This window comes from Saccostrea echinata, unplaced genomic scaffold (genome assembly GCF_033153115.1).
Source record: "Saccostrea echinata isolate AGI-Se365-2 ecotype Australia unplaced genomic scaffold, CSIRO_AGI_Sech_v1 ptg000037l, whole genome shotgun sequence".
NCBI classification, from domain to species: domain Eukaryota; kingdom Metazoa; phylum Mollusca; class Bivalvia; order Ostreida; family Ostreidae; genus Saccostrea; species Saccostrea echinata.
The window spans coordinates 3,517,664-3,651,549 of record NW_026889786.1 but is presented as its reverse complement, the minus strand read 5'-3'; the positions used below and the strand labels follow the sequence as shown (position 1 = coordinate 3,651,549).

Sequence of the window (133,886 nt, the reverse complement as noted above, 5' to 3'; positions counted from 1 at the left end):
GGCCAAGCCCCCTTCCGAGGGAGGTAATCAAGAAATGACAAAAATAGGATGAGGTCATTAAAAAGTCTTTTTAAAAAACCAGAAAAGGTGAAACTTAGGTGATAGCTTTCTTAGGTAGTCTAAATATAGGGAGGGGGCACATTAGGGAATCAAAGTTTTACATTTGAATATATAGGAAAAATCTTTAAAACTTTTCTTCCAAGAACCACTGGGCCAGAAAAGCTGAAACTTATGTGGAATCTTCCTGAGATTCTAAATTGTTCTAATCATGACCCCCAGGGAGTAGGGTGGGGCCACAATAGGGAATCAAAGTATTACATTGATTGATTTTAAGAACCTTCTCTGAAGAACAACAAAGCCCTGATAAGTCATATTTATTTTGACTTATTAGACTTGTGGGGAAAAAATGGGGTCAAAGTGATCAGGTGAGCCTTATGGCCCATGGGCCTCTTGTTTTTATTGGTCACACAGGTGCTTGAAAACTTTGAAACTCTATTGTTGTCACAGTCCAGTTGAACATGGCAATCAGAATCAAAATACTGAAAGAACTGGGAAAAGCGAGACAATAAAAATATCAAAATATGACATTGAAAGATAATTTATGAGAAAAAAGTCAAAATAGCCCTGGGTATATATTTGGAGGGGGTGTGTTCCTGTCCTATTTTCTAGTAAAAAGAGGAGGAGGGGGTATTTTGCCAATATAAATGTACTACACTTGTAACAACAGAAATCAAAGCTAATTTTGGGTTGAGTTCCCCAAAATAATAACATAAGATTACAATTTTTCAAATTTTGCTTGGAATTTCTGTTTAGTTCTGCTTTCCTACCGCCCAGCTTAGAAGAGTCATTCATTTGGACGTCTTTAAAAGACAGAAGTAGAAGAACCGATCTCTCTCTCTCTCTCTCCCTCTCTCTCTCTCTGCGTTTTCATGACAAAACTAGGGACTTGCGTGTTGTATTCTAACTTTTGATACAATTAAATATCTAGTGGTCACCTTCACATATATTTTTTTAGGGGCACCCTTGCCCTAGGGTCAAAATTCACCAAAAAAAGAAAACTTCAAAAATATATAGAGAGAGAAAGAGAGATAATAAAAAAAACCTTTCTCATAGTTAGTAAAGTTGAAATGGTTAGACCGCTGACTCGGTGACTCATTAACGAAGTTACAATTCCTAGTCAAGGTTCGAATCCAAATGATTCGATATGTCAGAATCATCAGATCTTTGTACTTCAGTCACAAATTCAATCTGTACGTCTTATATGATTGAAAAATAATCTTGCACGAGACGTAAAACAATCAATCAATCAATTTGATACCATTCAGTGTATATCATGCCCGGATCCGAGGAGGGGGGGGGGGGGAGGGTCCACCCCAGCTCAAATAATATGGAACCAAAATTAGCAAAACAAGAAAAACAAAAACTCTCTTACCATTTTACCAAAGATAAGTTTTTCGGGGTGGTGGGGGGTTAAGTATATGACCTTGACCTTCCCTATGACGCTAGCTCTGCTTCAGATCTATGCTTTCTGATATCGTGAGTCAAAAAAACTTCAGAAAATTATAATTGGAATATATCATGACATATGAAGTTTTCATATTGATTTTCTCCATCATTATTTTTTCTTTTTCATTTTAAGGATGTAGATTTCAGCTTTTTTGTAATCAAATTAACAAAGGACTTGATGCTGTAAACATTGGTAAGATTTTTGATCCCAAAAGGGTCTTGTATTCCACCGTATTTCAAGTTAAAGTCAATATTTTTATTTTTTTATTTTTTTTTTACAAATATTCATCAACTATTGCTTCCAAACTTTTTTTTTAAAATTACAAAACAAAAGAAAAAAAACAAGCAAATTCAAAGAATTATGGTCCCCCGCTTAGTGGATGGGATGCCATTATTTATGGCATATTGTAACTGTCTTGTTTGTGTGTCCTGTCTTGTCTGTGCATTATACAAAAAAAGACATAAATTATTGAATTAATAACAGTTTTGGCAAAGATAAAATCTTCTCAAAACTACATCAAACTTCAATATCAAGGTCATGAGGTCAAATATTATAATAAAATCCGAAAGGTCTTGTCACAAGTAATGCACATATGAAAAAAAAATTAAAAACCCGAGTATACAATCGGAAAAGGTCTTGAAACAGGTAATGCACATGTCAAATGTAAATGCCATGTCTCCTCTCGATCAAAAGTTATCAGCAATGTTAAAATTGTTGAAAATTAGGTCAAACTTCAAGGTCATGGGGTTAAAAATCATAGTGTATTTGGAAATGCTTGTCACAGGTAATGCACGTGTCATATATGAATGCCCTATATTCGCTACTTCAAAAGTTAGCAACACTGAAGAAATTAGGTCAAACTTGAAGGTCGAGGTCAAAGGTCAGATATCACAGCACATTCGGCAACATTTTGACACATGTAACGCACTTGTCAAATATAAACGCTCTATCATGTATGATTCAAAAATTATCACCAAAATTAAATTTTTTGAAAATTAGGTCAAACATGAAGGTCATGGTCAAAATCATAGCATGCTCGGAAACATCTTGTCACGGGTAATGAACATGTCAAATATGAAAGCCTTATCTATTCTCAATCAAATGTAATAAGCAAAGGGAAACATTTTGAAAAGTAGGTCAAACTTCAAGGTCACGGGGTCAAAAACCATAGTATATTTGGAAAGGTCTTGTCACAGGTAATGAACATATGTTATATGAAAGCCCTTTCTTTTCTCATTCAAATTTTATGACCAATTTAAAGTAATTTCAACATTTTTGAAAGGTAGGTCAAACCCTCAAGGTCAAGATCAATGGGTCAAAAATCATAGTATATTTGGAAAAGTTTTGTCACAGGAAATGCTCATGTCAAATATGAAAGCCCTGTCTATTCTCAATCAAAATTTATAAGCAAAGATAATTTTTTTTGAAAAATAGGTCAATTTTCAAGGCCAAGGTCACGGGGTCAAAAATCATAGTATATTTGGAAAGCTCTTGTCACAGGTAATGTACATGTGAAATATGAAAGCCCTATCTTTTCTCATTCAAAAGTTATGACCAAGGTTAAAGTTTTTGTGACAGACAGACAGACGGACAGATTGACACAAACGAGTGAGATTCAATATCCCCTTGCCTTCGCGAAAGCGGGGGGGGGGGGGGCAGGATTACTGTACAACATATTCGAGAAGTGGTGTAAATCAGATGCAGATACTTAAAATTTTGATTTGAAATCACAAAATTTTACCAAATTTAATAGCATCAAAACGTACGACTTTTCATCACTATTTACAATCATTCCTCACGATTTATTAAAGACCAGACTTTTTGACATCATAGACAACTGTTTTTTTTTTTTCAAAAAAAAAATTAAAAAAAAAAAAAAAAGAAAAGTAAAAACAAGAGGCCCATGGGCCACATCGCTCACCTGAGCACATTGGCTAGGCAAAAGCACAATCAGTTCAGTATTGAAAAGACACGGGGGGGGGGGGCTTGAATTTTAAACTACCTGATGATGCTTCCATGTCAATATAACAAATTGCTTTGTTGTACTTAAGAAGATTTTTTAAAAAAATTCCCATATATTCCTTCGTAAAAATTTGATCCCTCATTGTGGCTCCTCCCTATCCCAGGGGTCATCATTTGAACAAACTTGAATCTACACTACCTGAGGATGCTTCCATATCAATATGACTAAACATAGCTTTTCTGTTCTTGGGAAGAAATATTTTTTCTATATGTTACTATGTAAAACTTTCCATCCCCCATTGGGCCCCATCCTACCCCTGGGGGTCATCATTTGAAAAAAATTGAATCTACACTACCTGAGGATGCTTCCATATCAATATGACTAAACATAGCTTTTCTGTTCTTCAGAAGAAGATATTTTCCTTTATATTTCTATGTAAAACATTGATCCTCCATTGTGGCTCTGCCCTACCCCCGGGGTTATGGTTTGAACAAACTTGAATCTACACTACCTGAGGATGCTTCCATATCAATATGACTAAACATAGCTTTTCTGTTCTTGAGAAGAAATATTTTTTCTGTATGTTCTTATGTAAAACTTTCCTTCCCCCATTGGGCCCCACCCTACCCCTGGGGGTCATCATTTGAACAAAATTGAATCTACACTACCTGAGGATGCTTCCATATCAAAATGACTAATCATGGTTTGCAGTTCTTCAGAAGAAGATATTTTCCTTTATATTTCTATGTAAAACTTTGATCCTCCATTGTGGCCCGCCCTACTCCCAGGGGTCATGGTTTGAACAAACTTGAATCTACACTACCTCAGGATGCTTCCATTTAAATGTGACTCATCATGGCCTTTGCTGTTCTTGAGAAGAAGATTTTTAAAGATTTTTCCTATATATTTCTATGTAAAACTTTGATCCTCCATTGCAGCCCCGCCCTACCCCCGGGGGCCATGGTTTGAACAAACTTGAATCTACACTACCTCAGGATGCTTCCATTTAAATGTGACTCATCATGGCTTTGCTGTTCTTGAGAAGAAGATTTTTAAAGATTTTTCCTATATATTTCTATGTAAAACTTTGATCCTCCATTGCGGCCCCGCCCTACCCCCGGGGGTCATGATTTGAACAAACTTGAATCTACACTACCTCAGGATGCTTCCATATAAATATGACTCATCATGGCTTTGCTGTTCTTGAGAAGAAGATTTTTAAAGATTTTTCCTATATATTTCTATGTAAAACTTTGATCCTCCATTGTGGCCCCATCCTACCCCCGGGGGTCATGATTTGAACAAACTTGAATCTACACTACCTCAGGATGCTTCCATATAAATATGACTCATCATGGCTTTGCTGTTCTTGAGAAGAAGATTTTTAAAGATTTTTCCTATATATTTCTATGTAAAACTTTGATCCTCCATTGCAGCCCCGCCCTACCCCCGGGGGTCATGATTTGAACAAACTTGAATGTACACTACCTAAGGATGCTTCCACATGAGTTTCATCTTTCCTGGCCCTATGGTTCTTGAGAAGAAGATTTTTAAATGATGCCATTATTTTTTCAGTAATTCCTAATTATCTCCCCTTGAAAGAGGGCGTGGCCCTTCATTTGAACAAACTTGAATCCCCTTTACCCAAGGATACTTTGTGGCAAGTTTGGTTGAAATTGGCCCAGTGGTTCTTGAGAAGAAGTCGAAAATGTGAAAAGTTTACAGACAGACGGACAGACAGACAGACAGACGGACGCCGGACAAAATGTGATCAGAAAAGCTCACTTGAGCTTTCAGCTCAGGTGAGCTAAAAACACATACCTTGTCAATGGTCATCTGCAAACTCGTAGTACAATTTTATTGACACGTTGAACATAAAGTTTACTTAGTAGAATGATGTACTGATGATAAAGAAATGTCATAAGTACTCAAAAATTTAACAGTCATAGACAGTTCAAGGTAATTTAAGATCAATATCTGCCCCCCCCCCCCCCCCCCAATTCGCCGAATATAGCCTAAAACGTACCCAAATGGATGCAATTAAAAACTGTATGGGAATGCTATCCCACTCTAAATGTAGATCTTTGGTCAACTGTTGAAGAGTCAGTAGATGCGGTTGTCTTTGGCGGATATGCCTATCCATTTTCTCCAATGCATGCTCAGTGGGTTTAAATCTGGTCATTTAGATGGTCAAGTCAGGGCAGGATGCTGTGGCTTTGCAAGAATAAGTTTGGCAAACGAGCTGTTTGTTTTTGTGGCTGTTGCTGTCAGATTGAAATACGACTCCAGGATACTGCTTTTTTGAAAAGACATGTTAGGGTTGGACATCGTTAGAGTGTGGTTTTGCCTTCGAACTCCTTTGAATATGAACCAAATCAGTCCTTTTTATATAAAATAACGTTTTCCACGTCACTACACTACCACCAACAAATCCATCAACCTCCTGGAGGCAGTTTTCTGTAAAATGTTCATTACGAAGCTTATGCACTCTGACTCTTAAACCAGGCTTTCCAAGAAACCTTTTGGATTAGGTGCTAAACTAGACTGATGAGCGCTTTTGTTGCGACAATACCCTGTTTGTCCGAGACCTTTGACGTCGACATTTCCGGTGTTTGGGGGTCAAAACAATGACATGAACAAGTCCTACCATCCGTAGTCAATTGCAAATGGTTTGATTTGATATTCTGTGCAGAATAGTGATAGCTAATGCTGTAGACGACGTCGTTGTCAAATGTTGATGAAAATTACGCAAACCACTGTGTACTGCTGGTATCACGCGTGGTCTGCCATATATATTGTAACGTGTAACCTAAGGGTTCGTTTTCAAAGGGAAAAGGGTCTTAATTTGGACAAGTATAAATAAAATTTTCCCCTGGCTCTACTTGAGTCTTGATTAACACTTGGAATTAATATTATTTACATGATTATTGTTGATTTACTGGGTTACTTGTCCCGTGTTCTATTTTTTTTTACAGCGGTGACACACACTGAGGTTCTTTCTTACTGGGTTAAATGTAGAGCTGGCTGGGCACCTCGCACTGTGTTCCACAACCAAGTTCTAAGAGTACTCGGTGTCTCACCCTTATTCATTTACTGCACCTCGTATCTCCCAACCCCCTGGTTTACTTTTCACTAGTGCTACTACTTCCACCCTAGCCTTTCAAACTTCTCTCACTATGGTCACTTCAATAATTACCTTCTTTTCTTCTTCGGAAGCTTCCGATCAGTACAGACTTCTGACTTCAGAATGACAAATACTGCCTCTGCAGCCTTTTATATAGAAAAGGGCTATACCATCCAAACAGGGCTGAACAGGCTCCTAGACTATACCATTAGTCCTAGTCACACCTCAGTGTTTGGAAGGTATAGAACCATTGTATTACTCACTACACTATCCACGCCTCTGTATACTTGCGTCCCGCATGTTTATTGGTTACGTATTTTTTTTTATTTAGCAATGAAAACAAGGTAAACATAAAGGAGGTTAAGAATTCCTTTTTTATACCTGGTTAAAATACTAGTAGCATACTAGTAATTAAGTATTTACAACAATAGTCTTAAATACATTGTTTCTTTGCCAAAGTACTTCACTATAATTAGTCATTCCAAATGCCTTCCTCGACTCTCTCCACACATTCACCATCCCTCTGATGTTTTCTTACAACTCTGACTGTCCTCTGGTGGCGACTTGTGTCCGTCTGTGCTAACATCCAACTTAGTGACATGTTCTCTACAACAGGGGCAGTGATGCAAAATCATGGGCGCCTCATGATCCTTATCATCATCTACAAAAATCAAACTTTTGTCCACAGGTTGGTCAGACACTTTGTCGTCACACTCGTCTGCTTTCCTCTTGACTCCAGGGAGACTTGGCGAAATTTTCTTTCTGATGGTCCTACCAACTTCAAGCTTTGTCTTATAAATTAAATCACCTGGATCCTCTTGCCACTCAGAATCACAATCGTTGTCATCTTCAGCTACGGATTTGGAATTCTGTGAAATGTTTCTTTCATCATCTGGCAAACTAGTAGTAGCTGAGTGTAATCTTTTCTGGTGTCTCATTGGAAGGGAATGCTTAGCAAATGCCTTGTCGCACTGGTTACACTCGAACCTTCATTTATTCATGTCATCAGTGGCACACGATAGGAGATGCTTTTTCCACTCCTTTTATGAAGGGAGGCGACAAAGGCAAATGGAACATAAAAGGCCCTGTTTCCTAGCGGTAACTTCAGTCAAAGGCATGATCTGTAATAAAAACAAAGAATATTGCTTATTTAGCAAAGTACATTTACTATACAGTATAATCAAACTGATAATCGGAGTGCCATTTAGGCCTGCTACACTGCCTTCTACTCGTGTATTCAAGTTCCATCTCATTAAGATTTGTGTTGGTTGATATACCCAACCCATCACCCGATTCAATACTTAATTCGTTTGTACTTAAACTATTTTCGTTTGCATCATGGTCTACAATTTCCAAATGTTCTCTTACTGTGTCTTCTGATTGACCAGGTTCATCATCACCTGGTTCATCTGTTTCAAAACTAAGTCTCTAACATCCATAGTGTCTTAACCTGTCAATGTGGATGACCATGGTTCTCTTCTCACCCACTTTCTGCACCTTATAGGTTAGATTTTTATGTTTTTCAACAATAACGTAAGGACCATACCAAAAGTTCATTAGTTTTGGAGACTTCCCTATACTTCTCTGGGGAATAAATACAAAAACCTTATCACCAATTTCAAACTGTTTCTCAGTTGCATTCCTATTGTGGTATTTCTTCTGTCGCAACATCGACTGATTGGTAAACAGTCGTGTATTTCGATGAGCCTCTTCCATGGTATCTCGTAAATTCCATGCCTATTCGTGTACCGTGGTCCTTGCACGATCTATAGGCAGTTCATACATAATATCTAAAGGGGTTGAAACTTCCCTCCCTAGCATAAGCATGTTATGGGTGTAACCTGTGCTTTCATGTACCGCAGACCGGTAGGCTATCAACACATATGGTAAATGTTTGTCCCAATCATGCTGATGGTCCGCAACATATGCAGTTAACATAGTGGCCAAGGTCTTGTTAAAACGTTCGACCATTCCATCCGATTTCGGGTGGAAGGCCGTAGTTCTAGTCTTGTGAATACCAAGAATGTTACAAAGTTCTTCAAATAGTCGGCTTTCATACTGTCTACCTTGATCACTATGTATAACTTCTGGCACACCAAACCTGGTAATGAATTGTTCGACAATCATTTCTGCAACAGTTAGAGCCTCCATATTTTTGAGCGGGTACGCCTCCGTCCATTTAGTAAAGTAGTCTGAAACTACAAGCATATACTAATGGCCATCATTGGTTTCTGGTAATGGTCCCATTAAGTCCGTAGCCACGCGTTCCATGGGACACCCCATTTGATCAAGTTACATAAATGATTTTCCTGCAGAACGGTTTTTCCTCTGGGCAACCTAATACATAGCTTCTCACATCGTGCTGAAGCCCAGTCCAAATAGAAGTGTTCTCTTACTCGTTCCAGAGTCTTGTCTATTCCAAGATGTCCAGACTGCTGTAAAATATGTTTCCTTTTAGACAATGGGACAATAACCTGGTGATATGTCTATTTATCACCTTTCCATTTTCTGCACAAAAGACCATCTTCAATTTCTAAATGATTCCACTGGGAACATACTGATATGACTACTACTTTCATGCTTGATTTGGGAAGACTCTGGACGCTTTTTATTCTCTACCCAGCTTTTTATCTTTGATAGATCCACATCCTCATCTTGAAGACTTTGTAGAAGAACTGGCACTGTTGATACAACATCTACTTTGTAGTCTGTTTCTAAAATTTGAGGTTCAACAGTGGCAGTTGACGGGTTTTCCTCCGTGACTTCAGAATACCCACATTGGTGACATGGATGTCTACTTAGACTATCAGCATTACCATGCTTCGCACCAGGTCTGTGCCTTATATCTAGGCCATAGGTACCAAGAAACTCTATCCATCTTGCTACCTGGCCCTGTGGGTCTTTAAAATTGAACAGCCACTTTAGAGCACTATGGTCTGTTCTGATAATAACTTTGTGCCCATAGAGGTAATGCCGTTAATGTTTGCAAGCAAAAACCACTGCCAAGAGTTCTTTTCGAGTCACGCAGTAACGTTTTTCTGACTTGTATAATGTTCTACTAGCGTATGCTATTACTTTTATTTGTCCTTCTATTTCTTGTGACAAGACTGCACCAAGCCCAGTCTGACTGGCGTCCGTATCTAAGATGAATGGCAAAGCGAAGTCAGGGTGAGCGAGTATTGGTGCATTGACCAAATGAAATTTAAGTTTCTCGAATGCTGTTTGGCACTCAGCAGTCCATATAAATTCTTTCCCCTTTTCCGTAAGTTTGAACAAGGGCTTGGCTATAGAAGAAAAACCACTGATAAATCTACGGCAATAACCCTACAAAGGACCTTATCTCGATGATATTCAAGGGTAGAGGCCATTTGTCAATGACTGAGATCTTCTGAGGATCCGTCTGAACACCTTCTCCAGATACCTTATACCCCAGAAACAACACCTCTTTCTTAAATAAAGAGCATTTCTTCGCTTTTAATTTAAGGTCTGCCTCTTCAAGTTTTTGATACACTTGTTCTAAATTCCACAGAGTCTCCTCAAAAGTGCGACCAAATACAGTAATGTCATCAATATACACTAAGCAAATCTTGTAGTTTAAGCCAGCTAACACCGTCTCCATAAGCCTTTCAAATGTCGCTGGACTATTACAGAGTCCGAAAGGCATTACTGTGAACTGGTACAAGCCGTTCCTTGTTACAAAGGCAGTCTTTGGCTTGTCACTTTCCTCCATCTCGACTTGCCAGTAGCCGGAATGCAGATCCGAGGTACAAAACAACGTTGCCCCTTGCAAAAGGTCTAATGAATCATCGATTCTGGGTAAAGGGTATGCATCCTTTACGGTTTTACTGTTCAAGGACCTGTAGTCGACAAAAACCTTTTGGTCCCATCCTTTTTCTCTATAAAATAAGCTGATAAGTAAAGCTATGTTATCCAAAAGCAAGGGAAATTGGAATATCAGGGATCAGCAAAATATTGATATAGTCCTCATTAACAAATCTTAAAGTTGATTAATATATTTGCCTTATTTGCTCCAATTTGTCACTACCCACCTGCGGACGAAACAAAAGTTATTGAGCACTATTACTAAACCCATTTCATTCCCTCTTACATTGGCCTCTCTTAGTCTTTGAAGATTATCTAATGCACAAAGATACAGTATTTTTGTCCCATTTTATTTATCTTTTATTTAAAAGACTACCCGACCATTAAAAACTATGAAAGTACTTTTGGTATTAAATATTATAACTCTGTTATTCAATTGGCCTTTTAAGTTACATTTTTATTTAAAGTGATTAACTAACTATTATAGTGAATAGCAAAGGGGATTAACTAACTATCATAGGTGAATAGCAAAGGGGAATAACTTCTTTCAGTAGAATGAAAATTAACAAATTGACCAAGTGGTATAGCATTTCAAAATCTGGTAAAAACACCCTTGCTTATTACAATTTTATATACTCTGTTTGCCTCCTAGATGCTCAGGAGCAGAGAAGATTTTCAAAGAAACCCATTTTCACATTAGATTCAACATAGCCCGTCCCCAATACCACAGCCCCTGACCCAGGAGCCAAGAAATTCCCATTTTTGGAAGAGGTACCCTTGCTCATCATAACCATGCACTTAGTATAATAACAAATTGCAGAGAAGAGGGTTCTCAAAGAAATGATGCACTTTATTCAAAAGAGCCCCACCTTTTACTCCAAAACCCCTGACCAGGGGGTTTCAATATGATGTGCGATTTTATCGGTATACCGGTATATCGTGATTTTTAATTGCGTGATACGTATCGTGATACGGAGACTAAAATACCGGTATTTAGGTACATAGTTATATATTCCAGAAATTATTCATTTATTTGTTCAATCTTTCAAATTACAATTACAGGAAGTGTAAAAAAAAAATGTTGAAAACGGCATGATATTTTGGGGGAAAATCGAATATTTTGGCACTACCCATCCCTAGGTTTCAAATTTTAAAATTTTTGAAAAGACATCCTTGCTCATCATAACCATGAATAGTTTTGCTGTTAAAGTCTGCAGATAACAATAGGTCACCGTTCAATCAAATGGCTTGAGGTGAAATGTATAATGCAAATATATAATAAACACAAAATTGGCAGATATTAATTTTGATCACCTGATATTCTTCTTTTATTGAAATTGACAATTCTCTTAAAACTAGTAGGTATGAGAGGACATTTCCAACCACATCAAAATGAAAAGCCAATAAACTGGATTTTATACCAATTACACTTACTCCCTGCCCGTGACGGCTTTGGCGTATAGGGCAGTATGGAGGGTTCTCCATCCATGACTACCACTGACTAGCTTCTGAAGTGTGTCCCAATTTCTCTTTTATTCTTTTATTTCGGCTTCCATGGTCCGCCGCCAAGTGACTTTGGGCCTTCCTCTCTTCCGCTTTCCCTTTGGTGTTCTGAAGAAAGCAGTTTTTATAAATTAATGCTGTCTGAGTCCCTTCTAAGTACATGGTCAAGCCAATTCCACAATCTTCTGATGGTGATTACTATTATGTTGTGGCCATGTCCCTTTGCCTTTAGTTCCAAATTTCATGATATGTCAAACTTATTCCTGAGCGTAATGTTAATATTGCTGTCTTTAAATTTGTCCACATCAAATTTCTTTCGTGTCAGATTCTTTCCCACTCTTTCCCACAGTTTTAGTTTGATAGGTGCTGTTACCAGGTGGTGATCACTTTCGACATCGGCACCTCTCTTCACCCTCACATCAAGTAACGATCGCCTCCACTTTTCATTTATCATGATTTTTGTATCTCATGTTTGGAGAGTGCCATGTTATCTTATGAATGTTTCAATGAGGAAACAGTGTTCTTCCAAGTACCTAGTTGTTGGTGGTACAAAGTTCTGCATTTAAGTCTCTCTCCATTCTCATGCATGGTTCCACAACCATGTTCTCCCATTGCTCTGTTGAATAGTTCATTATTTGTTCCGACCTTGGCAGTGATATCACACATGGTGATCTCAATATAATGGCCTTGTGTGTTGTCTAATTCTTGCTTTAATTGTTCATAAAACCATTCTTGACCTCCTCATCTGCATCGTTATTGGGAGCATAGTAGTGAAATGATGCCATATTGACTTGCTTTCCTCTAAGTTGTACTGTTAATGGTCTATTGCTGATATTGGCTTCCTTTCGATCAAAGACTTCTCAACTCCTTTCTTGGATATAACTGCTACACTTTCGTGATATTGTCCATCTTCTCGAACAGAATACAGTTACTGTAGTGTTTCACCTGTTGTTGTTCGTATTCTCCCTGGATCAATCCACCTGCTTTCAATGACTCCTAGCACATGCAGATTGTATCCTCCAATTTCTGCTGTTATTTGTGCTAATTTGCCGGTTGCAAACATAGTGCGTACATTCCAAAATCCTACTTTGATCTTGTCTTTCCTTTTGATGGCCTCCCTGTTCAGATTGGTAGTTTCCCAATGGTTTTCGATCACTTCCTACAGATACACTGGTTCCTGTGATGGTCCTAGAGAAGCTCCCATTCACAGCTATAGAGATATTCCTACAGTTTTGAGCACTAGAGAAGCTCCCATTCACAGCTACAGAGATATTCCTCGGGACTGTTTCCGTAAGAATGACTTTTTTACGAGTTAGGGTTGCTAGCCCTAAGCTCAACCCCCTGGACCCGGATATTCCTTACCTTAGCCACGGGTTCCAGATATTTTATGGCGTCGTATACTCGCTTTTTGCCACTGCCACTTATCAACTAAAGCATTTTTAGGGTCATCACGAAGAAGTGTGGCATGTGACTTGGTGGCAGAACTTATTTAGAGCCTGGTATTAACTCGAGGTTAAGTTGCGAGACATATTATCGCCCCATGATACCCGAATATTTGACCCCACAAAATTACACGAAATATTTTAATTCATCACTGTTCAGGAATGGTTACATCTACAAAAGTATTTTCATGCTTCTGCCTCAAATCTATAAAAGTATTTTTATACTTCGCATTATGCCTCAAATGAAAGAGATTTTTCTTCTCACATCCTGGACGTCACAACACATCAGGAGGGGTCACTAATTATGCAAATTGTCAATTCCTCTACGTCAGAATCATTTGATAGCGGAAAATTCATTTATATCCCACGTTAAATTTTGACACCGATCTGAGTAGGTTCATATATGTTGTATGACGTCATTTTTGTGAGTTTTTTCTTTGAAATCGTTGACCTTTGACCTTTAAATTAACAGAGAAAATATTAAAAGAGCATATAAAATTCTAAATAGAAAACAAATTAACTGAGAAAATATTGAAATAAGACTCTAAAATTCTAAATAGAAAACAATTTCCTTGTCACCAGGACAGTACTCGAATCAGTCACAAGTGTTTGTCTAAGTATGCATTTCTCTATTCATTAATTTAATACATGCATGCATACCTATTTTGTTTCCGGGTAACTACATGTATAGATATTGCCCATAGACGTGCATATAAATTATCCGAAGTGTTGTGCATAAAACTATTTCTAACAGGCATATCTTTTTTAAGATCAAAAGATCGTGTCCTTGTGTAAGGTATGTATACATACTGTAATTATTCTTTCTCTCACAGGATGGACAGTTTTCGGCCTTTCTCCTTTACTTAAATTGAATACAGATTTTTACGGTCATGTACAGAGCATCTTGAGCAGATTTTGCCTTGGAATTTGTTCTAGAATGAAAGCTGTGCTTTTTAGCTCACCTGAGCTGAAAGCTCATGTGAACTTTTCTGATCATCCATTGTCCGCCGTCCGTCTGTCCGTCTGTCTTTAAACTTTTCACATTTTTAACTTCTTCTCAAGAATTACTGGGCCAATTTTAACCAAAGTTGGTACAAAGCATCCTTGGGTGAAGGGGGTTAAATTGTTTAAAAAATGAATGGCCAAGCCCCTTTCCATGGGAGATAATGAAGAAAAAGACAAATATAGGGTGGGTCATTAAAAAAAAGCTTCTCAGGAACCATTGGGCCAGAAAAGCTGAAACTTGTGTGAAAGCTTCCACAAGTAGTGTAGATTAGATATATTGTTCAAATTATGGCCCCTGGGGATAGGAAAAAATCTTTTTCTCCAGAACTACTGGACCAGAAAAGCTGAAACTTATATGGAAGCCTCTTGAGGTAGTGAAAATTTTAGATTATTCTGATCAACCCCCCCCCCCCCCAGGGTAGGGTAGGACTACAATAGGGAATCAAAGTTTTACATTAAAATATATAGGAAAAATCTTTAAAAATCTTCTTCTCAAGAACCACTGGGCCAGAAAAGCTGAAACATATATGGAAGCTTCCTGAGTTAGTATACTTTATAAATTATTTAAATCATGGTCCCCGGGGCCAGGGTGGGGCCACGATAGGGTATCAAAGTTTTACAGATGAAATATAGAGGGAAAATCTGGGAAAATCTTCTCAAGAACCACGGGACCAGAAAAGCTGAAACGTATGTTGAAGCCTCTTGATAAAGTGTAGATTTTAAATTGTTCAAATTATGCCCTCCAGGAGTAGGGTGGGGCCACAATAGGGAATCAGTTTTACATCGAAATATAGAGGGAAAATCTTTAAAAATCTTCTTCTCAAAATTGAAGAACCACTGGGTCAATAGAGCTAAAATTCATATTGAAGCCTTCTGAGGTAGTGTAAATTCTAAATTGTTCAAATTATGACCCCCCGGGGTAGGGAGTGGCCACAATACATATTACAAGGGGGAAAATTACTCCGGTAAGCGTTGTGGCCCATGGGCCTCTTGTTAACTTATCCTACTCCGTGATATCATGGTCATTGTACTCTAGAGTCGTTATTTAGCAGCAGAGGGTGTGAATTCTTTTATTAAATACGTGTATATTCTATAAATTCAGTAACGAAGTGCGTCCCAATATGTGTCTTGCATACAGTACAGAATTCATATTAGGGTCCAGGTTCGTCAGATGTACTGAATAGCCCCCTGATATACTGCTGCACGATTTTGTGAAATGGGGCGTTGGTCTGAAACATCGATTATTAATGAGAGTGACCCATCTCTTAATGAGTGTGACCTAACCATGCTTTTAATCGTATGGAGGTCTGCCTACATGTTGGTCTTCACTCTGTTGGGACGGGGTTCTGGAGTGTTGTATACAAAACAGAGCGGGATCATTGATTTTCTACTCATGATTAAATAATGTATTATTATACATGTGTACGTTGACGCGCCATGTCAGTGTAAACACGTGTCCTACATTATAGTATCACGAGGAAATTACTATACTCCTAAAATTAACAGGTATGAAAGTTAATTATTCTTTCTGAATTTTTACAAATGGAATATTAACTTATTTCCGATTAGAAATTGATATACTTGCAAATAAGTACCACTGTGTACGCTGAATAATATTTTAGTTTCGTTTTGAACTTTACAATCTTTAAACTTTGTTTTGGTAGTTGTATATCACATAGACCTCTATGAACAAGACGTTTGTATGAATATTGAACCCCTGCTAAGAACATGGCATCATATGTTTTTATTAACCCCAATCAAATAAAATACGTTCATTTGTCATATCAGCAACCATTTTGCATCTACGTCTCAGAAAGTTCTACTTTTAAAATGTCTCCTTTGGAACCGATTGACTACGGAATCAAAGTAAAATTAAATTGCAACAATCGATTAATTTCTTCTCTCCCTGTCTTTTTGGAGAAGAAGCATCAATGGGAACGTAGCATTTTATTTCATCTATTTCCTTCTCGCACATCTCCCAGCCATACTTCAGAGAGATACTTATTAATCGAGTCGGAGAAACTTTAAAGCAAATATTTTATTGCGTTCGCTTTTACAGGTCGATGAAACCTAGTGGGACTGCTATATATTTCCTCGATGAAAACATTTCATCGATTTGTCCAGCTCTGTACAAAACATTTAGAGTTAAATATTACTTATAAATCTCTAGGCTATAAACAAGTTCAGGTTGGTATGAGTTTAGCTGTTCGAACACGTGGAACATGGCGCGGGAAAAGGGGCACAGTTTAAATAGAAGGGAGATTGAGATGAAATTCATATCAGTATTAAGTTATAACTTTCTCGTTGGAATGTACTGCTGTGGATAAATGATAGCTCTGCTTGTAATCTGATCAAGATTCAGTCATGAAATATTTATAACAGCAGCTAGTGTCTGGCACTGCTTGTCGCCCGGGAAAATAAGGCCGTTATTTGTGCGTAACCTTGTACATGTAAAGTTGTAAAAAACTACACTCTGCATTTGATTATCGTCTTCAAATTACGGAAGGATTTGTGAACTTATAATTCCTTCCTTTTATATTTAATAACCATTCTGCAATCCTCATTTCCAAAATCCAAATTGTGATAAATTGACGATGTAAAATCCAAGGCAAAGTTATCCCACTATATAAGAATGGTACTGGCAGTTGGTTTATCCTTTATTTACAGATTAACAAAGGGAATGTGAAGACGAGATTAACGAATATCGGAAAAAAGGGTTTGTAATCACCAGCAGGAGTTTTGTCGAGAATGTATTCAGGATTATCTTATATCTCTCCGTTTTTTTTTTACGCTGAGTATAAATTGCTTCATTATTGTCACGCTCTTTGATATGCAGATTCTTTTTTTGTCCGGAGTCCCGCTAAGTGGAGGTTATTAAACTATAGTACTCTTGACACACGCACTGCCTCTCTAATGTGAAACCTCAATCGATAGACCCCTCTCCTAAAGTAGGGGGATAGAAAGGGCTGCGGAGATAGTCAGATCAATAGATAAAACAATGGCAGTCTTGAAACAAGTTCATCTGATTGATTTAATTAATTGATTGATTGGAAATCTAATTATACGTTTGTGTCTCTTAGGTTTTTCTGCAACATCGGTCTCGGGAAATGTCTCCGACTAGCTGATTAAGAAGATTACCCGATAGGATGACTGGTGAGTCACGTTTGGTGTTAAAAAAATGACTTTTTAAATGTTCATATATATTTATATATAAATTATTCTTATGCATTTTGTTACCTATCTTCCGTGCAGACGCACTGAATGTGCACGTGAGGACGGTGGTTGAACGTCTGCTGCAGAGGGACATTCCTGATCAGATCGGAGAAGCATCGGGTGTGCACTTCGAACTTACAAGGTGACTTACAAATTGAATCTATATTGTATAGATTTGTTGTAAATTTTGAATTTGCCAGGTGGCAGTAAGTAAAAAAAAAATACCACGACAAGTTATCATGTTGTAAATTTTGTAGTGATTTACTGCTCCCGGTAAATTCAAATTTTACAACATGACAGTATTTCCAATGCTTTAAAGTTTTACCGGTACATAAACGTAATATAAACATACTAAGTGAAACAAATTTCGTTGCTCAAGTCTGCATAATCTACGTGTAGATGCATATTGATATTTATATGGACATATTGGATTTGGCTTGGTCTGTCGTGCTTCTTTTTAGACACTGCATCAGATTTGTACCCGGACTAGAACTCTCGAACCTTTATAAAGAATATATTCAAACTTGCATATGCTGTTGCTGTTGGTCTACATGTACATGTATATCATGGTCATGATGCAAATTCATGCCTCAAAGTTCAAGGTCATTTGGGCAATGAGAAGACGAGTAGCAAGTACTTGGGTCATGACTGGAACCTATGATTGAAATGTTTCAAACATAACTATGTTTTTGTTGAGAACCTTAAAATGGGAATTTATTTTGTCTCCACAGGCAATTAACATCATAATTTCTAATCACATCAACATATCCAGTAAATTACTTAAGTATGGGGTTTTTAAAAAGAAAAAAATATGGCGTCAAGTACCTGTCCTTGACTCAAGGTGTATCTCAAAGGTCAGTTTTAACATTAAGATCATATACATGTAGTGATTTCCATGCAGGGGTATAAATAAGCAAGGGAACTTAAGACGTCCGTTTTTGTCATCAGTAGAAAAACAAGATCCCGTTTTCATAATTATCATCATGTTTAGGTCACCTGGGTTACTCGGTTAAATGCATAAAAGTACCTGATAATGGAACTCTTCAGTGTGCAGTGCATAGAGTACATTGATAAACATATACTGTACGTATGTGTACGTGTACCAGACGGTTATAGTTCCCTCTTCTACTAGGATGCGAACAACAAATCTACATTTACCATCAGCGGCGTTGATACAAGACAACATCACTACAAGAGGTGGGGGACTAAGCATGACGGGAAGGTACCGCTTTACGTACGGCAGAATGTGAGTGTTGCGTTGCTTCTTATACAACTAACCTTCTTAGATGTACCTTTAAAGGGCTTCCCTTATTATAGACTTTGCTTCGTATTCCTTTTGCAGACTATCTGGTGACGGAGATTTTGACGTCATTGTTTCAGGTCTTTCATTGGTCATCAGTCTCCCGCCACGTGAGTATATCGTAGTTAGAAACCTGAGAAGGTTGGCAGTAGCAAATTTATACATGTACATGTGGCATAAAATAGGAATGCGTCAGACATGATCAAATATCTTGTTCGAAATACAGAAGTGCTAGGAAGATTTGATGACATTGATATTGGAACAACATTCAATGTTGGGACTGTCTTGTTCGAAAACACTAAAATCTGTTCGTCTCCAACTTTAATCCTTCACCACAGTAATATTCGACATCATTTCTTTCAGGCATCTCGTTAATTGTCTTTTCAGGACATCGTCAACATAACACCCGCCATTCTAGGGCTTCCCCAGTCAACTCATCTCACGGAGAACCCCGGGATCATCATACAGCGGACCATGACACTATCAACAGATTCGTTCACCATGGCAACGTCGAGTGTACAGTGAGGAAGGTGAAGATAAAGTTCCGGGGGAAGTCGGCCAGACTCTGTGGATTTCTGACTAAGGTCTTCTCTAGATGGATTGTTTCGCAACTGCAAATCAGCGTAGGCAGCATATAAATACATTTAGAACTGCGATAAGATAGAAAGATGGGTTATTATGCAACTTGGTATATGATGGATCCTGGTGTATTAATTTAAGAAATGTATGGAAAATACAATCTTAAATAAAGGCCTATATTTTTAGCGATGATTGTAGTCGGAACATTAATAATTTAAGCCCGATAGTAATATTTTGTTTCCATTTATAGACTGCGGAATTTGTAAAGAGTTGGTTTCGTGAAGAGCCAGACATGTCTGTTATTGCTTTGATGGGTAAGTTTTAGCTATCTTTCTGGTAGTCTGTCTCTCCTAATTGTACAACATCAACCATAACCTTTAATTCACTCCCTTTTGCAGCTCTCTTTGCGATGAATGACCAAAATGCAGTAGGTAAGTATAATTATTTCAAATCACACATAAATGTACATATACATCGTTTTGTTTGTGTCCCTTTGTTACTCATTCTTTCCGTTGCACTATCTCTTTTAGACGAAGAAGACATACATGGTGCTCTTTCAAGACTTCGGTGCTGGAGGTTTCGAAGGAGAAGAGAATTACACTAGGCCACGTGATGTTCTACACTTGGTCATATGACTAGTTCTTTCAAATTTGGTTCTTCTATAAGCATTGAGGAAAATACCGAAGTCAATGAACATTGTTTTGTCAGATTTTATTATTATTTATTTTAATATATACTTTAATTTTAGTATTTTTGTAACAACATGTATTTGACAATATATTCGTCAGAGAAAATATTTTAAAAATTAGTTACTTGGTCTGTTTTCCAAATAATTGTATCAGTGCTGAATATTCGTCGCCGTATTGACCAACTGGCCATTTAACTATGAAAGAAATCTTCATCTTTATGGTTTTATGAAATGTACTGCAATGGATACCTTAGTCAGTGTAAAGAAGAATAATAACCCCCGTCAAATAATGACGGGGGGTCATTTTTCGACGTCGAAAAATGACCCTTTTGCCTGTAGAAAAACTGGCATCGCCCTTAAAATCTGCATACCCTACGTAAAGAAAAATGATTTTATTAGGGATATATTTTTCTTTCTGGATAAAACGGTTAAGAATTACATCAAGAAGCCCGTGGATTATAATGCTCACCTGAGGTAAATTGAGATACAGCGATGATCTTTTGTTCTCATTAAATTTTTCAAATGTCTTTTATGATAAATTGACGACTTTAATCGACATTAAAGTACACTGCATGGAGATGCTTCCATAATGATTTGACTTATGTATCATTGTTTTAAAAAAGATTTCTTTTTATTTTCGCTTATATTATCCAGAGAAAGAAAGAGAGAGAATTGTTTACGATGTCTATATCTACCGGTAAATCAAGTTGCGCCCGAGTGCCTGTTTTTCAAGCCAATGATTTAAACAGTGTACAAAGTTTACATGTAATTTTAGGACATAGAAAGTGTCTCATAATTTATATAGGAAGAATTACTTAATGTTTCAGAGACTACTGAAGTCATCCCATTTGTTAATCATAAACGTCTATAATCAGTAAAATATCGAAATAACAAATGATAAAAAAAGATTAAGACTAGATTGTATGCTATTGCAAACAATAGTATGAGGGGCCGTTTTGGTATTTACCGCCATATAGTGATATCACCTATTCGAATTATGATATAATCTATTCAGATTCTGAATTGGTGATATCCCCCACTAGTATCTGAAAATGTGATATCACCTATTCAAATTAAATAACTGCTCCAAAGACTATAGTGCATACATTTATACCCTATACAGGAGTAAAAAGTTAACGGTCTCTTTTCACTTAGATAATTATAACAGAGAGAAAGTATCAATAAACATAGCAAAACTGACAGCAAAGAAAATTTATATAACTTCACAGGGATTGAAAACAAATGTTGTTTAAAATGTCTCGGACTAGAACAAAGGGTATAAAAAGGCAGCCCGAATTTGCTTAGAATCAATGGAAATCTAGTTTTACATGTATACAAATCAGGTTGTTTTGTGGTCTTTTGTGTACATATACATTGTTACTTACAAACAGTGCCCCTCCCCTCTTTGTCCTAAAAAATTATCCTATATACAGTGAATCTTTAGTTTATTTGATCAATGCAATGCCGAAATAGTAGAGGTTATGGCTCAAATTCAGTACAAAAAGTCCAAAGAAACTTTATCATCATTTTTTTTTAAAGTTTGTTCAAGAGTAACGAAATCAATTTCAATTTTGAATCACTGCTAAGGAATTAGAATTGCTCTTTGAAAGCCTCTTAAAGTTTCATCCTTTACTTTGCATTGAAGCTAGATTGTCTTGAGGAAGGGAGCATCCATTATTTAATGTTGTAAGAAATGCAAATAGGTGACATCACCTATTCAAATTGGTAATATCTCCAATTCAAAACAAAGAAGTGATATCACCAATTCGAATAGGTGATATTACCTATTCAACTCGAATAGGTGATTGCACTGATTCAAATAGGTGATATCACCAATTCATTTCCAATAGGTGATATCATCAATTCGAAAAGGTGATATCACCTATTCGAATAAGTGATATCACCTATTTGAATATGTGATATCACCCATTCAATTTGAGTGTGTGCTATCACTTTTTCAAACAGGTGATATCACTAAATGGCAATAAATACCAATCCGACGCATCTTACTATAGACATACACAATGATCCATATATACATAATGATTACGTAAGGGCAGTTTTGTACTTGTGCACGTTGGTTCACTCGATCTTTGTGAGAAAAAGTTTGTCCAACCGTTTCCATGGCAATGGAGATAGTTTTAAAAATCTTAAATGTAAATGCATTTGTTAAGATCTCAACCTCTCTAATACAAAAATTGGCGGATTCAAAAATTTATAAACGGCGAAGGCGAGGATTGATTGATTGATTGTTTGTTAACGTCCCTCTGGAATTGTTCACTCATATGGAGACGCTACCACTTCCCGATGGGGGATTAATTACAAATTTTGACCTATACTCGGCACTGCCATTGAGCAGTGAGGGATCTTTTTCGCGCCAGCACCTACTGCGACACGGCCGGACCTTCGGTTTATACGGTCTCATCCGAAGAACCGGTCTCCACGTCCCGCAGAGGCGAAGGCGAGGAAGTAGATCGGAGGAAGGATTATTTCCTCTTAATAAGAAAACATCAATTCCCGAAACTCCGTGCAGCTAGGCAAACAATTCAATAACTTTTTACGGGGGGGGGGGGGAGTAAAGACATATTACTTTAAAAATGGGGGGAGGGGAATCTATATCTGTTGTGTGATTGTGGGGGGTATACTACAAAAGAACAAACTCTTGGTAGGATCTTGGTTAACAGGTAATTATACTTATATATATATGTATTTATACTTAAAATGCTACTGAAAAAAAAAATTTGCATAGGACTAAAAATCACAATTTGAATTACATACTTCATTCTGTGTTTTGTTGACCTCCTGCGAAATGAATGCGATTAGAAAGCTAATTTTACACCAATATATTTACGTGATGTTGATGGGCCATAATTGGAAACGAAAGAAACTAAGAAATCTTACATAATTAAGATAACACACATCAAATTTTTTTTAACTATAAACATTTATGAAACAGTTTAAGTTCATTTGTAAAAGGGATGTGGATTCGAAACAAACGTAGTTTACATTTAAAGAAAACTATTTTCTTTTTATTTTAACAAGACTTTCAATTCTGACGATAAGCTAAAGAAAAACAATATTCCCAAAAAGCTTCATTATTTGATTCAGTATTTATCAGGTCAGAGAAACGGAATTATCTAATAGATAAATAGATAAGAATGTAAAACATTTCATCATAAATGTAACGGAAATATCGCACATAGATGAAAAAATAAATAAATAAATGTATTATCTTTGCATTTTTTTTTTTTTTGATCAAATTATTGATTTTAATGATTTTTTTTCCGCTTTCTTGACAAAGGATTGAATTGAGAAGTCAAGCTTTGTTTTATCTCGGAGAAAACATTAAATTTATGACACCACACGACCCCCTTCCACCATTTTATCTCAGACTGTTGATTTTTTTCAAACGCTTTACTGCTTGTGAAATCTTAATCGAAAAATTCACCCCCCCCCCCCCAAAAAAAAAAAAAAAACAATACAAAAACAAAAAAACAACAACAACAAAAACAAACAAACAACAAAACTTGCATGATAAAGGTATTTTTTATAAGGCAATATAGATTCTACATATAACGTAAATTAAATATTTTTTACCATAAAAGCATAGGCACATGACGTCTATGCCTTTAAGCTCTTGAATTCAAGGGCCTGGGCCTTTCCAATTGGGAAAAAATAGAGACATTTGGAAATTGGGAAAAACATTCTATACAAAAAAGTAATGAAAAAGATCAAACCAGTGCATGAAGCAGGTATAAACTGGACTCCTTTTGGCTTTCAATATTTGGAGAAAAAAAATGGTTTACTTAACAATTTTGAGGTAAAAGTTGCAATCTGTGGGCTTGTGAAGGAGATTTATGAGCGACAAGGCTAACCTGTTTCGACGTTTTTTTTAAATGTTTGGGAATTTTAAAGCAAAAAATTGGGAAAAATACTTGCTTTTCAGCATTGGGAATGGGGCCTTATTTCGGCCCCCTAGAGACCCTTAAAAAAACCCTGGACACGTTCCTCAATAATATAGGCCTATAATTTTTCCCAAGAATTTGTCACTGAAGTACTTTAACAATTTTCCTCACAAAAAATTGACGTACTTTACCAGAAATTTGTGCAAGATATCAAAGGGTGGTGTTTCCTATATATAATCCTATATATATACATTTGCTGTGTTTTTCTACTAAGCCAACTGTGAAATTGATTTGAAAGTCATTTTTGGGTATACTCACGCGTAGAAATATACAGGACGAAACTCGCGCTAAAGTGACGTCAATATGACGATATAGGGCAGCGAGAAATTCAAAAATTGAGTATATTTTTGGTGCATTGAAGCATGTAAAATGTAAATACAAGGAATGTTTTTAAGTTTTGTGTGAATTATTGGTGTGTAAATCACACAGACTTGCACGTAGGCATATTTTTCATGAAGCACTAGCGCGCTTCATGAAATATGCCTACGTGACAAGTCTGTGTGATTTACACACCAATACTTATTAAAAACATTCCTTAATTGAAATCACTTGAATTGTCAATATTCCAATTTTTGTTATATTTATTTTCTAAGACAAGTTAGAAAAAAGTTTAGAAATCACAAGATAATGTTAATATATTATGAATATTTCTTATATTTTACAAAGAGAAGCAAAACAGATATTTGAGGAATGTGTCGTCAGACCTTATGAAGCAACAATTTTTATGAAAAAAATTAGGTTGATAATTATATCTCTAAGCAGTGGCAGTGAACAGTTTGCAGGAACAGTAAGCAGCTGGCAGAAAGCAGCTGGCTGTCTTATATGGTGGGGGGGTGGGGGGTTACGTGGTTAATAACTATTATCTCTTTATTAATATTAATAATTTTTGTGTCAAATTTGATTCAGAAGACACTTAATATAATCAACAAAACTAAAATTGTATATACAATGCTGAATCCTCATATAAATGACACCAGTGCCACACATTTCTTGTATTTTGATATAACCCCTAACCGCAGCCAAGTTGAATAGGAAGTTCAGATGACGTCATTCAGACCATGTGACAGTGTTGACACTGTTGTGGTTGGAACGTAAACAGGGAAAGTCGAAAGAGTGTATGCTGAAAGAAAGAGACTGTCAACAGCTGGCAAGGAGCTAATCTAAGAAATAATTATTGCAATAAACAATGTCATCCCAGGGCTCGCCACAACAACTTGTTTCAGGTCGGGAGATTCCAAAAAGAGCAGTTTTGAACGATTTATCTCAACTACCTCATGATTATAGCACCACACCAGGAGGGTCCATTTTCTCGACAACGCCTGGGGGTAGAGTTATTTACATTTATTTTCATATGTTTTTGCATAAATATGTACAATTTATTCCACCTCTTGTTATGAGTATGCATGCACTTTTGTAATTAATTGGCCATTTTGCGAAGTAAACAAAATGATTCTTGTTTTCAATATGGCTGACAGCCATGACCACGTGATACTTTGTTTTTCTCGGCAAAATGAGGTGTTTAATAGCGTATAAACCATAACGTTTCGTGTCATTTAAGTAGCAGAACAAATAATCAGGTAAAAGCAGGTATCGGGAGAAATATTTGTTTTTCCGTTTAGATAGCACACGCCCGACCATGTGCTTCTTGCTGTGCAGGCATGTGACGTCACAATGTTTTGTTGCTGAAATGCGTTTCAGTTCAGTAGCATATCATATGGTGTGAATAGTTACGTTGATTCCACCGCAATCTTACTTGATTGCATTCATTTTTTAATTATATGCATTATGCTTCAGTTTATCTGCTTCAGTTCATCTGCTACAATCAATCAATCAGTTTATCTGCTGAATTCCCAAGTGTTTTCAAGGATTATTGCATCAGACCAAAATTAGGAAAATATAACTAAGCATTAAAAAAATCTGTAATTACTGTAGAATATCAATTTTTAGGTCATGTCAGGTAGTTGGGTGATTATTGCTTTCATGTTTTTGTCCTTTGTAAACTCTTGAGCATTTTTAGCAGTGTCAAATAGGGATGCGCGATTTTATCGGTATACCGGTATATCGCGATTTTTTATTGTGTGATACGTATCGTGATACGGAGACTAAAATACCGGTATTTGGTACATAACTATAAATTCCGGAAATTATTCATTTATTTGTTCAAACTATTGAATTGCAATTACAGGAAGTATAAAAAATGTTGAAAACAGTTAAACAACGGCATCAAAACATGCTTTATATTGAATAAATGAAAATTTAAAAAGTAAAGTTATGTTTTTATAGCATATTTTTAAAAAAATATTATGGAAATTCATTTGAAATTGTAGTAAAAATTGTGTGTAAAAATATCACGATTTATCATGATATTTTTAGGGAAAAATCGTGATATATCACGATACGAAATTTTTGCTGATACCCATCCCTAGTGTCAAACCAATTTCGACAAATTTTGGCACTTTAATTTAGCATCTACATATCCAGAAGGAGAAAGGAACGTAGTACAAAAAAAAAATTGAACCCCACCCCAATCCTGACCAGAGGGATTGGGCAAATTAAAGAATCAAAATGATGAAATCATTAAAAATTATATTGGTGACTGTTTACATTATTAAAATGAGCTATAAACTGTGTAATGAATTATGATTTGAATCGATCACCTCTAGTCCACTGTCGAGAGCTTAAGCCCCAGGGCAGAACTTATGTGATTCTGTATGTGAAATATATGAGATCTTTGCAAATCTTCACATATACATAATTATATTATATATATATATATATATATATATATATATATATATATATATATATATATATATATATATATATATATATATTGAAAGTCAATATGCTTGAAAGTCTTCTCCTTTTTTTCTTGGACATATTGCCAACAAACCATTTTGAAGTTCATTATAATGAGGAATTAGTTTTCTACCCATATTGTGAATTATGTGACCCTTGGGATTCTTTATTCATAGAGGGTAATAGACTTGAAACTCAGATGATAGTTGTCTCAATTATAAGATATATGTAGTTCTAGGTGAACAGATATATTGACCTACTATATTTTAGCTAATCCTGAAAAGTTATATTTAGAAACTGACAGACATATTGACCCAGTAAACGTTTGCGTCAGCATAATCTTTCCTGTTATCAACACTTGCCACAACTCGTTACACAAAAACAAAAGGATGATGCAATCACTGTCATATGAAAAGTAGATATTCAAAGATATTTGTGCATTTACTTCATAAATATTCCTAGCATAAGTTCAGTTCATGTGGTGCATGCAATCAACAAAATAGTTTGACATTTATTTTAATAAGAATGGGACCCCTTAAGGAACCATTTGAATACACACCAGTGACATATACATTCCACTTTGTTAATCTTTGTGTTTAAAAAAAAAAATTCTTTCTTTTATTAGGAAGTAGAAAATTCAAAAAATATTATTTTATTGTAGGTACAAAGATTTTCTATGACAGATCATTTTTGCTTAAATGTCGGAACTCACCGCTGACAAAAAGTCCCCCTCCCAACATGGCCAAGATCCCTGGGGTCACTGCCCCAGCCTCTGAGAACATCCCCAAGGAAAATGGGACAGATGTTGTCCATGACGAAAACCAGAAGAAGAAAGGTAACACCATAAGTATTATTATTATTTGGAAGATATTATAATCCAGCCAGATTCAATCCTCTTTCAAAACATGCAAAATTAATTGGGATTAGGCCATTCCAAGTTTTTTCAATGTTTAGCATCCACATGCGCCTAGATTTTTGACATCAAATATAAGAAAAAAAACAAACAAAATCAGGAGTCCAAAAACTGATTATTCTGGTCAAATTTTTTTTAATTATGTCAATTTCTCTAAAAATTTGTTTACAATATGTCAATATGTCATGTTAGATAAACTTTAAGCATTTAATATCCTGATTTTGCTTAAGAATAGATCTTTCTCTGAGAAAAATAGATTAATGAAATCAAAGCCTTTGATTGATCTCATTTTTATAATTATAAATTCTTTGTTTTATTTTTTGGTTTGAGTGTTTTTTTAATAGGTAGGTAGGTTTTTGAAAGATGGGAGAAAAAACTTTGAATGGCCTTACTGTGCTATAAACGTTATTTTAAAAAAAATCTTGAAAAGCACAAAGCTGTGCGTAGGGAAAATCCTTAACATTTTATATTCAAGGAAAAGGTCAAGTTCAGTGTCATTTTACTTGCCAAATAACATATTTTTATGTGAAATAAAATCTTAAGTTTACAATTTTAGAACAGCCCCTTTTAAAAAATAAACTGAATAAAGTTCTTTGCAAATTAAATTTTGAAGAAAATGTCAAGTTTATGAAATGTTCTCATTGTAGAGGGCCATGAGGATCAGCCACAGTTTGAGATGGACATCTAGTGACACACTACCCATAATGCCTTTCAGTTATCTATCTATAGGACTCTACTTTTATTTTCCAGAAGACGTTTATGTGTAGATAACTCCGTTATGACTTAGTCATATTTCGTATTTGACATGTTTATATTTAGTGTGATTTTCAAATCAGTACCTCCTTCATATTTCTGAAATAGTTGTACATTTTCACAAGACAGAAAATCCAGGTGTACCATACTGTAATTAATATATGTATACGTTGCATGTCAGTATCATTTTTCGGGTGCTATTATTAAGTAATGTTTCGGAACAAGACTGATTGAGGGAAGAGAAAGTTTAAGTCAGAGAGCCAAAGAGATTATGTAACTAAAAGCAGACTGATTTTGTGCATTATTAAAGTCAGCAGGTATTTTCATTTCGTTATGCAGATCCTGTAAGAACATGTTTGATATGTTAATTTTGCAAAAGTTTGTACAGTATTTGTATTGATGTATTTTGATCTAAAAATAAATTTGTTTTGTTAAGGTTGAAACAGTAAGGTATTGTAAATTACTCGGTCATGTGGAAATGATTGACAGTTTTGTAGATTCTCAAGCTTCGCGCAGATCATCCGTCCTAGAAATTCAAGTATTTTGGACATCTTCACAACTTTAGTGCCATTTGTGAACCATCATTAATTGGTAACAGTATGGTGGACGAAAAAATTAGACTGAGAAAAGAAATACTTGAAATTTAAATGAAAACTAAAAATCTAGAAGCATATGATGGGAGATTACAGATATTTCTGTGTGCTAAAAAATGCATGGAATATTGCATTGAATTTTTTAATCAGCAAGTGACCATTTTATGTTTGTTAAGATAACAGACATACATGGACAGTGATTCACTGTTTGTATGATCTCAATTTTTTTTTAACATCCTGATTTGCTCAGGATTTTAAGATTTTGTTGAACTAAGTTTTATGAACTCTGACATAGTTTTGTTACAGGATTTTGTGACTTAGTGCTCTCATTTTTGGTGCAGATTTTGTTAAGATTTTTGTCTGTACCTCTTGTCAGGCATGCTGAATTGTCAAGATCTGGGCCACATTCCACACTGAGTGATACTGTCTATGAATAAAAAACAACAAGGGAAATAGGGCAGCAGATTTCAGAAAGCTTTCACAGTGGATTATGCAGGAGTTTTCTTTGTAAACAAAAGTCATTATTGATTTGTCGTTATTAAATGATTTTAAAAAGTTTTTGAATTCTCTTTCTGTTCGATACAAACAGTTCTTAAGGATATGCGCTCCACAGCCAAGAACGATTACTCTTTAAATTAGTATTTAATTAAAATTTCTTTGAATGAAGTTTGAAATTGAATTTTTTTTTTAAACAATTTATTTCATGCAACTCAGTATGATTCAAGGGTCTTTGAAGTCTTAGAAACAGTCTTGAAAAAAGGTGTCATTTGTACCCCATTAATGTTGAAAGAAAAATGCATTTTTAGATAAATCAAACTTCCTTTAATCTGGCATCAGATAAAATTACTTATTAAGCATGATATGGTATAGGAAGTGATGTCTTGCAATGATAGCACAAGCTTTATACACTATTTATTGTTTAATAACTGAAGTAAATAGAAAAACTTGAATATATATTTAAAAATGAGCAATTTCTCCAAATGCCTTGGATACCTGCCATTAGTTTTTAATCCTAAAATACATTTTATATTTGTTGATCAATTTTCAATTAGAAAATGCATAGCTGGTGCTTTTATTTGTGTTTCTTGAAAATGTATTTGAGATTGATAAGTTTCTCTGTATAATGATTAACTCTGATGATGAAATTTGGTGAAATACCATGTATAAATACAGATTACTTTTAGTCCCGTCAGTTTAGCGAAAATTTGGGTCCAATTGCAACACAAATTATTTTGTCATAAGTTAAACTTGTACAAAATATTTTGTATTAAAAAAAAAAAAAGTTCTTATGTTCAAAAAGCATAATAATTAGCTATAGGAATCACTTTAGAAAAGGGGCATAACTACCGGTATGTAAATTCATCCAATGTTTTTGCTGAAGTAAAATAAAATTCCTTGTTTTTTCTTGAAACATAATCTGTTTTAAACTTTTTTGATACAGTTCAATTGATTTGATAATTAAATCATTATTTCAAGTACATAATATAAATTTGAAATATTTTGAATTTAACTTCATACTTTTTGTTAATTTGGAAAAAAAGCATTCTTAATGATGAATACAGACTTTAAAAATAAATAAATTTCCCTTAGATTAAGATTTAGTATGCATGGATCATTTCATTTAATACAAATGCTAAATAAAATCAAAAACACATCCATTAAGATTTAGAGACAAAATCCAACTTGCATTTTGATAACCTCTACCCTAAAATTTTATTATTACTGGTATGAGGTGAGGAAATGCAACATACACTCTGAAGTAAGCCTTAACTTACTTCCCTAGATCTAAAAGGGTTTACGGCACATATAAATGTCATAGTACACAGTTTAATGCACTTCTTTCATCCAGTTTAAAAAAATGCCCCAAAATTTACTAAATTGACAAAAGTTATGCCCTCTTTCTGTAGTAATTTTGTTTGCTTTTTTTATACATTTACATTTTTGTGCATTCTAGAGTTTACTAGTATTTATAACAAGAAAAATTGTGTTGCAATTAGTTTTGATGTTTCATGATAAACTGACTGGACTATTTGTGCAGAGACATTTTTGTGAGCATTTTCAATATTACTTAGCTGTTGATTTTCATCAGCTGAGGATCGGACTACCTTAATGCTATTATAGATGCTATATGATCTAAAATTGGTTAAAGAGCTTGATTTCTCTTGCAACGAAGTTGGAGGGGAAATAGTAATGCGCTTATGTGGGTGAAATGTGTAATGGAAGTTATGTAAGTACATGCAATACATTTAATTTATATCAGGATAAATGTGCTCTTTTGCATGGGATGGCTCCGCTTTGCAATCCCTTGTTGGAATAAGTTCACAGATTCAAATGATGCACTAAAAGAAAGAATACAGAACAACCAGCTAACAACCATCATCACCATAGAAAATAAGAAATCAGGATAAATTTAGCCACATTAACATAGCTACAAAGGAATTTTCTGTTTGAACCAGGCTTCATGAAAACATAAACAAATGTTTCTACACTGCAAAGTCCTCCTTTCTATGTTGATTTCTATATGCTATTCCGTAAGATTATATACATGTACTTAGATTCTGTTCAAGTACAATTTTTTCCTGAAAATTGTCATTTTAATCTTATTTTATCTAGAGCACAGGTGAACCCCAATTACTAGTGACATTTCTTGCCAAAAGGAAACCCAAATTCAGTACATGTACCTTAAAGAAAACTTGATAATACATGTCTGCCCATCCTACTTCGTTACACTGAAAACATGTACTTTCTTTGCAGTCTCAGAGAGAACCATACTATCCATGTGAGAAATCCCTTCAATGAAGCTTGGTACTGATAAACTCTGTGTGCTTGACCTTTTTCCACACCTAAATTTGGAGGTTACAATAACAGTGCAGTTATCCCTCTTTTTTCCCATCTGCATTTAAATTTCAATCAAAATACAATGTAACTTTTGTTCAAATGATAAATGCAACCGATTTAAAATCCATTTAGGACAGAAAAATTCCAGGATCAGGAATCTTATTTACTGTGTACATGTATTGACTCTGTCTTCTTCAAGATAACATGATCAAGTAAGACTATAATTCTCCTAACAAGAGTTATGTCCACTTGGTATGTCAATACTTGTACTTGTATTTCAAAAAAAGAAGGCATATTTCTTGTAAACAAATAATTATAATTCATTAATAAATGAGACATCAGGTAGTTTGTTGCTTATTATAGAACTCTTTATTTCTACATTAAAAATTATTACAATGTATGTATCAAATTTACTTGGCAGATTTAATTTACAAAAGAAGAGCACATGATGGTAGTTGCGATATGGAAGCTGGGACATTTTATAATAAAGCCAATATTTCAATTTTTAAGATAAAACGATTGAAAATACAGCGGGGTAAATACCAATTAAAGTCTTGGGGTAACTAACACTGATGCACTATGACAGTTAACTAATCAAAGTAATCTGTTGGTGAAGGGATACTACGATTTCCTTCTAAAACTTGACATAGTATGATGGCCCTTAAACTTTCAATAAAATGAATTGTATTACTGAGGTTTAACTTTCAAATTCGAAAATTGCACCAGATGTACATACAATAAATCTTAAATGGGATGATACTGTTATGCAATAAAATAAATAATGAATAATTTCATAGCTGCCAGATTAAACTATGGACGTAAATTAATCAGAATTCAGGAGGAATTCTTGTCTCAGACACATCAAACAAGGTAGAAGATATTACAAACAAACAATGGAAAAATACAACGCTCATGACATCCAATTTAAACAAGCAGTGACTAATATATATAAAAGAAACTTATAATACATGAACTTACAATTCAACAAATACACTAATGATTACAGATGAACAAATAAAGAAATTCATAACTCTTCTACAACACACAACATTTTAAAACCTGAATAGACAAATTCATTAACCAAGGTAAAACTGTTTTACAAGGCAGTAATTTAATTGAAAAATTGGCTTCAATGATGCAGTGGTTGATATGATGACTGATTAAATGGACTAGGAAATCCTCTGTGAGGGGTTCTTGTACTCCATTCCTAGGTAGTCAAAAATGTCCTCCTCTGAGGTTACTGGCAAGGGTTCTCCTGGTGTCCCTACAAAATCACACTTGACTGAAGTTATTGTATCCAGGCAAACTGACACAGACTCAGTACTTTTCATTTAGCAAACAAAATGGTTATATTTTGAGTTTGGAAACACATGTCATAGAAATAAATTGGAAGTGCCTATCAATTTTTAAATATTTTTCTGGACACATGAAGTGCCCATCACCTGGGCACAGATTTTACTCTGAATGCCAACTGTTCATCAATTTTATTTTTTAAAGTTTTATAAAAGTTTGGTTTGTAAAACAGGCATAAATAATGACTTTCATACAATCATATATGAGAGATTATATTTAATTCATATCTGTTTCTTATATGTCTTAAAAAGTTAAAATATCATAAAATGTTAAAAAGTTTAACAACAACAACATCCCCCCCCCCCCCCCCAAATCCTGGAACAAAGCAATTGATTATATTAATTTAAGGTAAAAATTTCAGTATTGATCCTTTTGAAAATGTTTAATCTGGTCTACAGATAAAACAAAAACTCTGTAAACCAACTTTCCCTCACAGACAGCATACCCAGGGTAGAACATAGAAAAAATTGGATGCTGCAGAGGAGCATATTATTACCAGTACTTGTTTACTTTTTTCCTTTTTTGAAAACAAAGACAACTTGAAACAAACAATTTGCAAAAGGAAATAGCAGAATACCTGTAAATGTTTGAATGACAAAACTGCCAAAAGAAATAATTGTGAAGAGGTGTACAGCTGCTGCACCTTGGCCTGCAGCCTTACCTGTGCTGCCAAGAGGTCTTAAGGTGTACTCGTTTAATGTGAATCCCACTTCCAAGGCATGAGCCCTCATATTTTTATTGAAGATGTCACTTCCAGTGAAGTACAGCAATGCGCAGTAGTACTGGTCATGGGGAATCAACCTATACAAATTATAGATTAAATGCCCTCAGGGGACTGAACTCCTACATGTGTAGCATTCCAAAAATGCTTTAATTACTAAAATTACATACTATATTGAAAAAATGTCATTTTATACATTTCATAAATTGTTCTGTATTTTATTAATATTATTTATTTGTTGTTGTTGTTTAAATTAAGCTAATTCAATGCAAAATGTAGTGTTTACAATAATGTTTTTTTTTCCAGAATAATATTTTCTACGAAAGTTAGCTGACTTTGACTTGTCACTACAGTATGGTATTACCTGATATCAATTCTCCTGAATGGCTTCTGTTTGGAAGAACTAGGACTGGAACCAGAATCTAACACTCGGCAAACTCCCTGTAAAATTTAGAATCAGAATCTAACACTCGGCAAACTCCCTGTAAAATTTAGAACCAGAATCTAACACTTGGCAAACTCCCTGTAAAATTTAGAATCAGAATCTAACACTCGACAAACTCCCTGTAAAATTTAGAACCAGAATCTAACACTTGGCAAACTCCCTGTCAAATTTAGAACCAGAATCTAACACTCGGCAAACTCCCTGTCAAATTTAGAACCAGAATTTAACACTCGACAAACTCCCTGTAAAAAAAGCAGAATCTAACATTCGACAAATTCCCATAAACTTTATAACCAGAATCCAACATCTGACAAACTCCTTTAAAATTTTAAATCAGAATCTAGCACTCGACAAACTCCTGTAAAATTTAGATTCCTGTAAAATTTAGAACCAGAATCTAATCTCAACAAAATCCTGTAAAATTTAGAACCAGAATCTAACACTCAACAAACTCCCTGTAAAATTTAGACTGAGATACAACATATGAGACTTTTCTTTATTTAAATCAAATGACTCTCCTATCCTTTAATAATGGGTTTGGAGTCCTGTTTAGGAAACTGTGACTGGAAATCAGTGAACATTCTATATGAAAATTAGGGAACATTCTACCATGAATATGAAAGTGCTGATCATTAAAACTGGTGATTAGTAACCAGTCTCTGACATTATTTAGAACATGACTTCATGATTACAAGAGACCTCTAAAATATACAATAATAACAATATATACTTAGCAAAAATATACAGTGAGTCAGTTACACATACCATATACTTGAAGTCACCATGAGACAAGGTGTCAGTGATTAGTCCAATTTTTTCCAGTCTCTTCACAACCTGATGAAGCAAATCTGGCTGAAAATAAGAATAGAACTCATTATTCTGCAGTTATCTTTTTATTGCCATGAAATTCCTGAATAAAATATACTTCCAATACATTGTATATTAATATAAAGAATCTGTTCCCAGGGGTGGATCTTTTTGCAAAGAGAATATAAACTGCAGCAGTAATATAGCTGTGAGTATAAGTTATTGAGTATCCTCTTTGTCTCACCTTTCCCTTGGTTTTAGATGTGTAGTCTGGGTGTGTTAGTAGAATATCTATGTCCCCACTGGACTCAGCACCTGTAGTAAAGCAGCATTATTACTGTTTATAATTATTCATATAGCAAACCTGTCTCTATTAACTACATTTACCAGAAACAGTGCATATTTACCAACCTCTTCTGAAGCTGCCACAAACTCTGGCTTCAAATTTATCATCTAATTTCCTGATCTCATTAAAGGCAGTGTCCTGTTCAAGATGAGATGTACATGTAATGAAAGATCAGTACAATTGACAACAAAATTCAAATGTCATAACATATTGATTTACCTCAAATATAAAATAAATTTTAATGAGTAACTGAATAAAAATTACAAAGCGCTTGTTTATACTTAAACATTACTACGGTGATATATGCACATGTACTACATGTACAATTGTGAAAGTATGTTATATAAGCACTTAAAAGAATTGGCTTATACATGTATAAAGAAATAAGTTCCAATAAAAAAAATCAAAATTTTAACCTACCAATTAATATCAGATACATATACATGTAAATGTTTATGCATGTATGGACATCAAATATTTCCCTATAGATACTGGGGGAAGGGGGGGGATCATTGAACATTTATAATAAATCCCCATTACAATGTTGGCAGGTTTAATATGGTGCTTACCTGTATCTGCTCCACCTCAGTTCGGGGAATTCTCTTCTCAAAGTCTTCAAAATGTCTGTAAATTTAGTATATGTGTTACATAATGTGAAGGTCATCCCCATCATGAAACAGTAAAATTTGTCTTAACAATTTTACAATGCATGAAATTTTTTACATGTATTTTACAGTACACTGTATATGGCAAGAATTAGGCTACCACTGGACAGTAGTTAGAGTTTTTAAGTTAACGTGAAACTTACTTCAACCCAATTTGCTGGTGATGATTCAATTTTTCTGGATGTTTTCTCAACTCTGAAATTCACAGCAGATAATCAGCTTAAAATCTTAAATAATCTTAATTTGCTTAATTACAGGTAAAACTGATGGTGAAAATCAGAACCATTTTCATAAAACACTTGTCCTGTATAACTATTCACTGACCCTCTATTGTTGTAATTCCTTCCTGGACCAACTTTTGAGCTGCTGCAGGTCTGTAAAACATTAAAACAAACAACAAGTCCCATACTGCACTTTGAATTTTCTAAGTATGCATTCCTATTTCAAACTTTTATCCATTATAGTGGCTGCACCCTAGCCCCAAGGGCCAAGAATTGAATAAAACTGAATCCATACTACACGACAATGCATGCAGATTTTGACAGAAAGATTATTTTTCTTAAAATACTCTCTACCTTCAATTAGGGGGGAAATAAAACTTGCAATTTTGACTTGTTTTATTGTCTGTGGCCAAATAGTTCTTGAGAACATTATACATCACAAAATCCTATTTTGTTGGGGTCAAATTTTCATGATTTGTGGGAAAAAATGTACTGTTAGAGGGGATTTAATTTTATGGTTGATAGACAGACAATAACAAATGATGATAAAAACATAGGTAATCAAAGATTACAAAGCTCACCTCGACGAATGTTATCTTTAAGTAAGGCAAATTTCACATTATATTTTTTTTTATTTAGTGTACATCCCAAGATCAGTGTCCATGCAAGTTTGGTTTAAGTACGACTTATAGTTACTCGGAAATAGACCTGTTCAAAAAAAGATTATCCTGTTTACTAATCAAGAAAATTTTGGTCAGTTCCAACATCCAAAGTAAGTCTGGAAGTTTCCATCCTTAGATGCACCATCTATGCAAGTTTAATCATAACAGGCCATAATGTTATATAGCTACTCCAAAAAAATTATCCTGGTCACTCATCTGGAAAATGTAGGTCAGATTCAGAATCCAAAGCAAGTCTGGAAGTGATTATGCCTAGCTACATCATCCATGCTAATTTGGTTAAAATATGGCTAAAATTCACTCATGTGGAAAATCTAGGTCGAATCCAGCATCCGAAGCAAGTGTGGTAGTGTCCATCCCTAGATGCATAATCCATGCAAGTTTGGTCCAGGTAGGGCCAATAGTTACTTGGGTATGGACCTGCTCCAAAAACTTTAACCTGGTCACTCATCTGGAAAATGTAGGTCATATCCAGCATCCAAAGCAAGTGTGGTAGTGCCCATCCCTAGATGCATCATCCATGCAAGTTTGGTCAAGGTAGGGCTTATAGTTACTTGGGAATGGACCTGCTCCAAAAACTTTAACCGGGACGCCGACGCTAATGGACACCAGGGGTATAGCATAAGCTCATCTCGACTTTGTCGAGGTGAGCTAAAAAATTGATAATGAATTAAAATAGCTCGTCCCTGGCATTTTACCATAGGCATGTTTTACTGTATTATCTCCCCTTGGAAACACCCAGCATGATCCTTTAAAGAAGATTGAATTCTCTTTATCGAAGGATGTTCTTACATATGTTTATTTAAAATTGGCCCAATGGTATTTGAGAAGAAGCTTTACAATATGAGAAGTTTACAGACAAAGACAAATGGCTTTCAACTCAGAATACCTTAGCCAATAAAAAAACTTATTTATTAATAGATCATAGGTCAACAAACTACAGGATAAATATAGATTTTACCCTATTCCTGTGACTTTGGTTAGTTCATTTATAGCTACATTTGTGTCATCTGCCCTTATCTGTCAAAAAAAAAAGAAAGAAAGAAACAATAAAACTGGTTAAAGTTTACAATGTTAAAATTTACAGTGAATACAACTTGCTCTTTAATCTACACAGGTCCAATCTTATACTAGAGGTACAGGGCTCGACATTAACGCTTGTCCGCTTGTCCGGTACCAGTGAAAAAAAAATACGGACAAGTGAATATTGCTGGGCACTTGTCCGATTGGACAAGTGCATTTTTATGTAAATAAGTCTCTAAATATTTAAAAGAACGACTGTTGAAAGTTTACAGGTACTGTAAGACGGAAACAGTACATAAAAACCGAACTTCGATCCCGATATAGATTGCTATGTAATTGAGTACACTCGATCGGGATCGAAGTTTACTAATTGCATACTACTGCAAAGGCATGGAACTGACGAAGTTTGGATTCTGTTTTATGTTGCCAGGACAGAAAGTATAGATAAAATTTTGTGTTATTATTTGTTGTATTTATAAATAACATCATGCACATGAAATGGACTTTATTTTTAGTTTTTCAGTTAACAGTATTAGATCTTTATTGAAAATTTTTCGGACAAGTGAATTTGAAGTTTGGACAAGTAATTGTCTTGGTCACTTGTCCGAATGGACAAGTAGTAAAAAAAGTTAATGTCGAGCCCTGAGGTACTGTGAGCGAGCTCATAAAACAATATCCTCCACTGCAATTTTTTTAAAGTGCCCATTTGCAATTTTGTAATTGTGACCTTGAACTTGCCGACATGACCTTGGTTTAAAAAAAAGACAAATCCTCTGTTCATAAGTAATCTTTGAATTAAAATATTGACATCAAGTGTTTCTCCATTAGAAAGTTAAGGATTTGACATGAATTTTACACTTTTCTGTCGGTGACCTTGAAATTGCTACAATGACCTTGGGTCAAGGTTATGGCATACTTTTAGCTCACAAATATTCTTTGTTTAAAGTTTCAACATCCAACAAAAATTCTATCCTTTTTTCTGAGAGTGACCTTCAACTTGCCAGAATGCGTTAGGTCAAAGTCATGTCACATTTTTAAGACATAAGTAATCTTTCGTTTAAGCACAAACTTTCAATATTTATCCATTAGAAATTTTCTGACAGCTGGTTCCTGACCAGAAACAAATTAAATACTTTTACCTTGAATATGCTGAATGACCTTGTCTTGTATCATGATGCACCCTTAAGGTCAAGATCTAGTAAATGAGTTTAGACTGTCTTTTTGGTGCTAGATCCATTATGACGTCATAATTGATTTAAACTTAATTTTTCCCGTACTTTACAGCTATTATAGAATTATGTAGAAAATGAAACATTTTCATGGAATTCAATTTGAAATCATGTTAAAATTAAACCCCGATACCTATATTCAAATTAATATCATTTTAAAGAAGAGGTCAAGAAGATATGAAAAACTGTTTTCTGAGAGACTGTAGGCAATATTGATACATTTTCTTTTTCTGAGAAGGAAAAAACTCCCATATTTATACCTGATTTCCTTCATTTTTTCATTGAAAATAACAGTTTAAAGTATCTTTTTTCGTTGAGTTTACCTAAAAATTATGCCCCGATACACCTAATTTCGCCAAGCTATATTTGTAAAGGATCATTGAAAGAACTTGTTTCTCAAATTTGAGAAATCTGAAGGCACCTTTCATTTACTAGATCTTGACCTTAAGTCATAAGTAATCTTTGTGTCAAGTATCAAATTCCAATTAGCCTCCATTTGAGAGTTAGAGACAGGACGCAACTACAACACTTTTTTAGCCAGTGACCTTGAACTTGCTGGAATGACCTTGGGTAATAGTCAATACATACTATCAGATAATATGCAATATTTGTAATAAGTATGAGCCTTTAATGTCTCCATTAAAAGATACTGTACATGTATTACATTTAGCAATATAATACATTTAGCCCCTTTGGCTGAAAGCAGCTACCGTTAAATCAAGTACATCGCTAAATAGCTTATGCAGGTACTTTTATATTTAGAACATTCAGAAAGCATCAAATCAAGTCTTAGCTAACTTGTTGGAAAAGCAATTTCTGCCAAATACTGTATAATCTAAACATAATATTTTTACAGTATGGTCAGTACAGGAATTAAACATTTTTCTATAGGTGACCTAGACCTTTGATCAAATGACCTTGAGTCAAGGTCATGGCATACCTTCAGGTCATAAGCATTCAAAATTATAGCCCAGGCAAGATTGCACGGACAGAGGGACAAGGTGATTCCTATTTATCCCACAAGCTTCGTTTGCTGGGGTATAAATCTTGTAAAGCAAAATTTTAACAAAAATAATTCAAGTTAGAAGATTGATATATTAGTATTTTAAAGATGTTTTGAACCACTGAACTTGCCTTTTCTAATTTCACTAAAGAGCCAGTATCTATAAACTCTTCTATTTTCTTTGCAATCTTTTCACCAATTCCATCCTTTTGAGAAAAAAAAAATAGAGGTTCTTTCATGAATATTGTGAAAGATCAAACATGTAAGCTTAATACATTAACCTAGTAAGCACACATGGTCTATGACTGTTGACAATTCTAATATTACATATAGCACATACTGGTACATGTATAGTAATACATGTATAATGACTATTATAGCAATATTCTAAAAAATAAGACTTCAGTTTATATGTGACCTAAACCAGCACACAACACTGTATGTATAAAAATGTGTGAATTTAACAAACAAAAGACAAACTTACCAGCTTTTTAGCCTCGGCTCCACTTTTGATGCGTGTTGGGTGTTTAGCGAGGACACCTACCGCCTTTCTGTAAGCGTTATATTTGTGCATTTGTCTGTTGACATTTTTCTCATAATTTGCCAATTCTAAAAATGTAGTTACAAGTATGTATTAAATATCTATGATGGATTTTTTTTGAAAGTTTATAAATGAAACATTCCAGCAAATAAACATGATAACAGCATTCCACTAGGCTCTAAACATGCTAAAAAACAAAAAAGTATTCTGTTGAAGTTTTCATTCACTAGTTTATCAGAAAAGAACTGTGGAACCCTATTCTACAAGAGAAGTGGACAGTCATAGCCTATTTACACGTGGATGTGGAACTGCCTATCCAGAATCCACTTCTGTAGAATAGTGGAACCCAGCTGGGACCTATATGTACAGGTCCCTGAACCCAGCAACATTCAGGAAGCTATGGGTACCATTAACACCACATTATCAGACTGTATATCGAGAAAAACCTCTACGGACTTGATCTTACTGCATCAACATTTTTTCCCCATATTTTATTCAACATCAATTTTTAAAGGTTTACTCTTCACTCACGGGGGGGGGGGGGGATAATAGGCCTAACGTTGTGTGCAGTGTAAATATGGTAAATACCTTACCCATTAAAAAGTCACAAAAATCTTTGTTGGGATTATCACTTGTTGCATTCTTTCGCTTGCTCATTTTCTACAGTTTGTCTAATTTAAACAGTTAAACGAGGGCCGCTTAACCTAGAACGCTTTCTTGAATTCTTCGAACCCGAGCCGTTGTTTACAAATGGAAGGCAAGCGGTAAATCTAGTCTTCCCGATGCCCGACTGTCCCAGATTTGTTTACAAATGGAAATGGCACACGGTAAAATCTGTGCGAGTAACGACCGAAAGCAGAAGTCGCACATGAAGTATTCTGTCTTAATGCCTAAGACACGTACTTCCCTTTTACAGCTAAATATTCAATATAAACCATGATGTTAACCTTCCAAAAAGAGGACTGTAACTATTTCATTTCAAGCCTAGGGTCTGTCTGAATATGGGCCACCTTTGCATGGAGTTCATAAAATCAGCAGTTAAGCTGTTAAGTAATTGAAAATATAAGTACATGTAATTTAAAATATTCATAAAAATGTCTCTGAAGTCACAAGTTTATGTGTATTTACCCATGGTGTTTCTTCAAAGTTAATCATTATTATAATAATTAATCATATTATATAGGGAAAATTAGCAAATCTGAAATACATTTTTTCAGGAAACGTGAAGAATTAAAAGCAAAACCTATGCATCTTCCCCTAACAAATATATTTTAGGACAAAAAAAACTATAGCTAGGTATCCAGACATTCTGAGAAAATTTATGTTTTTACACTTATTCAGTATTTTAGTCCCTTTATTTACTTCAATTATTATATAATACATAGTCTAAAAAGCTTGTCCTATCATTGCAAGATATCACAGACCACTTCAAATTTCATATCATGCTAATAAAATTGGTATCTAAGGCTCGATTCAAGAAAATTCGATTTCTCTAAAAACTGTGCTTATTTTTGTACTTTTGGAGACCAGGTCTTCCAACAATCTGTTGGAATTTCCATGGGTACCAATTGCACCCCGTTGTTAGCAGGCCTATTTTTGCATTCATATGAAGCAGAATTTATTCAAAATCTTATACATGTTAAAAAGAAATCTCTTGCTATGGCCTTCAACTCGACATTTAGATTTATCGACGGCGTATTATCAATTAACTGTGGAAGTTTGGGCTTTACGGACCGTGGACATCGGCCTGGATAGCTCAGTGGTAAGAACACCTGACTAATAATTCAGGGGTCCCGGGTTCGATTCCCGGAATATGTTTTCTTCATGCATTTTCTCCTTTCCTACTACATTTGGTGGTCAGTGTGGGGGTCTTGTTCAGGTCACAGTGTAGGTGTAAATTAGTAATTCCTGGCAGGGCTCTAAAACTTGTGTCTTCAAGGTCGAAGACTGTGTAAGGAGAGAAGAATATGTGGAAGTTCAGGCTTTACGGACCGTGGACATCGGCCTGGATAGCTCAGTGGGTAGAGCACTAACTAGTAATACAGGGGTCCCGGGTTCGATTCCCGGTCCAGTCATATGTTTTCTTCATGCATTTTCTCCTTTTCTTCTACATTTGTGGCCAGTGGGGGGGGGGGGGGGCATGTTCAGGTTACGTTATGTGTAAATTAGTAATTCCTGGCAGGGCCCTAGAACTTAATTGTGTCTTCGAGGTCGAAGACTGTTTAAGGAGGGAGGGGGAATGTGGAACTTCGGACGGACCGTGGACATCGGACTGGATAGCTCAGTGGTTAGAGCACCTGACTAGTAGTACAGGGGTCCCGGGTTCGATTCCCGGTCCAGCCATATGTTTTCTTCATGCATTTTCCCCTTTCCTACTACATAACAATAGTTATTTCAATTCACATGTCGACACGATATATCCCTGTGAGCTTGAAATATAAGATACCACAGAGTCTGACACATCTGTTTCATATTTGGATATTTTACTAGAAAAAGACGTTAATGGCAATCTAACAACAAAGCTTTATGATAAACGTGATGACTTTTTTTTATCTTCAACTTCCCTTTCTTATGCAGCAATATACCCTTATCACCTGCATGTGGGGTGTATATCTCTCAGTTGGTTCGAGTTAGAGTATGCTCTACGTATGAACATTTCTAAGAAGAGGTAAGTTATTGACAAACAAGTTGATGAAACAGAAATATCAACCTCGTTTAAAATTATCATTTCGTAACTTCTATAGTCGATACAATGACCTTGTCAGCTTTATTCATTGAAATATATTTACATCCACTGAATATTAGCTCTTTTATTTCTTAAGAAAACTATTGCCGTTTATTAGTACGTGAACACCACTAAGCATATCACCTCTACAGATTTCCGGAGCAGTGGCTGTTCAATCAATGAAACGTACAATGAAGTGCATATCAATAATACACTACTATTTCATCTGTTAAATCCTATTTTGAATGAATATTTGCACAGATATACATATAAACAATAAAATATCTTTCTTTGTAAGTACGGGAATTAACATTGCAGCTTTTGCAGAAAAAAATACTTAACCCGCTTACGCGGGTTATATGCATTTTTTCTGCAACAGCTGCAATATTAATTCCCATACTAACATCCAAAGAAAGCATTTTATTGTTTAAGAAAATTTTGCATAAAAAGATTGCACTTCAAGTTGAATTTGAGGCTTTATAAAATAAATAATACTTTTAAGAGTTGTCGTTCCTAGCTGAGGAACGAATATCCTTAAACAATTTCGAAAAAAATTGTTTTTTAGGTGATTCCATACTCACACTTTTATGGGTTCAAAGTCAAAGTCAGTTGAAAAACTGCATTGGTTTCCGCCGATTAAAGTTTAGAATAATTCTATGGAGTCCGGAGAGGCCACGTTGATGCGATAGTGAACTACATGGCCCTATCCAGATTCCAACCCCACTTCCCACTTGTCAGTAATACTTATTCCAAAAACGATTTGGCTACTGCCAAAAAAAATGTCTTGAAAGAGAAGTTCAGGGAACCAGGATTTTGTAGAAAAATCGTTTTTTTTTTTTACGCCCCCCCCCCCCCCCGAAATTCCAAAACCTTACTGCACATCTACATGACAATCCCAATTATATTCCAAAACATGAATGGGCTATTGCAAAATTGTGAGAGGGGTTCAGGAAACAGAAATTTTGTGGAAAATGTCTTCTTCTTTTTTTACCCCCCCCCCCCCGGGTCAAAATCGAAATTCCGAAATGGTATTGCACATCTCAAGACACTACCAATCATATTCTAAAATATAGCTACTGCAAAAAGTGCACGAGGGGCTCGGGGTACTTTTTTAAAACATATATATAGAAAGGAATCTTATTTGACCCTCATTTAGATTAGCCACGGTGAAAACAAAACCTTATTGCACTTCTACAAAACACCTCCAATCATTCCAAAAGATGATTTGGCTACTGCAAAAAACGTAAGAAGAGTTCATTTAGCGAACCAGGATTTTTGAAGAAAAATGTCGAATTTTGACCCCTAATTGTCCCCCAGGGTGAAAACTGAAATTCTGAATCCTTATTGCACATTTACGGGTCAATCCCAATCATATTCGAAACTATGTGAAAATGTTAGAGGAGTTCAGGGAACCAGATTTCTGTTTTTAAAAAACCTTTTCTTTTTTTACCCCCACTTGGCCCTACATTGAAAATAAAAATTCCGAAACCTTACTGCACATCTTCAGGACACAATCAATCATATTCCAAAAGATTATTTGGCTACTGCAAAACATGTTAAAGGAGTTTAGGTATAATCAGGTTTTTGTAGAGAAACGTCAATTTTGATTCCCAATCACCCCCAGGGAGAAAATAAAAATTTCGAAAACTTATTGCACATCTATAGGACACTCCTAAAAATATTCCAAAAATATGAATGGGCTACTCGGATAAATGTAAGAGGAATTCAGGGAACCAGGTTTTTGAAAAAAAAAAAAAAAAAAAAAAAAAAAAAAAAAAAAATTATGACCCCCCCCCCCCCCCCGTGAAATTCAAATTACACATCTACAGAACACCACCAATCATAAAAAGGTAATTTGGCTACTGCAAAAAAATGTAAGAGGAGTTCAGGGAACAAAGGTTTTTGTAGAAAAATGTCCTTTTTTACCCCCGATTGCCCCCAGAGTGAAAATCGAAATCCCAAACCTTAGTGCACGGAACACTCCCAATCATATTCCAAAATATGAATGGGTTACTGCAAAAAATGTAAGAGGAGTCCAGGGAACCTGTTTGTTGGTTTTTTTTTTTTTTTGGTTTTTTTTGTTTTTTTTTTTTGGTCTCAGGTTTTTTCTTTCTTTTTTTAAATTGAAAACGTCATTTTTTAAACCCCATTTGTCCCTCGGTGTGAAATTGAAAAGCATCATAGGACGGCACAGAATAACAACAATATACCCGAAGTTTTTTTTTTTATATAACGTCTACATACAGTGCTGTACACTTCCTCCAAAACAAGTTTGGATTCACAAAACATCTAGAATATATGTTCAGAAATTTTTGTATATTTTTCTTTGAATTATACAAGAATTTCCATCAATTGATATCTTTTCAAAACCTCTGGTTATGCATGCTAATTTTTTTGTCTACAAACATCTGATGGCACTGTAATCTTAAATTAAGAATATCTTGAAAAATCATCAGTAGGTCCTTAAAATGCGGGCATAAACTAACAAACAAACAGACAGAACAAAAAAAAAAAAGAAACAAAACAAATTAGAACAAAAAAGAAAATAACATTGGGAATAAAGAGAGAAAAAATCTTGAAAAGATCTTTTTATAAACAGTAGGGCCAAGTTAAATCAAAGGGACGTTATGGTCCATGGGCCTTTTGTTCTTGGAATCATGGAACCGAACATACGCAGAACAAATTATTGACATCTAAACGCACCGTTTTTGACAGGTGCCTCTCTGAATGCGTTACGCCCTGATTTACATGAGTAGTCCCAAGTATAGATTTATGCTATAACTTGATAAACAAATGAACATATTTAACATTTGAAACGAAACTCTGTAAGAAAAACGCCTCTATTAAACGGAAGTGATATAAGCGGCCAACAGTGATAAGGGTTATAAGGGGTTTCCCTACAAACGTGGCGTTGTTTACGAGCGAGGACTGTAACTGACAACATGTGCGGTAAGTTGACAGACGAGCTTTATCCATTTTTTTAGCCATTGCATAAAAGAAATTTGCTTCATGGTGTATATTTTTAATTTGAGCAGTGTTAAAAAGTCGTTTGATATCTCTTTAGGACTTAAATCACACGAAACAAGATGATGCATGTATCCGACATCATACTTACAACATGTACAATAATTATTAATATAGATCTACAAATTCACTTGAAGATTCAAATGAAAAACCATATTGCAGATGTAAGATTTACACGTCTAGCATGCCAAAATATCTTTAATTCATCTTCAGATGATGATGAAATATTTCAGCATCATTACATTATCCCAAAGATGGAAATAAAGTGTTTTTTGTCTCTTTCTCAAACTACATTGGCGGATTGAGAGGCGTGGGAAAGATGAAGCATCAGTCTATAGTATTCATATTTGTGTGTTTAATAGCATAAATATCGTGTCTTATAAGAGATGTTAAAAATAGAAGATTTATGTTTTTTCCTTATAAATTTCTGTAAGTCATAAAACATTTATTTTTTTTTATTGTAATTAAATACAGTAACTCCAAGTCTGAAAAGCTCACAAAATAAACTAAAGCTTTTATTTTACGCAGCTACTCATGTCTGAAAAGCTGACAAAATAAACTATCAGAATATCCACTTGGACATCTTTTTAAATTCAATTCACTTACTGTAAATCACTTTTTATTCACAAGAACTTTATTTTCGCATAATTACGCAGGACAATGTGCTCACGAAAATTTCTTTTTCACATAAAAATTATATTAGTATTCCTAAAGATTATCTAGGGCAGTAACCACAATTTGTGAAAATTTTGTCTTGCTAGTAAAGAATAAATGTCTTTCTCGCGAAAATAAGGTGTCATGAAAATTTAGTGATATACAGTAGTTCGTTAATTATCTGATAAAATAGTTCTCTGAAACACTGATGACAACACCATTTAATGCTTGATTGTATTTAAGAAATTGAAATGTGCCAGTCTAGGTTAAATATGTAAATCTTGATGCCAATTAAACAAGTACAAGTGATTATGGGACTGCTGCTCCTGTTAATTCCTATGGGATTTTTTTAAATGTACTTTTATATATTTTGGAGAAGTCTACTTTCTTTTTGACAATGTATATCTTTTAACTGCTTTGTAATGTTGGGATTGTCTAGTTTTAAGGAAAAACCCTGGCCTGACAACTCTGAAACTTGAACCTCAGGTGCTATAATAATAATAGATATATATTTATCCATAAATTCTTTTGTGACAGAAAACCTCTTCCTGGTAGCATCTATAAATAGAAGTCTTTGAAATTAAATCAGGCAGCTCTCCAGGCTTGGCTTTGGTCTACTAGGAAGTTTAAAGTGGTTGGTGCAGTTCTGACCCAGCTCACATGGTTAAAAAAATAATCAATTTAATCACTCTGCTGATTTTGAAGTCATTTTGAAAATATTTCAGACCTGTTCATATTGTTCAAGGGGACTGAACACAAAAGAAGTTAGTAAATGAAATCTCTATAGAAAGGGAAAAAAAAAAAGAAAACCAAAAAAAAAACTTAGCTTAGCAAATTTGTGAAAAATAAATATGGAAGCTATGACACCATTGATTGATGGAGGTTAGTTTGATATATTTGAAATTATAGACGGAGCACAACTTTTCCAATTTTGTGACTGAGCACCACATATTTGTTATTTTTGTGACTGAGCACCACATTTTTGTTATGTTTTCACAATATATTTTTTTTTGAAAAATCATGGAAATTCATTTAAAATCATAGTAAAAATTATGTGTAAAATACCGATCATGATATTTTTGGAAAAAAATTGTGATATGTATCGCGATACATTATTTTTGGCGATATCCACCTCTACTGAGTACCAAGTTTTGGTATGTGAGCAGCACATTCAAATAGTTTTGTAACTGAGCACCACATTTTAAAAATAAAAAATTTGACTGAGCACCAAAGTTGAATAATTTTATGAAAGAGCACCATATTTTTTTTTATTTTTATGACTGAGCACCATGCATGCAGTACTTGTTGAATATATAATTATTACTTTAATTCAAAATTTATTTTCTAATAGCAAAATTTTAATTATGCCGTTTTATTAAGTACCGGGTACAATTATTTGAAATTAATTTGATAACATTTTTCTTTTCATTTAATTATTGATTTGTTTAAATTTTCTTGCTAATACAATGTAATGCATTGCCAAGTGAGTAGATATTAATCAGTCGGTACATAGAATAGAAATTCCCATTGTACACAGGTAGGTTAAGGCTTCCCGTAGAAAATCACAGTGCACTCTGTGTCTTTACTCCTCTGAACTACCAAAATATGACGTCATAATGGAAAATGACGTCAAGTCAATGCCAACTTGACGGGGAGAGTGTCATGAATTTTACACTTTATTTCAAATTGGATGTAAAATGCTAGATAGCTTTTGCAAAATTCATGGGTCGTTAAAGGTTTTTTAAGTCTTATATGTCTGAATATTTTAAAAATACATCGCTTACGTACCCTTGATTGAAATTCAGCATGTTTAACATCCTTACAAAAATTTACTTTTGAAATGTACTCTGTTTTATACCCGTGGTTTGAGGTAGAATTTATTTTGTATGTATAAAAGAATCTGGCGAAGGTGATTAATGAGGATTAATCTGGGATTTTTTGTGGAAATCTGTAAGAAGAGATTGTGCTCTAACTGAATCTTGCTTGGGAAAAATGTGTGATGGCTTTGTTTTAATACAGATTACGATATTGTGTGGAAAATACCCTCAAATTTGTAGGTAAGTTGAATTCCTCATGATATATTTTGTACCCAAGTAATACCATGATTTTTCCCAAGCACATTTCGGGTACACAAGGAAACGATGAGTTTATTTATATAACAAAATGTTAATAATTATTGTGTTAATCAGCAGCGCTGAAGCGATTTATGTGAAGCACTTCAAAAAATTATAAATGACCGTCACGTGATTAACAAAGTCATGTGATATCATAACAAACATGTTAATATAAAGCCGAGGGAATCCCTCTATTATATTAAATTGGAAGTACTAAAGTACAAAACTTATAAATTAAAACCAAAATCGACCTCGCAGTGAAATGTTATGATTTGAGCGCATTTTAAAGCTTCGGGAAGCCTTAAGGAAGCTCTAAACACTGCACACTAAAGAGTACTATTTGTAGGGTAGTTTTATTGAGTTAGAGTGATCTGCCCTTAGAAGAAAAATAGAATAAATGGGAATCTACAGTTAATGACACAATTTGTTATGAATTAAAGTATTCTTAATGTTATGTTAGACCAAGATTAAGTAATTGAGTACATCATTTCCATTAATTTTTCCGATGTAAGTAAACAACAGTGATTTCTGTTCACAGATAGTTCATTGTCTTTGAACATTTTTCCTGAAGAAATAGGGCAGGTACCCTATGTTGAAAATGAACTAGATACACTGAATATGTGCACCTTTATATGAAATATTTATCTCAAAGCCCAAAAAGCATTTTTGATTAGTGTTTAGAGCTTCCTTAACATAGCTGCGTACAGTAAAGACATGCAGTTACCACCTCTTCTTTTTAAATACCCATGCAACATTATGTAAATATTTAATCTGAAGACCTATCACAGTTGTAGTATTAATTTACAGGGACTAAGTCTTATAAAGCATGGAGAGAATACACAGCAATGTTTGTATAAGAGCTTTTAAGATGTGTACATGTATGCACTCACATTTTGAAGCAGACTTGCTGGTTATAACTAAATGGTCATCTACATGAGTTCATGTACCTCAAAATGCTGGAGGGCTTGACAAATTGACACCTGGGAATTAAAATATCAACCTGTAAAAATACCACTTTTTTGAAGAAAATTATAATTGAGACATCTAAATAGGCTTGATCTATATCACTTTTGATATAATCACAGTGTATTCTAACTATCTCTTTGGCTATATGATTTAAAAACCGTATTTTCACCCATTATTTTTGTTGTGAGACAAAAGAACTATTCCATGCTGGCAATAGCCTTGATCTTCTCATTGTATGGTGCATCTGATACCCATGTTAAAACCCACTGCATCATTTTCCAAGAAAATTGATAAGGATTGAGGGAGACATGAGTTTATTGCATTAAAGATTATCTCTCCAGAATGTCTTATTGTCTATCTATAAAGCCTCCCTCTTATGGGACATTTTCTCAGAAAAATTTATCTGCTTTTGTGAATTATCCGACAATAGAGAGATAAGCGTAGGGAAAAAAGGCTTGAATTAAAAGATTTCAATACTTGTCCCTAAAAAAAAGATGATGCATACAGTTAAAGAATTTTATGACTTAAGTTGCATGTGTTTACGAGACACCTGATCATACCTGTGCATTGTATTCTGTAACATCTATGTAATTCATGAATAATGAACACTGTTAATCAAGGGTGTGGGTCATAATTAATAGCACCGTAGTTAAGGACAGTGCTATTTTCATTTTCGTCAATGAGGGAGCAGTTTAAAACAATCTTAACAAATTACGTAAAACTGATCGCTCAAAATATTCCCAGACCTTAATGCGTAATGGAAGAGGATTGACCACAAAGACTGACTTTCAGTGTAAAAACTTTATTTCATTGAAAGTATAAATTCTTATGTAACAATTAAGCTTGTTACAAGAATAAATCATTATATTCAATTTAATTTGTTCTTTTCTTTTCCTCTCTATTGTGCAATGATAATGAATTTTAGATTAATAGACTTTGTAGAAAGCTGCTCTTGGTAGTATCTATTATACAGTGTTCAGGTGATTCCAAATTAATTAAGGACAACACAGGTACATGTACAAATAACTGATTTAGTGGACAGGTGCAGGCATAGTATTTAGGGAGAATGAAAAAAGAAATAAGGGCTTACAGAAAATGATCAGAATAAAACATTCTTATGTATAATTATAAGGGATGATGACAATGAAGATCAATCTTACAACAGCTGGTCTATAAAGTAAAATAAATCTTCCCTATTTAATTGTACACAAACATCATATCCTTTTAAAGATCTATAGCCACTTTTCTAGGACAAATGTTTTTCCTTTTGAAATGATCAATAATGAGAATAAAAAATTATAAACAGGTAAAAATTGACAATATCAAGGGAAAGTTGTAAAAAAACAAAAAAAAATTGGTTGTTGTAATGACATTCAGGCATGCACTTGTTTCTCACGCTAGGTATAAAATCTTAAGTCGAATGATTTACCGGTATAGGAGAATTTGAGGAAGGATCAATCAACGTGTCGTAAATTTTAAACCTGTTTTTCTGTGCTTTTTTTTTCACCTTGGTTATTCATTTATTCATTTAGGTCTGTAAGACTGTAACAGTTTGACTATATGGTGTCTGAAAATAGTTTAAGAAGACATGGTTTATTATTCATATCCGATGCATTGTAAACCTTTATCATTCAAGAGTTGGTATAAATGAAACGTTATTGTGATCTAATGATTTATGTCTGATAAAGAAGACTAGGAAGTTAGATAAGTAATCCAGTCCTGGATTCCAACATGCAGTAAAAAAAATAAATAAAGGTTGTCATTGACAACGTGCACTTAGCAAGGTTATTTGGTACTTATGTATTCTATATTGTCATCATTCAATGCAAATAATGACATAAATAATCTTCCGCATGCTTAATCACAATTCAAAAGTGCAGAAATTATCTTATTCATGCAGTAGATTACAAAATAGATGGGATTTCCCCTTATATCTTCAATAACATATTGAAAACTCTTTCTTTGGTATTTTATTTATGTGTTATTTACAGGAATATTTGCATACCTGAACTACCTGGTTCCTGCCAAACGGAAGGAAATTTTGGATATCCTTGTCAATGGATTGAAACGAATGGAATACAGAGGTTATGACTCTGCAGGTAGGTCAAGGTCACAGAATTACAAGGTTATCTAACCATATTATGAAATAAGAAATTCATTCATCTGCTTTAAGTTTGCCTAAGAAATAAGAATTGATGTTAGCAGGTAAATCATTATAGATAAACCTAACATACAAAGAAACACATTTATTTTTACAAGATTTAATCATGATGATTATTTGCAGGAGTTGGATTTGAGGGAACCAATACAAAAAATGGAGGCTTTGAACTTAAAACAATCAAACAGAAGGGAAAAGTAGCAATGCTACAGGAGGAAATTGCCCGTAAGTCAAAGCGTAATTCATACCATGGGTATCTTGCAGGTAAAAATTGTGGGATACATAATTTAGTCTTGCTTAATTCCATTCTGCTTTATTTTTAGACAGCACAGACCTTGACTTTGAGAAAGAATATGACATCCACATAGGAATTGCTCACACCCGCTGGGCCACGCATGGAGAACCAAGTCCCACAAATAGCCACCCCCAAAGGTCCGATACCACCAATGGTATGCAATTATAATGATTCTCTTATAATGAATATCAAAACGCTGATGTAACGCTAGTTGTCATGTTTCAATGCCCTGTGTTTTACTCTGTTAATTGGCATTAAATTATTTAGAGGCAGAATTTTTAATCTAACCGTATGCCAAGGGTTTATGAGGAGAGTAGCATATCAGAAACCCTTGGCTAGAGATGACAATACAGATAAATTTTGAATTATGTAAGAGGTTTGTATTTTCAGAATTCCTTGTTGTGCATAATGGCATCATCACAAACTATAAAGACCTAAAATCATTCTTGGTAAGAAAACTTTTTTTGTACTTAGTACAGTTTTCATTCACTTTCTCTTCGTTAAAGCATGTTATTTAATAAATTTTTTTTTCTTTAAATCTTAGATCTCCAAGGGATTTGAATTTGAATCTGAGACAGACACAGAAGTAATTGTGAAAATGGTCAAACACATCTATGACAAAAATCCCAGTATTTCCTTCCGAGAATTAGTGGAACTCACTATTCAGCAGCTGGTACAGAGTACAATCTATCACTTTGGACAAAATTAAGATGTTTTTTATTTCAAAACCTTTTCTTCATAGTTGTAGTAAATTGTGTAAAATGCCTTTATTATTTACAAACTGAAGCAGTGCAATTCTTTTTGTAGGAAGGGGCTTTTTCACTGGTATTCATGAGTTCTAAATATCCAGGAGAATGTGTCTCAACCAGGTATAGTGCAGTACGAGTTTTAATTGATGTGGAATGAATTATTGAAAAGGAGGCTACCCTGATACAGATCTGAACGTCATTAGTGTTTTATAGGAACAATCTGATAGCATATGTAGTGTATATTTGGTTACAAGTTAGCTGAAGACAAGAAAACACCCACTCATCAGCTAAACTAGACAATGTCCACGAAAAATAAACAGGCAATTTTAATTTATCAATTGACGTCCATGTGCTGTTTGATTTGTATAGAGATGATCTTTGTAGTGGTAGGTTAGTAGATGTTTGTTCATCAGCTGAAGTGGACAGTAAGCCTAATTTATGGCTCAGTTCTGTTTACATTGTCCCCATTTCTTTATTCTGGCAGTATATGTGTAGGTCATAAGAATGTTTACGATAGTCTGTATGCAGGGGAACATAAATAATGTCCTTGTAAAGACCAAAATCAAATTAAATTTTCTGTTTGATATAGTACATGTATAATCTTATCAAAACTCTCTAAATTCTCTACTATGTAAAGTAGAGGACAGAGTCTCTCTCTCTCTCTCTCTCTCTCTCTCTCTCTCTCTCTCTCTCTCTAAAGCTTGTTTACTAATTATCAGCTGATGCTCCATGTCTCATGAGAAACTGAATAAAATGTGTTATTTGATTCTACTTCTTCAGCAATAGCTGAACAAATAATTATACACTGCTTGAAGGACCAAAAAATGACAACTTTTTTTTTAAACAAGCTTGGTATTCTTTTGTAGACTGAGAATGTTAATGTGTGTATTTTGTGTCAGTTAGAAGTTGATCTTGTGTTGTTGATTTTTCCCCCAGGCGAGGCAGTCCACTTGTTATTGGTGTCAAGAGCAAGGCCAAGCTGTCTACAGATCACATCCCTATCCTGTATAGCAAAGGTAAACAAAATCTAAAGCAAAATAAAGCAATACTCCTCACCTCTCACCTTTTTAAATGGGAAAGAATTTTTAACATCATCGCATTATCTTGCATTTTATTTCAACACAAAACACTGTAATACAATATAAAAAGTTACATAACTACAGATAAAATAAAAACTTCAAAGACAGAGGCTACCTAAGCATGTCATGTTTGGTTATCTGTAATATCAGTAGATATGCAACACACAAAAACAGAAAAATCTGACATAGGAATTCATACCTCTTCTGTCTGTTACATACCATAAACTATTGTAAAACAATTTGGAAAGCATGAAAGTAAGAGATATATTTAAGTTGTTGTTTATTGTTGTAATTATTGTAGAACCAAATCTTTCGGAAAAGAAAGGTCTGTATTAGAATGGACAATTATTTATTACTTACATGTATAAGTACTTATATATCTATCTTGAATTATCTAGATGGTTCATTCTCCATATATTTCAAATGAGAAATTGTGATGATTAATACTTAACTCATTTAATTTTTTATTTAATTTTTAATCAGCATTCACCCATTTCTTTTGAGCTAATTGATTTATTTTAATCTATTTTTAAAAGAGAAAAACATTGCATTTTGTCAAAACAAGGTAATAGAAAAAAAATAAAGATTTCTCCATAGTAAAGGAAAATTAAGATATATTACTAATGAGGAACATTGGGGGGAAAAAAGAAACCAAAGCCTGTAGAGAAGGAGAATGAACCTGTGTATCAGTCAGTGTTGTCTCACACAAACATTTTTTGTTATTTTGCTTACCAAAGCTTGTCTTCGGGTGGGTGTAGATGATAGCTTTGGAAAATTCATGTATCAGCAAGATTATTTCAAACATAACATAAAAGACACTCAAAACATTCATTCATAGTAACACAAAGAGGACATGGGATACTTAAGTTGTTAATAATTTAAATTTTGTGTACAATTTGTCATTAAGATATTCAGATTGGTCACAGGCACCTAGAACCTTGGATCTCTCTATGTCATTTAGAAAATAGAGATCATTATTACATTTACAAAATTAAGAGAATTTAAAACTAACTACATGTATGACTTTTTTTTATTGAACACAGAATATGTTTAGTTAAAATAGTGCTCACACAATGACATACATATTTAGCACTGCAAGAGAGGCTCTATTTGACGTTAGTCACAGAAGCCATATTTGTAACCTATGCTTCATACCCCCACCATTTTCTCACTATCATCCATCTGTACAGTCCACATCCTAACTGCTTCTCACAAACTTATTTATGTATTCTTGTAGAAAGGTCCTTTATGGTCGATCACATAAGTAGACTACAACTGTTTGGTAAATGTTCGCTTGCATTTTTGGCTTTGTTATTTTTTTGAAATATTTTTTTTCAATTCACATACCACTCCGTTTCAATTTATTCACTCCATAGAAATAATTCCCCCAAAAAATTCATGTTTAACATAACGATGATGAAATAAAAATGGAGATGGAAACTAAAATTAATGGCCCTAGAAGGTGTTATGCATGTATTTTCTTGTATATGTGTACAGTATTACAACAAAAAATATAACCAATAAGCATGAAATATAACGGCATCCAAACTGAATGCTTATGTACAGGAAATTCAGTGGGTGGTATAGATAAAAGATTACCTAGTAGTATAAACATGTGTATATCTATAGAATTTCCTTGTATTATAGATGAATGAAGTAATAATTGAGTATTTAATCTAACCACTGAGTAAGGGTGGGAGGGGTCAAGTTCGAAATTGTAGAATTTGGGCACTATAACATTTTAATTTTTTGTGCATTATAATTTATTATAAATTAATATCTTTGATAAACTGAGCATGTAGTAAGTTCTATACAGACTGTTGATGGCTTGTGATTTATGCATGCAGGAGGGGACCTGTCCACAGATTCGTCAGGTAGTGAATATTGATTTCATTGCCGCTTTATAATTCTGTCTGGCATGGCTTCTCTCTTAAACAACAGCAGCAAAACAAGCATTTTTTCTGTCTTTTTCACTTAAAAGAAAGTTGAACAAGATAAATATATCACTAATAACCATTGTGTTTTATAGAGTGTAGCTGGTTTTAAATGCTTTCTTAAAAAAACATGTTTGAGGGAGATGTTTGTAGTTATAATATTTAGACTTTTTCAGCATCTTGTAAGCCAGAAAGGGATAAATACATACTGAGTAAGAAGTGAAAATATGAATGTTGCAGCATAGTATTTTTTTTAATTGTTTCTCACAGTTATTTGTAAATATTATACATTTATTGACTGGGTTCGAGGGCAACATGCGTTTTGTCGGACCCAAGAACCAAACTGTTTGCTGAGGCCGTTAGGCCGATGGCAAACAGTTTGGTTTGAGGGGTCGACAAAACGCATTTTGCCCGAGAACACAGTCAAGAAATGTTTTGTTATACCTTTTATTTATTTATTTTATTATCTTTTTTTGACATACATGACTGTATGTTGAACACCAACGAATGCAAATGAGATTTAGCTGACCCCGCCCATTATGTGATGTAAGCGGTCCAACATCTCATCGACAGGTCCAATATCTCACTCCGTGGTCAAACATCGATTTTTTTTAATGCCCGCTCAGTAAAACATTGGAAATATTAGACTTCTATTAGTATTGATTTATATAGAAATAAATTTTTAAAGGTATAACAAATATAATTATTATTATTTGTAAATAAAAAAGTCAACTGATTTTAAGAATAATGCAGTAAAATATTTATACAGTGTTTTCCTTAATTGTAATCACTGCAAAGGACAATATACATTTGAAAACATAATAATTGTAATGAATAAACAAATATGATATTCACAGAAACTTAAAAAAAAAAAGGTGTGTATTTTTATGATACACAATTATTTAATGTCTGATCAGTCAGGGGACCAAAATATTTTTCCCGAGGTGTTGGGAAAAGCTCAGTGCGTTCTATTGTCTGGGGCCAATAGCCAAGGTAAATAGGACATATTGACCTGTTCCCAGGATTGAGCGAAATGTTCAGATCTATTTACTGATCAGGCAATAGGCCTTGATAAGAAAGAATTTCTAGATTCCCCTCTCCCGCCAGCTCCGATTTTACCCCAGTCACAATTTTTTTTGAAATTTCTATTTTATACAATAAGAACCACGAACATACCTTTTTTTTAACATCTTGATTGGTATTCAACTTTCGTTTTTAATCCCAGATGTTAGTGTGATTTTGACAGCTGACAGAATGGTGTTTACAGTGTAATAGATCACAGGTCTGATTGACTGGCAGTGGCATAGATCTCGTTGAAGTTACTTAAATAATTAGAACTGATGAATATATATACAAAATAATCAAAAATACTTAAATATTTAATGAACAACAAAATCGGTTGAATTAAGGAATAAAGGCTTTATTATTTTTAAACTTGTATAAAAGTTGCATGAAAGGATGCTTATATTAACTAGTATCACTGTCTACTGAATTTTGAATGAATGACCAGGTTAAAGATTTTAAGCAGATCCATTCTTCATTTGGACAGATGATGATGTATGAAGAATACATGTACTAGATAATGTATTGTGCTCACATACTACCTATAGCTGATTACAAATATTTTAAATAATGGAACTGGTTTAAAAATGATATTTTGAATAATCCATTGGATATATGTTTCTCAATTTTGCAGGTGTAGTAATTAAAATGTTGTGTGTGCATATTTTTACACACATTTGTACATGTGGCCCATCTTGTATACTGCATGTTGCAACTTTTTGTATAACAGTGTTGTTAATGATTAAAAGCAATATATAAATTCTTTTTTTGTGAGTAAATTGCACAGGTATATTGGGTTTAGGACAGACCTTCAAAGTTTGGCTGTACAGATAATAGACTGGCCTATACATGTACATGTATAACTCACATGACATTTTTATATTTCCCCATTTCCTATACCTAATTGATTCTAATAAATTGAGCATGCTTGCTTTTAAAACCTGTGTAACCAGCCAGTACATAAGCTATGAACAGCAATTTTTTTTAACAATTAACCCAAGGCAAGAACTTAAATGAAGCTTACTGATTTTGTCTAAGATTGTGGCAATATACACTCTATATACTGTCTAAAGTACAAACTAAAATTTTAAATATTTTCAAGGTTATACAATGTCTTTATGAGTTGACAGCTTAAAATCTGGGTAATATTTCAAGCATCTTGGGGTAGACCTGTAATTAGTTTTTCTTTGTTCAAATTCAGGAAGTAAAAATACATTTTGTTTGGATTATGTACATACTTAACAATTCAAAAATTTAAAGGGAAAGATTAGGGAAAAATTGTAAGAAGTGAAGTCCAAGTAGAGTAAAAAAAAAATCCCATGGAAAAGGTTACTTAATTGACAGACAAAACAAACAGGATTTAAAAAAAAAAATTTCTAAGCTAACGACTCAGATGAAATGTGTGTTCTGAACCATTAGAAGTAAAAATTTTAATGAAGAGAAATACATATCTGTATATGTTAACAGTCAAACTTGATTCTAGAAAGAGTATGTGTCAGCTAAAGCTCATATTTAATTAATAACTCAAAAAAGAGATGCATGATCAAGAAGAAAATTATCTTTAAACTCCCCTGCATATACAGTCGAACCTCATTATTTCAAACTCGAAAGGACCTAGAAAATACTTCAAGATTACCGAGGATTCAAGATATCATATACAGGGTAAAATACTTAAAGCAATATGAGCTGCAACTTTGATGTCGGAAATTTTTGTTGCAATATTGTAAATAACTATTTCAATGACAGAAAAAAAAGAACGTTTATAAACTTTTCTTGTTAATATTATCAATGGAAAAACTAATTTTAAGCTTTGATTGAAGCAAAATTAAATTATTGTCATCCTGTACAATATTGATTTCTTATATAATACTATAAATTCCATTGTACAGAAATCTTTCTTTTGAAACAATTTAATACTTTAATTCAGTCTAATTGATCATAAAGGTTTAAGTTATGTACAGATTTATCATATTAGCACATTTAAACAGCAAAATAAAATTCTCAAAAATGCAGCTCATATTGCTTTAAGGAATAAGCATTTGGGACTTCAAAATGACTTCGACATATCCATGGTATTTAAGATATCCCTGTTCGAGATTTTGAAGTTCAACTGTATATATATATATATATATATATATATATATATATATATATATATATATATATATATATATATATATATATATATATATATATATTAACAATCAGTTACTGGTACAATGATACTAACAACAGCTAAAACTGTAAAATTGCACTCGAACTGTTGACAGCTTGTGATTTATGCATGCAGGAGGGGACCTGTCCACAGATTCGTCAGGTAGTGAATATTGATTTCATTGCGGCAGCCACTTTATAATTCTGTCTGGCATGGCTTCTCTCTTAAACAACAGCAGCAAAACAAGCATTTTTTTCTCTTTTTTTGTATCAAATTAAAGTAGAATGTATTTATTTATATCTTGAAAGTAATATTTGTGACTGTAGTGTGTAGCTGCTTTTTACAAAATACAAAGTTTAAGGGGAAAACTTTTACAATTTTAATTACAAAACATCCCTTGGAAATAATACATCTTTATATTACCCTTACCACCTGCTTAAGGAGTTCATGTCTCCCACTTGACTCAATACGCAAGAGCATGCTCTACGTATAAACAATTTCTAAAATGAGGCAAGCTTTTTACAAACAAGTTGATGAAACAAAGATTTCAGTCTTGTTCGAAGTCAACGTTACGCAAGTTCTATGGTTGATTCAATGATCTTGTCAGCAAATACAGTCTATCATTTAGTTGAATGCTGAGTGACATTTTTCATACTAATTATTAAGCCATTATTTATACATTGAATTTTCTATGGATTTTTCCATTTGCCCAATCATGACAAGGAACATGTCAGGTGTGACCAGTCGACAGAGGATGCTTACTCCTCCATGGCACCTGATCCCACCTCTGATGGGATTTGCTCTGCTCCTGATTTATATAGTTTCAATGGACTTTTGAGCTTGATTACTGTTCGTTATCTCCATATTTCATTATATTTGTAATAGTGAGTAATATGTAAAATTAGGGCATTTCTTCTCAAAAAGTAGATTATCAGGTTCTTATGAAATCTGCTACCAAATAAATCTTTTATTAATTAAGTCTATGTGTAGACTGCTAAATTTTATTTTCAATTTATAATCCTGACTAAGCTGAAGGCTATTTTTAACAGTACCACCCCCCCCCCCCCCCCCCAACACACATACATAGGAAAATTAATTGACCGATGTCAAACTGAAAATTATTCAATCAGACTATTAGTTTTTAATGTAGAAGTAAGTATATACTATGTTTATGATAGATTTTTAACAATTTTTAATAGGAATTGAGAATTTAATAACTGTCTTTGATAATTAATACTGGGGATGTACAGGGTTTTTTTTTTTTTACCTTGTTATTTTTTTACTAGTAAGTGAGAGTAGAATTTAATTTTTCATCTATATAATTTTTATTTACTTATTTTTTTTTTTTTGGAGTCCTATGATTTTATGTCAGTGACTTCATTTTAAAAGTTTTAAGATTTTTATATAAATAAGAATCTATAAAAGTATTGTGTACTAAAACAATAATATTTATTAATAAGCTTTTCTGCAATATTTTACTTAAATGTTTATCTGGCAAGGGTAATGCTTACAAGTACAAAAAATAATTGATATAAATTCTAACAGACACAAGAGTTATATATTTAGATATAATGGATTCAATAAATGTTCATATTTGCTGATTTAAAAATGGAAAGCTTTTAACACTGAACTAAAAAATAGATAAGTAATTAAATAAAACCATGAAAATAAAAGTTATTGAAATTACTCTGTCAGGAAATGCTTTGGATTTTGTATTGAAATTCATTGTTAAAATATCTGTATCTTTGGGTATATTGTATACTTGTGTATGTAATTATAATATATTAAACAAAATGTACAATATATACTATATACAAAGATTATACATCTATATGTAGATTATTGTATAATGCATGTTGCATCCTCAGGCTACTTATTGTAATATGCAAATACCGGTACACTGTAAATGATAAGAAATAAATGTATTGGTTTTTTTTTTTTAAAGACATAATTAATAGATAAAGTGAAAAAAGCCAAATGAACAGTCATAATTTTGATGAATATCAATACTGATCTTGAAGCTTAGGAAAGGTTTACTATAAAATTAAGAGAAGATTGTGGTAAGTATATGTTGTTGGGAGGGGGTGGTGTATAGTGATTTGATGTGAACAGAGACACACATTGAGCAGTGGATCATTTCACCTCTCCATGGATCAGGCTATGTTTGTATCTATAGGATTATTGTGTTGATTCCCATTACATGTACACTGTATGATAGTTTCACTTAAGAGTAGTTACGCTGATTTTTTTTTTTTTTTTTTTTTTTTTTTTTTTTTTTTTTAGTTCAGAATCTTGCATTTTATAAATAATGTGGAATAAATTGACCATATATACTATTGAAAATGATCAAAGCAAATTTTTAAGTAATCTACACCTATTGAACATAACTTATGGAACAGTATATGAAAAAAATCTCACAAATAGACATTGACTGAAAGAGGTTTAATTTTATGTTCTCTATGAGTAGTTAACTAATTTAAACATCTTGAAAATAATTCAAGGATTTTAAGTAGGATTTAATTACGTGTGACTCAAGAACAAAATGCAGTAAATATTTAAGGGGGGGATCTCTTAAATAAAGAGAATTTTTAAACTAAGATCCCCATACAACTTTCTCAATTAAAAGCCTCGAGTAGATATGTGTCTTATGATTCAATTTTTCAAAGACTAAAGATTATATTTTGATTTGATTTAGATCACCGGGGGTTAATGAACCCGTCCCTCCATCACACGGACAGTACGACAGAATTCCATCCAATAGGAAACAAGGAAGTGGAGTATTTCTTTGCTTCGGATGCCAGGTAATTTGTCAATGAAAGCTTAAACAAATTAGCAAAATATGAATAAGTATACAATTTCAAACTTCTGTCTTCATTGTATAATTTGAATATGCACAAAATTCCAGTGTCTAGTTCTAAGAAAAGATGTGTATTTATTTCTGACAAACTTGTGATACTATCTGAAGCAACATAACAATAGAATGTTTTCTTTAATTTCATGAATTCAAATAGAATGCAAAGCATTAAGTTTCACATATTTAACACTAGACTACGTCTTTTGTAAAACAAATGTGGCTGGATTTACAAATGAACCATTCTCTGCCGTGGAATGAAATTTTAAAAGCTTTTAACAATCCCAGACACTAATTTTTTGTTCATTTTTTAGTCCCATATATGAACACATTGTGACATTTTATATTTAGATAGAAACTTTAATTGTAGAGCTCAGTTTCATCTTATATCATTCTTTAAATACAATTTAATCTTTTCTAATTTTAGTGCAATAATCGAACACACCAATCAGGTGATATTTCTGGAGGATGATGATGTAGCGGCTGTACAAAATGGTTGTCTTACCATTCATCGAATCAAACGTACCCTGGATGAATCAACAACACGTGAAGTGACCACCATCAAAATGGAGATCCAACAAATCATGAAAGGTATTTATACAATCTGTAATCAGTTCAACACTTCTTCTCTTATGAATGTAAATAAAGAGTGTCATTTATTAATCCCCCCTGTGCTTTAAAAGTGGGGGGGGGTATATAGTGATGGGGTGTCTTACTTCCCTCCATACATCTGTTACACTTGGAGGTAGACATCGCTTATCTGCAACTCCTATAACGATGAATAAAATTTAATGACACTTTCACAGAATTTTTATTTCTGGTATATAGTGCCATTGTGCACCCTCTATTTTATCTTTTGATTCAGACGTATATCTGGGGTTTCCCATAGCAAAACATGAACTTTGCCATTATTCTCAAATGGGAGCAGGGAATATCAGTTTGAGAGCTCAGTTCTCACAGTACTTGAAGTTTTAATTAAATTGTAAATGTTAGTTTAAAGTTCAAGGAAAATAATTTAATATAAAATTTTGCTGTATTCAATTAAGATCTCTGTCAAATCTTGTTTTGAGGTGAGAAAACCTGCATCTTAGTCTCGTAAACGTTTTACAGGAAGCTACAGCTCGTTCATGCAGAAGGAGATCTTTGAGCAGCCAGAGTCAGTGGTAAATACGATGAGAGGGCGTGTGAACTTTGACACAAATCGAGTTGTTTTGGGTGGAATCAAAGACTTTATGGTTGAGATCAGAAGATGTCGAAGACTTCTATTTATAGCTTGCGGGACGAGCTATCACAGTGCAGTAGCTGTAAGTTCTGTTAATTGAAATATGAAAATTTAGTATTGTGTTTTCATTTTAGAGAAGTGGACTCTCTTGCAATGTACAGAATGTTAGTCTCTTCTGTTAACAAAATGACTTATTTCTTTCTTTTTGAGATCTGCCTTGAAATTTAAATTATCATTGCAAAATTGTTGGTAGATCCAGATTGATCTTGTGGTAAAAAGAAAAGTAACAGCCATAGATTGTTTATTAGAAGAAACTCAATCATTTGATGAATGTTTTGTTTTCAGACAAGGCAGCTGATGGAAGAGTTGACAGAACTCCCCGTTGTGGTGGAATTAGCAAGTGACTTCTTGGACCGGCAGACACCAGTGTTTCGGGATGATGTCTGTTTTTTTATCAGCCAGTCAGGTATGAGAAAATGGCTTACATATAGACAAATGGACAAGGTAAACATAGCCTTCATTAATCAGTAAGGTATGGATAAACAAAAAACAGACAAGGTAAATTGAGACTGAAATAAGTCAACTTCAGCTATTTATATAAGGAACAGTTCACATATGGAATAGCAAAAAGAAACCCAGATAATCTTTTTGTATTTTAGTCATTCACCTTGCATTACATTGGTCGTTTCAAAGCTTGCAGGTTGTAGATTGGATGGTCATGCTGTACATTTTTTATTGTACAGTTCAAGCTTATTTGTATTTGATGATATGTAGTTTAATTTTCTATCTTTCCCAGGTGAGACAGCAGACACTCTGATGGCCCTGCGGTACTGTAAACAGCGGGGGGCATTGATTGTGGGGATCACTAACACAGTGGGCAGCAGTATTTGTCGTGAATCTCATTGTGGCGTACATATTAATGCTGGACCAGAAATTGGAGTGGCCAGTACAAAGGCAAGATATCTATCTCTAGTTGTCATTTTAACCTTCATGATCAGAAATAGAAATTTTTAGAACTTCATTAATATACAGTTTTGATTAGTGTTTAGTTTTTTTCAAATAATGAGGGTTTTCTGTAAGTTGAGGATTACATGCTTAAAATTCTTGATGGCTTTCACTGCCTCTTAAATTTATTCATTTATTCCTTTTGTATATTTTAGGCGTATACCAGTCAGTTTATCTCCCTTGTGATGTTTGCTCTTGTAATGTGTGAGGACAGAATCTCAATGCAGGAAAGGAGAAATGAAATCATTCGGGGACTCAAAAACTTGCCAGGTAATGGTGGCAATAGTATGAGATGGGGTCAGAATTTAACATAAATATTGTAACAACACTCATAAAGATGCACAAAAATAAGTAATTGTACTCCTTAAATGCAGAAAAATTACAGTAGAATTGCATTGGGAAATTTGTGATGCGAGAAGAATGCATTTATTTAAAAATGACGAAAATAGTATCAATTTTAATACATATTGAAAAGAGATTCTAGATTATCAAGAAACATAAATGGTTTTGTATGTTTTGTGAAGAAGATGTCTATAAGCACATTTCTGCTGTAGATCAAATTAAGGAGGTTTTGAAGACAGACGAACATGTGCACACTTTGGCCAGAGAGCTGTACCAACAGAAGAGCTTGCTGGTGATGGGGAGAGGATATAACTATGCCACATGTCTAGAGGGAGCTCTGGTGAGTACAAGTGTAAATTTGTTAAAACAATTTGACTTCATGTGCTTCATGCTGTTGATAATACATGCACTTTAGATTCACTGTAAATGGAATCCAGACCATTTCTTCTCTTTTATTTTAACAAGACATTAGCAAAACTCTATACATTTATGGGCTTCCATATTGGGTATACAAAGCCCACTGTCCAATACGACAACTGTGCAATCCGGCACTCTGGACTTTCCGACCTCATATTTTATTCCCCCAAAAATCTTTATAATTTATATAGAATAAAACACTGTATATTCCGACCACTGTACATTCCGGATTCCGGCGTTTTTTTCTCAACAAAACTAGATAATTACTTATGATTTCACCTGAGTAATCCGACATAATTACACTGGGGTACCGTAATTAGCCGCTGGCCAGTAAACTTGAATGTCCCGTTTGGTCACAAGATTGGTCTACTTAGAGAGTAGATAATTACATGTACATGAATTTGAAAGTGTTTATGTAAGCTTTTGAATTCCAAAAATTAGGCAATCATTTCTCTTTTGTTGTTATCAATTTTATTCTCGCATTGACAAAAAAGCATCCACACGACAGAAAATAGAAAAGAGTACATGGTATTTAGATTGCCTTTACCTTACAGATCAAATAAGATTTTTAGCTTGAAATTAAAATCAAATATGCAGTCAGAGTTCTTCATAAAGCCTTGTAATGAAAAAAAAAATGTGTACGGCGAACTACTGTGTAACATGTACACAATACACAATTTGAAGGCAGCATCTTGTCTAATGGACAATTCATTTCCGGGTTAATATACACTGAATAAAGCAAGGCTATACACATAAAAGATTTGCCGGAAGAAAACAATACCGCTTTAAGTTGCCCATTAAATTTCAAAATATTACGTCTGTTTGATTTAAATTCAATCGCAATTACAATGTTTTAGAGTTATGTCCCATTTGTATGAAAAGTCTTGTGACGGTATTAATAGCATAGTCTATGTTGAGAAATAAACAATGGCGAAAATCTGTAGAAAAAAAAAATACCACTGTGTAGAGAAGGTAGACGAAATACTTACTTTAATATCTACTGTCAGTAAGTAAAAATTAAATTGCAACATTTCGAAGCAATTGGGATTTCCATCTGTTTTGTCCATTAAAAAAATCATCATATATTACTACAGAGTTTACTAATGATATATCCATCACAAATGCTGTTTGTCAAAGAAATGCTAATCAGGTATATTTTATACAACAAAGAAATACACAATCATGCAAACACTTTGACAATTAAATACATGTGTATGTAAACCTAATGAAAAATTATTTTTTTTGTATGAAGTCATCTGATACTAATGATTATGCTCAGCAATATTCAACACTGGGTAATCCAACACACTGCCTAATCCAACATTGATTTTATTTCCCCCAGCATGTCGGATAAGACAGGTTTCACTGTATTAATATAAGTTTTAATATTTTAACACCAGTTTTTAAAAAAAAAAATGTGCTTCTTCTATCTGATGACTAAGAGATTATACTTGCTGATCCATTAGAGTTATCTCCCTCTGACTGCCTCGAGCCATTGTTAACCTCTACAACTCATAGACCCCATAATGGAAATTCACATTTTCCTGTAATTAAAATGAAATTATGATTCCTAATTGTGTAAATTAGTACATGTCAACTTGTATTTTATATTGATGATGGTGAACAAAAATTATATGTAACCCATTTACATTAATAGAAAATAAAAGAATTGACCTACATGCACTCGGAGGGTATCCTAGCAGGAGAGTTGAAGCATGGACCCCTGGCCCTAGTGGATAAAGCCATGCCAGTCATGATGGTAGTGACCAGGGACAAGGTCTATCCAGTAAGTATTGACCAGTCATCCAACTCATTTATAGACTAAAATTTTGCTAATGATTTCCACAGGAACTGGAATGATCAAGGTTGTATGTGTACCTTTTTCACTAGCATTTTGTGATACAGGAGTTGAAATGCTTGTTTGATAGTAAATTACATGTTTGTTTGTATTTTTATATACCAGCAAAATTATAGATTTGACATGCATTTTTTTTGTAGAAATGTATGAATGCTCTGCAACAGGTCAAGGCCAGACATGTAAGTATCCTTGTTACCTTAGCAACCATTCTCAATAACATAATATCAGATTTATGTTCATAAAGGAGAAAGAAAACTTTTTTTTATCAAAATGTGAACAAAGTAAGATTTTGCATTTTTAAAGATTTTTATTATAGAAACTATAGTCCATCGGATGTGTCTGTGCTTTGTGCCAGATCCTTAACTCAAGTGTAATTTTTCTCCAAGCAGGACTGCAATTATACTGAACAATCTCGTTTTATAACAAAAATTGATTGCGATTCCTTTCCAGATTGTAGTCATGACATGAGGCTAGCACTACAGACCACAAGACTCTTATCTGTTGTTCTTCTGTGTACTATACAATGTAATATCAATGTCTGTCTGACCAGTATACACGCATGTTGTGATCCTGTTTGGCTTCCATTTCTTTACAGAGAAAAAGATTGATTCTTGTCTTTTTTTTTGCAGAAAACTGGTACTGATTTGCTGTTTTCTAGTATGAAAATTTAGTGATGAAATACCATGTTGAATTCACAAGTTTTTGTTTTAGCTTTTAAAAGTAAAGCCTGAAATTTTCTCTGAGCCATCTTTAACGGTTTTTGAAATGCTTCTAGTATAAATTTGATTTGGCTTCTTCCTTGCTGAATTGAATTCTTCATGCTGGAGAGAAAATTTGTCTTCTGCATAATTTTTTTCATTGGCCTCCATTTATAACAGTATACTTTATTTACATTCAAAAACTGAATGTCAATAAGCATTGAATAACTGCATGTATTGTAATCGTGATCATACACTTGTCATAAACTCCAGATGGATTGGCTTCCAGTTATGTCCACGAAAAGCAATTATCAATGTAGACAGTTTTAACCAATAGCTTCCTTCCATGCATATTACATCACAAGATATAGACTGAGGCATGTAACCTAATGACACTGTGTTTGTTGCTAATAGAAAATAAGAATTGATGTAGACTTTCTGTAGAAATTGTCTTATTTCTCATTGTCCATGTATAAATATAGATTTTTGTCTCAGCAGCTTTATATTACTAGAACATATCCTGTCAAGCATGTTCCATTGCAAAGTAAGACTAATTTGCATGTTGTCATGACAACACTGATTATTCATTGTAGGGTAATCCAATAGTATTAGGCAATACTGATGACAAAGAGACGCAACAGCAAGCCAATAAGTTCATTGGTGTTCCGTCTACTATAGACTGCCTACAAGGCATCCTAACCATTATACCAATGCAGTTACTGTCCATGCATATCGCTCAATTGAGAGGATGTGATGTAAGATTGGTTAAGAAAGTGACCCACTATAGTCTAGAGATATCATAACCAGATTGCTGTTCTTTGCATGCTTAGATTCTATGTATTGTCTTGTATATATACTCATTCTTCTTCTGTAGACTCTCTCTTTATGACAAAATCTGTCTCATCATGCACAACTCATTTTGTTATGCAAAAAAAAAACAAAAAACAAAAAAAACAATGTTTTTCAAAAAAAAAATTAACAAAATGTCTGGTTTATGTGTCATTAGTATTTTGAGTTTTTTTCTGCAGTATAAAGTTGTGTAGAGATAAGACAGACATTGTATGTGTGTAGTGCTTGTCTAGTGTCCGCAGGCTACAAAGGGCAGTGCATGTGTAGTGAGTCCATATTTAACACTATCTCATCAACTGGTATCCTTTTAGGGGCGTCCCGTTTTACTTTGTACCAAGGGAGACACAGAAACACAAAAGTATGCATATAATTATGTGGAGGTTCCCCCAACGGTAGATTGTCTTCAGGGGGTACTCACCGTAATCCCCATGCAGCTGCTCTCTTTCCATATAGCGGTACTGAGAGGATATGACGTAAGAGAAGTTATTGCATGTGTTTTGTTTTTTATCACCTCTCAGAATTTAGAATATGAAGAAATGTCCAACTTTTCTGGGTATTTTGTAAGAAAGCATCTACTACTGAGCTTTCCTATTCTCTGAATTTCATAGCTTAAAAATAAGATATTTGCATATTTATAAGTGAATGAAGGAATTTGTGAAGTTGTTTTACATTGATTTGCATTTTCATTAGAAGCTATTTAATTTGTTTCTTACTATCTCTTTCTCTTTAAAATTTGTATTTCCCTTCCACACATGCACATTTCACTAAATGTTTCTTTTTTTAATGGGTTGAGCTTTGAAATGGTTTTACGTTACATTTATGTAGCTTACTTTTTGAATACAAAAAGAACTTAAGCCTAAAAGCAATGGTTGGTCCCATGGTATCTGTAGGGAGCTAGATACACCATTAATCAAAGAGCTAGTATGGGGTTTAGCAGCTGTATGCATATTCTAAAGCTTTATTGGTGAAAGCAGGTGATGGAATTTAAACTTGGAAAATGAATTCTCCACTACTTAATAGGGAACTCAATTTATATTGATAAATTCTCTATTTTCTCAGTAGCCATAAGGTCTATTTTTAGTTTATCATATTTTAATACACTAATAATTTGAACATAAAGTAAGTGCAAAAGGAGTTTGGTTAATATGCAAGGTTATACCTATTTGAAGGCTTTAAGTATAGCCATAAATATGTATTTATATTTGTATTGCTCTTATTTAATCTAATTAGGAGCTAGGCTGTTATGAAGTGTCCTGTAAAACACTGCTACACATATTTTGTGTATATTTTTGCAAGCACATCTCATTTCAATAATCAATAAGTGTTTTTGATTGGTGTGATATTAATTTTAACTTTTTTTTTGTTTAACTGTTCTCATACTGTTTCACCTACATGTACTATAGTGGGTTATAATTTATAAATTAAGGTACATATATGTTTGTACAAGATAAATATAATTCACATGTACTAGTATAGACAGAAAATTTACTTAACTAAATGAGCAGAGAGAAAATCACTTAAATAAGTTTCAGGGAAAAAAAGAAATGTGGAAAAAAATATTTTAATTGATTTTATTTAGCAATCAAATACACGCATGATAAAAGGACAAACTGTTTAGAATCGCAAAAATTTCAGTATCAGCTTCATTTTAGGGAGTGATTAATAAGAATGTCCGCATTGCTATTTAGATGACCAGAGTCTCTAATCTCTAATGGGTAACCTAGTGGTATCTTTATGTCTATCCGCATAATAACATGGTTAAGTTCCTCATTAGAACAAACTTGCCTCGAAGCATTCTTATGGGATGGGATATAATTAAGAAATAGTAAAAAATAGCATGAGGTCATTTAATTATCTCCTTCTCAAGAACTTGGAATCAGAAATGACAAGACTTAAATGAAAGCATCTTCATGTGATGGAGATTCAGTTTAACCCAGGATGGGGCTTCAAAAGAAAAAGTTAACATAAATATACAAAGAAAATATCGAAAAATCTCCTCACAATCTACAAGGGAAGATAATGTAGGGAAGAATATTTGTTCAAATCATGGTCTGGCCAGGATGTTGCCACAAAGAAGTCAAAATTTTTGAAAAAAAAAAAAATAATATAGGACATTCTTCAAAAATTTCTTTAAGATAGACAAGACTGTAAATGCAAACATATTCTTGTAACTGATATTCAGATTTGTTCAAACCTGCATGCTCCCAAGAGGAGATGGTGATCGAATTGCTAGAGGTCAATTTAAACAGGAAAAACTTGGAGTTTTCTTGAAAGTAACTAGGGTACCAGTGTACCAGTTAATGGTATTGAATTATCATGCAAACAACCTTGTTAATAGTTTAGAATAGAATTATCTGAATCCTGACCCAAAGGATAAGCATGTGAACATTAGTGGAGGGGTGAGGCTGTGGGTAATGCTTACTAATCTAATATTTAGAAATATTTTTTCTCAAAACTTCTAATGAAGAACAAAACAGCTACAATTTGTCATATAAGTACAAAAAAACCTCATTGTGTAGAAGGCCCTGCCTCAGGAAGAAGTTGCAATATGATACTCTGGAAGTCTCTTAATAATAAAGTCACAAATAAAATGAGGTTGATTTATAATTATATCTAACCCTAACCTTGTTTTTCAGACAAAATTACACATTTAACTCCAAGATACGAATTACTGAGTGAAAAAAAATTCTGAATTTAATTGAAGATAAATAAACATTTCTTAATAAATTTTTATTGAAATTGAAAAGATAAATGATTTTTGCATTAAACATTTTTGATACTACAGGTGGACTGTCCGAGGAACCTCGCTAAAAGTGTGACTGTGGAATGAACGAAATAAAAAAAGGTACACAGCACGACGTCTACGGTTCTGAATGAGCTCATCATGTGCTTAATTAAATAACTTTTTTATTTATTCTATGGAAACATTTCTGTCTTTCTTGGGGAGGGAGGTTTTTGATTTTTCTCTGATTTGGAAAGTTAAAAAGTAAAATGAATGTGCATGTAAATATGGCATGACCTAGGGTATTTTCATTTATTAAAATGTTTTGTTTTTCTTAAAATGATTGGACTGAACACTTGAATTCAAATTTGTTATGACTTTAAACTTTTAAATTAGTATATTCTATATTAAAAGAAATATGTTAATATTGTAAGGATAAGGACAAGTCATGCTCAACAATGATAATTTTTATTTCTTAAAAATAATGTTTTCCCATTAGTTTCCAACAAAACCTCTTTTCCATCCATTATATACTTTATTCCTTTGACCTCTGCTATTTTTGTTTATTGTTACGGGCTGTAGGGCTTTTGCAATTGTTTGTAAGACCTTGCTAGATTGCCTGCCACAGTTGAAGAAGTTAACACACTCGGTAAAGTGTAGTCATTAATTGCATGTCAAAATGCAGCTGTAAGGAACAAATTTAATAGTTTAATGAAAAAGCATGTAGAACATTATAACCATACTGTTGCTTGATCAGTAGTCAAGATAATGCATGTTTAGTACAGGTGTCTACAGAAATACACTGTTCATGATCATCTTTCATTAAATTTCAGGTGGATCGTCCTAGAGGCTTACTGAAGACTTACACATTTTAGGAAGAAAACAAGTTGGTCACAAATTAATCAAGGTCAGAGGTTAAGGTCACATTTTTTGATGACAGTGTGGGGGACCAAAAGGAATTACCATAAACTGTGTATGAAAAATGCTGTATATAACACTGTATGATTATATTGTGATGTAATTATGGAGCTTGGACACTAGATCTGCCTAAGAATTATGATTTTATGTCTGGATTCACATATCAGTATTTGTCTAGAATTCAACATATTTGTCAAATAATTTAATAACCGGTATTTCATTATATAATGTAAAAATATGTGGCATTGAACATCAACATTATGTTTTCTGAGTGGACTTTTGTAGACAATATGTTACCTAGCTATGCTGTTGCAATTTTTTCTGTTATTTTTTTTGTACGTTTCACTACATACAAGATATGTACCATTATAATCTGTTATTTTTTCCCCATTTTTGTTTTTATATGTGTATTTTATTTATTCTTTTTTCCTTTTCTTTGAATTTTAAGAGACTTTTATTATTTCCTTCATAATTTTGTTAGATCTTAAAAGAAAACCAAATATTTTACAAACTGTTTACTTATTAATATGTATTCTGTTAGATCTGTTCAATTTCTCTTGAATAAGAATTTTCAGACTTGATTGTAAAGCAAAACAAAATGTAAATCTGTTGAAATGTATAGTTTAAAAAAAAATGAAAAATACCAATATTAAAGATAAAAGAGCTTTGTTTATATGTAAACAAATGTGATGTAACTGATAATAATATGTGATAAAGTTATGTAAATTTATCACACTATAAAAAAACTCTTTGATCCTATTAGATAGGAGATTTAGAGAATGTTTACCAAAAGAACATTTACACATGGCCTATATTTTTCTTCATCTGGTTTTCCTAATAGACAATCTTTTGACATGATCACCATGCATGGCCTTATAAAGTAACTAGTCTTTAATGCAAAATCAGGAAAATTTAGATGCATTTCTTTTAGTATTTGGCAAGGGATGCTATGAATTTTTTATTCCAATTGGAGAGCTTTTGTAGAATGAAGATGTATCAAAATCATTTACATATAATCGTATTTCAGTATAAATAATTAAAATCAGGTCAACAGTCAGGGTTTGTTCGACAATCAGAAAAAAACTCAACAAATTTTGGATAGTACACTATCTCTATGTTACCTTTTAAAGTAGCCAGTGTACACTGTAGTGAGAATCGTATTATTTTTCTTCAGAAATTTCTCTTTAACCTCAGTGTACATTTCCTTGTGTACTGAATATCTTTAGAGGTTGATTTATTTTGATTCAGTTAAAACTGATTATGTAGTTGATCTTATTATGATTTATGGGAGATATGCATCACTATATATTGTGTTAAAAATTATCATAGTACATGTAATTATATATTGCTTACCCTGTGGGATCTGCTGTAATAAAACCATAGAATGTTTTAAGCATCTAAGCTATGTGAACAAAACATTGAGGGAAAATACAGGATAAAAACACTGGTGTCTCTTTTCTTTTTGTACCCTACAATGGGGCATGGAATATTGTAACCTACAACGGGGCATGGAATAAGGATAAGGTGTGTAAATCAAAGTTCCTGACAGAAAACATAACTGTGTGAGCCTAAGGTTAAGAAAGCAGTTGTGTCAACATTTCTCTTACAGAAAGGACTATATTCTGTAATGACCAATACAGTAAAACTCGCTTATAATTGAATTGTCAGGGACAGATGATTTTAATTCGTTATAAGCGTTATTCACTATATCCGTAAGTATCACAATACAGTTTAAAGTTACGGGGAATGAAAGTCACTTCGCTGTAAGCATCAATTTATTATAAGCGTATTCACTATAAGCGTGTTTTACTGTATCTGCCCCCAAAATCAAACTTTGATGGAGAAATCTATTACCTATTATGTTCTAAACCAGGGGTATCTGCAGACTTGAGAGCATTGCCCATTTTCATCAGCCATGACGTCTTATGTTAGATATGACGTCAAGAAGGTGACGTAAATTCAAATTTTCAATAATTCTGAGAGAAAAGGGTGTATTTTACGTCAATATTTTGAATTAAGGTCATTGAGTGCAGGTCTGCCCTAGCTCTATCTTTTGATATAATGTGTAGAACTATATTATCAATCAAATATGTGAAAATTGTTCTGGAGCAAGCTTGCAAAAATTCTATACTCAAAATTGAACAAATTTTGTCCTTTGTCTTGAAAATAACAGAAAATTCAAATAGTTTGTGACGTCAGAGAAAAAAGGCATTGACGATTATCTACTTCCATACTTTAATAATTTTTGTTAGTTAAGAATCTTCATACAATATATACAGTTGTGTACATTAATTTCTAGAGATTTTCAAAATTTTCCTTTTATGGGGCAAAAATATGCTTTTACCACATATAGTTCTTTTTCAGAATTAGCATACTTATTACTACATGTATACAGTCACTGAATCAGTGACTAGGGTTTTGTTAGGTCATCTTGATCCACTGAAGCTTATTCATCATTACTGTATTGCTAACTACTTTGTGTTCTTTTAGGCCCGTAGCGAGCAATTTCGGGGGGGGGGGGGGGGGGGGGGGGGGCACAACTTAACAAAAATTTAGACAATTAAGCAAAAAAAAAAAAAAAAAAACAACTTATAATAAATAAATTTTAAAAAGTCATCAGACAGTATTTTTGAGGGGGCTGATATAATCGTAAATTCGCTTGGTTTTCTGTTGTATATATGATATAGGAAAAGGAAACATATATATGGTACTGAGCGGACATAACTGTAAAATAGCTTAGTTTTCTCCTGTAAATACTCGCAAAATTATTTCGGGGGAGGGGGGGGGGGCACGGCCCCCGTGCCCCTCTCCTCCGGTTCCAACGGGCTTGTCCTTTACATCTACAGGTAAACTTCGTTATCTCGACATCGACGGGACCATCGGAAAATGTCGAGATATCCGAGGTGTCGAGATATCAGAGTTGAGACTTGACGTCCAAGATTTCACATACATGTGTATAAGCTTATTATACGTACATGACTTCAATATAGACTGTAGGTCAACTTATTTCAGCAATCCCTCTAAGAAGTTATTTTTAAAAAATCTTATTTATAAAACCTGTTCTTTCTCTTTATCGAAATCGTTCTAAATTTTTGTAGTTTTTCATCCAGCATTCGCGTGTTACTTGGCTACTTGCTTTTTTGTCAGAACAGGATACGAAATGCGCTCTATAAACTTCGAACCGAACCGTATAAACATGATAAAGTCGACATCCGAGATACGAAAACATATTAAATGCGTAATTATTTTTTTCTTATTTCATTCAGGAAGAATGTGCATTAATATTAATTTTTTAAGAGATTTGTGTATCTAAATTAACGTAGTGATATTACAGATGCATGAATTATGGATGATTCGGTTAATCGTGTCGTTAATCGGATTATTTCCTGTTGAATGCATTTTAACTACAAAATATTAGAACATCGTTTAATTCTTTAGTTTGAATTTATTCAATATGTTTATTATTCTTTGTAATTTAGTTATCTTTTTCAATTTCAAAAGTTATGTTAGGTTTCGACATAAATAAACACCTGTAAATTTAAGCAGAATCGTGTAGATTTATCAGTGATATTACCCAAGCTGAACATTAAGCAATTAACGTCTCAAAGACGCCGAGGGGGCTTTGGATTCACCTACAAACACAGTCTATAGAATTAATTAAGCAGCGTGCAGTCAAAACATGGGTGTGAAAGGTGTGAATTTTTGACGACGTCGAGATACCCGGAGCCGTCCGTGCGTGACGAGCGACCCTATCTGACAAACAGTTAGGTTCAGTGGAGCAGAAAATTGCCGATGTCGACATATACCAGGTAAACTTTGCTCTTGGGACTGTGAATATACGTCGAGATAACCAGGGTTGTCGAGATTACCGAGGTCGACATATCAGAGTTTTTGCAAATCATTTATATAGTAAATACTGCCGGGACCGCGGACGGACGTCGACATATCCCAGGTTGTCGACATATCCGATGTCGAGATACCGAAGTTTACCTGTATATATGTATATGTCCCGTGTTGACTTCATTGCTGGGACTTAGCTACTGACTAAACTAAATTATTCTATTGTGTTTCACAATTGCCGAATCGCCGACAAGAGCGCTATTATAGTGTATGGTCCATTGGTAGAAAACCATGGACTCCAAAATGTTTTATTATTAAATGTATGAATAAATTGTTACTGTGTACCTGAGTAGTTCACTTGCTACGTTGAACTTGCGATGTTGAACTGGTAAAGCCACTTATTGCAATTCTATAATAGTTGTTGCTGGGTGGGCTAGGGGATGCAGCAGAAAAAAGAATTTAATTTTTATGCCCCCGTAAAGAAGATTCGGGGGTATATAGTTTTTGCCCTGTCTTTCCGTCCGCCTGTTTGTCCGCAAAAACTTTAACATTGCCCATAACTTTTGATTGATTGGGGCTATGGCTTTCATATTTCACATGTGTATCCCTAGTGACAAGGCGTTTCTTTGGGTACCACCATATTTGACTTTTGACCTTGGAGTTTGACCTAGTTTTACAAAATTTTACCCAACTTTAACCTTGGCCATAACTTTTGAACAGTTGGAGCTAGGGCTTTCATACTTCACATGTGTAATCTTCCTTTGGATACCAACAACTTTTTCCCTTTGACCTTGACCTTGGAGTTTGACCTACTTTTGAAAAACTTTAACATTGGCCATAACTTGTGAACCGTTGGAGCTAGGGCTTTCATACTTCACATATGTAATCCTTGTGACAAGACCTTCCTTTGGATACCAACAACTTTTACCCTTTGACCTTGAAGTTTGACCTACTTTTGGAAAACTTTAACGTTGGCAATAGCTTTTGAACAATTGGTGCTAGGGATTTCATACTTCACATATGTAATCCTTGTGATAAGACCTTTCTTTGGATACCAACAATTGTAATCCATTGACCTTGACCTTGGAGTTTGACCTACTTTTGGAAAACTTAAACCTTGGTCATAACTTTTGAACGATTGGTGCTTCAGGTTTCATATTTCATCAGTATGTTTCTTGTGAGAAGGCCTTTCCTTAGGCACCATTATTTTTTACCATTTGTCCTTGACCTTGATGTTTGACTTACTTTTGAAAAAACTTTAACCTTTTCCATATCTATTCAATGGTTGCTGCTAGGGCTCTCATATTTCACAGGTATATTCTTTGAGACAAGACCTTACTTTCAGTACCAACATATTTGATTTGCATTTGAGAAAGTTTAACCTTTGCTAGAAGTTGCCATACTGGGGCATCAGTGTTTCACAAACACATCTTGTTTTTTAATTTTTTTTTTTGATTTATTGAAAACTTTTTATGTACTAAGAAAGTATTAATGTTTTTAGATAAATTTATATTTACGAAATTTTTGTGGCCATGGTTTTATTTTAGAAGTCATACCATGTCCTATTTACGTATCGGAGTTCTACCGTACTAAGAACAAACAGACGAAGTTGAGTTTCAGATTTATTGCATGACATGGTAGCAATATTACAATCTTCTGTGCTAGATTCTGGTAGATTCAGACAATATAAACAAAATTTCTCCTATCAAACAACAACAACACTCAAGCAGAAGAAAAATTAAATGATGCACATTTTAACAAAACCTGAACTTCTGACCCCCCCCCCCCCCCCACACACACACACATAACTAGACAGGATGGAAAAAACAAAACTTGCACACACATATACATATCCGAACAATCGAAAAGCAAAATATTATAAACTTTCAAGTCAATAGACGTACGTGGTCATAGATTTCCATTTGCATGAGGAGACCAAAGGGGTGAGGCTGAACTGTGGTCTCAGCGATTCAAGGTCTTTGTAATCTGTTACTTCTATGAAAGTGGCGGATCGAAATGTGTTTGTAATCTGTTACCTCTTAAGAAAGTGGCGGATCGAAATGTTGGCTAAAGAAAAAGATGCAAAATTGCAAAACGATACTCTGTCCTCACTTTTTACAGTTTTTATTTGTGGAAAATGTTTTCTGTCTGTTGCACGCCATCGTATTGAAAAACAAAATTGTATAGTATATCTCAAAGTGCATCCAAAGTTGTATTGCAATACAGTCTTTGTTTTTAGCACAATATTAAGTTTATTGATTATTTTGAAAAATACGAGTGGAGACAATATAATCTCTGCCTTGTGATTGGTGATTTAATTGAGTGGATAGATAAACATGTGTATTATATTTTTATTAGCACTCTAATACATGCTTGTTTGTCGTGATGTTTTATTGAATTTGTCTTAGTACACCTGGTGTTGATCCTTGTAGATTCATTCTGCTAACAAGACCGTTATTCACGTTATTAAAAAAAAAAAAGTTACATAAGGTTTTTTTTTTGTTTTTTGTTTTTTTATAATATTACCAGAGACAGGTCTCTGATATTACGTAAGTCACAACTTTTTTTTCCTAAATGAACGACAAAATGAAAACGGTAATGAGAGAAATGGGAGTTAGGTGACGAAAATTCTGCAGATAGAACGAGAAGTCACATCGATTTTCGCGTGGGTTTCAAAAAAAAAAATATGAGAAAGTATAATCATTAACGAAAAGTTTTTAGGATTTTGTTAAAAATAAGTGAAAAAACATCCTGCCATCCAAATGAATCAATGACAACGAATTGTGAAAGGATGAATTAATTACCGGGTTCATTCCAGGTTCCGTTGTTTGTGCACGTATAGTAGGGTCGATAACTTTTAAAGAAGGACAAAGGCTGTCAGAAGCATTATTCTGTGGCAATGAAGCCTTTAAAAGTGAATTGTCAATTGCATGCCATTGCATGTAAAAGCGCACGCATCACATTTATCATGCAAGAATTCAAATTTTGGAAGTATTTATTGCTGATATTCAAAATTTCTTTAAAAATTGATTATAACTGTATATTTTTTACTTATAAATGTTAAAAATATAATTTGTTAATATTTTTAACCTATGAATAAAATCTCCAAGAAACAATACCCCCCCCCCCTTTCCGAGTAGATTTTGAACTCCTAGGTGAAACTTTCGTTATAAACTTGTGCATATTCTGTCCTGTTCTATATATGTTTTTTCATTAAGTATGCACATGTTATTTATTATTTAGTCACTTATTTTTAGACTTTTTTGTCAAAGAGATGAAGCGACATCCCTCTCCTATAAAGTTTTCATGTAGGTCAAACTCCAAGGTCAAGAGTTTAAAAATGTTACTACCCAAAGAAAGTTCTCGTCACAAGAAATACACATGTGATATATGAAAGCCCTAGCATCAACCATTCAGAAAATATGGTCAAGGTTAAATCATGCCAAGAAAAATCGTCCGATTTTCGACACTTGTAAACTCCTATATAGTGTCATTTACGCTAAATCATCGCCGCTAATCCCCCCCCCCCCCGCAAGATAGGCGTAAGACAATAGTATAATAGCATTCAGTTGAGCTTTAAGAGGGTAGATGGTTATTTCAAATAAGGCATACGAGGGAGACGGCATATTTTGAAAAAAATGATCATATTGACTTTATATGATTTCAATACCAAATGAATAAGGGTACTTAACTAGAACAGTTTAGAGTCCCCATCATTCATTTTCTTTTTTCTTTTGTGTTGTTTTGTTTGCTTGTTTTTATCACATTAAGATTTAAAAATGGTTAAAATTTAGAAAGTTGACAGAGGAAATTTGAACAGGAATATGTTAACAAGTTTATTGCTCAAACTTTTAATATAATGTATTTGTTTGTTTGTTTGTTTTGTTTTGTTATACTTAACAGATTATAGATCTTTAATTTCTTTATATTTCATAAACAAAAGAGGTTAATATACTTGCTATATATTGTAGTAAGTAATAAAACTCTTTCGTTTGTGAAATAAAATATTTTGCTAAGGGGACGACCACTTGATTCTGAAGTAGCGGGGAAGTATTTTTTTTTCGTGTCAAATTAACAAATTTATTTTCATATCATTGTAGGACAGATTATTTATTTTCAGGATGATCTAGGACAAATTATTTATTTTCTTCTTCACTGAAAAAAAGTTTGACAAAAAAGGGAAAACGCCCAGACTCCAAAACTCTTTTCATGGGGGAAGGGAGGGTAGTAGCACTAGTCACGACAGATTATTTATTTTCTTGCAACTCTAGGACAGATTATTTATTTCCCAAATCGCCCCCCTTTGAGAATCAAATGGTCGTCCCCAAGGAAGGATATAATTTTTTTTGAATGTTCACGGTTTTTTTTTTTTTTTTGGGGGGGGGGGGGGGTACTCAGAGCCACAAGCATGAAAAGTAGGTCATCAGGTCATTAACCTTAATATATGAAAGTGAAAAATAGGTGTACAGAAGCTTATCAGTGCCACATAATATTTTTTTAAGTTGAAAATGTTAACTTATATAGTCGGTAATTCCAACTTAAAGTTGGAAAAGCCAAGATTAAAGTTGGAATTACCAACTTTAAAGTCGGAAAAGCCAACTTTAAAGTTGGAATTACCAACTTTAAAGTTGGAAAAGCCAAGATTAATGTTGGAAAAGCCAATGTTTAGGTTGGAAAAGCCAACTTTAAAGTTAGAATTACAAACACTTTATTGTTGGAAAAACCAATATTAAAGTTGGAAAAGCCAACTTTAAATTTGGAAAAGCCAAGATTAAAGTTAGGTTGGAAAAATCCACTTTAAAAGTTGGAATTACCAACTTTAAAAAAATATTATGTGGCACTAATACGCCTTGTATACAATAGATATGTTTGGTCATATGAATAGATGTACATTCATAAGAAGGATAGTGCTTATGTTTTCTATGTATATAACTAAATTTTTAATGATAGACTGTGAAATTTTGATTATTGGCTAACAGCCCAGGCCCGAACAACCCGTATTCTCTGCAGAGAAATTGTCAGGCTCTCTAACCCCCCCCCCCCAACACACATACCTTCCCACAAGCCAGAGAGAGTTTTAAAAAATCCTGTATAAAATCCGTACACACAAACTAATGATACTTGAAAGATAAATTGTCTTATTAATCTGATCAAAGATGAATATGTACAAAATGATAATTCGAATGAAACATGAACGATTGTACATCAATATTAAACTGGTTCCCATTATTTATATAGACTGGTTGTCGCTGAGTTCACTTGGACTATATAAGTTCATTGACTACACACAACCTTGATAGTGTCAACAACATCGATTCAGACCATAGCTACGATGGCTATGCTGCCACTCTGGTCATATGTGTAAGTTCTCTTGGATGATAAGGATTAAGACGCAATGCCGGAAAAACCACTCTCATACAGGAAAACCTTGCAGATGAGAAAAAACTTTGTAGGGTAAGTTCGTGTTCACATAAACTTTTCCCCCAAAGTTTATCAATGTGTTCAGCTTGTTACAATGCTTCAGATCGGATACATATGACGTCAAAATCGGAAATGACATAGAGCATGTATGCACTCGCTCTCCTTTGGCCCCGTCTCCGTCAGTATGTGTCCACTTCCGGTCATTTGTTTTTGTTATGAAACTTCTGAATTTGGCGTAATTCATCAACTTCATTAGGAAACTAAGGGAACAAAGGGCAGCAAATATGTTAATGACTCAAATTAGTTACAAGTAAGTAAAAAAAATATATATATGTAGACAGGTACTCCCCAGCTTAACTTGTAACTAAAAATTAATTTATCGGAATGATGAGTACTCTAGTATAATACTTATTTTGTTTAATTTACAAATTATGCAGGGGAGTGTGTTTTATTTCTGCTGTGCCGCATCGAATGCTATATACATTGAACAATGAATTGAACAGTTTAACTTAATCGTCTTTTTTTTTTATTAATAAGTGTAGAAACCCATAGCATACTGTATATCAGATGTATGATAAAATGTTGACAGTGCAACCCTTGGGTGAGCACACTTGTGCATTATTGGATAGCCTAGATAAGATATAAGATTTTTTCCCCAGAAAATATCATGATAGTATCTATTTTTACATGTTTATTTATATTTTAATAATGCATGTTCGGATGCTGTTGTTTTCCAGCATTTTTTACAATTCCGGTAATAGTAATTTGAATCAAAAGTTAAAAAAAAAAAATTAACAATTTCCAGAATTTATCATTTGGTATTATTCAGAGAACGAGACAGGTACTGTATTGTAGATACAAATTTGGGGGTGGACGAGTGTGTAGCACGAGTCTCCACCCCCAAATTTGTATCTACGATACAGAACCTGTCGAGTTCTCTAAATGATTTGTGACACGATCAATAAAAAAAAGCACCACCCACTTCATAGCTGTGCAGCATCCAGACTTCCGCCAAGTTCGTTTGTGCTCTCTGTAGATGAGGCCTTGACGGGGAGTATACATCCGCAGTATATATATATTTCCACGGACAACGTAAGAGTTAGTCAGATTAGTTTTGACAACGGGGTAGACATAACAGACTTGAAGTCAGTCTTAATTGATAAGGTAGACGATTTAACCTTGTTGTAGATGGAGATTGATCCAATTTATTTCAGGGGTCTTAAAATCTGTTAAACTAGATACACATACAGGCGATACAGACAGTTTTTCGATGGACTTTGATTTTACTTTGATTTTTATTTTCTTATTGAAATGCGACATAAAAAACGAAGTGAAAGAGATGTGCGGCAGTCGTCAGCGATAAGGATTTAAGATGAAATAAAAAACAACCTGAAAAATGGACTTGATTGAGTTTGCACGAGAAGAGTGGAAAATGGGGGAGGGGGAGTGTGAATTTCACGTAATGTATGCTGCATCCGCGAACTCATTGGCTTTACTATTTTGAAGGGGACACAAAAAGCAGGGAAGCAAACAAGTTTTCAGGAATTTATCCAACATAGGATGTTTTCCATAATTGCGAATTTTCCTTTTCGTTTGGATCGAAATAATGTGTAGATTCTGTGTGGAGTAATTTTTTAAAAGTGATTGAGAAATTTTGACATTTTACATTCCTAAGGAAATATTTCTTCAAAATTTATATTAGGAAAAAAATCAGCATTTACTATTTGTACGTGCTTTTCATAAATTGAATCAGATTTATTTTTAGACCGTGCTGTATTTTAGATACAGAACAGTTGGCTAATACAAGACAATATACAGGGCTAATACGGAACGGAAAGTAGCTCCGCCCACTGTATTCCCGTTCTGTATTGCTAATACAGAACAGCAAACTTCAAAGAAAAACACCACAATCGTGTCACAAATAATAAATACTGGTATTTTGGTCTCTGTATCACAATATGTATTGCGCAATGAAATATCACATCATACCAGTACTAATAAAATTACACATCCCAATAGTTGCATATTCTCATAACTGAAATGTGCAATTTTTTAAACAAAGAACACTACTCAAGCCTGTTACAGTAATGAATAAGTGTTGTGCACACGATATGGTCCATTCATCCTATATATCTTTTTTGCCCTGGGGATTCCTGGAAGCGCAATTGTGTACTTATTACTATATACATACCATTAGAAACCTTTATATACACTTTTAACTGAGATCCGTCCCTTCAATCTGCACAGTAAAACTGTGATGTCACAAACACAAACACTCATCAAAACTAGTGAACAAAAAAAAGAATAAGTATAAATTATGTTGATTTTTATTTAACTCAATATTCAATGTTTCAATAAGAAATATTATGTGCCAAGCCAAAGATAGAAAAACAAGAAAATGGAAAAATAGATAAAGGACATGGCCGTAGGAACCGGGGGAGGGGGGGCATGAGGGGCCGTACCCCCCCCCCCCAGTAAATTTGCTGACATATAGATTACTATAGAAAACATAGTTACTGCCCCTTCTGCCCCTCAATAAAAAACATCTAATGACCTTTTTTTTGGCTTGTCAACTGAAAATGTATGGCTGTGCCCCCAAAACTGAAATTCCCACGGGCCTGAGGATGTGCCCTTTTTTGGTTTCAATTTCTACTTTGCTAATCTGAATATATATGTATAAGGTTTAAAAAGGGAGTTCAAGGATAAGAATTTTCTCAAGATGACACATCAGATGTGTGAATAAATTTTTATTATGATGTAAACTATAGAGTAGACTAAATTCTTCTCTGTTGCAAGAATCACTTCTGTCATAATATTGGTATGTCAGGTGGTATTGTTTTCTTCACAAAATGTGAATATGGATTAAAATGAACAGTCATGAGAATATATATATATATATATATATATATATATAATAATATATATATATATATATATATATATATATATATATATATATATATATATATATATATATATGTATATATTCACATAAAATAATGGTCAAAGCCATTTTTGAGGACAATGAGACCACAGCCCCTTTCCCTGTGATGAGCAGCATCAAACAAGGCAGGTTTCTTGTTCCTTGTGGTGATAGACTGAATGATGCAACAGACGGTCGGAAAAGAGAGAATAGGAATTTGATAAGACTTCACCACTATGCTTGAAGACCTCGACTTTGTGGACCACACTGCCCTACTGTCATCAACAATGACCCATCCTCAGTTCAAGATGACAAAACTGGAAGACAACTTAGCAAAAGTTGGGATGAAGCTTAATGCCAAGAAGTGTAAAGTGATGAAGATAAACAGCAAGAGTGAATCCAGCCTGATAACAGCCAAGCCGCAGAGGTGGACAGCTTCACTTATCTTGGTGCCAATGTTACAAAGACGACGGAGGTACTGCTGACACCAGAAAAAGGATAGCTTTGGCTGGCACATCCTTCAGGAGGCTAGCCAACATCTGGAAGGCCACAGACATCAGTAGAAAGATTCAAGTCTCCCTCTTCTAGAGTGTGGTCCTCTCCATATTGTTATATGGATGTGAGACTTGGAAGCCTACCAAGACAGAGGAAAAGTGGATTGATATCTTTCAGAACAAGTGTCTCAGAAGGATTCTCAAGGTCAGATGGCAACAAGACAGTTCTGGAGATGACAGGAGCAGAAAACATCAGTGGCGAGGTGAGGAGGAGGAGATGGAATTGGATCAACCATGTGCTGAGAAAGGATCCAACGGATGACTGTGTCATGGCCCTCAGGTGGATGCCTGATAAGAGAAGGAAGTGAGGCCGTCTGAATGCAACATGGAGGTGGATAGTGGAGGTGGAGTGGAACGATACAGGCTGGACCTCTTGGAACACGGCACGCCATGCAGCCTCAGACTGGCCCCAGTGGAAGAGAGATGTTCATGCCTTGTGTGCCTTCTGGCATGGAGAGAATTAAGGTTATATTCCTGTAATTCCTTTTTCCTCTCCTTAAATATTTTATTGTTATAGTTTCAATTTTGAGTCATGAATATCCACCTGGGTAGTGCAGTTGGTAGAAGACCTGATTAGTGATGCAGGGTCCTGGGTTTGATTGGCCATCCAGTGTCCAGCCATATATTTTCTTCTTTCCTGTTACATAATATGGTGCTGCTGACCACCCCTGGTCTTGCAGGTGAAAGTCCTGCCAGGAGCAAATAAGAACTTATGTTGTATCTTCGAGGGCAAAGACAATTTAAGGAGGAAGGAATGTGATAGTTTGAGATGTGGATATCAGCCGGGATAGCTTAGTTGAAAGACTAAGAGCACCTGACTAGTGATGCAGGGATTGCAGGATTCCTGGTCCAGCCATACATTTTCTCCTTTCCTGTTACAATCTGAAGATATGCACCTGTCAAATCAGTATCTAAATAGGATTTGTATCTTAGTCTTGTAGCTCACGATGAAGACATTCTATGGAGCTGTAAATTCTTCTGAGATGTCTTCAACAAAATTATTTTTAGTGCTACAAATTCAACAAACAAATAAAGAAAAGAAACTTAAACTGAGATAGAGAGAGTCTACCAAAGAACTACAATAACAGGGATGGAGAAACTCTAAAAATGCACTCTACAACGAATTTCAAAATTGAAAAAAGATCACTTTCACTCCAGGGCTTTCAAAAAGATAAGAAACAAGTGGTACTTTTATAAAAATAGGAATTACTTTGTGGAAGTGATTTCAATTAAATATGTTTTAAAATTTTTCTCCAATGAATATTTTGGTTGGTACAATCATGATTTCAGTTGGGTAAAAGTACCAGGTACTGGCAGATTCTGAAGGACCTGCTCACTTACATGTATTTGATGGTTATGTGAAGGGGGAGGGGGGCATAGTTTTTTAGCAACAGAATTTCAAAAGAAGAATTTTCTATAACATGTCAGTAGGTAAGAGATTGGAGTCTCAGAAATTAACAGTGTCATTAAGGCATGCTATCACAAAAGAGGCATAGAAAACTTCTGAATTCTAAGATGATCAAAAAGAGAGACTTCTTCACAATGTCAAGGTTTCTTCTACACAAACCCTTGACAAAAGTTGGTCTTGTGGTTACATGGTTACACATGACATAAATAATGGTTCATTATAAATCAACCAATGAAAATATATCTTTCAAATCCATTGTTATCAAGTGGGTCAAAGCCCAGCACATCTTTTGTGATTGTAAGGAGGAGGATCTTACAAAAAAAAGTTGAGGAGGAAATAAAGATGAAATCCAGAAGGAATTAAAAGCAATTAAAGAAGAGGAAGAAGTCAAAGATCTGGGGCAATTTTTTTTTTTTTTTAAAGTGAAGAAACGAAATGCACAGAAAAAAAATTAGTCTGCCCTTACCAATGTGCTTGTAAAGATTTAATATAAAAATTAAAACACATTCAAATTTAATTTATATTAAATTTAAAATCTCAAGCTGGATGACATGGACAGGAATTCTAATAGTACAAAGAAACTTACAGTACTTCCAGATAAAAAACAAATGGTTAGGACAGGATACAAAATGGAGGAGTTTACAGAAGAGTTGTGTTCCATAGGCGAGGCCAGATTTAACATCAAAAAAGGATATTTCAGCCAGACACCATATTTCTTCTAGCAACAAGTAATAGCTATTCCAATCATTGCAAAATTTCACCTGTCACCCAATTGATCACAACAGAAGGTTGAAGCTGGGAAAGACTTCATTATGTTGCCCCAATATTAAATGCGCAAAAGAGACCCATACAGGTCTTGGTGACCTTGTAAATTATGTGACAGGAATGGAAAAAGAGAGACATATTTTACCTGTAGTGAGCTTAACATAAACAGTGATTTGAATTTTGAATGTTATAAAGCAATTCCTACATCTGTCTGCAAAGCACAACATCAATTAATTAATTAGGTTTTTTCACTTTTGGATATGCGTAATACCACAGTCGAGTAGAGATGGCACGACTTCATCATGAAGATGTTAAAATCGATGTCAGGTATGCCGACTATGTTTTCTCCTGTTTTTATGACTGTGCATTTATTGTGTAACTTGCATTGTGATCATTTTTTTCCAATATTAATATCAATAATAATAAAAATCAAATTTGGCGTTTTCAACTGGTAGAATAGTTTGATACCTGTAATCTCTTATAAGTTTACCATTACTGGGATTGTTTGATCGAGTGTAATTTTTTTTTAATCAGTATTTTTCATGTAGTCTACATTAAAAAAAACAGAGATGTGTTTAGCAGGGTTTTACATTTCATTTGTAAAAAAGGGATACAATATTGTATGTCTTTAAAAGATACACTGTCATAGTAAATAATGACAATTTTGAATTTGAAGAGGACACAGGAGATTCATAGATTGAGTAGTTCTGGAGATGTTGGAATACTTTTTTAAAATTTCTGTTTGAAGTGGAAAATTGCTTTCAGAGGGGAATTTCTATAGACATATTACATTGTACTATGGTACAGCTGCACTGAAATTTTCATTCATGCCTATGTCCTGATATGTAAATTTTGGTTGGTTTGCACTATAGTTCAGTGCCCTGAATTTCAAAGAATATTCATTGATAAAATAGTCAATTAGACAATAACTGCTTTCTGGCTTTTTTATGCCCTACCATAAATATGAATAAGGTACATAGTGTTTGTCATGGCTTTTCCATCTTTCCAACCTTCCGTATTTCCAACCTACTGTCTGTCTGTCCGGCATACTTTGCATTAATAGCTCAGTTTCGAAGAAACTATTTAGGCTTTATACATATGTACCAAAATTCATACACTGATGCATATTGATAAGAGATTTTAGCATAATTTTCTGACCTTGACCTTCTCTATGACCTTGACCCAACTTTTTCTTATTTTGCATTTAAAATATATTTTCATGGATATTCAAACAAGGATGTAAATTGATAACAGCTATAATCTAGAGATTGTTTTTACTTTCAAATAATGTGGTACAGATGCATTTAGTGTTAGCAGTAATTTTTGAGGGGAGGGGGTGAATATTTTAACAAATTTAATAAAAAAAAAAAAGATTTTTCTTGTGAAATAAAATTAAAAAAAAAAAAAGCAGAGAGGAAGAAGAGTTAAATATTGAAATAAAAATCCTTCATAGACATGAGCTTTATGAACCTCATGGACAGAATCTAAAATTGAGAGTGTCACAGTCGCTGAAATGTTCTACTTTCCCACTTGAATGGCCAGGTGGTTGAACGGTGAGCAAATGCTGAACAAGCACAGAGCAAACAGTGAATGAACGGTGTGTGAACGCTGAATGCAACTTGTAGAATGGTTAGGGAATGGTGAGTGAATGCAGAGCATGGACAGAGTGCAGTCATGAGCACAGTTTGAATGATGAAAGACCTGTGGTGTTTTCCTCATATTGTACTTATTCCATAATCAGATGAGACAAAAAAATAAGTAAATTTAACCAGGGAGTAAATTTTGCAGTATTGGCATCAATAAATTAAATAAAGATGATACATTTGTACATACACAATTGATACATATGCATTTATGTTTCTTGTAAGACATACGTGAACGTGTATTTAAACGCAGTTGAATATGTCACACATGAAGAAAAACCACTTACCACACCAATTAACAAACAACAATAAATGATTATGTTAAGAAAAATAATTATTTGATTTTTCTTGTGGTTCAACATGTTTGACAACAAAATGTCATAATTAATTACATCAAATAAAATGTCAGGGTGTGGCATCTCCATTAGAGATAAATGTTTCAAAAGTTTTCAAATTCCTGAAAGAAATAGATACATGTAGGTTACAATCATTTTGTCCTTTACATGTAGATGGGTAAAAACAATTATAGATACAGTCAAACCTCATTATCTCAAACTCAATGGGACCAAGAAAAAACTTCGAGATATCCGAGGACTTGAGATATTCAGGGTAAAGTACTTAAGGAATAAGGAGTTGGGACTTCCAAATCACTTTGACATATCCATGGTATTCGAGATATCAATTTTCAAGATACTGAAGTTCAACTGTACTAACCAAATCAGTTTCAACTTTGATATTTCTGGTTATTTATTTTTTATAGAACACAGAAAATTATACCCTTTAAAGATGTAAATTCAATCATACTGTGGAATCATCATTGTTCGTTGCGGACCAATGTTCGTTGATTTCGAGGGTCACCCTTAGCCACAAATTTAATCCCTGTATGTATGCAAGTATTGAATTACAAGAAAGTGCAACAAAATATGAGGACTGGGCTTTCCTTTCGATTTCTACTGGTGATAATCAAGATGTTTTGAAGTTCAAAATTATATTTCTGAATTCTGATGTTATGTTAAAGTTTCCTTCCACCCCTTGTGCACATGGTCCTATTTCATTTTATTGATCCTTTCACTTGAGTTCCAAATGACAATAAAGGTTGAATGATATGGGATTGCTGCATTAACAAATGGTGAGCAAACGGTGTACACAAGGTGAATGAACATTGAGCATGAGCTGTTCATGAACAGTGATTATGCAAAACTGTGAATGGAGAGTGAACAGTGAGTGCACGGTGAACAAACTGTGAGCAAATGGGAAAATAGAACATAGCAGGGTCTGTAAAGTCAACTCTCAGCATGAAATAACAGAAAAATTTCAGTTACTTCGTATTTGTGTGAACTAGAAAGAAGGCACACCAAAAAATCTAAGATTTTATTTTCTGTATGATTAAACTCAAATTACAGGATGGTTTTAATGAATGAAAAGGTTTGTTCATCAAACTTATGTAAGAGTTGAAAGAGGTTGAATGATTATACAACTTGCTTTTCTTAAACATTAAATTTACAAAACACATCAAGGAAAAACGTGATAGTCACCTCAAATTACATACACACAATGAAGAGAAATGAAATGAGGAAAAAAGAAAAATGACCCGGATCTACTGTTTTTACAGTAGAGTCTTACTTTTCTTTATTTGAAAGACATTGCTGAATTTATTGAGGTGTTGTTTGAATATCAGAGTGAAAAAAACTCATTTATTTCGAGAAAGTTGATACTTGTATTCTGGAGAGGAGAACTAATAAATGACAAATCCTTGCCAGTATGATAGAATGTAGCTTTTAAGGGAGCAGACTGGGGTTTTATTGTGTAAAAACTCTTCAGTTTTATATCATATGTAACTCACATTGACTTCAGTTTACATGCCAAGTTTAAAGAAAATCTATGGTCTGGGTATTTTTAGGGACCTTCTCAAAATACAGACACATTTACTATAGGATTATAATTTATATGGGAAAGTGCTACATGTAGGTTTTTTTGCATTTCAAAGCAAATTTTACAAATATTATAATATATGATCAGTAATACTATACTAAGAAACGCAAAATTCTATCATCTGGTTTCCAGAGGGGGCATCTCAAAGACATTGCTGAATTTATTGAGGTATTGTTTAAATATCAGAGTGAAAAAAACTCATTTATTTCGAGAAAGTTGATACTTGTATTCTGGAGAGGAGAACTAATAAATGACAATTGACAAAAAGTAAAAAATTATGAAAATTTCCTGTTTTATGGGGTACTAGAAAATATGACAGATACTAATGATTTATACAAAAAATTCTGAATAATTGTGAGATTTTCAGTTTTCTGTTTTTAAAATTTCAAGAGAATATATTTTATACTTTTTTCTTTACCAGGAAATCATTTTTATGACCCCCTCTTAAAGAACTTCAGTTTAACATATATTGACACAAACACACTATTACGACGTCCACTGCCTATCGGTTGAAAAATCACTAAAAAATCAATTCTTTAAAAATTGTTATTAGATTTTTAATCTGTGATTTCTTAATTTTTGTTAAATTTGATAAATTATGTGCAAATAGTTGCTTTAAAAGTGTAAATATGTTTGATTTTACTATGCTGAACGAAATATTGCTCAGTTAAAAGCCCAGTTGGCCCCCTAAAATTGATTCTACTGCCTGAGCAAATTCAATTAAAAACTACTGAATTTCATTTGTCTGACGCAGTGCAGGGTTTTTATCACTTAAGGGACCTTGGGAAAGTACATGCCTTTGTGACTTGATTTATTACTTTTGTACTCAAAGAACAAATTTGTAATCTAGATTTTGAGAAATCACTATTTTTCCTGGAATTAAAAAAAAAGCATGCAGCATTCAAGTCAGTAAGATTTGGTTTGCATTATTTTCAAGTATTCCTTTTAAATAAATTAAAGTTCTTTTTTTCTGTAGTGTTAAATATATTGTAACTTGCATTGTGATTTGTAGTTTTTCATTGAAATTCTAAAATTTATATCTTAAAAATATTAGTTTATATACATACTCTCAAATTGAACTTTGACCTTTATACATTTTTTTTATTTCATTTTTTCACCACATGTACTATTCCTCCATAGAAACTTATATTAAAAAGAACAAATCTATTAGAGACAAGAAAAGCCAATGTGGACAATGTTTAGAACATGTACCAGATTTATTGGAACAGTAGAGATACATACATTAAACACATGTTTTAAAGGAGCAGTCCTTGCAGACTCTCAGACTGATTTAAATTTTAAAAAAAAGGAGATGTTTTCAGAACATTCTGTGGCTTTGAAGTAGGATCATAACAGATTTTCAGCAGATTTATTTGTACAATATTCTAAACATGTCCATTTGAAACTCGGAGAGATTACATCCATAACTTTACAAATATTAAAATACTTGACATACAATTGTAATTTACTTCTTAGTCAAAGATAATTTAAAAAGTAAAAATTTAAAGTTTCAGAGTCACTTTTACTTATAGAATTAATTGTGGAAAAGTGAGATTGAGATCAAAAGTGAGCTCATCTAAGTTTTATGGCCCCAAAGCCTGATCTTAAGGGGGTGCAAGAAGGCATTTGTATTGTTGATGTATTCAAATAATATTTTTCATTTACTAGGAGAGCATGCAAGTTACATTTTGAAGTATCTCCCTTGAAGATTGTGCGGGCATCAAAGCAATATTTATATGATGACAATGGATGTGAATACTTAGACTGTATTAGCAATGTGTCACATGGTGAGTACTCCAACAAATCTTAAAGTGGATGTACTATATTAAACAACTCAAGCAATGCCTCAGTGCTGAATTTTGTTTTTGTTTTTTTTTTTGTGCTAACATTTTTTGGATTATAAGAACTGATGATCTGTGTGTCTTCCTTTCAGTTGGTCACTGTCATCCCCATGTTGTCCATGCTGGGCAGGAACAGATGGGAAAGCTGGTCACCAGTGCAGGCTTCCTGGATGATAAGATGGTGGAATACGCCAAGCGCATCATCGAGACCCTTCCAGATCAGCTCTGTGTTTGCTTCTTCCTAAACTCAGGGTAAAACAGTTGTAGATTGTTGTACAGTAGTGTTTAACATTAAACATTTACAGTTTGTTGTACATTAATGTTTCACCTAACATACCATGTTACTGATCTGTTAAGCTGAGGTGATTGAATGAAGTACAGATTACGATACAATAGAGTGTAAAGACAGATTGTTTGTAATTCATGAAACTTGGAAGAAATGATGGATCTATCCTTTTTCATGGTAAATCTATTTAAAAGCATGAAACTTTATTCATAGTAGTTTCAAAATAAATGATGAATCTGCATCAAAACAGACCTAAGGTATAAAACTGAAGCAAATGTGGGATTAACAATGCGACCAAGGTTCAATATACTTACAATCTCAAAATCATTTATTATGCTTCTGCCATAAAATGGCCATGGGCATATAGTTTTACCCTGTTTTTCAATTATTTTTCGATTAATTGATCTTTTTCGATTAATTTTCGAAATGGAAGAGGATGTTATGTTTGCTTTATGTTTGGTCTATTGAAATTAATTCTGAATTTGCCTATTGAAGAAAATAGAAAAAAGAAAATATTCCTGAAAACATTTCCAAGGTAAATGTGTTTTTTTATGAAAAGCTGATTTGAATTGGGAGTTCATCTAACTTGTCAGAGAATTGAACAAACAACAGCATTCACCTTACATGGAGTTTATTCATAAACATTGTAAATATGGCAGATATCCCCAAGTTCTTGAGTCATTTTTTTTTTTAAATTAATTAGTGTCTTTGAAATATGTACTGGACACCTAATGATTGCTTTTCATGGGAAATATTAATTAAATCAATATTTTAAAAGGAAAATCTGTAGTCTCTTTGCCAGACTGTTAAGCAAATAATTTTTTTTTATGAATGTAATAACAGAGTGAATGCTGGATTGCTGTTCAAAAGTTTAGGTCTAAGATAGGTATAAAGTGTGTATGATGTTTTTAATCGGGTATTAAATAACTGGTAACTGAACTTTTCAACCAGGAATGAGGAGTAAAACTGATCCAGTTTGAAACCTTGATATAAATACCAAGTACATGTGAAGTACATCTGGTTAATTGTATATTTTTTTTTCTCCCCAAGTTTAAATCCTGGACACTAACTATCATAATTGGAAAATAAAAATATAAATATCCTCTGTACAATAAATCTGTGTTGCTTATAAGTAGGTCTTTGTGGACCTGTGTTAAGGTTGGGATTAAAGCTAGGATTATACAGTCAGAACATGTTATTTCACTATTACAAGAAGGAGTGCCTATGGTTTAAATTTAAGTGTAAGACAAGATACAGAATATTTAATACTGCTTATAGATGCAGATTTGATTTACCCGGAATTTTCTAGTTAAAAATACAATGAAAAAATGTCTAATCTGACACCTGTACAATCCATTTCGCTGTGAATTCCGACCCTTATTTAAAATCTAATCTTACTGTTTTCCTTGTTCTTCACACTGTGTAATCTGACAACATGTCTATTCTGACACAAAAAAGTGCATATCAGATTAGACAGGTTTCACTGAATTTTTTTGTATGTTATACCTGACCATAATTCCATATTGAATTTTATATATATACATTATTATAACAGTAACTTGATCCAAAGTGCCATATCACGTCCCGTTGACAGGCGCAGATCATCAGATCAAACGAATCGAGTTTGATCTGAAGATCCGCGCCTGTCAATGAGACGTAATACGGCTCTTCGGATAAAGTAACTGTTATAATGATAGATTTATTATATACCCCTCTATAATTAACAAAATATGATAAAAGGAAACTTTTGGGATCAATTATTCATCTTTTATCCATGAAACAAAACATTTTTTCAAGGAACTTTTTGACATGCAAGAAAAAAAAGTCATGTACACTGTGTACTACGTCATCAGTTTCAGAGAGGAGTGATATGGATTCAGAAAACAACAGTGTGGTGATCTGAAATGTCGGATCACACCGTCACGATTGCGTGAAAACAACAATAAAATTGAGTGATGCACAGTTTGGTATATAATAAAATGCATGACACATTTGTGCTTGAATACATGATAATCGTGTACCAATCAATGAACATGAAAAAACATGTAAAAGATTCCTACTCTCCCCCTTTTTTTGATTGGAAAAGAACATAGAGGTCTGTGTCAAATTTTAATCATATGTCTGGATTTTTTATTCATTCCAGATCTGAAGCCAATGACCTTGCCCTTCGGCTAGCCAAGTCCTACACAAAGAACGAAGATTTTATTGTCCTTGACCAGTAAGTTTATTATCCAGTCAAACATGTATATAAATTATTAAGTACATCTGGTTAGCATTATTTTGCAACTTACCTCCAAGTGAATTTCAAAAAAATTATTGTACTTCATTTCATTTATGTAAAATATTTATGTGAATTTACATAAAAATTGAAATATTTGGCAAAACAAAGAGAGATTACTCTAATAGTTTAGTAAAACTCATGTTTTTCACTAAAGAAATCTAGGAACAATATATTTTAAATATTTATAAAGCATCTCCCCCCCCCCCCCCCCCCCCCCTCACCCCATTCCTACCCAGGTGAAACAATGTGAATTCCTTATCACAGTTATTTTGAATTGTTATTTATCAAATTCATACCAAAGCTTTGGTTATTTCATAGGAGGGGGATATATCAGCGATTTTTTTACGCCCATTGGGAAAAGGTCTGGTACCGGTTCAATTGGGAAAAATAGCATCGAAGTAGAACAAAGGAGAATTTTCTGTCATTTAAACAAATTAAATGTAGTATGCTTTTATTCCAACCTCATTACCTATTACTCTGTGTTTTAAAGAATAAACAACAAGTATTTATTGTTTTTCATATCAATGTCCCTTGTTTTCACATTTTCATGCTTTCAATTTGTCAAAACGTATGATACTACGCTGTCTACACCTCAGGTCCCGCCATATTATGACTATTCTCTGATTGTAGTTGCTTGGCAGTTGATTTGGGAATTTTTAGTCTCAAAATTGGGAAAAATTCACATTTTTTGGCATTCGGAATGGTACCGTTTATTGGTACCAGTTATATAAGGAAAAAAAAACGCTGGGATATATGTTTACTGACAAGTCAGTACAGATCAATGTTCACTTTCTGACCAAGTGAAATTTTTATTGTAAAAATTTGATAAAATGATTTTACAGAAGTTTAACATATTTATTTGTCTTGGTTGGTCCATTATTAAGTCTCTAATTTAAAAGGAACCAATTTTCTATATCTTAAATACATAAATACACATTTTATGTCCCTTTATCGGTTTGTTCCCGTTTTGCACACATTTGAATTTCAGGTATTGAAAAAATGCGTGCAAAACGGGAATTTGTCCAGGTAAGATAATTACTTTATTGCTATAGTCTATATCATAGTTGTGAATTTGGAGAAAGAGATTCTACGGAAAGAATAGGAAGAAGAAAAGTTAATTTTGCACTTGATATTTTGACTTAATTCTTGAAAAAAAAATCATTTTAAAACATTGAAAAATAACACAAAAGTGTGATTATATTGACATGATACTAACTAGACAGGTTAATTTAAGATTGAATTCATTTACTTATTCATTTTACCTTTATGAAATAAAGAAACATGGTGAAATGTGCGATAGGGATATTTGTCTAAACTACCAACTTCATCTTCGTTGGATAAGTAAAATTCTCATAATGTATTCCCTTAAATATTTATTATAATGCATAGGTAAAATACAGGTAATTCCAGGTAAATCCCAGACGAAGATCAGACTATAATTGCTATCAAAACATATTTCACACCTATTGTTCTATACCTAATTATCAAATGTGTGCAAAACGGGAACACACCCCTTTATCAAACAGAGCTGTAATTAAGAGCAGTTAATTGTCACTGCAGGTATTATAGAATTGTTTTATTAATGAAATCTGCTCTGCATTTTATAAAAACTTCAATATTGCAAAACATTTTGAAAAATGTAGGAATGGAGAGTTATCGTGTATGATTCTCTGTAAACAGAATGAAGTCATCTGTGTTGTTATAGTACATTTCTGAAGACATCATTCCTTACATTAAAACTTGAAATATGTTAATACATGATTGTTGTGCAAAATCAATAATGTTCGTCGTTTGTGATTGATTAATTAAATATTGTTTGTCATATTTTAGTGCTTACCATGGAAACATAGGAAGTCTTTTAGACCTAAGTCCTTCCAAGTGGAAAAAGGTCGGCATAACCCAGAAAGAATGGGTTCATGTGGTAAGTGCAAATAGATCAGGATTGCTCATCTGAGGATGGGATTGCTGGGTTTCATAATCAGGCAAATTAATCAGCAAAATCAATGAAACATACAAAGTTTTGTAAGTGTTTTTCTACTGATTTGGTGACTTTTTAGGAAAACAATCGGAGGTGTTTTTGTGTCCATTCATGAATATTGACGGGGCATACAGTATTTGTTTTGTCTGTTTTCCATCCTTCTGTCTTTGGAAATATTTTTTTTTGGGGGGGGGGGTTCAAATTTAAATCATGATTCATGAATCATGATAAATCAGGATGCCATTAGCTTTAAGAATATCAACATGAAGAAAGGATTTGAAAAAAGAAAAATTTATGTTTAAACTGACAATCTGTATTCAGACCACTTAATTACATGACATTTGGTTTCTGGTTACTTTAAGTAACCTGTCTTGAAGAGTAGGATTTCCCCCCTAAAATGTTTTTGCCCTGGAAAGCTGACTCTAGAGTAGGATTTCTCCCAGAAAACCAACTTTAGATTAGGATTTCCCCCATGGAAAACTGGCTGCAGAGTAGAATTTTCCCCATGGAAATGGCACTCTAGAGTCAACTTGCGAAGGTGGATTGTCCTGATATGTATAGAGGGATGTATAAGTTGTACTAACATTCTGTAGGTGGATTGTCCTGATATGTGTAGAAGGATGAATAAATTGTACTGTCATTCTGTAGGTGGATTGTCCTGATATGTATAGAGGGATGTATAAGTTATACTGACATTCTGTAGGTGGATTGTCCTGATATGTGTAGAGGGATGTATAGGTTGTACTATCATTCTGTAGGTGGATTGTCCTGATATGTGTAGAGGGATGTATAGGTTGTACTATCATTCTGTAGGTGGATTGTCCTGATATGTATAGAGGGAAGCATAAAGATGATGCCAACCCAAGCCTGAAGTATGCACAGCAAGTTCACACAGCTATCAAAAAAGCCAAAGAGAAGGGCAGAAATGTAAGTTATATAACGTCTATCTCTGATTTGTAATGAGGAATGCAGCAAATTGCCTGAATCATATTGTGGACTTGCTATATGGAGAAAAATAACTGTGTAAATTGTCACAATATTCATACTGTTGATAATATTAAAGCTATATATGGCGTATCTGAGCAAAAAAAATAATAATACAAGATTTAGTGTGAAATATACATGTGATATGTTATTTACTTCAAATTAAATCTTTTTACTGATTTTGAACTTGAATAATCTCACGTTTCCATAGTTTAATCATAGTTAATTTACTTATGGACCATTCTTCAAGATAAATCTTAACTCAAAAACACGAGGCGCAAAACTTTGTCTGTTATTTAAATATGTAATGTGGAGTCCCTAAATAAATTGGTTATTGTTTTAAATTTTTGATATCTTTGAATAATAGCGATTAATTAGAATTGTGTAATTTACAGAAAAGTCCTATCTTTATATAAAGTAATAAAACAAATAGAAAGTTCTTTTTAATTTTGGTTATCTGAACTTTTAAAAAAATACGTCATATATGGCTTTAAGAATCCAAGAACCAATAAATAACATGTTTTGCATTCAGCTAAATATATTGTTAAAAGTTGGTTGTATTATGATGTACATAATGTTGACATTTTGGAGACAAGATCTCGTTATTGATAATTATTTCTTATTACTGAGAATAATCTTACAGTGCATTATTTTCTTCAACATCTAGTGACAAAAACACCATGTACATGTACTGTAACATTAAAAATCAACATATACATGTAAGTTGGATTCCGAGATTTAAATTTTGATCCAAAATGCTTTAGTAATTCCTAAAACATCAGTCTTTTTCTGGACAATAAAATTATTTTCCTAACGATTTTGAAGACAAAAGTCTGGACACATTCGTGAGTTTCTTTCATGCAGGAAAGGAAATCTAAGATTACCATAAGATAAAGTATAAGTTCTTACAGATTTTAATGATTTTATGTTTGTTTAAAATGTATATTAAGTATATATGAGAGGTTTAGTAAGCTCACTTGTACGCCTACATGTAGCAGGGGATTCCCCCCAGAAATCTGTGCATTACGTCATCAGTTTTGCTAATGACAAATTTCTAAACGTATCCATGTACGTGTAGAATTCTGAGTACACGTAAATCCAAACTTGTAGCCTATATTTCTTTAATTGCTGTTTATTTTATAAAAAGTGTGCATTTTCCTAAAACCTGAAGATTTAATGCAAATACTGATATAAAGAACTATACATCTATAATTGAAAAATATAATTTTATAGAGTGTTAAATATACAACATCTAGACTTTCAAAAGAAGTTTTGACGGATCAAAATTACAAGAGCTCTTCATTCTTTTTCTTATAAATAAATGCATATATTTATTTAAAAGGGTGATATGCATATTAAATTTAATGTTTTTTCTGAATTTTTTTTAATGTTAAGCACTTTTGGATTTAAAAGACTTACAAGTACATGGTGGTTTTAATTTCACCATATTCAAGATTTATTATTTTCTTTTTACCAAATTATTAGTGAATAAGGTTATTGGAACACACAATAAAGTATCTGTCAGACAGACACCTAAAAAATGGTTCCTATCAAATCGTGAATTTTAAGAACCTGGAATTTGAAGCAGTTAATGTAAAGTTCTTGTCTTTGTAAATTAAAATACAATTTCCATAACGATAGGGAATAATACTGCAAAAAGAAATAGGTCATGTAAATATGGAGATTTACACAATGGTTAATTTATACTTATTACACAAGAAAAAATCATTCAAATTTATGTTTTATGGGTACCTTATAATGTTATATATATGGAGGATACTACATACCATTTTCCACATCAAACCCTGTATCGACCCAAGGCACCAATATCAGCCCAAAGGCCAGAGACCCTGCAGACTGATATTGGTCGAGGACTGATGCCAGTTGTGATATGGAAAGTTGTATGTTTTATTATTTATTACATACCTTAGTAATAACATACAAATACTAAAAATAATTTCAGTACATTATAATATTATTTGTAAACCAATTCTAACAACACTTCTTACAACAAATTTGATAGAAAGAAAGGAAAAATTCACCATATTTTATCATTTTTGATCATAGTCAGAATATCTTACAAGTGTTGTTAGAAATGGTTTACAAATAAAATTATACTAAAGTCAAACCTTGTTATCTCAATCTCGAAGGGACTGAGAAAATACTTCGAGATAACTGAAGATTCAAGATATCCAGGGTAAAATACTTGAGGAATAAGCAGGAATAAGCAAAATGACTTTGACATATCCATGGTATTTGAGATATCTGAGTTTGATATACTGAAGTTAAACTGTATATCTAAATTATATTATCCATTTAAGTGATGTTTGATTGTTAGTTTAGTCTGTTGAAAACATAATTTACTCAAGTGGAAAAACAAACAAAAGAAAAAGTTCCAAAGCAAATAGAGAGGTTCTGCTAGAGGTACATTAAGGCAAAGTAATACATGGCAAAGGCATACATTATGGATCAGTAATACTGACACAGCTACTGGGATGTCAGGCATATGCTAAAAACTTGCATTTATTGCTTAGTATATAATAATCTGTTTTATAAAGTAAATTACAGTAGAAAAATGAAAATATACCTGCTTTTGTGATGTTTGCTTTTACAATAAAAGGCATATAATACATATGCAAGTCAACAGGTCCAGACAGGACAATAATGGTTTCTATTTGTATTTCAGATTTGACATGCATTGTATATTGTTTTAAAATTCAAAGTTCTGAGACAAAGCATTTTTCTTTCATATTTCAAACTATAGAGGTTCATACAGGTTTTCCATCTTTCTTTCAGCAGGGGTAAATGACATTTTTACTGACAATTTAGAGTGATTTAATTCAGTATTCAATATGATACCTATGAAATTTATATCATTCTTATTTTTTGGGATGTAAATGACAGTGTTTAAGTAACTGGTATTTATTCTCAAACAGGACATCATGCAAATTTTAAGTCTCTACAGAGAGGAATAACACATGCATGTGTATTGTGCAGTAAAAAAGGGGATGTCAACAAATATTTGAATGTTTGAATATTCATTTGATGAGTTGATATTCGAATATGAATTTATGATTTGAATATTCATTTCTTTTTTCAGGATCCACAAAAGAGAGATAACTCTTGCAAAATTTATTGGAAAAGTATTAAATTAATAAAAGGATGACTTAATAATTTCATTGAGTATTTGTATTATATATTTGAATACTCTTACAGAATATTCGAATATGAATTGGTGACAATTTTGAGATCCCTACCAAAAAAAATCAATAAAAATACAGTTTGGGACAGGAATATTTGTGCACATGTAACTTATGAAGAGAGTAGATCATATTGGTGAAAAAAACCGGGAAATATAGCTGTAATTTAATAATTGCCCAACTTTTTGGCAATGTGTACGAAAACTTCTCAGCACTAGTTAAATATTCATTTGAGCAATCTTGCTCGTGCAACTTACTATCTACTAGCACAGATAGAACGAAATTTGATTCAATTTGATGTTGGCGTCAAGTGTATAAAAATACACCTTGAGGTGAAGAGATATTTTGTAAGACTTTTTTAGGGAGAATAAATAAGATGGGTTACACTTCTGGTTGGATGCCACTTAGAGACACATATAATCCAATCCAGTTGTAGAGTTAGACTTTATTTTGTAACCTTTTATCATGATGCAGTAATTATGGTATGTTTTCAGGTTGCAGCCTTTATATCTGAACCCTTAATGACCAGCGGAGGGGTGATTATGTATCCAAACAAATACTTGAAATTGGTTTACAGGTATGCTGTTTAGGGTGTAGATAGTGCATGTTCTTATGTGTAGCAAGTTCTGGTAAGCGCTTATTCCTTCCTATGATTTCTAGACCACACAGATTAAAATCTTTTCCCTACGTAAGTAAAAAAAATGTGCCATTGCATTTAAATTTCATGAATAAAAATTGTAGAATGACTCCTAACATATATTTTTGTTTGGTATGGACTTGAAATCTGAGGAATGGATATATAAGTTGAGGTCGCTGAGGCAGCGGTGGATATCAAGCAGTCAAGGTAACGTGGTCCTAACTGTTCTGGTTATGCTTACAGATTGCGGGCTTTCTCAGTGAACCTTTGATGAGTATATGTGGGGTGATAACTCCACCCAAGAACTACTTAAAGTTGGTGTACAGGTCAGTCAGTAGATTGTGATGTGACATATCAAATACTCTGTTCTGCCCTAACTGCTTCTAGTTGTACACATCTCTTCACAAAATCAAGCTACCCCCACAATGTCTATACATAAAAACAGGCTCTGATTCATGGAATTATGTGCACCACAGGACATATAAAATTTTGTATGGCATTAAATGTGATATTAAGGTAGAGCTGAAGCTATAATACCTACAAGTGTACAGAATTATTATCCTTAAGATTCAGTGAGTAACACGTGTTATATTAAAGTCATGTACTTAAAACAAGCCCTTTAGATCAGTATATTCTTGATATTGTGAAGATTTGATTTCGTATATGGAGAGGAAGTTGATTTGAAGAATGATGGTTACTAGTTACTACTATTCTGCATCACTGTGTTCCTCAAAAATATTTTACATTAAAGAGCATTAAATATTTGTGATTGCTGATTTGAGCAAATAATAAATATTCAGTGTATGATTATATTAAAAAGATTGTTGTTTTGTTGTGGTATACCTATATACTTGTGAGGATTGGCTGCTATTGTATGGCTTTTGATTCCAGTTAGCTACATGTACTATATATAGGGACTGTGATATTGTCAGTAGTGTTGGCTGTGTGAGTCAATTTCACCAACAAACTGTTGTTCAAAAACCAACATAACTAGTAATGAGTTCTACAAGTATTTATGTGTACTTATTTTCACTGGATTCATTTTCTGAAATCCTTGTTGCAATCTTTCATGTTTTTTTCACAAACAAACAGCAAAAATATTATTTTATATAAAGATTTCATATAGAAAAATTGATAAAGCCAATTCATGTCTCGTCACATAGTCCCTATTCTATGTATATTCTAGCTATTGAATACACCTAAAATAAGTACACATACAAAATTCTCCATGTTTACTCTCCTATGTTATTTCTTGTATAATGTTTCTATGTATACAGATCTCATTTAAAGAATAATCTCTACCCTGCTAGTCACTGGCAAGGGGCATTTCTTCCACTGTGTATGTGTCTTGTCCAGAACTTTCTGAAATGGATTGCATGATTTGGACAGAAGTTGTGTAGATACCTCTAGTATTCAAGTTTTTAAATTGGAAGCTTTGATCCACTGTAGTCAGATGTTTCCTTATTACGCTTTGTGGTAACATTGGATTTCATGACACGTAATCCTTCTTTTCTGCTCACTTTATATTTTAACTTTTGTGGTAGTTTGATTTCTGTATGTGTACTTTTTTAAATTACATGTTAGTGCCTTAATGCAATCAAATAATAACAGTTAAATAAAAAAATTCCTCAAGTTTAGTATGAATGTAAATATAGAAAGCACTAGTTCATCACTGTAATTACCTCTCTATGACTAGAGACATAAATGACAGAGATTTGTAAGTGTTCAAAATCTTGCAATATCTCTTGAGCCCTTTACTGGTACTTTTTTCAAATATTGAATCTAACCACAATGATGAAATGACCAGTAATTTTTTCAGAATAATGCTGGGAACATCACATATTTAAGAAAAAGTTTATGATAATGACAGAGTTGCGAATCTCTTATATTAATGTCTCGGCCATATGACATACTAATGCACTAATGTTTGAATACAATAGAATAAGTACAATACTCTATTTATAATTTTTCACTCTGTCTTTGTCATGGTATACATACATAGCAGCCTATTTTTCAATTGTTCATTAGAATTTTTTTGTAATTCGAATCTAGTTTTGGTAACAAAAAGTGAAAATTTTAAGGTAGACTAATATGTACATGAATAGCAATGGAGGGATGGGACGATCACATGATCTGTAAATGTATTTTGGCATCTTTCTACCTTATCAGTAATAGTATTCAAACCAAACTTCTAGTATGGTGCATCTATGGATGCTTAGTCTAACACAACTGTTTGACATACAGGAATATTTTATATATTCATTAAGATCTATTCCTGGTGCATCACAGTATCAAAATTAAACTTGAACATATGGTACAACTATGGATGTTTTGTCAGATGCATGCATGGAATCAGCTCTGTTAAGTTCTGAATTTAGGTCTGTTTTAAGCTAATCATAAGAAATATACAAAACAAACATCCACACACACCGGTAGCTGAATTCTACATTTGTTTTCAATCTCAAATTATTTCTGTGTGAATATGTACGTGAGTGGATTAATGATCTAATTTTGTTAAAATATTTTTGGGTACCCTGCTTAAAGACAGTTTTAGGCATGATTCTAGCTTATCACAAGTCATGCACAAGTCACACCTTAACACTTACCACAAGTTATATACAAGTCCCACCCTAACACTCACCACAAGTGATGTACAAATCACACCTTAACACTTACCACAAGTTATATACAAGTCCCACCCTAACACTCACCACAAGTGATGTACAAATCACACCTTAACACTTACCACAAGTGATATACCCGGTACAAGTCACATCTTAACACTTGCCAAAAGTGATATACAAGTCACATCTTAACACTTAACACAAGTGATATACAAGTCACACCTTACAATTTACCACAAGTAATATACAAAAACCATACAACTTACCACAGGTGATATTCAAGTAACACCTGAACACTTATCACAAGTGATACACAAGTCAAACTTTAACTTTTATCACAAGTGATATACAAGTCACACCTTACAATTACCACAAGTGATATACAAGTCACACCTTACAATTACCACAAGTGATATACAATTACACCTTACAGTTACCACAAGTGATATACAAGTCAAACCTTAACACTTATCACAAGTGATATACAAGTCAAACCTGAACACATTTGTTTGTTTTCTTCTAATGCATGTGTGCAGTGGATGCTGCATCAGAACTCCATTTTACATTTCAGTGACTGCAGTTTGTATTCAACCAAAATGAGGGGAGCCTTGTTAGGAAAACTCTTCAAGTATTTATAGGATGATGGAGAAACATATATATTAATACACAAAGCATTATTTATCAGTGAATTTTATTTGGTGGATATGTACAGAAATTTGAATGTTCCCCATATTCATTAGGTGTTATTGCAGAGGTAACAGCAATTTTTCTAAAGAACTGATTAAAGAGGTGCTTGTATGATGTAGTTGTAATATTTCTATATCAGATTGACAGGGGGAAAACAATATCAGTAAACTATAATGATTGTATGATGTATTGACTCAGTGTCATCAGTTGGCACCACCACAGCCCCCAAACTACAGAAAGATTTACCTGACTGTAAACCAACTTTGATTTTATGAGATAAACATCTACTAGCTAAATAAATGCTTCACGTTCCCCAATAGAAAGTATGTGTAGGAGTGACTTAAAAGTTATTAGTAAACATGATTTTACTAGTATATCAATGAACATATCTAATTTATTAAAAACAAAATTCAGGTTTTAAATGTTTTTAAAATACTTCACATTTTAGATTCACATATAAAATTTTTATGAATGATATTGAGCTTAGTTTTATTAGCCCATGTCAACAAAGTGGGAGGGAGGGGAGGGTTATGCTTTACCCTTTTGGATTTCAGAGTTTTGGAGTAGTTTTGGTTAAAAATAGCTCTGTGCCCTTTATTGAACAGAGTTGCATGAATGATGGATTTAATATGTTTAGTTGTATCAGTAGGGTTTCAGATTCTGCACTTTCAGCAAATATTTTCAAGAAGAATGATAAGGTTAAACTGTTTTTGGAGTTTTTGTAGCAGGTCTCATTCCCAATTAATATCATCCCTTTGCTGTTTAAACTTGCCTGGATGATGCATATAGGGATGCACACTTTCAGACTTGCTTCAAATGTCAGATCTGAACCTACATTTTCTAGATTATTGAACAGGTTAAAGTTTCTGGAGCAGGTCCATTCTCAAGTAATTATAAGCCCCATTTGGACCAAACTTGCATTGTTGATGCATCAAGGGATGCATGATGAGACTTTGTCATTCTTATAGGTAACATTGGTTGAGGTGAGCTTTGTATTCTTTGATTACCTATGTTTTTATTCTAGTTATGGTGTGAAATATTGATGTAATTTAAAAAGATATATTTGACTTTGACCTTTCAGTTTTGTGAGGAGCAATGGAGGTATTTGTATCGCTGATGAAATCCAGGTTGGATTAGGAAGATGTGGAGAATCCTTCTGGTCATTCCAGATGCATGGTAGTAACCCTTATATATGCCATTGACTGAGTTTAAAAATTACCAAGAACATTTTGGAAATGTTTGTCATCCTTTTAAAACATATGATTGATATATTGACAGAGTATAGGGCTACTTGTAAGTGTATGACCCAAGTCTAGATATATAGGTAGCTAATATTTTAAGAATTGGTATAATGGTTTGATTAATAACATTTGAAATAGAGCCCACATTTCAGAAAAAGGAAAAAAAATTAAATTTCAGTAGTTGAAGCTCTGAAAGATATTATAAGATGTGATGTGTCACAATGATTATATGTAATAAGATGTGTCACAATGATTACATGTAATAAGATGTGTCACAATGATTACATGTAATAAGATGTGTCACAATGATTACATGTAATAAGATGTGTCACAGTGATTACATGTAATGTGTCACAATGAGCACATGTAATAAGATGTGTCACAGTGATTACATAAAATAAGTTGTGTCACAATGAGTGCATGAAATAAGATGTGTCATGATGATTAAATGTAATAAGATGTGTCACAGTGATTACATGTAATAAGATGTGTCACAATAATTTCATGTAATAAGATGTGTCACAGTGATTACATGTAATAAGATGTGTCACAGTGATTATATGTAATATTTTGTGTCACAATGATAACATGTAATAAGATGCATCACAGTGATTACATGTAATAAGATGTGTCACAGTGATTACATGTAATAAGATGTGTCACAATGATTACATGTAATAAGATGTGTCACAGTGATTACATGTAATAAGATGTGTCACAATGATTACATGTAAGAACATTGAGGTTAACGAGTGTTGTATTGATCAGTGATACTAGTTCAGTATTGATGGGTCCTTATTTTTTGCAAGAGGTGGTTGTAAGTTTAAAGCAGTGATATTGGTATGAACCTGAAATTATAAAAGAAGATCATAAATTGACTCACAGAATTTCTCCACCTTTGAGAATATCTATTTCCTCTTTATTAGATGTAGTACCAGACATTTTAACGGTTGGTAAACCTTTAGGAAATGGCCACCCAATGGCAATGGTGGTGACAACAAAAGAAATCGCAGATAGCATCGGGGAATTCAATAGCACAGTATGTACAATATAATGGTGCCTTTAAAATGATAATTTCCTGTGTTGTTCGTGTATTTTTGACATTAATTAAACCTTATACTCTGAGAAATTCGTGACAATTTATTTACTTAAGATTTTAAAAAGATACTTGAACCATCAACGTAAATGCAGTTAAACAATACACACTGCATAGCTATTTACTTCAGTCAGGAAAATGGCTGACATTTTTCTGTTTAAATGTATAGTTTGGAGGAAACCCAGTGGCCTGTGCTGTAGGAATGGCTGTGTTAGATGTGATCCACAATGAAAAACTGATGTCTAGTGCCAGAAATGTGGGAAAGTGTTTGATGGATGGGATGAAGGCTATTGCCCCAAACCACCCAATGTTGGGGGACATCCGGGGGACAGGAATGGTGATAGGGATAGAGATCGTGACAGACAAAGAGAGCAGAAAGCCATCCAAAGAGGGGGCAGAGATACTGGCCTACAAGTATAGTCCAATGTTTTATGCATAATTAGGAGTTATAAATGATTACAGTGAAACTTTTACAGATTTTAAGCCTTTAGTTGTTTAATAGAAAAGTTTTCAAATTGTATGAATAACTTTTTCCCCTCAATAGTGAAGGCATGAGGTATATTAAGATGTTATACTCAGGTGATCTTCCAGGTCCTTGGGTCTCTTGTTGATAAAGTTCTGCAATAAATAAGGAGGGTATGGATTTTAATGAAGGCTTTTACTGTTAGGGTCAGTCTGGACATATATATGTGATATATCTGTATTTCTTTGTTTTAGGTTGAAGGAACAGAAGATTATCATTGCTAATGAAGGACCGGATAAGAACGTAATGACCTTACTTCCTCCTATGTGCTTTACTTGTGATAACGCCAGGCGAGTTGTTCAGGCCTTCGACCTGGCTTTAGCTGATATAGAGAAGGGGGCAGGTAACAATCCGCTAGCTCAGTCGTCGGACTCCAAAATGAACGTCCCTCTCAATATTCTTTCGGGGCTGGGGGGCTCCACTGGACTGGGTATCCTGGATGACCCAGAAGATGACGGGGAGTCGGACTCAAAAAGAGCTCGCTATGATGAGATGGACTGATGAAGTACAAGCAGGAGTGATGAAATCTCTTTGTAGAGAACTTACTGTCAGTACAAGCTCGGCTTTGTAGTTTCAACAACGAAAATATAGAAAGGGATCTCTTGCAGAGTAATGCTACTAATTACTATTTGTTAATGTTAGTTTTACAGGTCCTGATTAAAAAAAGTGAGGTACTTCTTAGTGGTCATCAAATGTAATTTTGGCGAAAAATTTCTTTTTCAAAAATGAAGTCAGACTTGAATACAATGAATTTTAATTTTGGTGGGACTTATGAAAACTGGGATATTTGAAAGGTAGAGGTTCACAACCTAGTTAAGCCCCTGTCCATATTCGATATATTGATGTATTTGATATACTTTTATACAGATTTTATATTTGACATTTATACAGATTGTATATTTGACATTTATACAGATTGTATATTTGACATTTATACAGATTGTATATTTGACATTTAACAAAGTGAAAAGAAGGATATCTGCTATCAACCTTTGAAGTACTTCCCAGAATATAAATAATCTGAAGAGGAACAGTAGACCTGGTTGTTATGTAGTCTTTAGTACTGGTGTATTCTTTGTGTAAAGTGAAAGGTCTTATTCAGTTTTGAATTTCAAAATATTCAATTCAACAGTATATGTTCATGTTCAATTATATTCTCATATATTTGAATATCTTTTTGTGCAATAGTTTTTAAAATGAAATATATGCTATAGGTTTTGAAATATTTTATAGATCTAGGCATATTTTCTACAAAGTATCCTTTTTCATGTCTATCACAGTGTATTTAAGAAATCCTATCACAATAGATCTTTTTATTTAGTGAATTAAACTCTGATATTATCTCCCTTTGCATTTTAAATGTATGTGTTAATGATATATTGTAACATTGTATGTCAGATGTGTGCTGTTATTTTGTATAGTTATTTTATGGAATGAAGAAAGCAATTTGCTAATAATCATGAGTAAGAAATTAAATGCTTTGAATATTACAGTTAGTTAAAGCTTTGGTTCTGTTAAAATATAATGCCCTGACTACTGTATTATATTTTATGGAAAAATAGCTTGAAAGGCAGCTGACAGATAAATATTGTTTACAGAGGGGATTGATAAACTTTGTATTATTTATTGATGAACTTTGTATTATGACTCAAAATACTTTCACTAAAAAACTTTTTTGGGTTGCTTTCTTTTTTGAAGTAGGGCCATTCAACACTACAGAGTTAACCATCCTTAGAAGGTTAATTCACATAACTTAAACTTGTGATGTCATCATTGTTTCACTGACAGCCATTTCACTGTAAGGTCAGAAGGTCCACACTATAACCTGGATTATATATTGCAGGTTACTGTAATCCAGGTTTAGTAGATATGGATTTCTTTAATCTAATGTGGACTGGCCTTTTTTCCTTGTAAATTTCTAGCCAGTTGTTTTCAAATAGCTTTTAATTATTATACACTGTTTTAAAATTTCACTGTGCCTGGAATTTTATTTTTGTTCAGGTTTTTAGTTAGTTCCAATTTCTACAATAGTAGCTCACTTTCCATCTACTTATTTGAATGTTCTCTAACTAGTGGTTCGCTTTACATGGACGCTCATTAATTTAACTGACAGATAATTAACTCCTTAATTGACATGGCATTAGCAGATAAATAAGTGTGTGTTAAATTTAACAGATGCTTTTGTATCTGGACTTGGAAATTTAATTTTTCAAATGGAAATACATGTATTTCAATTCTACATAGTATACAGTTAGCAACACATTTTGTATTAGTACATATTTCATAAAATGTAATTTAAAGCCACTGTAATGCTTGTAAATACTGTTTAATTTATATACCATGCATCATTGCTCAATTTTCCAACACAAAATATTGCATTGTGTATTGTCATGTTAATTAAGTTTTGTTATATACTAGTATTTTATCTATAAATGTTCTATAGCATCACAAATTTTATTTTATTTATATGCATATTAAATCTTGTACAATGTAGCACAATTTGTTTTTTTTAATTAAGCTATGATATATAATAATTTTGGTGAACAGCAAGTTTTATCTACTGATCACACTTTTTGAGGAACTTGTTGTTTTTCCACTTTTAAGATTATTGGTAAATCGTGTTTCTCTGTTGTTGCCCTTTATGATTATTACAGGGCAATTGCTACCTGTCTCTGATTATGGCTTACTTTAAAAATTAATCAAATGTTAGAGGTTGTGATCTATGTATAAAAATGATGAACTGGAGAGTTATTGGTAAAACATTCACATGATATTGACCAGTGTGTTCTATGCTAAATGTATAAAATGTTATTGATGTAATAAATTTATATGACACAAAGGTAAATTGAAATTATAGTTATCAACAATTTGACCATCTTAACTCCATGCAATCGGAATGTCCAGAAGTCTGATCAACTTGCTGACCATATAGTCATTTCTGAGTTGCAAAGTTGAGTTGTTCTCGCACTCGATTGTTTGTTAAATATTTTAAAAGAAAAATTATAGGTTTTTTTTCTTATCATAACGTGATAGGCTGAGGTGTCGTTGGGCTGAGACGTCTATCTACCCTTGCTTGAGTCACAGGAATTTCATTGCAAAGCTCAGTGAGAACAAATCACCATCTGGATTCCATTTTATGCATTATATGAATTTACTTAGTTTCCTTGACCTTTTGTCCTCATTTCTTTAAGTCATGGGGAATTACAATTTACATCTAAAATTTCATTGCAAAACCTTCATTTTTTTTTAAAGATTTCATCTTCACAGGAATCGGGAGGTGCCCCCCCCCCCCAATTTTGCCGCCTTATAGAATACTATAGAAAACATAGCTACTATATGCTTGTGCCCCCTGAATAATAACATCTGATGACCTTTTTTTCTTGTCAAGGAAATTTTGAATTTTTGGGTGGTGTCCCCCAAACTGAAAATAAATTTCCGATCTAGTGCCACCCGAGGAAAAATGGCAGATCCAACACTTCTGCAAATAAGCAACTGAAAATCCCCTGCACTGTACTTTCTTTGGACTATTTTAGTTTAAGACAGTTAGGCACAGTTCCGGAAATAGGCATTAATCAGGAAGGCCGAGATTAACCTCCATACTCTGACTGTGCTACAGGATATTCCAGAAGTGGTATAAATCATATGTGGATTTTCAAAAATTCCTAAGAAGTTTTAGAAAATTTAAAATCATGAAACTTTTCGATCGAAAGCCAGTAACATCAAAAGGTATTCGACTTTTCCACACTTTATACAACCCTTCCACACTTTATACAACCCTTCCTCGCGATAACTTAAAAACTAGATAAGCTTTTTGATATCAATAATCAAAGACAGCTACTTCTTCAATTGAACTTAGAAATTTTCATATCTTGTGACTGGTCATCTACTAAATTATTTCGTAAAAATCGCTCTGGTTCTATACATTAGTACTCTAAAGTTGATATTAAAACTTGAGTTCCTCATTGACAACAACTATATTTACGTAGTCTTTGAGGACTAGGTCTTTCAACAATATGTAGGAATTTCAATGGGCTCTAATTGTGTTCCTTTATTAGCCGACCTCTATATTTATATTCCTTTGAAGCAGAATTAATTCAAAAAGTTCCACACGAAGGCCACTTGCTGTGGCCTCCAACTCGACATTCAAATATATATTGATGACTTTTATCAATTAACAATAGTTACTTCCATTCATATGCTGACTCGGTACATCCCAGCGAATTCTACATGAAAGACACCACAAAGTCTGCCACATCTGTTTTATATTTGGATGTCTTACTAACTATAGACGATAAAGGCCACCCAACAACTAAATTTTAGGACAAACAACAGCTTTCCATCATCAACTTTCCTTATTTATGTACATGTAGTTATATTCCACTATCACTTGAATATGCTGTTTATGTTTCATGACTTATTCGATACTCAAGATCATGACCTGCATACGATCTGTTTTAAAACCGAGGCAGACTGCTGACAAATAAGTTGATGCTACATGGAGATTCGGTTAAGGGGTCAGACCAAGTATCTAGCCGAGCCGAATCTCCACCGAGATTACCACCACCCAGAACACATGCAGTTTGCACCATGAACACCACACGGTGCTGCAGTTGATATTTCCTTGGAAAATTATCAAAATTGAAACATTTGCAGATTTGATTTGAAATACATTTTCAGCTCTGTTTCCAGATCCAGATATCATTGATTTTGTGCATCTTTTGGTTAATTAGATTTTGATTCTTTTATACACTCTCTCTATCAAAGGAAAACATTTATGTTTTTTCAACGCAAAATATAAACTGATTTTGAAGCATCGCATACTTTTATAAATACTATTATTCCCCAAAATCCACCTGTAACTGGTTCTACCTATTCCCACTTTTAGAAAATCAGGTAGGACAAGGTAAAATTTTATGTGGGAATAGGTGAAATACTTGTGTATAAACAAATAATTAACTGTATAAACATACAAATACTGTATACTAGTAAACAGTAATTAACTCCTGTTGGGATGGAGGACATGTAAATTCGCTTTTTTTAAAATAGTAAATCTGATCTGAGGCTAAAATAATATTGTTAATTTTAAGCAAATTAAATGAAAAAAAAATATCCTAAGGCCATTTATTTTCTCTCTTAGATTTACATATTCAAAAAGCAGAAAGAACAATTAAGTCTCAGTAAGGCTTATCTGTGATCCCCGTTTACTCGTCAAATTTCGAATATTTATTAACATTTTTAAAAATTAAATTTTATTATTAACTAATGTCTTTATTATTTGAATCATCATCTAAAAATGTCAAACAATAGATATAGGCAGCATACGAAGCTGCGTGTTAAAGATAGGGTCCTTTGATTTTCATGAATATCAAAAGAAATCAGTGACAGGTACACACTTCAAAGCTTTCGTAAACACTGAATACAGGTTTGTTCAGAGTCGAGTTTGAAATATAATGTGTATATTATATGTGTAAAGGTTGAGTGAAAATATCTTTGTTGAACAACCGTGTGCTCTATGTTTTCTGATTAAAAGTATTGTGATTTTGAATCTCTTCGCTGACTTCATTTACATGCGATTAACCTCTTTATGACCTGTGGATTTGTATCGTTACGGGTAAATGCCCCCAGTAAATGTGCTAGTTCTCAGTTGAAACGTACTCAGTTTTATATCGATCAGCATGGACTTGTTTGGTTCATCTTATAGCTTTTATTGCCAAAGTTTTGTGAATAGAAAATTGTATTTGTAGTTGATTGTGAATCTTGAACATATAATTCGTCTTTGAAAGAAAAATATCATACCAAGATCTTCTTTTTATAGTATCTAATCTAAATGCATGTAATAGAGAAATCGTAGTCTGATCGGGGGAAAATGTTCCGGCATTTTTTAGTGCTATGGGTGTTAAAAATAGACTTGTATTTTTTTTTTAATATGTTTAATCTTTCATTATAAATACACAATGTTTTAATTAGAAATACTTCGTTATACACAATGAAAACAAACAAAATACTGTATGCTGATATTTAACCGGAAAACCAAGGGTGTAAAAAGGGACCAGACTACTATACTTAAGTAGAATACTCCTTTAAATGCATTAAATCATATTTGCTTCGTAAATCTATTTTATTTCTAAAATCCAGATATTTAAATTAATTATCAAAACATCAATTGTTATTTTCAAGTGGGAATAGGTGGAATTGAAGACACTCTGTAACTGTCCATTCTTTAGACAAAGATCTACGGCCTCGATTGGTTCCTTCTCTCATAGAATGGACAGAAGGTTGCAAAACTCGTGGATATGCTTAACACGCGAATAAAAGGTGCTTTACACTATATCTGATACAGCGTATAACTTAATTTGTTTAATCAATTTCACTTGTAAAGCAGATAATGAAATTGTGCAATGTATAAAACATGTTATTCATGCCTCCGCCCTGTAGTACATTTCAGTACTTGGATTACTCTTGAGAAGATTTTGAAAGATTTTCACTATATATATTGAAACGCAAAAGAAACGCAACATCCTATTTTAGAGGGGAAAATCATATAAAGGATATAATTTTGTATCTAAAAAGTACGGATATCTTCAACATTTTAAGTTTCGATAATTTAACGGTTGAATGATTTTCATGCCATAACCGGAAGTTAAGTTTGAGCCCGCTGAACAGAAATCAAAAAAAACATTTGACAAACATATGGGGTTTTAAGGGTTTGTATCTGTTTAACACAAGTAATTCAGCAATATTTCGCAAAATAAATTCTCCTTTCGTTTCCGGAAGAGATGCCAAGGCTTCCTGAAAATGACTTAAGTACGCATTTCAAGTGCTCTAGCTGGAAAATCTGAAAATAAAGGTGATGGAGAATTGCAGATGCAAAAATGCACGACAACACGCCTCAACAGGCTCATACGTATCATTAGCATGAATGATAGTCCGTGGACCGGAAGTCCAAGTGTTACTACACTGCGCTAGGGTAGAGAAAATTCGACTGAAAAAAGGACATTTAAAAATGGCAAAGAATATTTTTTTTCGCTCAGATCCCGAGATTGTTGAACTTATTGCATCGTGGAAATCAAGCTGCAATTGTTGTGCATGGCAGTCTTCCACGCTATAATTGAATGGCTCAGAAGGGGGGGGGTGTTTTAACAGTCAGGTGTTACTTTCTAAAGTTAAAAGGTAATCATTTAACATTGTTATCAAATCTTTGATGCTTTTAAATCAAGTTTAACTTAACTGTAATCAGTTTTGAAAATCATTAGTTAAAAGGTTCAAATATTTGTAGATTACTGCTTGTTGCGTTTCTTTTGCGTTTCAGTATATTTTTCTTGAGAAGATTTTTAAAAGATGCCACCAAATTTTCACGAATTCTTAATTATCTCTCTTTGAAAGAGAGTTATGCTCTTCATTATCAAAAGCTGGAATCCCTTCACCCAAGAATACTCTATGCCAAGTTTGTTTTGAAATTGGCCCTGTGTTTCTTGGGAGGAAAATGAAGTAAAAAGTTAACGACGACGACAGACAACGGACATATTTCTATCACAAGCTCACTTCATCCTTTGGCTCAGGTGAGCTAAAAATAGCCAGGAGTCATAAAAGAGAGGGTGTTCAGCGGAGAGAAAAGAAACAATATCGAACTGGACTCACTTCAACGAGAAAGTGCGATTCCGAAAATGGAGAGAGAGAGAGAGAGAGCTTGAGAGCTTTTTACTATCCTAGAAAGACATCCAAATGTTCCAGATCGTTCCGACCCGCATCATTAGTTCTGATATCCGTTGCACTATGCAATCATATTGTCATTTTAGTGAAAGTGAGTACATGAAAGGCATATTTTTAAAGAAAAATTTAGATATCAAATCTACAAAATAAGCTATTCTTAGAACCCCCCCCCCCCCCCCCCCGCGTGCGACGGACTTGATGAGAATCCCAAAGAAAACAAAACCACAAGTCAAAGTTCATCAAATAGTCACTTGCACGAGTTCGAAAACAAGAACGGAGAGTTCAGAAAAAAATGAGAGAAACTACAAAAAGTTACGTGCGAATGGGTCCATGTTTTGTTTTGTTTTGTTTTTTTAAATTCAGTAATTCAGTATCCAACAACTAATTAAACCTTTGTCAGTGTCATACATTGAATACAAATAGAGGATACTCTCCAAGAATTGGCATACAACTTAAGTGTTGGATGAGTTTCATTTTTTATTTTCTGTTATTAACGGTTCGGAGAAATACATTTCAAGACGTTTCAATTTGTCCACGTCTTCTACAATTTAATTTAGATGAGTTTAATTCTTTTTTTCTAATTAAATGTTCTCATACCAAGCATTCTTTAGCATAACCCTGACGAAGCCCTTCTGTCGTTTTCAGTTCCTGTCTGGGAACATAAATAAAAACAAAAATATGGATCAGGTTTGAGCAAAACGTAAATAATAGACATTAAGCATATTTCTTGGTTTAAAAAAATAATTTATCAAGCATGTAATTACACATGGTACATAAAATTAATTGCTATGTACGACAGTATGTATAGCTTTTACTCATACAAGTAAACTAAACTTGCATGCACATTAGGGTTGAAGGCAAATTCCCGGGGGTATTTTGTTTGGATTGTTTTATTTAGCAGCGGAAGATTTGAAATCGTAGCATCTACTGATATTCTTGGCCAGTTTATAAAACTTCTCAAAATAATTGGGAGGGGGGGGGGGTGGTTATGGTGCATTTTCAATGAACAAAAAAATCTAGCAGCATTACTTAAGACAGATTAATAATGGATTAATTTCGTTTCATAACTGGTATTTTCGAGAGAGTTTTTTTTTAACCCCCCCCCCCCATTCCCACGGCCCTGTATAATAAGCAATGTTTAGACTTAATTAACATTGTCAAAAATACCCAAAATCATGGACCTTATTGTTTCAAATTGTGAATTGTGAAATCACTACCTGTTGACTTTTCAATCCACCTGAAAAGAATATATGACTGAACAAGAGGCCCAAGGGTCTTAACAGCCACCTGGGTGTAATACAACTCTGTATAGGATTCATTGAATGGCAATTTGATACTTATAGAATAATAATAGTATATAGTTAAAGTTTAATATTAGAGTTTTAAAGTATATGAGAGTTAACAAGATTCCAGTTACCTGAGGGCAGGACTATTTCCAGAGGCAAAGTTTGAACTCCCTCATTGATATACTTTTTAACTGTTTTTTTTTTTTTAAATACTGATACAAATTTGAATTGTAAATATCTTTCTTTTTAATTTCATAAACAGATTTTTATTCTAAGCTCAAAAGTAAAATATAGAGGATTACGGATAACCAGGAATAGGCTTTCGAAGCAGTGATTACCTCACTGACTAACGCACGACATCTACGTTCAAAATTAAAATCTAGAGAATTATGAATCACCTGGAATTAGCTTTGGAAGCAGGGATTAGCTCACTTGATTAAGCCACAGCAAAAACGGGGATTAGCAATTAGTAGGGAAATATTCACATTTTATATAGACAAAAATTAGTAGAAGTATAACCAGTTAGATTTTGGTTATAAAGTTATAAAAGTAATTCCTGGACTATATCCGTCGTTTTATCGTAAACGGGGAAGAAGGAATGTTGGCGGTAATAAAGTAGCGGCGCTGTGGGGCCGTAATACAATTCAAACGAGAAAGGTGCCGTATATTCCTTATGGTCTTCCAATATAAAGTCCAAGAACTGGTAAAATCAGGTTTCCGAATTTATTATACACGATGGTAAATAACAGTGAACATGAATTTCAACAAAAGCTTACAAGTCTTAATCGAGTTGGATGTGGCCGGTAGAGCATCGGGCCTCCAAACTGAAGAAAGTATAATGTACATAGCTTTTTGTAAGATTAAGAGTAAACAATGATTGACTTATGACACTAGTTGAGTTGATTGATGGACAGGTGTGTTTCTTTGATAGAATGGACATGAAAGAGGTTATAAAGTAATTGTATAAATAAAGTTATTGATACAGGATTAACAAATCCCGAGGCATTAACACCTAATGAGTAGATTCTTTTGACAGAGTCACCGAGTGTCAGTTGGACTGCCTTAATCCGGCTTCAAAGGAAATGAGATAAATAAGAGTTAAAGACACAATTAATTCGATATTAGTACATAGTAAAAACAGATAAAGAATTTCATAGATAAACGTCCAAATTTAGTATAAAATATTAAAAAGTGATTTTAATTCAAAAATATTAATTTTGCTCGGTGACAATATCCTTCGGCCTCCGGGAAAACACGTCCTCGTGTTTTAGAAAGGAACACCCTCAATAAAATGGTGATATGACCGCGTAGTTTGGGTCAAAAATATTATATGTCGTTGATCGGGTAAGAGGGAATGTTGGCGTAAAACGAGTGGCGCTGTGGGCCGGAAGAAGTAGTGCCGTATTCCTAGGGCTCTTCCCGAAATCACATATCATAAATCCAAAGTAACGGGTAATTTAGTTTCCGAGTTTATTAATAAAAGCATTTAATTTAATGATGGTCAACAATTTTAACATTCAAGAAATACATGCGGGGAACACAGACGGAACTGGCCAGTAATGCGTCAGGCCTCCGAACTACACATACAATTCAGTAGCCTTTTTCACAAAAATTCTTACGAGTAAGATTAAAATTTTACAACTCTGTAATTTCTTTGTTTAATGAAGAAAATTATTTTTTCAGAAGAATAATTCTCAATATACTTTAATGTTATAGAAATATAAGATTTTTTGTAACATACTTCAATTTAGGTACATACAGAAGAATTGGAAAATTTTAATCTTAGTCGTAAGATTTTTTGTGAAAAGGGCTACAGATACTTCTATATATACTGATAAAAGAGTTCTTTGAAAACAATTAGTAAATTGAGTGACAAAATGACATATGTTGAGTAAATTACAATCTGTGAAAAGTTTTGATAAGATGGACATGAAAGAAAGATAAATTAAATAATTACATGAATGTTTTTATAAGGTATTAGAAATTGGTGACGGCGTTAACACTCTGTCCCTTTGTAGTTCTCAACAATTGTCCAGAGAGTATCACTATGCAATTAAGTAAATAATTCGGTATTTCGTAATCCAACAATAAATAAAGATTCAGAACTAATTTCAATGAAAATAATTGACAAAAATTGTATTTAAGTTCAAAATAAAAGTTCAAAAGAAAATTTGTAAAAAGGGCCAATTCTGCACGGTGATAGTTTCCCTCCGCTCCGGGGAAAACACGTCCTCGTGTTTGGAATGGACTCGGTCACCGGTAGTATCGTCGGTCGTTTTTCTGGGTGCATCTGTGGTCTCTGTTGCACGAATTTGGATAGAGTTTGTTACGTAAATCATCGATAACTGCGCGATGTTGTTTTATGGCATGTTCTAAATCATAAGTTTCTTGATGTAGGTCTTCAATTTCTTCCTTTTGATGCTTTATTTTTCGAATATGCCGATGATTATCCTCGCGTAAGTCATCTATAACCTGGCAATGCTTAGACCTGGCATCTTCCAAAGCAGAATTGCGAAAACTTAGATGAGTTATTTCATCTTTCTGATCTTGAATTATTTCCACTTGGTGAAGATTTTTATGATTTAGGTCGTGAATCCGCTCCGAAGCCATTTTGATAACTTGTTGGGATGCGTCGAGTTGTCTCTTCAGGTCTCCGACTTGCCGTTGCAAACTAATTTCTTGTGTGCTTGTTTTCAGTTTGGATTGAAGTTCCGAGATTTTCTGCTGCAAAGTCTCTTGAAGCACGGAATTTTGATTTTTGGTCGACTTCAATTCATTTTCTGTTTTACGAAGTTTTGAAATTATTTCTAACAGTTTGTCCCGGGAGTCTTTCACAGTTTGTTTTGTTTTGGCAAGCTCGTGTTTAAGAACAGATGAAAAGTCCATAAAATTACGTAAAGCCGAATTTCTGATGTTGTTAAACGGAAGTTCCTTAAGAAGTTCTTTTTGTCCATAGTATTCTTGAATTCTGCGCTGATCACGTACCTGGTTCGACTTTGATTTTAGTGCGCTGCGAAAATTGCAGTTCTTGGCGAAGTGTCCAGGTCTGTGACATCTGAAACACTTGGTGAAACGATGTAGAACTTGTCCATTAATCGTTGTGGGAAAGGTCCATGACGTCCAAGATGGTCGAAATTGGTAGTTGTCCATCATCATGCAGAGAAGTCCACGTAACGTGGAGAAACTCGCTTGCTGTAGAGGTTCGGGATCTGACCACTGCAAAATATATGCAGCGGCCCCGGGCGTTGTTTTACCCTTAGGATTCATCCACCAATTGTGACCGTTGTCGCATAATTTACGTTCCGGGTAACTTAGCGTTCCGGCCGGAACGCTAAATACCTATAATATTGGTTCCGGGCTATAATAAACGTTCCGGCCCGCGTAAGTTTGGTTCCGGCCATAATAAATGTTCCGGGCATCCAAGCACCCTTTTAAAAACTATTTATGATTAATATTTACAAATAATTTGAATTTTTTTCTTTCTCTTAACTGGTTATACGATGCAGCAGGATTTAAACGTATATCGATTTAGAAGAAGTCCCAATATACGGTCTTAATACATGTACATGTACCAATACTATAGTCCATGGAATTATACGTAATTATGTTGTTTCTTTGTAAACAAAAGAACGCGAAGGTGTGAAACTTGTTTTCATTGACATACCCCATCATGTTGTTTTATGACTCCCTTCTATCGATACAATATGCAGTCATGAGAATCGCTGTGTCATTTCTGCAATTTTAAATGAGTTTTAGGCAAAGGGCACCCTGATCAGCTGGTAATGCTAATAGATGAATTATATTTAAGATTTAAAAAAAATTATTGGATAATATTTTAATATCTTTATATATATTTTTTTCAAACACCCATTGCGTTTTTGTAAAGCCAAGTATATAATTAAATCACAATACATGAATGAACATAATAGGAGACGTGTCGGCGAAGGACCTGCAAAGGTGTGAATAGACATTAAGGACATACGCAACGTAGTTTGAACTTTATTCATTTGTCTTTTTCCCTGGAGTTGAAGAGTTCCAAACTTAAAGGAACTGTGTGTTACATTTTAATGTCTATATATGCTGTTGTACACTTCTTCTAAAACAGGTTTGGATAAACAAAACATCTAGAATATATGTTTAGTAATTTTTGTATATTTTTCTTTGATTTATACAAGAATTTTCATCAATTGATATCTTTTCAAAACCCGTGGTAATGCATGCTGATTTTTTGTCTACGAACATCTGATGGCACTATAATATTAAATTAAGAATATTTTGAAAAATTATCAGGTACGTTGCGTATGTCCTTAATTTCAGCGGAAAAATTATAAAGCATTTAATATGAAGAAAAACAATTTTCCTGTAATAATTCAATAAAAAATTTTGTGGATTTTTTTTCTCGGATAAAATTTATTTTTTAAACAATCAATGTAATGCCAGCAAAATATGAAGAACTTTAAAATTTCTGAGTTCCCGACCTTAGCAAAGGTTTCGACGGCACAGCTAAAAACTATTGAATAAAACTCAACTCATTTTTATTAATACAGGTAAGTGCAGGTATCAGCATTTGTAACAATAACTCTGAAGAGGAAATGTAATACAGATACAGATTTGTATTTTACAATCCTGAGAAATGAATAGTATTGTTAAGTCTGCGCAAAATGCGGGGGCAGAAAACTTAGTCCGACTGGCTAACGGAAGAGGCATAGATATAATTATACTTTACTGAACAATTTGTTGAATGTACATATGTATTTTAATTTCCGCTTAAATGTCACATTTTTCGCTATAAAAAAGTCCACTTTCCCCCGCTAAAATGTCGAACGCCGAGATTTATGTACCATGTACTCAGAACTGTTTTGTCACCTACCTCAATTTTCAAAAGGCATATCTGAATGATATATATATAAATAAACGAAGTTTCAAAACAATAATTTTTTGGAAAGAGATTACTCTGTAATTCTGTTTAAACAAGTTTTCCGCTATAGAATGCAGTGGAAAATATCCCCCTCCCCCCGTGAAACGAAAATGCGGCATGTAGTTTTCGTCGGTTTAAAACTGCACAGCTCCATTTCTGGTTAGTCGAATAAGGCTTTCATCTTATAATCTTGATTATGAGAGAGGACGACATAATAAAATACTTAGGGAGAGTGGAATGTGTAGAATGTGTTAAAGTGAACATGCGTGGATCTAGAAATATTTCAGAAGGGTGAGTGGGGGGGTTGACGACCTGCATTTTGAAAAGCTTCTTTAAAAATATGTCAAGAAGTATTACTGACAGAAGTCGGTTTTTGGTTTGTTTGTTTGTTTCTTTGTTTTTTTGTGTTTTTTTTTTTTTTTTTTTGTTTTTGTTTTTGTTTTGTTTTGTTTTCTTTTCTTTTTCTTTTTTTTTTTTCTTTTTTTTTTTTTTTACAAATTTGTACAATTATTAAGTGCTCACAACGTCCATGATCTCTGTAACTTTGGGACATATATCCATTAATATGCTTTTTAGTTGAGAGAAAGTTTTTTTCTTATATGATATGGTAATTCTCCATGAAATCATTATATATGACGATTGTGTAATCTATAAAAGCTACCATACAATGCCATTATGTATTATTTGGCATTGTTTGTTATTGTTGAAATGCGATAAGATATATGTCTAAAGCAATTAATAAATAATAAACTTTTAAGACTAAAATTGAAAGATTATTTGTCAAAGACAGGGTTACATGCTCACATTAAATACTGGAATTGTTTTAGATTAATAGTAAAAAAAAAGTTCAAACGCTTTAACGTAAACACATTAGGTAAATTGAGAAGTAATAAAAAACAAAATGCGTTTGTGAAACACTGATGCTCCCGTACGGCAGTCTTTTGTGAAGGGTAAAGTTTCTAAAGTGCAAATTAAACTCTAAGGTCAAGGTCAAGAGATCAAAACGTTATTTTCCAAAAAGGACTTGTATCAATGAAAATACCTGTGAAATATGAAAGCCCAAGAACCAACCGTTCAAAAGTTATATATGGCCAAGGTTAGAGTTTTTAAAAAGTGGGTCAAACTCAAAGGGTCAAAATCAATGATACCCAGGGAAAGGACCCGTCACATGAAATATACATGTGAAATATAAAAGCCCTAGCATCAAATGTCAAAAGATATGGCTAAGGTTAAAGTTAATTTTTTTCAATAGTTCAAACTCCAAGGTCAAGGTCAAAATTGTTGGTATCCTAGAGAAAGTCTTGTCACAAGAAATACACCTTCAGCGGGTAATCGTGTTTTTTAACAAATGTTTCCCGACGAATCAGTTTCAACTAATTTACATGAAAGTATAATATCAGAAATTGTAACCCGGAACATTATTTATGGTTCCGGGCTACTTTATCTTCGAAATAAAGTGGAAAAGAAACAACCTAGTAAGAAAAATATTTGAAAATACTCTCAGCAATTGTTACCCGGAACGTTAATTATGACCATAATTTTAGTTCCGTACTACTTTATCTTCGTAATAAAGTGGAAAAGAAACAACCTAGTAACAAAAATATTTGAAAATACTCTCAGCAGTTGTTACCCGGAACGTTAATTATGACCATAATTTTGGTTCCGGGCTACTTTATCTTCGTAATAAAAAGGAAAAGAAACAACCTAGTAACAAAAATATTTGAAAATACTCTCAGCAATTGTAACCCGGAACGTTAAATATGACCATAATTTTGGTTCCGGGCTACTTTATCTTCGTAATAAAGTGGAAAAGAAACAACCTAGTAACAAAAATATTTGAAAATACATAGCAATTGTAACCCGGAACGTTAATTATGACCATAATTTTGGTTCCGGGCTACTTTATCTTCGTAATAAAGTGAAAAAAAAACAACCTAGTAACAAAAGATGTTTAAAAATACATAGCAATTGTAACCTGGAACGTTAATTATGACCATAATTTTAGTTCCGGCTACTTTATCTTTGTAAGAAAGTGAAAAAGAAACAACCTAGTAAGAAAAATATTTGAAAATACATAGCAATTGTAACCCGGAACGTTAAATATGACCATAATTTTGGTTCCGGGCTACTTTATCTTCGTAATAAAGTGGAAAAGAAACAACATAGTAACAAAAATATTTGAAAATACTCTCACCAATTGTAACAAATTTTAAGTGGAAAAGAAACAACCTAGACTTATTAAAGATGGCGTCTAATATTGACATTTAGTTTCGATTAGGAGGAAAAAACGGGGGGTATGTCTTAATTCTTTGTGTGAAATTTGATAATTCACAGATGCAACACTTCATTAAGTTGTTTTTGATGAAATGATATAAAAAATATTCAGTAAAAACTCCATTGATAAAGTTTAAAACCAAAACATTCTGTGCTGTTGTGTTAGATGAACTCATGTCATGTCAAGTTCCAACAACAGTAGTTATAACAAGAAATCCCAGAATTCCAAGAGAAAATTTACCAGCCCATCAGAAAACCAAAACAAAACATCTCGCAGAAGGTTTTTATCTGCATCCCTCCCAGATCTTAATTCAGCAAATTCTTCTGGCACCCAGGGCAATACGGACAGTTTGGAAGCCAATCCTGAATCCTCTGTATGTTCAAATTCTTTGACTAATGCACCGATATGTGCATCTGAAAGTGCTTCTGTTAGTGCTAGCCAACCAGAATTTTATTCTACAACCACAGAGCCCAGTCCCAGTCCCATTGCCCCCCCCCCCCCCCCATACAATCTGAGGGGCAAACATACAGTCTACCAGGTCTTATATATTCAGCTATGTGTGATCAAAATATCATGAATCAGCTGGTCCCTGTATTGGCCAGTGCTATTGCTCCAACAATAGAAAAGGCTGTTCAATCAGCTTTCCAACAGCTGAACTTGAAAATAACTATAAACAAGATGAGGAGATCAAGGATCTGAAACAACAGCTAAAGGAAGCTGACAAAACAAATGCTAATCTCCAAAATCAAATCTGGGAGTTAGAGACATCAGTAGACGAGTTAGAGCAGTACGGTAGGAGGAACACCCTTAGATTTCATAACTGTCCAGTGCCAACTGTTTAAAATGAAACTGGTAATCACTTGGACACTGATGCCATTGTGATCGATCTGTGCAAATCTAAAATGAACATTGATTTAAAGGAGGACGATATTTCCAGATCCCACCCTATCGGTAAACCCAATGCCAACGGGAACATTCAAATTATTTGCAAATTTAAAAACTGGAAAGTGAAAACCAATGTATATTCAGCGAAACGAAAACTCAAAGGCACCTCCCTATTTGTTACAGAAGACCTCACGAGGTACCATCAAGGAATAGTTCATGAGTTGTCTAAGGCGAAAAAAGCGGAAGTGATAGATTCGTACAGGACGAACGACGGACGCATTTTTGTGAAGGTCGAGGAGATGGGTCCAAAACAACTGATCCGCACCTTTAATGACCTTGACCTTATTGCCCCAGGTTCAGGATCTGAGTATTAAAATGATTATGCTTGTGCGGTTTCTGTTTTGTTTTTGGTTTTTTTTCTCTCTTTTTGGTAGATACAGTTTTTTTTATCTGCTGTTAATGTATTTCTTTATAAAATGTATTCTTAAAGCATAAAATAAAAAAAATTGCATTCTTAATGCAAGAAAGGTTTCGTAAATTATTAATGCATGATATGTTATAAATTGTTCCCCTTATATTTTCCCTTCTAACTGTCTTAATCATGCTGCTCTTACAAGTAGCAGTATATGTATCAATGTACATATTTTTTTCAACAATGGACCGAGTGTCTGTCAACAGGCCTTTTATTTTGCCTTGCGACTCGTACCATTTTTTTTTTTTTTTTTTGTTTGTTTTTTTTTTTTCTTTTTACCGAAACTTTTTCTCAATGTTTTTTCGCTTTTACTTATAATCAAAGGTCAAACAAAAAATTGTGCATGTTTATTTATTATATGTCTCCTTGCGGCTGATTCAAACAACGCTCAACACTTCTCTTTATCTCTTGACAATGGGTAATACAATTGAACAATATCGAGACGCAATTGGACTAGAGTCACGAAAAACACGAAATCTCTCGTAGACCAAATTCTTGTTAGTGAAAATCTAATCTTTCTGTGAAAATATGGTGATGGTACCATCTCTAGTTTCCGAGATCCACCCTCCACTTTTTATGGCTACTATATAATACTAAGTGAATAAACATTGGGCTCAGGGACATGGAAGTCCCCTGTCCTGGGGTCTGAAATTTTTAATATTCGTTTTAAATTGAAAGATATATTGGATTTATTAAATCTTTTCAAGAATTATTGGACCATTACAGATGGAGCACAATGTTTAACCCTTAATTTGGAGATATTTCCAAGTTGTTTTGATTCTTTTTTTTAATATTGTATTAGAGTTGGCTAAAATTGAGATCAAATTTTATTACAAGTAAAAGAGAAAAAAACTCTTTTCCAGAACTTCAGTTCCAATGTAGTCACATTGATATCAAAGCATGCGTATACTGTGTTGATTCAGATAACACTTCGAGTAAGGTCTATAATAATTAATGAAGCACAGTTTTTCATGAAAAAAAAAGAGAAATTTCTTTTGAGTAGAAGCAGGGCTAAAGTTTATCAGGTTTGCATTTTGGCCCAAGTCCACCTGTGTTATTCATTAGGAATTTTATGAAGCCAATTGACATCCGACTTACAACTTCGGAGACTTGTACAACAGGGAAAAATTTAAGTGCTGGATATTCGAGACTCATTGGATATTATTGTCAAAAAACCTTCATGAAAAACATGGTGATGCCGTCGTGTTTTACGATTTAAGATCCGACCTCGAATCTTGATCCTTTCGATAGGACCCGCATTTTTTAAACACCACGCTCAACAATATTGAAAACCCCTAACATAGGGGATTGAAATTTTTAGTGGGGATCAAGTAATCAAATTAAACTAACCACAAAATGGTATGTATAAAACGATAAAGTTTTAAAGTGTCATAAAAATTGTCATTTCTTATTGTGTTTTATGTATAAAAAAACACCAAGGAATAAAAGTTATTTCCCAAATATCTTAAGGGTGGGTGGAAAGGACATGCATCATTCAAGGCCTTTAAAACATAAAAAAAAAATCATTTAAAATTTGCTAAAACCTTGATTTTACTAAAATATTTGAGCTAATTCAGTTTACCTCACTGCTATTTTCACAATCAACATTGCTGGTCTTTACTTTTTATATTTCAACCTTGTTTTTTTTTTTTTTTTCCTACGGTCTTTAAAAAACAACAACAACATAATTTTCATTCATGACTTGTGTTTGTTTATTCTAAGAGAATAAACCATATCTTTGTTTCATTGCAGAATAAACCACATATTCGTGAAATATCCATTGTTAATTTATCACAAAAACTATATAAATATCTTCATCAGTGAATTATATTTTTTATGTTTGTTTATTTCTAATGGAATATAAATCATATTTTCATGCCAAGTGATAATATGTACGAGGGATGGAAGCCATGTATTCGAGGCTCGACATTGTGGAATTTGCACCACTTCTAATATCATTTAAACAGAGAATGCATCTCTGTAAATACATATACCATTTTGTATTTCATTCTTTACTTTATCAGATTATAAAATTAAAATTTACTGATCAAATTTATCTTTGACATTGTGCTTCTTTTTAGGGTTTTGTAATCTCAGTCTAGTTTAATTACCTTCTATCCTCTTTACCCTGTAAATACCGGGTCTGTGTGCATTCAAGCGAGAAATTCACACCTGACATGCACTAAATAAACAAAGGGACTTAATTTGTATGCATTATAGATAAGCAAAGCCTTTCATGCGACCAAATTTTATTCGATGTATATGTATCAGAAAGCGTATTTCACGATCTTTACTTGGGCTATTTATTCATTTATTTTTAAAAATGGCTGTACAAAAAGGGCATGATGCCTTATAAAAAGAACATAGCGCCACATGAAAATGGCATGCCGCTGCGCCATGCTTAATCTTCAAGAAAAAAACTACTTCTATGGTTCAGTGTAGAATGAAAACTCGCAGATAATAATTGAGAGATACCGCGATTCGATGCAGCCATGGCCGGAACCAAACTTACAGTAAAATCCGGAACCAATATTATGATTTTAAGGTTCCGGCCGGAACGCGAAGTATCCGGAACGTAAATTATGCGACACCGTGTAGAATTGGACGGTACTTAAGAATTCGTCTGGAACTGCATCTGTTGTTTGCAGAACGAACAGGGTGAGGGTATGTTGGCGTAGGGGGGACGAGGTATAGGTAGAGGCGCTGTGTGGCCGTGAGGTAAAAACGAAGTATAGGTGTGCCGTATTCCCGAAGGTCTACCAATATGCAATTCCAGAGATAAAACAAATGATGAAGGATTCCGTATTTATTAGATGAGTCTCAACGATGGCAACAGTTTACATGAATCAACAAACAGACATATTATAAATGATCGAGTCGGATCTGGCCGAAGTGGCCCCGGACTCAGAGTCCTCACGAGTCGGACGTGGCCGAGACTGGCCTTCGTATATTCCAGACTAATGATTGAAATTATACATGACTATTTATAAGAATGTACATAATGAGTAAATAAATGACAGGTGTTGACATTTAGTAAAATGAGTGAAAGATTCACAGGTATGGATTAATTAAATAAACTCAATGACGCTTTGATGTTTGGACATAAAAAACCCAGATAATTACACAGTGTTGTTTTTAGAGATTAACAGTTCTTGAGACATAGCACTCTGTCTCTTTGTAACAACAGATCAAGAGTCCCAAAAGTGTCACTGGTCAATTAAACAATTAGATTCGCGAAACATATCGTGAGAAATAAAATATGACACAACTTAAAAATTGAAAAGTTAAATCCAAAATAAAGTTCTTTCTTGAACAGTGAATTTTTCACTGTGATAATTTCCCTCCGCTCCGGGAAGAACACGTCCTCGTGTTTGGAAAGAAATTTCACTTTAATTATTTTTCGGATTCTGTTCTTTCATGTTCTTGTAGACGTACACACCGGTAAACACTAGTTATTGAAAGGAACGCCGAAAGTGTTGTTCATGGATGTTGAACTGGTGTTGTCCATCGTTGATACATTAGTCGAACAGTTCACGATGAGCAGAGTGGTTCAATGGGGGAACTCGCTTGCTGTAGAGGTTCGGGATCTGACCACTGCAAAATATATGCAGCGGCCCCGGGCGTTGTTTTACCCTTAGGATTCATCCACCAATTGTGACCGTGTAGAATTGGACGGTACTTAAGAATTCGTCTGGAACTGCATCTGTTGTTTGCAGAACGAACAGGGTGAGGGTATGTTGGCGTAGGGGGGACGAGGTATAGGTAGAGGCGCTGTGTGGCCGTGAGGTAAAAACGAAGTATAGGTGTGCCGTATTCCCGAAGGTCTACCAATATGCAATTCCAGAGATAAAACAAATGATGAAGGATTCCGTATTTATTAGATGAGTCTCAACGATGGCAACAGTTTACATGAATCAACAAACAGACATATTATAAATGATCGAGTCGGATCTGGCCGAAGTGGCCCCGGACTCAGAGTCCTGACGAGTCGGTCGTGGCCGAGACTGGCCTTCGTATATTCCAGACTAAAGATTGAAATTATACATGACTATTTATAAGAATGTACATAATGAGTAAATAAATGACAGGTGTTGACATTTAGTAAAATGAGTGAAAGATTCACAGGTATGGATTAATTAAATAAACTCAATGACGCTTTGATGTTTGGACATAAAAAACCCAGATAATTACACAGTGTTGTTTTTAGAGATTAACAGTTCTTGAGACATAGCACTCTGTCTCTTTGTAACAACAGATCAAGAGTCCCAAAAGTGTCACTGGTCAATTAAACAATTAGATTCGCGAAACATATCGTGAGAAATAAAATATGACACAACTTAAAAATTGAAAAGTTAAATCCAAAATAAAGTTCTTTCTTGAACAGTGAATTTTTCACTGTGATAGAAGTATTATAAAACAAAATAGATACATGTATGCTGTACTTTTTAGTTTGTCTGCTAAAAACACAGGAGCAGAAAATATTTTCATTATATGATCAATGGTGCCCCATTCTAACACTGGAGGCCCAGGAGATTTGTTTCCCTTTTTAATATATTCGATCAGTGCATATTATCTATTCAAGATATATTACTAAAGTCAGGTACTCTTCACACAATTGCTCCAAAGAAAATAGTTCCATTCATGATCAGCAGATACAACATTACAACAAATTTTAAGAATAATGATGAATATCTAATACGTTAAAGAAAACAAAATTATCGTGAAAAGATTTTAAGAAAATCACTTTTTCCCCAGAAAAGCAAAGAAAAAGTTTTCGTATTCCTACGCTCGCTGCCTCCTCAGTCTTTTTCACGAAATATATAGGTCATACTTCGATTGATAATGATAAATCTTTTCACCAATTATATTACTGTCATGATTATTGTTCGTTAATTGCCGTGTATTTTCTCTTGAGTTAGAATATTAATCATTAACTGTTTGTTTGTTTTTTCCCCTCTTTTTTAAGCAACGGAATGGTTATTATTGTTAAACACCTGCAATCGTAACTTCTCGGCAAAGCAACGTGATTTTCCAAGCTCGTCGGAAAGGATCTTCGAACGTGTGTAGACCTAGGCTATTTGATCAGTATTTGCTACGGACATGAAGAAATTTAGAACTATACACCAGTTTCATAACAAATGCAGGTTTTTTACTCAAGCCTTAGACTGGGCTAGAGGGACTGAGTTATCTAAAACGATGGTAGGTCATCGATTTACTCAGTTTTTAATCAAGAAAATATACTATTTTTGTAAATAAAAACATTTCTTGAAACAAAATGAAGTTTTCAAAACGTCTGTATCTTCAAAATCTATATTAAGTGTTAAATGTCGGACTCTATTCTATGACGAAGGACTATTCAGTATTGCTCCACAGCCGCAACCAATCTCGCGATTTCCTTTTCGTTTAAACAACGGCCGTGACACCGTCAATGCATCTCTGGACGAGTTCATTGATTACTCTAAAAGGTGACAGGTTGACCCATCTTTAACATCTGCCTATACTTTGAGTGATAGTACTTTAATAGCACAAAATTAAAATATAAATTAAAATATATCCTTGATAGATCTATAGTTTTGCTATTTAAAAAAAAAATTGGGCTATCTTTGATAATCCATAACGGCTTGAATTTTTTTCACAGAAGATTCTATCATTGGAAAGTTAGATGCATGTAGCACAGGCCCATAGTACGCGGGATTTTTTCGGAGCCCCCCCCCCCTTTCATTTTGAAAACGTTGCTATGCCTGTAACATGCTATTTGGATTATGAGTGAGGTGTTAAATACATTTTTAAAATTATACGATTAATTATATTTAGTCTATGTTCTATGTGAAATTAAACCTATTTTTTATGCATGTGCAACTTTGTGATAAAGTCACTACAAGCATGTAACGATATATATATATATATATATATATATATATATATATATATATATATATATATATATATATATATATATGTACATACAGGTTGTTTCCTACTACATGCATATTTTATTCAACAAAAGATGTTGAAACTCAGTAGCCTAAATAATATGTCATTTTAGGATATTTATGGCACTTTTATAGTTGACTTTCTACAGCTTGAGTATCTCTGACGTTTTGTCAGTACATGTAAATACTTGTTTTTTATTAGAAATCATCTGAGCACAATGAAAATGCGAATAAATTAAAAGTCGAATATCTTGGATATGGGGTAACCCATATCTTTTCTTGTCTATATAGATGCCCTATATCAAAATTGGTTGTAATTGGTCTGAATATGTTCAAATGTTAATGCACGACGGACGACGATGGAACAAAACAGATATCAATAGATCATACGGTAGGAAAGGGCCAGGTTATCTAAAAATCTATTGTTTATTACAGAAAGAGTTATTATATAAGAGAAGAAAGGGGTATATTAGGGCCGATGATATATACACGACCGTCGTGCGCGTAGTAAAGAAAGTCTATTTACACGACCGTCGTGCGAATAGCTATTGCAAATATTGCTGAGATATATACACGACTGTCGTGCACATAGGTAAGAAAAAAAATCTATTTACACGACCGTCGTGCAAATAGCAATTGCACATTGCCAGAGATATGCACACGATGGTAATGACTATTATGCATATATTTACACGACCGTCCTGTGCTCGAAGATGCGATGTTGTTTGTAAATAGAATTTGACTCCAGTATGAACATTCTTGTCAACATTTTTTGACACTTAAATACTATTATTAAATGAATAAAAATAAAAAACTAATCGATAATTCAAAGATATCCGTCTGTGCATCTTTTTCGGTCCATCCGGGGAGCGGAGTGGACCGAAAACCCTTGGCTAGCGAAGATGCCGTTTGTGTGGAGTTCCGAAATCATAAATAAACTTTGACATTCTGAGGATGAGATGAGCCCGTCTCTGGCTTTATGTGTACGTTTAATCTCTTTTTTTGCATTGACAGTTTTTCTTTTTAAATAGAAATGCAAGCAATTGATTGTTTCAAACGTTAGTAAATATACATGTATTACATGTATATTGATATTTAATTACCTCAACATTTTTCAATTTTATCTTATGTTTAATAAAAAAAAAATGTAAAACACATAAGGGATTGACACCTGTGTAAGATCTACACTCCATCTTCAGATGAAAAAAGCTTTCGTGGGCAATCCCCTATCTGAATTGTAAAATACACAAGTTTAGAAACAGGACGGGGACATAAATACCACATTTCATCAGTTTTAGTCTGGCTGTAGACTGGAACACATGATCGTGCCCCCTTTATGGTTCTCTCTCATTTTTAAAGTCTTTCTATTTCTATTCTTTTCCTACTTCATCATGTTCATTTACATATTTCTATTTGAAACTGAATTAAATATTATGACCCACAGCCATTTCCTTTCACACCCCTCTCTTTTTACGGTACAGCTTCTTTTGTGGATAATTTTGATTATTTTACATCCATATATAAAATATATGGACGCACCAGCTAGAGGATGGGTATATTATAAGCTACATGTACATGTATTCAAGTGTGCAGAAGAATGCAACCGAATCATGATATAATTTCTATCAGTTCTATAAAAATGTAGATGAAGCAGTTTAGTAGCCATAGAAAAAGAAAACAAATCTTTTAAAAAAAAATAAAAATA

At 33.7% G+C, this 133,886-nt stretch overlaps 5 protein-coding genes across 17 annotated transcripts; 4 read left to right on the top strand and 1 right to left on the bottom strand.

Moving 5' to 3' along the window:
* Nucleotides 1-14,138: 14,138 nt before the first annotated feature.
* LOC133200260 (uncharacterized) lies at nt 14,139-20,252 on the top strand. 4 transcript variants are annotated; one of them, XM_061336074.1, is made up of 10 exons: nt 15,658-15,872; nt 17,034-17,082; nt 17,447-17,519; nt 17,619-17,721; nt 18,712-18,825; nt 18,922-18,989; nt 19,267-19,502; nt 19,709-19,772; nt 19,857-19,889; nt 19,989-20,252. In XM_061336074.1, the coding sequence occupies exons 3-10, from the start codon at nt 17,513-17,515 to the stop codon at nt 20,060-20,062; spliced, it is 699 nt and encodes a 232-aa protein (XP_061192058.1). In that variant the 5' UTR covers nt 15,658-15,872; nt 17,034-17,082; nt 17,447-17,512; the 3' UTR covers nt 20,063-20,252. The 4 variants fall into 4 exon arrangements, with proteins under 4 accessions (XP_061192061.1, XP_061192058.1, XP_061192059.1 ...); XM_061336077.1 differs by lacking the exons at nt 15,658-15,872; nt 17,034-17,082 and adding an exon at nt 14,139-14,157; XM_061336075.1 differs by lacking the exon at nt 17,034-17,082.
* A 4,920-nt stretch (nt 20,253-25,172) lies between these two features.
* Nucleotides 25,173-29,727, top strand: LOC133200213 (eukaryotic translation initiation factor 4E-binding protein 1-like). Its single transcript, XM_061336028.1, has 3 exons — nt 25,173-25,436; nt 27,572-27,745; nt 28,471-29,727. Exons 1-3 carry the CDS (start codon nt 25,298-25,300, stop codon nt 28,509-28,511), a joined length of 354 nt encoding a protein of 117 aa, XP_061192012.1. The 5' UTR covers nt 25,173-25,297; the 3' UTR covers nt 28,512-29,727.
* Nucleotides 29,728-32,353: 2,626 nt separating this feature from the next.
* On the bottom strand, nt 32,354-41,768 carry LOC133200259 (DNA polymerase beta-like). Its single transcript, XM_061336073.1, has 13 exons — nt 41,635-41,768; nt 40,985-41,109; nt 40,632-40,706; nt 38,207-38,265; nt 36,669-36,718; nt 36,488-36,539; nt 36,249-36,303; nt 35,745-35,817; nt 35,578-35,648; nt 35,292-35,378; nt 34,446-34,522; nt 34,022-34,161; nt 32,354-33,271 (listed from the first exon to the last, which is right to left on the bottom strand). Exons 1-13 carry the CDS (start codon nt 41,696-41,698, stop codon nt 33,177-33,179), a joined length of 1,023 nt encoding a protein of 340 aa, XP_061192057.1. The 5' UTR covers nt 41,699-41,768; the 3' UTR covers nt 32,354-33,176.
* Nucleotides 41,769-46,575: 4,807 nt separating this feature from the next.
* Nucleotides 46,576-74,283, top strand: LOC133200212 (glutamine--fructose-6-phosphate aminotransferase [isomerizing] 1-like). Of its 8 annotated transcripts, XM_061336019.1 has the most exons (23): nt 46,576-46,715; nt 52,516-52,623; nt 52,809-52,907; nt 53,006-53,131; nt 53,368-53,426; nt 53,522-53,650; nt 53,785-53,846; nt 54,663-54,742; nt 55,107-55,130; nt 56,653-56,679; nt 60,092-60,118; nt 62,652-62,757; nt 63,235-63,398; nt 63,918-64,111; nt 64,375-64,495; nt 64,826-64,983; nt 65,190-65,304; nt 65,589-65,716; nt 67,451-67,579; nt 67,792-67,830; nt 69,510-69,671; nt 71,984-72,043; nt 72,754-74,283. In XM_061336019.1, the coding sequence occupies exons 1-22, from the start codon at nt 46,709-46,711 to the stop codon at nt 72,026-72,028; spliced, it is 2,109 nt and encodes a 702-aa protein (XP_061192003.1). In that variant the 5' UTR covers nt 46,576-46,708; the 3' UTR covers nt 72,029-72,043; nt 72,754-74,283. The 8 variants fall into 8 exon arrangements, with proteins under 8 accessions (XP_061192003.1, XP_061192006.1, XP_061192005.1 ...); XM_061336022.1 differs by lacking the exons at nt 60,092-60,118; nt 69,510-69,671 and adding an exon at nt 68,943-69,104; XM_061336021.1 differs by lacking the exons at nt 56,653-56,679; nt 60,092-60,118 and adding an exon at nt 56,043-56,087.
* Nucleotides 74,284-81,945: 7,662 nt separating this feature from the next.
* Nucleotides 81,946-111,541, top strand: LOC133200211 (5-phosphohydroxy-L-lysine phospho-lyase-like). Of its 3 annotated transcripts, none has more exons than XM_061336017.1 (11): nt 81,946-82,132; nt 92,993-93,111; nt 93,258-93,417; nt 95,595-95,669; nt 97,563-97,653; nt 98,524-98,637; nt 102,775-102,857; nt 106,924-107,018; nt 108,010-108,122; nt 108,349-108,593; nt 108,897-111,541. In XM_061336017.1, the coding sequence occupies exons 1-11, from the start codon at nt 82,074-82,076 to the stop codon at nt 109,201-109,203; spliced, it is 1,461 nt and encodes a 486-aa protein (XP_061192001.1). In that variant the 5' UTR covers nt 81,946-82,073; the 3' UTR covers nt 109,204-111,541. The 3 variants fall into 3 exon arrangements, with proteins under 3 accessions (XP_061192001.1, XP_061192000.1, XP_061192002.1); XM_061336016.1 differs by lacking the exon at nt 102,775-102,857 and adding an exon at nt 102,389-102,471 and having other exon boundaries at nt 81,947-82,132; XM_061336018.1 differs by lacking the exons at nt 81,946-82,132; nt 102,775-102,857 and adding exons at nt 87,968-88,076; nt 102,389-102,471.
* The last annotated feature ends 22,345 nt before the right edge of the window (nt 111,542-133,886 follow it).

Coding starts and splice junctions, on each gene's coding strand:
- LOC133200212 (XM_061336019.1), top strand. Junction 53,132..53,367: donor AAGGTCCGATACCACCAATG/GTATGCAATTAT, acceptor TTGTATTTTCAG/AATTCCTTGTTGTGCATAAT. Junction 65,305..65,588: donor GGGACTCAAAAACTTGCCAG/GTAATGGTGGCA, acceptor TTTCTGCTGTAG/ATCAAATTAAGGAGGTTTTG.
- LOC133200260 (XM_061336077.1), top strand. Junction 18,826..18,921: donor CGCTTTACGTACGGCAGAAT/GTGAGTGTTGCG, acceptor TTCCTTTTGCAG/ACTATCTGGTGACGGAGATT. Junction 18,990..19,266: donor GGTCATCAGTCTCCCGCCAC/GTGAGTATATCG, acceptor TTGTCTTTTCAG/GACATCGTCAACATAACACC.
- LOC133200211 (XM_061336017.1), top strand. CDS start 82,074: ATGCCGGAAAAACCACTCTCATACAGGAAAACCTTGCAGATGAGAAAA. Junction 93,112..93,257: donor TATTAGCAATGTGTCACATG/GTGAGTACTCCA, acceptor TCTTCCTTTCAG/TTGGTCACTGTCATCCCCAT. Junction 93,418..95,594: donor TGCTTCTTCCTAAACTCAGG/GTAAAACAGTTG, acceptor TATTCATTCCAG/ATCTGAAGCCAATGACCTTG.
- LOC133200259 (XM_061336073.1), bottom strand. CDS start 41,698: ATGAGCAAGCGAAAGAATGCAACAAGTGATAATCCCAACAAAGATTTT. Junction 34,162..34,445: donor TTCAGGAGAATTGATATCAG/GTAATACCATAC, acceptor TAATTTGTATAG/GTTGATTCCCCATGACCAGT. Junction 33,272..34,021: donor AAGACCTCTTGGCAGCACAG/GTAAGGCTGCAG, acceptor GTGATTTTGTAG/GGACACCAGGAGAACCCTTG.
- LOC133200213 (XM_061336028.1), top strand. CDS start 25,298: ATGTCATCCCAGGGCTCGCCACAACAACTTGTTTCAGGTCGGGAGATT. Junction 25,437..27,571: donor TTTCTCGACAACGCCTGGGG/GTAGAGTTATTT, acceptor ATTTTATTGTAG/GTACAAAGATTTTCTATGAC. Junction 27,746..28,470: donor CGAAAACCAGAAGAAGAAAG/GTAACACCATAA, acceptor TTCTCATTGTAG/AGGGCCATGAGGATCAGCCA.